Genomic DNA, 120,824 nt, shown 5'->3' with positions numbered 1-120,824 from the left:
AAAGTTTGGGGGGGTTTCTTTAAACCTGCTTACATTTTCCCGAGTGATTGTATTCTTACAACTCTTGAACTAGGCTAGGGAGAAAGCTCGTCTAGGAGGAATCCTATTGCCAGCTCTATTTGGACCATCTAGTTGATGTCACACTGTGCTCTCTCAGTCACTTCCGGTTGCCATCTACTTTTGGCCCTGTCACCTACCTGGGTGGGGAGAAAGGGAGTATGAAATTCATAGCATCCACTTCCCTTGTGTAAAGAGCAGGGAGGCCGATGTGATTGGCCCTAAAGAGGTGGTTGCTGACCTGTTTACGTATGGCTTCCTTGGCCCCAGGCCGCGGCTTCTCAAATTCAGAGGGGTAGGGGGAGCTTGAGCTTTTCTGAGGAGCACCCTAGACGGAAAGTCGAGCCCCTAACTAGGGGTGACCCTGGCTTGTCCCTTGCAGCCTCATTTTTTTCACTCTCTACTTCAAGCGTTCTTCCCTTCCGCTGCGTCGTTTCTACCCAAGAGATAAACTTCATTTGCTTAAGACTTTCCCCTGCTTCTGCTTCTCCTCCCTGGAAACTCGGCTTACTTCCACCTTCCATGGACATACCGTAGTGGTTATGTATGAGCTTGGAGCCAGACATTTACTAGCTGGGTCACTTGGGGACAGGTCCTTAACCTCTCTGGGTCTCCGTTTCTCCCTCGGTAAATAGGAATAATGATACCAGCTTCCTCGCAAGGGTGAGATGATCTAGGTGAGGTAGTTGGTGTGGTATTTGGCACCAGTGCTCAGTAAATGGTCGCCGTCTTGTTAGTACTGTGACTGTCGGCCTCCCGCTTCTACGTGGGGTGCCCAGCGCTTCCAGTAGTGATGAGTTGTGGCAGGTTTATCCATCTTGGCTTTCCTCAGTTGCAGCTAGAACACTGACAGGATGAAGGGTCAGATGTGGTCGTCAGAGCCCCAACCACCAGCTTGTTTTGTGTGCTTCCTTCTTAGCTAAATGTTAATTGCTCAGGCACACCCGGTTCCTTGGCTCAGATGTCCTAGCCGTGGGTTATGGCTCAGCTGTCATCTAAGCCCCTCTAGAAAAACAAAAAGGAGAGCTCAGTAGCAATGCACCATCGTTTGGACTTGGGCATTTTCTTGATGTGCTGGCATGCTCAGCCCACTTAGTATGGATTGCAAGTTCTGCTCGGTGGGAGACTCGAGTCTTGGCAACACTTTTGTAGTCACACATTCATGCCTTAGTGATGCTGGCAAGGATTGGCAGCTTGCTCCCTTACCTGCTGGAGCGATGGTGTGGAGAGAGAGGGAGTGTCACAGCAAGAACAGGCAGAATGTGGCCCCAGCATTGGAGCTTCGCAGAGGAGATCGTCAGCAAAACCCACAGCCTCCACTCTGAGCGTTAGACTGTCGGTTGGGCTTCTCCCTACATTTTAGTGATAGTCATACACCTCACTGTCCTTTGTGTTGATTTGTTTCCTTCAGTCTGGACCGAAGGCCTGCTATGTACATGCCAGGCACTGTTTGCGACATATACAGACCTTTTTGTGGACTGTAGTGTCTTTCACCCTGAAAAAAGTCTTGTGTGGCAGCCCTTCTTTACATTTTGTGGAGAAAACTGAAATTTCTGGTGGTTCAATGATTTACCTGAGTGACAGCTAGATGACAACAAGCATTTTAATTTGAGCCTTTTACTCTACCCCTGGCCTTCTGTGGTTTCAGTGACACTTGTCAATAAATGCCAATGCTCAGGCCTCAGTGGGTGATTTCAGGGTGAAGGAGTCTTACAGTCAGATTTCCAAGTTCACTTTCAGCCTATTGTTCATGTACAAGAACCAAGTAGCAGCACCAGGCTTTGGTTTATTTGGTTTTATTGAGATATAATTGACGAATATTGGTTTCAGGTGTATAACATAATCAGTATTTGTATATATTGTGAAATGATCAATCACCACACAGTTATAAAACATTTGTATCTTGTAACGAGTGCTTTTAAGATCTACTCTCTTAGCAACTTTCAAGCATATAGTACAGCATTAACTATAGTCACCATTACACCCCCAGGACTGACTTATTTTGGTTTGCTTTTTTTTTTTTTTAAGTGGTGATTTGGCCTGGTCAGGAGTTCAGGCGCATTGCTGTCCCGTGAACTCAAGCCAGCCAGGAGTAGAGGGCTTGCTTGATGACCCACCCAACGTCGGGCAGAGAGGGGGAAGCAAAAGCAGAGATGGCTGGGTCTCCTACGTGGAGTGGGAAGTGGGGGCTGCGGATACCACGCCTGAGGTAGGTGGGTCCATAATGTTGAAACGCTGGGCCTGGACCCTGGTGGAAGGCAGGGGCTCTGCCTTCACGTGACCCAGACTCCCAGTTTCACTAATCTGGTAAATTACTCGCATGGGGAAGTGTAAGGGAGAGATTTGCATGAGATGTGGTCACCCCAATACTGCGTCCCGTGAAGGGTAAGGAGAGGATGAGGGGCTGGGAGGAGAAGATCAACCAGAACTTGACAGATTCTCCCAGGCCGGGCTGGGTACAAACTACCCTGGAGGTCACATTCCAGCTGGGCTCACTTCAACTGCCAAGCAGGAGGGTAGACCAGAAGTCTCGTGTGCTGTTTCGACCAACACGCAGTCTTGCGGCCGTTCTGAGCAAGAGCTAGGCCTGAGCTAAAGTTGCCAGACGCTCTGGTCCTGGGACTCCATCCGTGTGGCTGTTATTCCCCAAAGGTCCTTGGGGGAGATTTGGGGCTCCATGCAGTCCTGCAGCCCTCTCTGGAGAAGTGAAGGTGTCCCTGAAGGATATTTCAGGTGACTTTTGAGGGCCACAGAATCAGCAGAGGCATTGAAGACTTAAGATGAGGATAGATATCCTTCACTCGCTCCCACCAGATAAATACCAGCTCCTGAGTTTACCAGGCACCCCGAGGCAGGAACCTGCCCAGTGCATGGCCCAGGTCTAGCAGGTCCCTAGTAAGAATTACCTGGAGGAGGAGCTCGAGGTAAGAGACTTCCCTGTTTCAGCGGAGAGGAAGGACCAACTAGCAGCTGGAGCAGAAGACCCTTGCAGGGTCGAGGGAGGACCTCAGTTCAGTGGAACAAGTGGGGGCTCTGGAGTCTGCCAGCCCGGATCTAAGTTCTGGCCCTGCCTCTGACAGGTTCGATTAGTGTCTCTGCTTGTTCCCTCCTCTCTGAAATGGTCATAGACAGGCTGTTGGAAGAGTTCATCAAGATAATGCCCGTGAAGCACTTAACACGGAGCTGGAGACATAGTGCTTAATATAAATGTCAGTTCTTATTGATGATACACGAGCCTGTGGCAAAGGGGCTGCTGGGACTCCCAGGGGGAGGTGGATAAAAGAGAAATATGCGAGAGGAGGGAACGGAGAGGAAGGCTGGGGTTTCGGAGACTGGTCCCCTGGCTGGTTTCATGAAGTTGGGCCTGAATCCAGAGAGGCGCTCAGTAGAAACCAGTGGCTGTTAGCAGGGCCCGAAGCAGCCCCGTTCAGCATCCTAAAGCTAAACAGCCTTTCACACTGCAGAGCACAGGGCCAACCCCAATGTCTGGGAGACCTGAAGGAGGAGCAAATGGGTGACAGTATCAGCTGGGTGTGTGTGTGTGTGTGTGTGTGTAAGGGGGATGGGAGGACATAGGACAGAGTGTGGACCAAGAGGAAGAAGGGGTGGGGACCGTGTGCTGGCTGGGTCAGCATGTGGGCTGTGCAGGGGCCAGAAAGCCTGCCATTTTTGGCAGAGGCCTGTGTATTCTGTTCATCCACATACTGAGCATGTCCACTGTGCCAGGTTCTGTGCCAGTTTAACAGAAATATTACTGCTCATGTGGAATGCAGGTCCCCAAGTAGAAGTAATGGCATTGCCCTCACAGGCTGGCTGGAGGAAAGAGGTTTTCATGTTCATTTCCCAAATCAGTGAGCCTATCGGGTCCCAGCTGAGGAAGGAGCTGACACAGGGATGTCTGAAACTTCTTTATTACCCTGAGATAACAAATAGAACCTGGTCGCAGTATTAAAAAACAGCACATGACCCGGGCAGGCTACGATGGTGTGTCCTGGGCACACATTCCTCAGAGTCGGCAGCTAGTTACTTGGAAAAAGCCAGTTATGATTGTAAAAATTTTATTCTCTTTAATAACAATAATTCCACGAAAAGTATACAAAGTACATTCAATACTTAAGAGTGGCAAGGGTGGGGAGAGGAGGAGAGGAAGCCGGTTTGGCCTGGAAGTATCATCAGTAGACTCCAACAAAGGAAGCCCAGCTGGGCTGGGGGAAGTTGGGCGTGGAGGTCTGGTTGTAAAAAAAAAACATGTGGATTGGTTTAAAAAAAACAAAAAAGGCCACCCACAAGGAAGCAGGGTGAGCGTGCATATTCTTGGGTGGGGAGGCCCAGCTGGCATGCTGCTGCGGGCTCAGGCGGGCTCCGAGTTGGTGGGGGACAGGTTTTTATGCTTGAAATACTGCACAACTTGTTGGGGCAACTCCGCCAGCACAGCTTTGGCCAAGGTCTCTTTTGCTGCCTGCAGGGTCCAGGGCGTGAAGAGAGGAGAGAGTAAGGATTAGTGCCCAGAAGTGAAGGGCATCATGCCCAGAGAGCTGCTACAGAAGTGTGCCTGGAGGACAGCAGCAGGGTTGAGGCCCGTGGCCGTCCAAAACGCGTCCCTGTGCACACCTGAAATCCCACAGTTAGCATGGCCTGCCTTACGTTAAGTGTAACTCTTCTTCTTCGCTTGAGCACTTAAGATGCCCAAGCACTTAAGATGCCCGGGAGTAACATTTTAGGGAGCATTTGTCTGTGGGAGGCTTTTCGGGGGAGGCTGGTGGAGGCGAGCTGCACAGCCTGTTCACCTTGCAGACACTTCCTGAGCACCTTGGCCGGAACAAACACCATGACTGTCTGCTTTACTGTTGAACGTGCAACCACAGGTCACGCACAGGAGGTGCTCAATCAACATCCCGTGCATGAGTGGTGGCCGATGCCCAGCAATTGTCCTCAGGAAGCTTATGAGTCAAACCACCTCACGCAAACCCAAAGGTACTGTGCAGAGATACGAGGACCACCGGGTCCAAATCAGTGGTCAGTTCTTGCTGGGACTGGCTCCCAGGATCTGAGTCAAGGTACCCAGAGAGGCCCTTACGGCTGAGAACTGAGGCCCAGAGCGGCCAAGGACTGGTCCAAGGCCACACGATGCCTCTGGCAGTATAGGGATGGCATCTGGGGATGACATCTGAGGGGCTGTGCTCCCTCGGGCTCCTTATGGGCCCAGGTGCCAGGCAGTGACCAGAAAGCCATTCCCCAGCCCCCTGGGGGCAGACCTCGGGCCACCTGCAGATAATACCAGAGCTAATTCTAGGAGCCAGGTGGGGTCTCCAGTAATCCCTGCAGGGGACCTTAGGGAGAAGAGGTAAGATGGGCTGGTTTTCCATCTGTGAAGTGAGGCTGAGGGAGGGGGGATTACCACAGAAGCCTCTCTCACCTCTGGACCTTGCCCTCTTCCCTCTGTGTCTTGGAAATCTGCCCCACATGGATACGTGACTTCTGGTCAGGGTTACAGGGCAGGTCCTTTAGGAAAGCCTGCCCCGGAGCCCCAGTCTGGATTCCATCAGCTCGCTGAAGCAAGTGCTCACCCGCGGCCTCCCCAGCCTCACCAGGGCAGGGCCTGGCGTGGCACTGAGCACATGGTAGGCCCCAGGAAGTGTAGTCAGTGGAGCTGAGGGGAGAGGAGCCTAGGCCTGGGCAGACCTTCCTCCTTGGTCATCACTACGGCCTTTGGGTCCTGTACCCGGCCCCTCCCCAGCATGGGCCCACACTCACATTGCGGAACTCGCGAAAGGGCACGAACTGCACAATATCACGGGCTGCCTCCTCCCCCGTGTGGGAGCGCAGCGTGCGGCTGTCCCCATCCAGGAACTCCATGGCCGCGAAGTCAGCATTGCCCACACCCACGATGATGATGGACATGGGCAGCTTGGAAGCCTGCACCACAGCGTGCCGTGTCTCCTCCATGTCGCTGATGACCCCGTCCGTGATGATGAGGAGGATGAAGTATTGCTGCAGGATGAAGTCGGCTGGCACTCAGAGGGCTCTGTGGCCCCGGGTCCCCCTTCCTCCTCCCTCCTATCCCAGTCCCCTGCAAAAGCCCTCTGACCCCTGGGAGGAAGGTGGCTCTTCTTCCCCAGCTGTAATCAAACCCCAGCCACCTCCCATGGCGCCCTGGGCCCTCCAGGCCTCTGATCTATTTAAACCCTGACCCAGTCACAGCTGGAGCCGACTGCCCTCGTCCTGCTCTGTGTGTTATCTTGGGCTCCCCAGCTTGAGACTGGAGGCCTGGCTCTGCCAGTTCCCGTACTGGGACTCTGACTTCACTCTGCACCTCAGTTTCTTCATCTGCAAAGTGGGAGTCGCTGCACCTCTCAGAGAGAACATGCCTGCACGTGCAGCAGCTCCCTGGCAGGCCCTCGGCTGGTGAGGAAGACCACTGGCTGCCAGACGGCGGGCGCCGCCTCCCCACTCCACCTGCACACGATCCGCACGCTCCGGCTACGCCTTGCAAGAGACAGGTGACGTGAGTGTGGGCCCAGCTGGGGGGAGGACGGTTACCGGACCCCGAGAGCCTAGCAGGTCATGTAGGCCGGCACTTCGGATTGTGGGACTCGGCCAGTAACAAGCAGACTTGGGGTCACATACCAGAGAGCACTCAGTCACAGTGGGAAGGCTGTTGGTCCTTCAATTCTACAGACTACCCAGGAGGAACTCTCAGGATGGTGCTAGAGTGTCTTTAATACCTCTCTACCATTTGTAACCTTCTTAACAAAGAGAAGGCAGGAAGCTCAGAACTTAGGGGACAATAGTCTCTAGCTAGACTTGAAAACCATTGTATAGTTTCTTGTATACAGAGGGTGCCAAAAAGTATACACATTTTAAGAAAGGAAAAAACTTTTAAAATTAATAATATGCACTGATAAAAGATGAATACAAGTCATGTGCATACATTTTTTTGGCACCCCCGGTATTTATTTCTATTGCTACTCTCTATGGCAAGTGATCACTAACTTCTCTTAAGTTTCTTTATAAAATTATTTAAGTAAAAAAAATACTGAATAATTAGTGTGGGTGATAGGTGGCTGTAGCATAAACTGCCCAGGTGGGAGGTGAGTGAATGAAGGTCGGGAAAGTTCCCTGGATGACCTATGAGGGGGTGGTCCCTGGGATTCCAAGCTGGCTCTGACCTCGTTTTCATTGGCTGTCCTTAGCCCCCTGTGGCTCCTTTTTGGGAACTCGGTTATCCCCATCCATAAACAGAAAAGCCCTTGTGGCCCTAATATTCTGTTCAGGGTTTTGGCCTTGTAGTCTGACCGTGCTGATTCTCAGGAGAGGAAACGGGCCCAGACTAGTCAAGGTCATAGAGCTCAGACCAAAGCTAGGCCTCAGGTCAGCCCTTGGCCACCTTTTCACTTATTTGCTCCCTGGGGAACGTACAGAGGATACAAGTTCAGCCCCCTAGGATGCCTTATTCTCCTGCCTGTCCCACAGAAGAATGGAAGGAGGAGGGTGAGACTCGGGGAGGCATGGACCCCACCATCCTAACCCCAGCTCTTGGCTGTAGTAAGCCAGCTCCTCCCGCACTGTGCCTTTAAGAGATCAATCCCTTGGCTAGGGATACCTGTTGCTATGGAGATGGCAGCCTGAATCCCTGCAGTGGAGGGTTGCTGCTGCCAGCCCCCCATCCCTAGGGTTGCGGGGAGGGGCCCACCTGCCCATGTAGACCCTTGTTCCCCCACAGCCCACCATCGTCCCAGCACCCACCTTCCCTAAGTGGCTCTCTAACCCCACTATCATCCCACCAGAAATAGTCCAGGGCAGTATTTCTGGGGCACCACAGCTGGCAGGAAGGAAGGCACTGAGAGGCCTGGCAGTAAGGAAAAGAATGCTTGGCCTCGTCAGCTGGCCTCACCACTCAGTGGGTGGGACTGGTCTCTAAGCCCCTCCCAGCCCGGATGGTGGCCTGCCACTCTCCTCCCCGCATGGCTCCCCTTCCAATCAACCACATGTCTACACTGGGAGACTTGGAACACACCAGCCTGGGCCTCCCTCCGAGCCTTGGAGCCTTCTTTCCCAGGGAGGTGGCCACATACAGGGCCTGGGTTCCTGCACCGACAGGGTGAGGAAGTCCCTGCTAACACACAGACCCTCCCTGTCACCCACACCCTGTGACGCTCCTTTTAGGGATGGGATGGGCTGCGTGAGGCTCAGTGCTCTGCTCAAGGCCTCCCAGATGGGATGGCACAGTCTAGATTCTAACCCAGCCTAGCTGACTCCAACGTTGGAGCTCTTCCACAATGTCCTCTGCTGCCAACTGGCGTCAGCGGCCTGCACCCTCTCACCCAGCAGCCCAGTGTCCAGGATAGCAGCCCAGGGCAAGGCTCCAAGTCATGGCACTGGACTTTAACCCTTGTGTGCCAACCAGCCAGTCACAAGGCCTCCCTACCCATGTGCCCAGCCTCAGCTTGGGGTCAGCAGCCTGGGCTAGTCTTGGCAATGGATATGCAGCGGACAAGTCCTGGGCTTCTTGCCCATCCATCGCAGGCAGAGCCAAGGTTATCCAGGCGTTTCTAAGGTCCATTACAACCCCAGGAGTCCCCGGCCCACCCCAGGACAGTTCAGAGGAGAGTCGGGAGGGGGCTGTAGGAGAAAGAAGCGGGGAGTTGGGCAGGAGGAGGTGGGAAGGGGCTCTGCTGAGCCACAAACATTCCTGGCCTACCCTACTCCAAGCCTGGTTCAGTTGCACACCCTGCATACCCTTCCCAGGCACAGCTCCAAGTGCCCTCTACCTGAGTGTGTCCGCTCCATCCCAAGCACACGACACACGAAGGGTCTTCCTAGCCCTGAGCTTTGCCTCCACTGCCAGTACTGCCCCCTGGAGAGGGCTCCTCGGACACTTCTCTCTCCCGACACCCCAAGCACTTGCTCCTTGGGGCAGCCCCTTGCACCCTCTCCTCCATCTCACAGTCCTAGCACCCTGTCCGTGCTCCAGAAATGTAGCCCATCACTGTCAGGTCAAATGCAAACTCCCAACACAATACCCAAGGATGGAGTATCCTTTGCCTTCAGCAGGGGTTCTTCAGGTTTCTAGAACTGTACATAGCCACTTGCCCTAATCCATTTAACATGTGGTTTGATTGATAAGAAATTGACAGGACCACAGTAGTTCCAGGAAGAGTCCGGGAAGTTTCACTCCCTGACATATTTCTGAGAAGTTGGCTGCTGAAGGCCCTGGGGGTAGGAGTGGAAGGGAGGAAATTCCCAGAATCCTGGCTGCTTCTCAGTTCCCCCACTACACTTAGGAGACAAACCAGAATGGGCCATGGACAAGATGGGCCAAGTCTTAGGGGCCAGAGCAGAGAGAAGAATGAAGGCCCATGACAGGAGTCCCCTGGCCCCACCGGAACCTCTTAGCACCCTTCAGTGGCTCCCGATGCCCCCGAGAGAAAGTCCAGATTCCTCACTGGCTTCAAAGACCCTGCAGGAGCTGGCTCACATTTTTCAATCTCACCTGCCCCCAACTCCCCCGTCTTACACCACACACTTCCTTCAGTTATGCCCACACTCCATGCCTCCAGGCCTGTGCGTATGCGGTGCCCTCTGCCTGGGCCTCTCTCTCTCTCTCACAACATTTACAAGGCTAACTCTTAAGCATCGTCCACATCTCAGCTTGAACACCAGTTTTCCAAGAAGCCTTCCCCGAGCCCTCTGTCTGGGTTAGGTGCCACCTTTACGATCCTCTGCTTCTGGCATCACCGCTGCTATTTCCTGAACTGGCTCCCCACTAGACTGCGGGCTCTGGGAAGACAGAGGCCGTATCCTGTGCACCCCCCCCAGCGCTGTGCAGAAATATGCCTGGTAACGATGTGTTGTATGAATGAATGGAGAGTATAGCCCTGCCTGGAGAGATGCTTCCTACCACCTGCTCCCGATTTCCTGTACGTGGGTGTGCATGCATGTGCGTATGTCTGGGGACAGGGAGGGCGAAGCCACACCAAGTAGTCCCCTGAAAGTGGCTGTATAAAAGCATCAGTCAATCCACCAATTATTTTTTGCGTTGGGCCTAAATGTGCTCAGCATTGCCAAATGCTGGCCCTAGAGGTGTCCTCAGAAGAGTCAGCCACCCACATTCACTGAGTGCTTATTGTGTGTCGGGTACTGTGCTGAGCAATTTACGTGCTGAGCTGGCTGAATCCTCACAATGCTACTATTAGGCAGGTCCTGTTCCATCATCCTCGTTGTTCAGGTGAGGAAACAGGTTCAGGGAGCTTAAGCAACCTGCTGTGGGTCACACAGGCAGGAAGTGGGAGAACTGGGATTTGAACCAGGTTGACGGGCTTCTGGAGCTTGGGGCTGAACCATCAGACAGCCCCACCTCCCCCACCTCCAGTACAAGGTGAGACTTGGGGCAGAATACAGGCAGGAGGTGGAGACATGTAGGTATCTGTTCTTGGACATCGTGGGAGAGGCCAAAAGAGACGCCCTGACTCCACTCCTGCAACCCAGAGATGCTTGGAGATGGCCCAAGGTCACATAGCTGGGGTGGGTGATAGTGCTTCCCCAGGCTACCTACCTCCCCAGGTTGTGAGGACCAAGTCACAACAAAGTGGCTGAGGTATGAGAGGATTAGGACTGGTCAGAATTCGGACTTGCTCAGAGAAAGGGCCAAGTTCTTCCCTCTGGGGGCCCTCTGCACTTATTCCTTGAACACGAAGACACCTTCCTGGCCTTCCCCAGGGCCCAGGCCCCCTGCAGACCAAGGATCCATTAGGCACAGGCCCATGTCTCCCCAGGATCCACTCTCCTGCCCAGTCCTACGAGGCGTGGCAGGTGAAAGGGCGCTGAAAGTGACCTGACTTCATTCCTACCTACTCCCTCCCCACATTTTTTCCGTCTTAAACAAGAATGCAGGCCTTTTTTCCATTTGAAAGCTGGCTCAAGCGGATAATAGACCGAGATAATAGAGCGGGTGGGACAGTGGCTTGGCTGGCCCAGACATTCAAAGGACTCCAGCCCTGCACCCCCAGGAATTTTATAACAAGCCCCTCCCAGGCCTTTTCCAGTTACTGTCCCATTCAGGTTGCCCCAGATCCTCATGGCTCCTGGGGCTTCTCCCATTTTATAAAGGAAATGGGCTCAGAGCTGGGGAGGGCCGGTCTCAGGCCCTCAGCTGCCTGCAGGCAGGCAGGCAGGGCAGGGTGGGGACTAGAGACAGTCCTGTTCCCCAGAAGAGAAAGGACCAGGACCCTTGCTTCACTGCTGACCCTCACACACTGACCTCCCTCAGCGGGTCCCTGGCCTCTGTCAGGAGCCTCTTTCAGGACCTGGTTGCTGCCTGTCCTTCAGGTGTCTTTGGGTGCCAGGCATTGCACTATCTCATTTAATTGGGTCAGGCCAGGCTCGAACATTGAGTGCTGGACTAATAGGTCCTGTTAGTATCCCCATTGTACAAATGACGAAACTGAGGCTCAGAGAGGTTAAGTAATTTACCCACATCACAGTGAAGAAGGGGCACGGGCAGGAGTCAACCCTGGCATCCTGACTCCCGGGTCCCCTTCCACACAGACCCTCTGCTGCCTCCCAACAACCAGACCATGTGCTGCTGTCCTGCCGTCCTCAGGATGGCGCTGGTGTCCTCTTCTGTCTTTCATAGCCTCCCCCCTCCTATCTCGCCACAGCCTGCCAACCGCCAATATCCATCTCCCTAGTGACGTGCTAAGTAGGTGTCCCCCTCCTTTGGGCTGTCCCAATGAGACCAGGTCCCTTTCCTTTTGGGAGAGGCTCTGGCTGAGTCCCCTCTTCCCACCTCCTTACCCAGCATACAGCCCACAGCAGGGTCTGACTTAAATCCATCCATTCTAGAACACAATGAATGAGTGCCTGCTGCAGGCTGGCAGGGGGATAACAGTGCCGCACAGACACAACCCATCCTGTGGGGCCAAGAGTCCAACAGGAAGATGTGCAATATAATATAGGGGAGGGGCATGAGGACTAGTTTTACAAAAGAAGAAACTTGGAGGTTGGATCCCCTACCTGCCCCAAGACAGAACTCAGGCGGATGTTAACCAATCGCAGAACAAACCATCCAAAGGTTATTAAGCAGAGAGATTCTATCGCAGCCATCCCCAGAGTTAAGACCATTACAAACAAGCCACAGGTTGTGCCTCACAAAAGTTAAAGATAAACCTGCCCTTCTTGCATCTCACAGAAGTTAAACTGACCACTGTTCTTCCTCCTTTCCCCCATACCAAGAAATCTTCCATAGAAGCCAGAAAACACACATATAGCCTAGCCCGGGGACTGGAGGGGGTCTCCCACTAGCGATTCGAGACCGCCACTCTGTCTGTGGCATGGCCTTTCTTTTCTTACTCTCTGCTAAATAAACTTTCATTTTAAACTCTGTATCAACTCACGTTTGAATTCTTTCCTATGTGAAGCCAAGAAGAAAGCTTCTTAGCTCAGGGTTTGAGTCCCCACTTTGGGGGATTCGCCTCACTGGCATCAAATAGATGAGGTGACACAGAATATGTGAAGGACATGGTGCTGCCATCTCAGAGTCCAGACGGGAATAAACAGGAGGGAGAAGGACTTCAGGTGGGTGGTCAAGGAAAGCAGCTGGGGGGAAGAGTGGCATTTGAGGGGACACTGAGGGATGGGACGGCGTCAGCTGGGGAGAGTCAGGGAAGAACCTCCCGACAGAGGAGATGGCAGGGCAAAGACTGGGAGGAACAAGCATGGTGTGTCTGAGGGCAGTGGTGGAATCTTTGTAAGTGAAGGAAGAGCTATGGGTAGGAGAGGAGGTCGCTGAGGAAGGGAGAGGCTGGGAGCGGCAGGATCTAATGTTTGCAGCTAAAAGGACCCTCCATGGGGAAGTGGATGAATTTGAGATATTTTGGGAGTGAAAAGAACAGTCCAGAAGGGACTGCAGCACCTTTCAGAGTGGAGGACGCCTGGAGAGGGGCAGCGGTGTGTGCCGGTGTCACCGGGGGCAGTGCCAGGTGAGCCTCAGAACCCGGTCCAGGGGCCACCACCCAGGGCTGCTGCTGGCTTCCCAGCCTTGGCGCGAGCCTGAGGAGTGGGACTCGGCAGTGGGCCGGGGAAATGCTACTCGGGGCACTGCCCCTGGGGCAGGTGGAGGAGGGTCCCCAACTCGCAGTGAGGCCAGGGCAGGTTGTGGTGGATGGCAAGGGAGGCGGAGAAGGTGACCCGTGGAAACCTCCACACACATCGCACCGAGGGCTGGGGGCGGGAGAGGACTAAGACACAGGAGCCCAGATGTAGCCATGCGCCATATGTTCCAGATGCGCACAGCAGCACCGGCAGTCTCGGGCCGGGCCAGGCGCGAACCCCATCACTGAGTGCCCGGCCAGCGCCAGACAGTTCCGCCCCTCTTAGCGTGAGGCGGGGGGTTGCTCCACTGGGACTAGGGGGCTGCAGGGACCACGGCCTCCCGGTTTCCATGGATCCCCTGTGCCCCGGGGAGGCTCTCCCTATTGATCACAGCCCTACTTCTACCACACGTGCACGGAACTGCCGTGTCTTCCTCAGGTCGCTGCCCTAACAGGCCAGGACGAAGCAGACAGCGTGCTCCAACCCCGCTACCATACCTGCAGGAAAACTGAGGTGCAGAGAGAGGCATCTAGGATTTTAGAACACGGGAAGGCAGAGTATCCAGCTCGACAGCGCCGTGGGGATGGGTGGGGTGGGAAGGATGGCCCTCAGTCTGGCGTCCCTAGGACAGGCAGGGAGGGCCCAGGCCATGCAGTCTCATCCTGAACGTCCACACAGGTGGCTGCCTACTCACCGTTGCTGTCTGCTGCTGCGTGGCCTGGGCTGCAAACCGGGCCACATGGTTGATGATGGGAGAGAAATTGGTGGGCCCATAGAAGCGGATGTGGGGCAGGCACGCTGAGTACGCCTGGGCGATGCCGTCCACGCCTGCCTCAGGCAGAAGAGTCTGGGTCAGCCCAGTCCCCCCGACCCTGCACCCGCTCTCCTCCCAACTGCTGACCAAGGACCATGTCATGCTCTCCCCAAATGCCCCTGCCATGACCAGTGTGGGCCCCATGAGACCAGAAGCTCCCCGAGGGCAGGGTCAGGGTGTTATAAAGCAAAGAGCCCTGAAACTGGAGTCAGACAGACCTGAGTTCAAATTCCGCCTTTGCCACTTCTTAGGTGTGGGACCTGGGACAAGCTGGTTAATCTTTCTGAGCCTGTTTCCTTGTCTGTTACTGAGACTGATAATCTACACTTTGGGGCAGTTGGCACAAGGGGGTCCAGCAGGTGTGGCAAAACCTTCAATGACACTTCAGGGCCACGGGAAGCCATCTGCAGGTGCATTCTGGACACACTATGGTTTCTATTCAGGATTGTTGGGGGGCCTGAGATGCTTGTACATAGTAGGTGCTCTGCAAACAGCCACCATTCGGAGCCCGAGCATATCCCCCTGCCCTGTGGCCCTGCCCAGAAGGCCCTGCCGAGAGATGAGGTTAACCAACATGACCCTGGACAAACATCTCTGGGGGCCTGCTCCAAACCAGACGGAGCCCAGCAGGAGCACAGGGCCACCTTTCCTGCCAGCAGATGTCCACGGCATCATCCCCAAGTTGGGGGCCACTTGATGCATTTCCCTTCCAAACAAACCTGGCCCAGCTTTGGGGATCCCCAGGGAGGGGAGATGCTGCACCTAAGCCAAATCCTAGGCTGAAAGGTCTTGTGATGGCAGGGACCACCCTCTTCCATCCCACCTGGAGCTCCTTCTCTGACTCCATACTTCCTTCACTGATTCTGGGAGGCTCAGAAATGCTCTCAGATGTGGGGGCGCCAGCGATAAATAGAGATACCACATTCACTCTCTGCCCCTTCTTCCTCCAGTCCCCCAGGCGACCTGCAATCCCTGGGTGCCAAGGCTCTCTGTGGGCGGCAGGGAGAGCAGGGCAGGGCTGGGCCCTCCCAGCGAGGGTGGGTGGGTGGCAGGTGAGAGGCAGGAGTGGAATTTGCCACCCTTACCTCCTCCTGGTCTACACAAGGCTTCCTGTCAACACTTCCCTTAATTCTCACCTGACCACAGTGAGGTGAGCCAAGAAGTATCACACCTCCCTGGGGCAGGTGAGGAGGCAAAGGCTCAGAGAGGTACACTGATCTATCCAGGGTCACACAGCCAGGAAAGCGCAGCAGCTGGCCGTGAATCCAGGCCTGCCTGATTCCAACCCTTATCTGTTTCTCCATTTGTCATTCTGGGCAAGCGAGAGGGGTAGGGTCAGGGAGAAAGGACAGAAACCTGTACTCTGCCCTCCCTTCACCCAGAGAGATGGCCTGGTGTAAACCCAGGGCAAATGTAAGTGGGCTTGACACTCACCTGAGCAGAAGGGGTTGGTGGGGTTGAAGTTGATGGCAAATTCATGGGAGACCTGAAATGCAGAGAAAATGCTGAGCCGGTCACCTCCCGGCCCCGAACCTGGACCCAGGCCACCCCCCCTGCTAGGTCCAGGCGCACCCCTTCCTTCCTACCAGGTGCAGGCTCCCATTGAGGGCAACTGGCTCTTTACTGCTCCCCCACCCCAAGTCAGACTGTCGGTACCCCCGACATCTGCTTTCACAGCCCCTGCTGGGTTGACCCACACAGACAGGCCCAAGTACCTCAATTCATAAGGCAGGAGACCGAGATCTTTCCACAGCACCCCAATCTCTCCTGTGGGATGAGGGCTGCCTATGCCCCCTCACCCCACTCCCTGAGTCCCTGAATGGGACAGAGGTGTCCTGAGGGCAGTGGGTCAAGGAACACTTAGAATGCCCCTTCGAACTGGCGCTCACTATGGTGGGGGCCGTAATTAGAGTTCCACTTCTTTGGGTACCAGGGCTTTCCCCTCATCTTATGGGGAAGGAGCTTGGAGAGAAGCCCACCTTATGCCGGCAAACCTGACGGGATTAGCTGACAACCCGCTCAGGCTGGACTGGGGGACTGAGGGAGCGTAAGGGGGCCGAGGGCAGGGGTGGGGCAGACAGGGTTGTGACAGCTCCTCCAGGCCCAACCCCACACTCAGGCACGTCATCAGACGCAGACCCTGCACACTCCCGGGCCGGACGCCGCTGGACCCAGGACAAGCCAGGAACACACAGGGACCACTAATTAGACCCTGTTCGGGACTGCAGGTAGGACGGGAGTGGCTGCAGAACCCCGGGCCTCATGAAAGGCCAGGGCTCAGGTGGGGACGGGGAACCCCCCTACTCCCCACTCAGCCACCTGCCCCACTGTGTGCCACGCCTCACGTGCAGTGCTTTGCAGGTGTCCCCTCACATCTTCCTCACAATGACCCAACAGGGAAAGGCCTGTTATTATCCCATTTTTCAGATGATGAAACAGACAGAATGGACGAGACTTGTTTCCATGGTCTCACATTTACTGAAGGGCAGAGCTGGGTCTAGAACCCAGGGCAGGCTGCCTCCTGAGCTCACGTTCCATGAACCCACTAACTTCTAAAGTTGTTCCTCCCCCAAGGGTTTTGAAGTAGGAGAGTGAAGAAATCTGGGACAAAGAGAGTTTCAGTGTGGGTACAAACAATTCCAGACAGACACTTTAGCTCTAAGACACTACAATGAGGGTGCTGGAAGGCCAACGTCCCCATTTCACAGATGAACAAACTGAGGCCCAGAGAGGAGAAGCCAGGTGCTAAGGCCAAGCAGCAGAACAGGCCTGCGACCCAGGCCCCTTCTTCCTCGTGAGGGGGTTGGACCCCAAGCCTTGGAGAGCCCTCGTGGGTCAAGAGAGGAGGGCCTTAGGGGCAGCTCACCCTCTTGCTGCCCTGTGGGTTGGCATGTGGCCTGAGAAGACTCCTCCCTCTTCTAGGGAAAGGATGGTTGTTCTTTACTCCTTCAACCCTAAGTGCCTGACATGGAGCCAGTCTCCTGATGTCCCTCTTGAGCCCTGTCTCTGCCCAGGGGCCCTCGTCACCCTGTCCCCAGTCTGGGCTCCAGGTGTAGGGGCCAGAGGTCCTTGTTGCCATGGCAACTTCATGAGCCTCTATAGAGATTAAGAGGGGGGCTTGCACAGAGGGGGGCTGAGAGAGGAAAATGGTTGCCAGGGAAACAGGCCTCCCTTGGGCCAATGATTGCAAAATCAGATTTTAGGAGATTTTAGAGACCAAGGGGGAAAGGCCCCTTCCTGATAGGGATGGATTAATATTTTACTTTTTATGCCACCCAACCTCTCTGGGGAAGGGCCTGGCCTGGGGTCAAGGGGTGGGGCTGCGGGAGGCCTCTCAGGTCACCTACTCCAGCAGTTCCATTTCACAGGTGGCAAAAGTGAGGTTCAGAGAGAGCCAAGGAATACTTAGGTCACATGAGCGAGCCACGGCAGAGCCAGGAACAGACCTGGGGGACAAGTATCCATGTGGCCTGTGGTAGCCCAGCCCCCTCCCTTGCTTGTCGCCTTGGTTTGCCTGAGAAATGCCAGTAAACAGGACAAGCTACCTGGAGGCCACACCAAGCCGATTAGGGGCCCCTGGAGACCAGCCACAGGTCTTTATCCCGGGACTCCCTGCAGCCTCTGACAATCAAAGCCCCATTCACCCCACCTGCCCCTGCCCTGCCTCTGGTCAGTGAGTTACTTAAGACACTGTTCCCTGTGGCCCTGGCAGGGGTGGGACAGCGGACAGAGGCTCAGAGGGAGTTGATGGCACTCAGAGGGACTGTCCTCTCTGAGCCTCAGTTTTCCCATCTGTAAAATGGGGAGAGTCATAAACTTTGCTCTTACCCATCCCAGACCCTTCTTCTGCCCAATCCCTCTCTTCATTTGACTAACTCTGGCTTAGTTTGAAGGTCCAAGCCCTCAAGCCATTTCCTCAGGGAAACGCTTTCTGAGTCCCTCAAGCCATTACCCAGGACAGGAAGAAACTGAGGCCTCAAAGGCAGACAGCCAGGTGGCAAGGTCTTTCTAGCTCCTTCCATCTTCCCACCCTCAGAGAACCAACACCCCTGTCTGCTCAGGCCTCTGGGCCCCAAATTCACTGTCAACAAACAAGTACTGCACACCAAATGCACGCCAAGAGCAGAGACATGGCGAGGAGGAAACCAAGTACCCTCCCTGAGCACAGCCCAAGAGGGAGACGATAAACACGCAAACCCACACATGTGCGAGGATATGCGCTTGCGGGGAAGGCCTCCCAGGGGAATGATGAAGCAAGGCAGGGAAAGGCCCTGTGCAAAGGCCCTGAGGTGGTGCAGAAGAAAGAAGGTTCACGAGGCAGGAGCAAGATGAGTTAGAATGAGAGGGCGGGTGAGGGGCCGGGAGGAGCAGGGCCTGGCAGGGCAGGTGGGACGAGCATCTCCCCTCTCCCAACCTGGTTCCGGCATCCCTCTAGCCACTGCCGGGCACTCCCGCCTGGCCAAGCCCTGGCCTCCCCAGAGTTGCCCTGTGACATTTCCAAGGAGGCTTTTGCACAAGAAAACATCTTATTGAGCCAGAGAGTTCTTTGAAAGCTGGCTGGTGTCTTAGCAACGCTACAGGCTCACGCTGGGCCTGGCCACACAGCAGCCGGCCCTGCTCCACCCGCCCCCTGCCCCTACCCCCCATCATCATGTCTGCCCAGAGGCCCAGCTTTGGTCTTGCAGGATACCTGCCTCCCGCCCACCCCCATGGCCAGCAGGTCCCCGAGCTACTCCCTGAAATTCTAGGTGAAAATCCTCCTCCCAGCGGAGGATGGGAGGGAAACACTCACTCTGGATATCGCATGGGGCACCGTAGGGCAGACGAGAGGGGGTACTGGTTGATACAGACACGCGCATTTAGGAGCCCTCTGCCCACGCCCCCAGACCTCTCATCAGAGAGGCAGCAGATTCTGAGAATAAACTTTATAGAATCCACCTGCCCACTTGGAATCCAAGCTCCCTGTTGTAAACATGAGCTTGGGTAGGTCACTCGGGCCTCTGTTTTTCCACCTGTAAAATAGACATCCTTCCTTCTCTCCATCTCTCCATCCTGCCCACCCTCACCCCAGCCAGTCCCCACTCAGCGGCCAGAGAATCCATTACACCCACCTTCCTTCCTTTCCTCCAACTGGTGTAGCTCCCTCTGCCTCCCAGACTTTGCACAGGCTGTTCTCCCACTCTCCCTGCCCCCACTGCCACCCCCAGTCACTCTGTGAACTCCTTCTTTCCCTTCCCCTCTTGGCTTGGACCTTGCCTCCTCCAGGAAACCTTCCCGGACCCCCCAGGCTGCACGGGGGCCTTATCTGGGCCCCTTCACACCCCGCCGACCCTGACAGACTACAGGAATCCCAGGTACATTTACATTTCAGATAAACAATGGATATTTTAGTATAAGTATGTCCCAGGCAATATCTAGGACATAGTTATACTTTAAAAACCTACTTATCTGAAATTCAATCTCAGCTGGGTGGCCTGTATTTTTATTTGCTAAATCTGGCATCCTACTTATCTTCCCCACCTGACTTGGATGCCATGGGCGGGGAGGGCAGAAACGATACTCTGATACTCTCCTGTTCCTCGTTAGAGCCTCGATGCCTGCCCAAGGTTCAGGTGAGAGTTACATGTGGGTTTAGGGGGAACTCAGAGAAGAGAAGGCAGGGCACCTGGGGCCCAGCCCCAGACCTCTCCAAAGATCTCAGGGAGGCCACCCACACCAATCCCATCTCGGCCAAGAGGAAACAGTCAGGCTTTACTCACCTTCCAGTCTGGGGGTAACTGGGCCCCAAATCCCAGAGCCGGAAACATCTTATCACTAATAAGAGAGAGGAGAAAAAAATACTGTGAGACAACTGGAGAGGGGCCTCCACCGACCCATGCTCTCCCTCCCCAACCCCCTACCCAGGACTGACTGACCCCCTCTACCTTGCACACCTCCAAGGATAGAAAGTAAAACCTCTGTTCAAATGACCTACTGAGGCCAAAACACCTCTGGGTATCCGGCAAATGTGTGGCTTGACCCCCATCTACAATTGTGACAGACACTGCTAATCAACCACAGCACTTCTAACCAATGGCCTGGGTGTAGTTTCTAGATCCTTCTCCCACTGGGACCTTGGGCACACAGTTATGATGGAAGTGAAATGCACTAGCTGTCTCTCAACTTCCCTTTTATGGCTGGGAAAAATTCTCCTAAAATGAAACCCTGGCTTGGCATTCAAGGCTCTTCATCATCCAGGCCTAGAGCCTCATCTCCTTCCACCTGCCCTCTCTCATACGCCATCCCCCTCGTCCTAACCACTGGCCACTCACTGTCCCCAAACACACAGGGGAACTTAAAGCTCCAACTTCAATCCTGTTGCACCTCCTCCCGAAATACCTCTCCTTAATCTGTTCCTTGTAGCAAACTCCTACTCATCCTCTCATGCCCAATTCAAACGGCCCTTTCTCTCCGTGGGTTTCCCTGAAAACCCAGGATATCTCTTTGGTGCTCTCATAGCTCCTGTCTGACTTTTGGAATGCCAGTGATTTCTTCCCCATTTTCCCCATAAAGTTAGAACTCCCTGAAGGCAGGGACCACATCTCGTGTTCATTCGTTCAATGTGTATTTATTGAGGATTCCTGTGGAGGACAAACTGTCGGGGGCCAGCTTCTGAAATGATGTGGGTAGCAGGCGCTGATGGCTCACATAGGCTGGTCACAGTGGGCGTGGGGAGAAGGGGTTAGATTTGAGTCTATTTTGAAAAGATTTGCTGAAAGGATGATGAGGAAGATGAGGGAAAGAAGGAAGTGAAGGGTTTGAGCAAGTGGTGGCGCCTCTCACTGAGATGGTGAGGAGGGAGACAGGGGCAGGACTGGGGCGCCTGTCCAGTGCTCGCTGGGCCCTTGCTAAGTCTGAATGCCTGAGAAGGCTCAGCGAGGGGCTGAGGCAGCAGCTGGATCCACGGGTCTCTGGGGAGCAGCAACAAGCTCCTATACTAGACTGTGTCCACCTCCCTTGTTCTGCATGTTATATCTCTCTTAATGTGGCCTGGACTCATAGCCACCCCTTAGGCCCTGAGCCCCTGGGAGTCAGATGCTGGTCCTCTGGCTGCTTCTCTGAAGGAGGCCAGGTGTACACAGGATTCCTGAGCCTGTTCTTCTTGCCAAATCTCTGGCACCTGCTCCCCTGCTCCCCATGTGTTGGCCTCCTGGTCATTCCACCCTCTGACCTGTGAGTCCCGATAAGCACCATCTGTGACAATGGTGCCGCAACCCTCAAGTGACTTCTGGACTCTCCAAAGCACTCTGGACCTTGCATTTGGCCCATCCTGTTGTGGACATAGCCTCTATACAGCTTTCCATTACTGACTTTCACTCCCCCCACCCCCAAAGACCTTCAGGAAGCATGGTCATGGGAGAAGGGCCCACACATGCTGGGTGCTCCTCCGAAGCTCCCGACAAGAATAAGACTGTGAGGAACCAGGTGTCAGGCCGAGGAATCAGAATGCCTGCCTTCCAGTCTCCCTGAGCTGCGTGACTTTAGACAAATTCTTCATCCCAACCCCGAGCCTCCATTTCCCTAGCTCTAAAAGGGGAGGCTGCAGCAAGAGCAAATGAGTGTCATCTTCCATCTTGCCTCATTTTCTTACTATTTGGTGTACTGTGTGGAGAAGGATCTGGACTCGGTAACTAAGAGGTCAGCAATCGATTAGCACCGTCTGCACAGGGGTAGAAAGGGACAATAATCGCATGCACGCCTGTGCTAGCCATTCCTAGGTTTGACGATCTCTGGCTTTTTGACAAGCTGAGCTTCCCCAGCTGGATGGAGGCTGAGCTGACCTTCAGAGTCCCTTCCCAAGCTTACCTGTCATAGTCCTGAATGATCTGTCCAACGGCCCAGATGGCCGACAGGTATTCGTTGGTGCCCATGGGGTTGATATAATGCAAAGAGGAAGGGTCGAGGGGATTACCATTGGAGGCTGTGAAGTCTATCCCAACCTGCAGAGTGGGGGAGAAAAGATCACCCAGTGTGGCCAGAGGCCTCAGCCCCCGATCTCACCCACAGGGAACCGAGAGGCTGGTGGGATTTGGGAAGCTCACCCACCTCCCAGCCCCAACCCTCCCTTCCAGGCCACCTTCTCTCCCTATCTAATTCTCCTGCATCTTTCAGGCTCAATTTAGATACCACTGCCCCCCTGAAGCCTTCCCAGACACCTTGTCCCCACCCCAAGCTATCTCCCCATCATTCCTCAGACCACCACGGGGCCAGTCTGCCTAGTCAGACAGGGTGCTCACTTTAGGCAAGACACATGCCCCCGAGGAGCCAGGTCCAGGGCTGGGCACAGAGCACGGGTCAGGAGCCCCCCAGGGACTGGGGCTGTTGATGGGCAGGGAACCAGGCTCCACCCACTCTCAGCCCCGAGGGAACCGCAGCCCAGGCCCTGCAGAGGTAGCATACAGAGGTGGGCAAGGCTGCCCAGCAAAGGAGGCTTGGGAGAGGGACGCAGGGGAGAGACGGCCACCTTAGAACTCAGTTACTGTGGGGTGGATCAGGTCTCTGAGGTCAGGGTGGCATGTCCTAGTCCTCGAGGGACCCTGCAGAGGCACAGCCCAGAGTCTGTCACACAGGCGGTGCTCAGTATACATTTGCTGAATGAACACGTGCAGGCAGGGGGAACAGGAGAGCCTGGCCTCTCTGTGGGTGAGGTGGTCAGTGGTGACCAGTGGGGTTAGAGGTCAACAAGGCCAATCCCCTGACTCCATATAATCCTGCAGATGACCTCCAGTCTTCCTGGATCTAGAGAGGTGGTGACGGAGAGTGGTGAGGCAAAGTGGGGAGGTTGGCAGAACATGGGACCTCGGCAAGTTCTCTCCCTGGACCTGAGGCTTCCCTTGGGGTGAGGAACAAAAGACAAGATGAATGGGGCAGAAGTCTGCAAGGTGTACACTCCAGGCCACAGGCAGAGGGACAAGCATTCTTTCAGCGAGTATTTATCAAGCACCTGCTCCATTGCTAGGTACTTGTGTGATATGCTGAGGTTGGAGCGGACACAGAATGAAGCCCCACATTTAGGGCACTCAGTCCTAGTGGGCGGGACAAACAGGGACGGGCAGAAAACACAAGATAATATCAGCATGGCAAGTGCCCTGAAAATAATAAAATAGGAGAAGTGCCATAGAGAAACAGGTGGAAGCATCAGGGGAGAGCCCCCTGGCAGGATGACCTCTATGCCTCGGCCTGCAGGGTGGCACGGCAGCAGCCACGAGAAGGCTCCAGGGAAGAGTGTTCTAGGCAGAAGGAACGGCCAATGCAAAGGCCTAAGACAGAGTGGAGCTTGGCCTGTGGGGGAACCATGAGGATCAGTGTGGAAGGAGCGGAGTCAGCAAGAAGGAGGGGAGCAGATGAGGCTGGAAGTCCTGTGGACAGCCAGGAGGAAGTTGGCTTCTCCTCTGAAAAGGTAGGTGCAGAACGCTGTGGGCTGGGCAGCCAGGCACGTGCTGCCCTGCAGCTAAGTCCTGACAGGACTCGGCCCACCCGCCTAGGCCACACACACGAGACGTGACCTGGGGAAGTTCTTCCTGAGGTACCCCCGGGCCTTCTGCTAGTCATGCCCCAAGCGAGCCCGTAGGGAGGATCCTCTCCGGGTTGGCGGGGAGCCTTACGGTGAACATGAGCTGGCAGCCTCCCAGGATGTAGTCTAGGAAGGAGTAGTCCCGGGTGATCTGAAAGGAATCAGGGAGTCAGTGGGTCCCCACCCCGCACCTGAAGGTTGGCCCTCCTCTCGGCCACACTCTCCACGAACGAGCTTTGGGGAGTTGTTGCTCTGTGCCCTGAAACTTTAGTAAGGTGGTCAAGGAGACCAAAAAAGGCAGATGACAGAATCTGATCTGATTACAAAAAAACCCCAACCTCCAGCACAAAGCCCTCAGAGCAACGGTTCCCAGTGGGTAGGGGACACACACACAGACACACGGACATGTGATGATGGCAGGCAGGGTCCCAGGGCCCAGCATCAATTATACCACCAATTCCATGACAGGGAAAGTCACAAGTTGTTGCTAGTTCAGCCCCTAAGCTCTCTCTGGCCCTTACCAACTTCCACTTTAACAGAGAGGGCCAGGCCTCCAGCACAAGGCCTCCCACTGTAAATTAATAAAGCTGCTAAACACTGTTTTGATGCTGTCTGCCTCCTTTGGGCAAAGGATACTAGCCTTCCAATTTTGGTGGCGTTATAAGGGTTCCTTTCAAAATAAACGTATTTAATAAAAAAAAAAAAATTAAAAGTTGGGGGGAGGGGCCAATGACAAAAAGCTAATAAGGCAGGTGCCAAAAAGCACGAAAAGAGGGTGTGAATGATAGAAATGAGGATCCAAAATCACGATGCTGCAAGCTGACAACCTAACTCTCGCCGAGGACTTCTGCGAGGTGACCTCACCAACGCTCGTGTAAACCCCGGCGCCACAGTGGGGTCTCCAGACCCAGGCATGGAGGCCTGGGTTCGGGGCTACCAGCTGGTAGAGAGAGTGCCAGGACCGGCACCCAGGGTCCTGCTGCCCTAGCCCAGTCTGTCTTCCGTAATATCCTGCCCATTCCAGCAGACACTTGGCTACCAGATAGCCGGGGGTCCTGACCTCTGACCTCAGCTGGCCATTGCCGGCGTGAACTTGACTGCCTTTCTGGGCCTCAGTGGCCCCAGCTACCCGACGGGAGTCAGTTACCCGAGACTTCACTGGTGTCACTGCCAGAGGACAGGTGCCCCAGTCCCATGTCCTCTGCCCCTCTGATGCTGAACATGCAATAGGTAAGCCACCAGCACAGGAAGGAGGAAATCCCTGCAACTAGGAAGGGCCTTGGAAGGTCATTTTATGTCCTCCTCGATCTCCACACATGAATGTGATATGAGACTAACTCTTTACACACTTGACCTCGTTAACATCCCCGTTCTACAGACAAAGAGACTGAGGCCTAGGCAGGTTAAGCTCAGGTCACAGAGCCAGGACCTGGCCCAACAAGGATGGGAGCCCAGGCCTCGCTGGCCCTGACCTGTGCCCCTACCCCCGTCGCCCACTGGCCCACCTTGCAGGAACGCAGGATGATGATACCCGAGTTTTTATAGTTCTTCTTCTTTCTCTGCTTCTTGGGGTTGATGCACTCGAACTCCAGCTGGGCAACACAAGAGGAGAAAGAAAAGCTCACCTTGTGGTCTCCATGGGGGCTGAGCCTCCCCTGGGCCCCGGAATCCCCTCCACAGCCTTAACCAGGGGCAGCATGGATGTCCACACCTAGAAATGGTTCCTACCACCTGGGCTCACACCAAACTGTGCCTGCCCCCAGGAGGAGCTGTGCCTGCCCTCCACCCCATGACAACTCATCCACGTCATAGCCACTCATGCACCCAGCACTGTCACCCAGGGCCTGGTTTCTCAGGGTGAGTTACATGGACAGCTCCTGAGTGCTCACTATGTACTAGGCACTTTACCTGTATTATCTCATTTAATTCCCACTTTACTCCTTTACCCCCATTTGACAGATGGAGAAACTGAGGTTCAGAGAGATTGGATATCTTTCTCAAGGTCATATAGCCAGAGAGGTAAAATCTGAGCACCAGTCTGCCTGATTAAAAAACCTGTGCCCCTTCCCATGCCCTGTTCAGGTCTTGGGGTCATGCAAACATGCTCATCTTACCGGGATGCCATCACGAGCCTCACACATCTGTGACACCAAGGTCTGGAACTCGCCGATGAAGTCGTGGCCCCCATCATTGTCATAGTCGTAGCACATGACCTAGGGTGGGTCCCGTGAGGTCACCCCAGAGCTGCCCCACAAAGAGGTGCTCTCTAGCCCCTTTCGGCTCCTAGCAAACCCCACATCTTCTTCTAGTGGTGCCTCACTCTTCCCCTAGCATCTGCCTAGCTGGACTGGGATGATGCTAGTAGCTCCTGAACTGCCTCCTACAGGAAGCCCTCCGTAATTGTTGGGGGGAAAAGAAAGTGTGCCACCCTGGCAGTGCAGGCTGTAGCCTCTGGTGCAGGAAGCTCCTCACACACCCATCACTTGGCTCCTTATCTGTCTTGGGTTGTGGCTGACCTGGCTTCATGAGCCATGGCCTGGAGCCCTCCCTAAATCTTTTTTCCCCTGAGATGGGCACAAAAAAGAAAAGAAAAAATCCTAGCTTTACATGTTCTCTAACTACATGGCATTCCTAGGAGGAAGGCAGGAATGATCATATCCATTCTACCGATGGGTAAACCAAGGCGCTGGAAGGGAAGCACTTGTGTAAAGTCTCTCAGCAGCAGCAGTAGTGGACACAGAACTAGAACCCAGGTTTCCTAGGACGCTGTCTGGGGATCCCAGCCTGGCCTATTTGCCTCCCCCCACCCCATCTGCTCTCAGGCATGGCCCCTGAGAACTGAGGGCTTTTAGAGACTAGTAATCACCATCCTCATCACGACAGCGCTTGGTCCTTTCGAAGGGGTTTCTGCATTCATTAGCCTAGCTAGCAGCACCACAGGCTTTGGGGAGAACAGGACAGCCACTCTGGTCCCGTTTTAAAGAAGAGGCTCACAGGGCTGGGGGCCCTGCCCAGGCCACTCACAGGGTCAGGCAGCCCTGAGATGAGGACCTAGATGAGAACCTGAGATGAAGATTGTCTTTCTATCTTAATAAGAAAGCTTTGCTAGAGCTCCCCCAGGAAGCCTCGGGTAGATGGGCAGACTGACAGGGTGGGGAGCAGGGCTCCCAGAGCCCCCTCACCTGGATGGGCTTCTCCATGTCCCCATCACACAGGGACACTAATGGCACAGTGAATGGTTTCCACACAGGATCCAGTGTGTACTTTATCACCTGAGGACAGAGAGGGGAAGGGTAAGCTCAGGTCCGCGGCAGCAGTGCTCTGGGGTTGGGCCAGCCCCAAGGGGACGTGGAGAGAACCAACTGAGCTGGATGGCACAGTTTGTTAGAGTGTGAGCTCTGAGCAACAGGGTTGCCTGTTCAATTCCCGCATGGGCCAGTGAGCTGCTTTCTCTGCAACTAAGACTGAAGGACAACAACTTGACTTGGAGCTGATGGGTCCTGGGAAAAACACACTGTTCCCCGATAAAGTCCTGGCAATACACACTGTTCTCCTTCCCCAATAAAACCTTAAAAAAAAAGATGGAGAGCACCCACAACCACGCTTCTGAGGGTGGAAGGAAGTGGGCATCCCTGTGGCAGAGAAGGCACAGGTCCTTCAGGTGCCAGCACGGGTTTCCCTGCACACCGCATGGCTGTGACTGCACAACCCCCTCCTGTGCCATTGGAGGTGGCTAGACTGCAAAGCCCCTGGCTCAGAGATCCCCATGCACCCACCTCAGTTCTGTGGACCAGCATCCACTTGCCGTCATCTCCTGGCTTATAAAACTCAAGAAATGGGTCTGACTTCCCAAAGAGGTCCTGGAGGAAGCAGGAGAACGTGGTGAGGAAAGCACAAGTCTACCGGAGTCAGCTGGGGGTGTGTGTGGCCCAGTTGCTACCCCCACCTGGTGTCAAGGGTGGGAGCTGTGGGCACAGCCAGCCTGGCCCTACCCTCCGCCTCTACAGGGCTCAGCAAGAGTCCCAGAGCAGCTAGAGCCCCTTGGGACTAACTGCCCCTTCTCCCCCAGGGGAAACCGCCCCATCCTAAGGCTACCACAACTTGTGCTCGAGACCCTGAGGTCTGGAACCTACAGGAGCTACAACAGCAGCGTCTTAGACCAGACAGGACTTCAAAAGGGTGACTGTTTCCTGTTCAGGGGAGGCCCCCAACAGGATGGCAATTCTCCCAGCACATTATAGAAGGGGCAGGATGTCCTTTAAAGATCCATTTATTTAAATTTTAAAAAAAGTGTCACTCTAAAGAGGCTACACTCAAGGAAGAGAGACAGTAAAAGAGTAAATACATGTTAGGTAGTAATTAGTGTTAAGAAGACAAGTAAAACAGAAGGGCTGGGAAATTAGAGACCACTACAATTTCAGGGAAGGCCTTGCTGAGAAGGTGACATAAGAGTAAAGGCTTGATGGAGGTGAAAGGGCCACTGGGAGAACATTCAGGGAAAAGAACATTGCCGGTAGAGGCACAGCAAGTGCAAAGGTCCTGAGGCAAGAGGGTGCCTGGTATAATCCTGGGACAAGGAGGCTGATTTGGCTGAAGCATAATGAAGGTGGGGAGACTGGAAGGCATGAGGTCAAGGGGTTTGGGGGCTGTAGAAACATCGGGTGGGGCCCCGGAGGTTACTATAAGCATTTATACAAAGTGAGATAGGTAGTCCCAAGAAGTGCATATTGGCAAGGAGCCATGTGTTGAATGCCTCTAAATGAAGGAAAACTCACTACCTCATTGGTGAAGGGGTCTTAATTTGATGTGACCAATAAAGCCCTGTGCTATGGGCTTGTCCCTTGGTGGGGGGGCAGAGGTGATGACAGTGGTAACCAGAAGCTGAAGGGCTGAGCTATGCAAGCCTGGGGGAGGGATATGCTCCCCAAAGGAGAACTCCCTCCTTTGCCCGCCTCACCTTCTTGTCCAGCTTCCTGCCCGCCAGACTCAGTGTGATGACCCGGTTGTCTGACAGCTCCTGGGCAGCAATCTGTGAGGCCAGAGGAATTTGAGGGGTCAGGACCTGCTCCTGAGACTCCCCCAGTCTCCTGCCAGGCACAGTGGGGATACAGTGCCCCAAGAGTCAATTCTCCAGGGCTAGCGGGGTAAAGGAAGGGAGGTGGGTAGTGCCAGGCAATCTTGGCCAAGTCTCTTGTCTACCCCAAACCTCAGTTTCTATCTTCTGAAAAATGAGGTAACCCATCTGGATATGAGGAATCAGAAGTGATCCCATGTGGCTCACGAGAGGGAGCCATTGAATAGTAAGTGGAGATCAAGCAGAGGCATGAGGGGTGGTCTTTAGCCCTGGGGAGAGGGTTTGGGCCAAGGAGCCCCCTGACAGGACCCCTCACACCTTTACTGCAGACCCAGAGCACAGCCACCTCAAAACACCAAGATATCAGGAATTCCAGCAACTTCATTGTGCAGCTAGGGAAACTGAGGCCTAGAGCAAGGATGGGAGCCATCTGAGCTCTCTCTGCTGTCTCATCAGCTCCCTGTCATCTGTCCTCCATGCCTTCCCCATCAGCCACCGCTCTCTGGCCCAGCCCAGCCAGTGATAGATGAGCTGGCTGACCCTGGGCTGCCATCTCCCCTCTCAGGGCCTCTCTCTTTCCTTTTCCTCACAGAGTGTCAGGGAAAGCCACACAGTGGGCTCGGTCCTCTCCTATCTGGGGCTTCCCCTCCCCTCACAGCTCTAGGATGGCCTCACTGAATATGCTATTCAACCCTCCAGAATCACAGACAGAGGCCGGGCTGGATGCCCATCTCCCCTTCCTTTCTTCCAGCTGAGACTTGCTCAACAACCCTGTAGGGTGGGTCCTATTTTTGTACCCATTTCACAGAGGAAGGAACTGAGGCCTAGAGTAGGACTGGTAGAAATGCTAGTGGGAATGGCATACTAGGCTGGGTGGGTCCGCCTGGGTTGGCTTCCAGGTGGAGAGGATTTCGCCTGTGAAGTCCAGATGATGGAGAGGTTTTGAACCGGAAGAGATGTGGGGAGGTTGGGAGAGGACGTTCCAGATTGTGGGAACAGTGAATAAAGACCTAGGGTATGTGCAGGGAATGCTAAGAATTTAGTTTGCCTTAAACCCAGGGCATATACATGAAGCGGGTAAAACAGAGCTAATACAGGAAAGCAAGGTGAGGACTGCCAGGACCCTCACAGCCTTGAGCCCAAGGCGCCACAGGCCATTAGGAGCTCCGGAGGTTCCAGAGCAGGGGAGTGACTCTGTGTGAAGACACATAGGTTCAGCCCTCCTCCTTCCAGCCAGTTCCCCGAATCACCCAGGCTCTGCCGGGGTACAATCCAGGAGAGAATCTCACTAGCTGACCGGCCCCAGGGCATTCCTCTCTGGGCTTCAGTTCCCTGATCTGTAAGACGGGGTTTCTCCGTCTTCCGCGAGGCTGGGAGGACCAAGGAGCTCATCCACGCAAAGGGCTTGCGCATCACAAGATCATTGAGCATCCCAGAATCACTGCGCACTGCAGCCACAAGCCGAGCCCCGAAGGGCAAGGCACTCCCAGGGAGGACAGGCAGGGGCCAGGTGCGGGGAGGGGATGCTGGGAGGGCTCTAGCGGCCTCTAGGTATGAGCATAGGAGCGTCCCTGCCCCTGGCCCCCACCCTCAGCGTGGCGGCCCCCAATGCATCACATGTGGAGCCAGGAGCCGGTTGCTAAGAGACCTGTTGCTAAGTTGTAAGTTGGGTTTTTTTACTCCAAACAAAGCTGGTGATTATCTGTCTGGGTAGTGGCCCATTGATGGTGGAGGGCAGCGAGCAGAGGCAGAAGGGGTGCGGAGGGGGGCGCTGGTACCGTAATCAAGCCCTTCCCCGCAGGCTTGTCATTCATCAGCAGCAGAGGCCGAGTGATCTTTTTGCTGGAGACGATCTGGGGAAGACAGGAGAGAGAGGAGCTCCGTGAGGGTTGGAGAGAAGGAAAAATGCTCAACAGCCACCACTCACAGCTCACTGCTCTATGCCAGGCGCTCGATAAACCTCCCCCGGCGTGATTCTCATCATGGGAAGCCATTTAGCAGCCATTGCTAAACCCCTGGGCCACAGAGGAGGCTGAGATCCAGAGAGGTTAAAACACTCGCCTGAAGTCCCACAGCTGGGATAGAATCCCTGCCCCCAGGAAAAAGCTCTTGAAAGGCTCACATTCTAGAGACTACTCTAGGGAGTTTCGCCCCCTAACTGCCTTCCCCAAAGCCATCCACAGACCCCACCCTCCTCTGATGGAGAGGCTCAAACCATGAGTCTTTCTGTATATTTCCATTGGTTTGCAAAGGAAGTACATTCACACAGGATGCAGTGATCAATACAACGTAGAAAGGAAAAGTGGGCCACACCGCAAAGTCCCAGCATCTCTGCATACAGCCCATTCCCACGCCCTTCCTGGGCCACCCCGGGAATCAGTTTCTGGAGGGCAAAGGCCAGTGTTTCTTTGTGCTGATCTGAGCATGTTCCCCTTCCCCCTTTGCTGGGCTTTCTCTCCAGTCCCGTCCCTGGCCTTCTCTACTGCTCTGGGCCACTGTGCACTGCAGCACCCGGGCCCCCTGTCCTCTGGCTTGTGGGATTCAGACAGTCAGGGGTGCCAGCTGGAGCCGGGAGAGCATGAGGGGAAAAAGGCTGGGCTGTGGTTGGGCAGAAGCATGGTTGCTTGTCAGCAGCCTCAGCTGCAGTCTAGAAGCCTGGGCACCAAGGCCACAGCTCTCCACAGGCTCTGATGACACACTTCCTGCCCTGCCTCTCCCTCCAGGCTACAGGTGGCTGGGCTTCGCTGGTGTCAGGCGCTGCGTAGGTTTCCCCTCCATTGTCCGTTCCCAGTCTCTGCCCACTCAGCCCTAAACTCTCTCCTCAGTTACCCTTTGAGGGTGTAGACACACGCCCAGCAGGGACCCTGATACATGCACCCCACTTCTTGCACAACTGTTGGACCCTTGCTTTTTTCATTGATCATCTCTGGGGAGGCCTAGGGCATTGCAGTCTCCATTTGGACCTCTCAAAATATTTTTCATTTTATTCCCTCACCATCCCCAGAGGCTAGGCACTCATCATTATCCCCAAGTGAAATATGGGGAAACTGAGGCCCAGAAGGGGTGGGGCTTGCCCAAGGGCACATCACCATAAAGGGTGATTGGAACCTGTGTCAGGGGTTCCGAGCCCTGCAACCTCCCAGCCTCCATAAGCTCGGCAAGGACTGAGCTGGATGGGGAGTTGTGGCCCAGAGAGGCAAAGGAAGTTGCCCAAGGTCACACTCTGAGCTGGTACCAAGGGTGTTTTGGTTGCTGGTTGGATGCTCCCACCTCAGGAAGCCAAAGCCACACGATTACTACTAACAGTCAGAAGCTCTGGCCATGTGGGGCCCCCATTCCTGTGTGGCAACATTGTCTTCCAATAGTTCCTCAGCCTGGCCATAAGCCCATTAGATGACTTCCCCCTTTTTACACCTGCTGGCTCAAAAGGCTATCTGAATTTGTGATGTCTCCTCGGGAGCCAGCCAGGAAAATGGGGCCTGGGAAAGCAGGTGTCAGGAGAGATTCTCTCCAAGGGACTGCCCTGTCCTCAGGAGACAGGTGATGCCCGGGAATCGGGGACTGCCGTGCCCTGGTCCACCTGGAGGGGCCCAGCTCACCATGCCCAGGCTGCAGGAGAACTGGCCCAGGAAATCATGCTCGTCGAGCTGCGTACTGGACTTGTCCTGGTCGAACAGGGCGAACTTGAGCTTCTGCACCTCCTCAAAGTGGTAGTCGAGGACAAACTTCTTGGAGAATGCGGGGTTGAGGTTGTTGACTGCCGTTTCTGTCCTGTCGTACTGGCAGAGGGGCAGGGAAATGGGAGTCAGAGTCAGGTGCTGGTTCAACCCTTCTCGAGCTGCCAGAAGTCATTCTGCTAACTCAATGAACACCCACTTTGTGCTAGGCACTCGGCCAGTTACCTGGATGGCGGCAGCAATCATTACTCTCAGTTTACACTGAAACACAGAGAGGTTAAGTGACTTACCCAAGGTGGAACAGCTAGATGGGCAGGGCCAAGACTTGAATCCAGGTCTGACACAAGCACCCACACTCTTAATTCTTTGCCCTGGCTCCATATCCAGGTGCCAGGATAAGAGCTTGGGCCCTAGGTAAGTGACAAAGGGCAAGTCCCTTTTCCCATCTGGGCCTCAGTTTCCATTTCTATAAAATGAAGGGATTTGACTATGTTTTTCTTCCTTTTTATGTTGGGAGAACCCTTTTTTCAAACCATATTTTACATGGAAGCTGAGGGAGGAAACCGAAAGAAGCCGGGGTCCTTAGTGGGAAGTAGGGTTGGGGGCTTCCCAACCCCTCCAGGGCAGATGTTTGTGTCTGTATCAAATCCTGGAATGTCAAAACTGGAATTGTGCAGTCCCAAATCTCCACCTACTGTGGAAATGGAGACCTGGGTAAGGACAGGACTTTGCCCTGTGGGTCAATGGTGGGGCTGAGACAGGAGCCCCGCCTCCCAGCCTCTCCACACTGAGGCTCCAAACCACATCTGAGTGATGCTCTATTCTGGGGCCCAGTCTGTGTTGATTTTTCCTCCCACCCAGTCCTTTTCCAAGAGCTGGAGCAGCAGGGAGAGGTCTTGCCCCTGGGCTATTTTTAGCCAAGGTGGCCTGCCTAGGTGGGAGAGATTGTCAGGGAGGGTGGGGGGAGTGTTATGAGTAGGGGTGGGGTGCAGTGGGGCAGGACAACATTCCAAGGGGCAGGCGAGGTTCCCGAGACCTGGCCAAGGGGACCGGGATACTCCAGACATTCTGGCCTAAGGCCTGGAGCTCCCTGCAAGAGTCCTCAGCTGACCCCATGTCCCATCTCCCACTTCTGGCTGCATCACCAATGCACTGAGTGACACAGAAAAGTCCTTACCCACTCTGGGCCCCAATTTCCCCTCTGTAAAATGGGTCAACAATCTCGGCACCATTTCCTTGGCATCGTAAGGAGCCAACATCTGAGGAAAGTCTTTGGAAACCACAGTATGTTTAGTGGGGTGTACACTGTGGCCCAGTTAATAACTATGACAAATAGATACATATTTTGGAAAATTTACATGCATATAACACTATCTGGAAGTCTGGATACCAAACTGTTAACAGTGGTTCTCCATGACAGGCGGGTTCCCAACCATTCTGATTTTCTTCTTTAGGTTTATCTGGCTTTTCTAAATGTCCTACAATGAATATAGGCCCCTTTTGGAATAGGAACAAATCCATTTTTAAAGCTTAAAAGGCTTAACAATTTGGATTTTTCGATCTCCTTCCTTAAGTTGCATCTCTCCCCAGTTCTCAGGCCAAAGTTTCCAGGTCAGAAGCCCTTGGTTGTCGTCCCATCAACATCGCCAGCTCTGGGCTCCCCAAGGTAGGCAGGGAAAAAACAAAATCCTCATTTCACAAATGAGGTATTAGGCTCAGAGAAGGCCAGCCATTTGCCCAAGGCCACACAGCAAGCAGTGACAGAGCTGGGCCTTGGTCCATCCCCGAGACCAAAGCCTGGGTTCTCCATTTCTCTGTTTCCTCCTCACTGACTGTGTTCATTTAGGAATAAGTGGGAAGAATTATTTAAAAGTGGAAGCAAGCATTTTGTAAAACTCTAAGGTTTTAACTATATAATAGTTTAGAATATTATGAAATAAAACAATAAATATAAAATTACATAACTATAAAGCTATGAATTATAATTTAAACACAAATATAATTATTTTAAGTAATAATTAAATAAAATTTAATTTTCAGAGTACCAATTTTCGAAGTAGTCCCTAGCGCACACTCCAGTTACCTCCAAGGGCCTGAGCGGAGGCCCCAGGATCCAGTGGGAGCCCCTCCCCCGCCACCTTGCCATCCCCCACCCACCACAGATGCTCATGGAAGGGCCTCACCTCGATCCACCTGCCATCGTTTTCTGTAAAGAGGACACAGAAGGGGTCAGACTTGGAGGTAACGTCCCGGTCCAGCAGGTTCTGGCCACTCACTGACAGCTCCACCTTGCACACGCAATACTGGGAGCCCATGGGGGCCACCCCCGATGCTGGGGCACCTCCACTTGGTATGTAGGCCATAGGGGTTGGCGGTGGCAGTGGTGGCAGCAGTTCCTGGCAGTCTGAGGGGACAAGAGTGGGGGTCAGAGAGGGGACAGACATCTGTTACACCATTCTACTGTGGGAAGGTATCACCCCCTGACCTTCAATATGTGGGTAGATGTGGAAGGAAAGGTGTGTGGGGGGGTGTGGGGTGGGGGGTGGATAACATGGGCAAAAGATTGGAGAAAGGAGAAGGCAGGCAAAAGAAGACTCTGGTGGATGTGTCTGTCTTTCAAGTCACTCTCTGCTTTAGTCAAGCTTTACCTGTGAGATACACACAGGTCCAAGTTGCCCCTGTCAGATCAGCAACAAATCACAGTAGACAGGGGCATCCCAGACAGTCATTTTGCCAGGAAAACCCAGGCTTCTTCTCTTGAGCAATTAAAATGTTGGCATCTTAGAACTAGAGCCTGGCTGCTGAGTGTCTCTGACTGTTTGATCCATTATAGCGGATTTCGTTATTTAATATCAAATACACAATACTTTTCCTACACATTTCCAACCCATTATCACATTAATAGAGTTGTTAGGATAATTAGACTTCCGTTCACAATACCTATGAGTGGTATCTAACACAGAGGAATACGTTTTTTAGCCTGGAAACAGTGCACTAAAACATGTATGTTAAACTAATAAATTGTTAAAGTTTTAAATATACTTTATATTATAGGTTTGACTCATAATTTCTTTTTAAGAAAATTTTATTAAATTTGTGAAGGTTACATTGGTTAGTAAAATTATATTTTCTAAGTGTAAAATTCTTTAGAACATCATCCATATACAGCGTTGTGCTTACCACCCAGAGTCAGTTCTCTTTCCATCACCATATATTTGACCCCTTTACCCTGTTCTCCTACTCTCTCCCACTTATCCTCTGATAACCACTAAACTGTTGTCAGTGCTTATGAAATAAAATAAAATAAAATGTTGGCACCTTGTGGCTGCAGGGGAGCTTGCAGGGGAGCAATTGCTCAGGTTTCCCTCATTGTTTTGGCCCTAGGAAGCTTGCTTCTGGTAACTTATCTAACCCTTCACCTTGTTCATCGTCATCTTCATCCTGTAACCCTGGCCTAAGCACTGTGACTGGTGCAAAGGACACGCAGAGTATATCTCCGAATAAAAAAAGCATGAGTGTGTAAGTCAGTGAACAAATGAACCCTCCATCACTCAGAGCCTGGCTGAGTTGGTCCTCATCCTCAGCACATAGTTTACCTTTTCACTTGCACATGACTTCCCAAAATTCCATTCGCTAGGCTTTATGTCCCTCTTCCACTGTCAAGGCTAATCACCGGCAGTTCTGTTTTCCTCCAAGTGCAAGGTATGTGTTCATTTGGAGCAAGTGTGGAGAAACCCACCTCCAGCAGCGGAGGGGAGCTCTGGGTCCCACGGACAAGCCCTCTGGCTTTCTTTGCCTTAGTGTCCTCATCTGAGACATCACGACCACCTTACGAGACTCCTGTGGTCAGATCTTATTTCCACTGGTGCATGTGCAGTCAACACAGGCCCCGTCACAGTGGGGACAAGGCTGGCCCCATACACTTACCGACAGAGGGCAGGCTGACTAATTGACATCTCGTCCCCTCACTGTTGAGTGGTCCCTGGCCCTGCACTGCCCCAGAGGAGGAAGGTGAGAGGCGGGCATTCTATCTGGGAACCTGAATCCACTTTACTGAGCTTACGAGCCCTGATGTCACCTGCACAAGGTCTCCACTCCTTATTTGCTCTCGTGGGGCAGGTACTAATGTTGCCCCATTTTCCAGAGATGTATAGAGGCTCATTCATTCACTCTAGAGTGTTTATGGAGCATCGTCTTTCTCCCGAGAACTCTGCCAGGGCGGGGATCCTGCAGTAAGACAACTGTCCAGACTCAGCCTTCACGCTCGTCTGCTGAGACAGCGGGGACAAGAGCCAAGTCCCAGAGGCTGGACGCTCTATAGGGAGTTGGCGCTTTATTCTGAGAGTGATGGAAGTCTTGGAGGGTTTTAAGCACACAGGTGACATCATCTGATTTCTGTTTTCAAAAGCTCACTCTGGCCCCTGTGGGGAGAAGAGGTTGTCAGGTTAAACAGAGGCAGCAGGGAGGCTGGCAAGGAGGTGGCTGTCATCCACATGGGAAGGACCAAGCCACAGAGGCAGTGCTGGGCCTGCTCTCCCTCCTTCTGACCCAGGCCACCGGCCACTCCCTGTCTGCCAGTGCCAGCCTCTCTTGGGGCAGGGGAAGCCCAGGCCTCAGTCTGCAGGAGGCCTGAGAGAGTGGGGCTGGCGCCAGAGGCCAGAGCTTCAGGGCAGGTCTGGCAAGGAGGGGATCTGGACAGTGACAAAGCCTGTGCTTGGCCCCCTCCCTCTACCGTCTGTCCCTAGAACCTCATTATAATCACATGAGCCCAGAGCGTCAGGACAGCACTGCGATTTGCCTGCAGGATTTATTCTTGTCATGTAAAAATTAGTTTCCATGGAGGGGCTCGAGCATTGCATTCACTCTCGCTGAGTACAGCTGTGTGGCCATGCCAAGTGGGGGAGGGGTGCAGTGACCCTCGAAATCGTTAACCCAGCTGGGAGGCTGGGGGACAGGGATGTCCACATGGCTGAGAGGACAGCTGTGTATGCTTACAACCACTCCGAGCTGGGGTGGGGGCACATTAACTCTCATTTTACAGATGAGGAAACTGAGGCCCAGAGAGTGGAAGTCACCTGCTCAACGTGCCACAGCCATGGAACAGCAGAGGTGGGTGTGAGCTGGTTCTCCAGACCCCCAACCAATGGGTGGCCTTCTGGCCAGTCGGGGTGACGGCTGAGCACGGTGGGAACTAGGACCTAGGTGGGGACAGCTCAGGACTCGGCCAGCTCCAAGGGAGCCTGAGGCTCAGAGGGCCCCAGGGGCCCAAGATCACCAGCTCCCCCAGGGTCACCCTGCTCCGCTAGGGTCACCCTGCATCTCCTGTCACCACCGATGGAGTGGATTCCAGCTCACCCACCTTCTCGCCACCTCACAGGCCTCCTTCCTAACATGCTAGATGTCGCCTGGACCACCATGCCCCTGCTGCTAAGTCATTCAGCTCTGCTTTCATCCTGAGGGGGGTCAGGTACATACACGTAGCTTCATGCGCTTCCTTGCACACGTACACACGTCTGGTCACATATACACATGTACACACGTCCCCAGACTAACATATACAAAGGCACACGTGCATACGAACACTCTGGGGCCACTTCTCCCCACCCCTGACCCTCCCCATCATTACTGGCCTGTGTTACTGCACTGTCCTCCTACCCCTCAGTGGCTTGGGCCTGGCTGAGGGTGTGGCCAAGAGGCCCAAGTCACAGGGCAGGGTTGGGCTGGGCTAGGCTCCTGAGAACCCGCTGCAATTCCTGGATCAGCTTGCAGGCCCCAGTCCGAGTGATCGATGGGTGGCCGGGGAAGGCGTATTCCTCCCCCAGCCTGGGGCAGGTCCTCCATCTCCAACTCACCCTCCAGCTGGAAGCCTCTGGATCCCCGAAACGGGGAGCACATGATGTCCGGAAATGGGACAGGCTGGGTCAGAGTGAGCCCCGCTGTACCAGCCCCGCAGCGGGCAGCTGGGCCAGCCCCTGAGGCCTGATGCAATGGAAAAAGAAACCACAGCTCAGACTGGGCCAGGCCCCCTCCCCTCCTACTCCAGCAAGAGGGCAGGCGGGCAAGGTGTCATTAAGGGAGGGTTGGGCCTGCCATGCGCAGGGCGAGATGAAAAAATGCTCCTTCGTGCAGAACCCACCCCACAGGTAATTTGAGGTTTCAGGCTGGAGAGGGGGCACGGCGAGCCAGGGCCTTCTCTCAGATGGTGCCGACTCCTGGCCCACGTGGGCACAGGCCTTCTGGGGTAATCAGACCCCCAGGGAAGGAGCTGGAAGGCAGGGATACAAAATTAGTAGTCCCTTTTACAGACGGGTTAACTGAGGCAAAGAGAAGGTGGGACTTCAGGATTCCCATTCATTCATTCAACAAACATTCCTGAGTGCCCTACAATGAACAGTAAGACATAGTGGCTTTAGCCTCTACAGGGCCCACTGGCCCTAGCTTATAAGACATCTCTCTATTTGGGCAGAAGGACAGTCTAGAACATTCTGGTTTTAACCAGGAACATGGGAAGCCATCCTCCTCGACCTCTTTTTTCTTCACCCCCCCATATCCCACTGCAAAACCCCAAATCCTCCCCAGGCCAACAGAGCCCCACATGACCTGATCGCACCTCATGCCACCTTCCCCCTCGCTCCCTCCATTCCCGTTACACTGGCCTCCTTCTGTTCCACAAACATGTTAACCTCTGCCCTGCCTCAGGGCCTTTGCACTTGTTATCCCCTCTGCCAGAAATGCTTTTCTTCACATGACAGGTTTAGTTGTCAGCTTACTGTCATCTGCTCAGAGGCCTTCCTTGGTCACTCCAGCTAACGTGATCTCATTCTCAGCCCCATGCTGTCTCCTTCACATACCATTGCAATGTTCATTCATTTTTACTTAGTGTATTGTCTGTCTGCCCCCCTAGAATGCAAATGCCATGAGGCAGGGATCACCACTGTGTTCCTAGCACATAGTGAGTGCTGAATACATATGTGCGAAGTGAATGAGGGAGGGTGGGAACCCACCAGGCAAGCTCTTTAGTCTGCAGTCCCAGAGAAATCACAAAGCTGTTTCTCAAACCCTGGGCCCTCATGACTCCTCCAAAGGCCAGCACGAAGGGCTCATGTCCCACTTCACAGGGTGGAAACTGAGGCCCCAGAAGGGGCAATGGTTTTTCTAAGCCAAGGAAGGATGGTGCTGAGGTCGGGACCCAGAGCTACGCGATTCCATCTTTCCTGCCCACCATTGGCCCCCACGGCTCAGGACCCAGGAACCGGGCTGTGCATCCCACCCAGTCAAAGAGGGCCTACTGTGGGGAAGAGGTGCTGAGGCGGCTGGGAGGACCCCCTCCTCAAAGGTGGCAGTGATGGGGAGCCATGAACGGGCAGGCACAGGAAGACAGACAGTGGAGGGCCGGGGAGATGGCTGGGGGGGACCCCTGGAGACTCAGACAGAGCAGAGAGAGGCGGGAAGGCAAAGGGCAGGGTCAATGTGGTCCCCACTCCACAGATTCTCAACTGGTGGAGACTACGGGGACAAGTGGGGCGACCTATCAAAACTGGGGGGCATCATGTGCCATCTGAAAAAGCATGTTCAACTTGGTATTTGGAAAAATGAAAAAAACATTGTTTTCAGCAGCAACTGTAGGAAGTACTGCTTTACCAAGTCCTGTTGGTGGCAGTGCCAGGGACCGGGCCCTCTGTCGGTGCCTTGCGGTTAGGAGTGCAGACTCTGGACTCAGGCGGCAGGGGTCTGACTCCCGTGCTCTGCTTACCTGCTGTGTGACCTCAGACAAAGGTCCCCTCTGTACCATGGGAACCGTAAGAGTGCTTTGGGGTGGGGGGGGTGGGGGCAGCATTATGAGGATTACGTGAGGCAAAGCGCCTAGAAAGACACCATGTGGCCTGTGCTGTTATCAGCGATTCTTGCTGGATGGGGCAAGGAGAGCAGATCAAAACATCGGGAGATGTGTGAAGTTCATGGTTTAAATGAAGGGGGCAAGGAGTTAAAGCTGGTGGAGAAATATGGCTCTAGACCCCCCTTCTCAGCTGGCACACAGCACAGGGATCCCAAAGGAGACCAAGGTGATAGAGGGTGGCCCACGGAGGGAATAACGGGCTCAGGTGGCTCACCCACATGCCACCTAAGGTGCTACACTCTGGGGCGGGGTCTCCGGGACCCTGGGGTCTAACCACTGACTGCAGAGGCTCAGCCCTAGGCTCTCACTGCTCCAAGTGTGGTTTCCAGAGGGCTGGCCTCAGCCTCTCCTGGGATCTTGTTAGAAATGCAGCATCCTGAGCCCCCACCAGACCCACTCAGAGTCGCTAGAGTGGCACGTACCAGCCTGTGTTTGAATGAGCCCCCTGGTGGTTCCGGGGTGGGCTCAAGTCCACACAAATCCACAGAGCTCTGAGTTTGTAACTCTGGCCTAGATGGTAACACTCTGTTAACCGGAACCCTCGGCTAACCAGAAGCCAGGTCCCTACTGGTGCTGATGGCTGCGGTTTACTCAACCTGCAGCATTGCAACATGTCTTGAATGCACCCAGATCTACGTTGCCTCCTTCACCCCATTTCCCAGATGAGAAGATCCAGGAAGGCAAATGGCAACTGTATTAGGATTCTCCAGAAGAAACAGAACCAATTGGATATCTAGCTGTCTGTCTGTCTATCTATCTGTCTGTCTGTCTGTCTGTCTATCTATCTACCTATCTACAGAGAGATATTTTTTAAGGAATTGGCTCCTGGGATTGTGGTGTCTGGAAAGCCTGAAATCTATAAGGCAAGAGGGAAGGCTGGAAATTCAGGTGACAGTTGATATTGCAGTTTGATTCTGAAATCTGCACGGCAAGTCAAGCAGCCAGAACTAGGCAAGGTTTCTGTATTGCAATCTTGGGGATCAAATTCCTTCTTGGAGAAATTTTAGTCTTTGCTTTTTTTTTTACAAATTTTTAAAATTTTTATTGGGGAATATTAGGGAATAGCACGCCCCTTCAAGGCCCATCAGCTCCAAGTCGTGGTCCTTCAATCTAGTTGTGGAGGGCGCAGCTCAGCTCCAAGTCCAGTCACGGTTTTCCATCTTAGTTGCAGGGGGCGTAGAACTGGCAACCTTGTGGCCAAGAGCTCAGACTCTAACCAACTGAGCCATCCAGCTGCCCCTAGTCTTTGCTTTTAAGGCCTTCAACTGACTGGATGAGGCCCATCCACATAATGGAGGGTAATCTGCTTTAATAAAAGCCTACTGTTTAAATGTTAATCTCATCCAAACACTATACGGCTGTATCAGACTGATGTTTAACCAAACAACTGGTCACCATCACCCAGCCAAGCTGACACATGAAACTAAGCATCACTGCAAACCCCAGCTCCTAGAAGACGTGCCATGGGGCACGTTTCTGTTTCTCTACCTGACTGCTGCTAACATATGTTTTTGGTTTGTGAACAATCATTGAGTTGTACACGTGGGAAGTCCGCTCTATGTTGTATGTTATACTTCAATAAAATGTTAAAAACAACTTCGGGATTCCTCTACAAAGCCCGTCCTGCGCTCCCGGCCCTTGGGGACACATTTACATTGTCACTGTACTATCACTGCTGGCTTAGGGAATGTCACCTTCAGTTGAGCCTAAAGATGGGACCAAATCTTATTTTCATGTCTTGTTCCCAGCACAGAGAGGCATAGAACGGGAGCTCGACAAGCGTTTGGGGAAAGTGAGGAGGGGTGAGAAGGTGAAGGGAAAAGGATCTGAGGTATCTTGGAACTGTAGAAGCTCGGGACGACAGATTCACAGAATTCCAGGATTTGGGGATTCTGGAATTTTGGAATCATGGGTTCTTGGAATCTCTGGAGCTAAAAGGCTTTAATGGTTATCTGGTCCCACCTTCCAGCCACACATGAACCCCAGCCATGCCCTCATCACCTCATCATCCCACAGCCCTGGTTCTCTGTGGGGCGGAGAGGGGTCTAGTCCAAGCTGCTCATACTCCCTGGGGCCCTCCTTGCACACCCACTGCTGCACTGGCTCCTGCCAGGCGCCACACAGCCCCCAGAGAACAGGCTGGTGCTCTTGTCAAGGTGGGAGGCGGCATATCGACACAAATCACTTACTACCTTAGCTAAGGCACTGGCTGCTGCGCTCGGAAGACACTGCACTCCCGACAGGCAGCCAGGCCATTATGGGGATAAATATAGATGCATTGAGAGGAGGCTGCGGCGGGGGCTGGTCCGGATGCCCCTGGCTTCTAGCAGACCACTACGGAGGGAGGCTCTTCTCTATAGCCCCCACCTAGTCACTAAGTTCTGCCCCTGAGGGAGGTGGCTCCCTCAGGACCCCCCAGGTACCTGGTTCAGCTCAGCCCTGTTCAGAGGGTTTGGCCTGGGGTCTCCCCAGGCTTCTGCCCAACAGGCTGAGAGGTGGCCTCCCCCTCCCCCCAAGGGAGACCAGGCACTGGATTCAGTACTGCTTCTGCCACTGCCTCCTCCCTTCTAGCCTCAGCTCTTTCATCCGTAAAGGAAGGGGCTGGTAATGCTTTGCCCCGCTGCCTCCCAGGAAGCACGACGGGGATGGGCAGGGATGTGCTCTGAGAGGCGGAAAGTACTTTGGGGGCCTTGGGATGGGTCTGGCCAGGCTCATCGGGTGGACCACGCTAATGGAGGATGGAGGCATGGTGACAGTGAGCACTGGCCAAAGGCGTTCCAGCCTGGCTTCATTCAGCCTCGGGGACTGGAGCGTAGCCCTGGGGCCCTACCCTGTGGTGCCCATGCCCACCCAGAGGACTTACCATGGGGAGGATTAGGAGACAGGCTCCCAACTCTCTGCGCGAACTCCCGCAGGTCCCTTTCCCTGTCTCTGCCCATTTCCCTACCTGTCAACGGCTTGGGTTCCTTCCAGCCTCGGGGAGTCTACAAACGCCCCTCAGTCTTTCCTGGGCTGCTCTGGGCTCCCTGCCCCAAGCTCCCACCCAGAACTTCTGGGCTGATAGGGCCTGAAAGCCATCTGGACTCACCTTGTACCTGAATCCCTCGTGGGTTCTGACAGTGGCCGGGCAGCCTCTGCTCACAGCCCCCTGCACAGGGGGCTCTCCCAGCCTTTTGCTAATGGCTTCCAGCAGGTTGGAGGCTTTGATGCTGCCCTCTCCATACCCTGCCACACTGAAAAGGCACCCACCTGCCACTCTCATCCAGACAGTGGGGAGGGGCCTCTTTAAGCCTCAGCACCCCAGGCAAGAAGCCCACACCCAGGAACTCAGGCCCTCCTTGGCAAGTCCTTCTGACCAAGGACAGCACCATCCGCTCTTCAGCTCCTGGTCTCAGCACCCAGGAGTGCGTCCTATGTACCTCGCCCATCCTGAGGTTCAGGTCATTCCATCTGGGCCTCTCTGCAACCCAGGGCATGGGTCCTACACTATCCCCCCATTTTACAGGTCAGAGAACTGAGGCACAGAGATGTTATGTAACCTGCCTGTTAGAGGTGGAATTGTGTCCACCTCCAAGATATGTTGGAGTCCTAACTCCCAGTACCTCAGAATGTGATCTTATTTGGAAACAGAGTGATTGCAGATGTAATTAAGATGAGGTCGTCCTGGAGTCGATGGGCCCTTCATCCCACATGACTGAGGTCCTTATGAGAGGACGTGTGACGACACAGAAGAGAAAGACAGCCGCAAGAAGGCAGGGATTGGAGTGTCGCTGCCATAAGGCGAGGGATACCTACAGCTGCCAAAAGCTGGAAGAGGCAAGGAAGCGCGTTTCCCTAGAGTCTTTAGAGGGCACATGGCTCTGCCAACACCGTGAATTTGGGCTTCCAGCCTCCAGGACTGTGAGAGACTACATTTCTATTGTTTTAAACCATCCGGCTTGTGGTATTTTGTTACAGTAGCCCAGGGAAACGAATACACTGCCCAATAGTGTATTCACTCAGCTTGTCCATGGCAAACCGGAGCTCGACACCAGGTAGCTTGGCTGCCCATCTCTACTGTGCTCTTACCCAGCACATGGCTCCCCTCCCAGGGGGCCACAGGGGTGTGACTCAGAAACACTGTTGGGGCCCAACAGGAGCGGGGAGTTGGACAGCATCATCTGCTGGAAGCTGAGCACACTTTCTTCTGTGTCATGGGGATGGGACAGCCAGGGCACAGTGGGCAGGCCAGAGGCCCCCAGTTCCTAACGAGACACAAGAGCCCCCAAAGGAGACAGAGCTGAGTCCTGGGGAGAATCGGGTCCTGGAATAGGCTAATCATGTTCTCACCGGAGGGCCTTAGCGTGTGCCGTTTCCTCTGCCAGGGGCACTCCTCCCGCCTTCATTCATTCAAAAAGATTTGCTAAGCACACGCTGGGCACTAGGCAGGCTGAGATACAGCCGTGAAGGAACTACCAACGCCATAAATGAACGTCTTAGCTCGAATGTCTCTGCCTCCTCCTCGAGAATCCTCCCTGACCCCCACACACTGCCCCCCATCACAATCACTTCAACCAGCTTCATTCCCTTTATGGCATTTTCCACTCTCTGAAGTCTTCCTGCCTCTTTTTTCATTTGCTCTCTCTGTCCCCCCCACTCCACTTGGAGCTCCACAGCTGTACCCCCAGCCTCAGCACAGCCTGGCCCAGAGAAGCTGCTCAATTAACATTTGCTGAGTGACGGAATGATTGATGGCTGCAAGATGACAGAAGCCTTCCTGGAAGGTAGGGTCCCAAAGCCACAGGTGGAAGAGGAGTCACAACATCTGTGCACAGCCCTCTTCAGTGTACATGCCCTTTCAGAGCTGCCTTAAGCACCCCCTGAAGAAAGCAGTGGGGAGAGCTCCTGGTCTAAAGATCTCCGTTTTCCAGATGCAGAAACTGAGGTCGGAGGAGTTCAGAGACTTGGTCACACAGGGAATGGGTGATTCTCCCCAGGACACCTATTCCCTGGGTAGGCAGACATGACAACAGGCGATGCCCCACCCAGGGCGGCAGCCACCATCTCCGCCCCTCCCAGCCTCCAGTCCTTCAGTGCCAGGTGCCACCTTCTCCCAGCCACACACTTTTCCTGGTCCCCCAGGTCAGCACGTAGCCCTCCTCCATCGGCGAGTCCACTGCCCTCTGACGGCCTTCCAGCACTCGGCATGGGGAGACAGGGATCCCTCCTTTCTGAGGGATCCACCCCCTTTCTGAGGCCATATTCTCCAAAGCAGAGGGGCTGGACTCCTGAAGTGATTGCCCCTGACTCAGCAGCCCCTGTAAGGATGAGCTGAAGGGAGCGGGAAGGAGACCACGATCAGCCAGACTAGCCGAGTGGAGGGGGTTCTCAGCAGGGGGCCTTACCTGGCAACAACTCTCCCTGCTCAGACAAAAGTGGGGAAATTTTTAAAAGAATATTGGTATTTTCTGTCACTCCTTAGAGCCCTGGGAGGCCAGCCGAAGGAGGGGAAATGGGAACACCCACCGAGCTACCATTCCCCCTGGTGTTCTCCTCTCTGCTCAGGACCCTGCCCCTGGAAAAGCCCAGAAGTCGGACATTTGGATTCTGAGGTTCATCTCTCCAAGGAGGAGGCACGAGAGGGAAGAGCAGGCGGGCCTGAGAAAACTCCCAGCAGGAATCCTGAATGCAGTTACCCACATCAGGGGTACTAATCTTCCCGTGAACAATGACACTGATTTGTCGTGGGTTCTGAGCACTTATCGTGGACCAGTCACAGTGCTGGCAAGGGAACCCTTTGTCATCTAATTTAATTCTCACAACCACGTACCTTTAAAGAACTACACAAGCACCCTAAAAGATTATAGAGGTATAGAGCATTGTTCTCACTACTTTACGGACACAGAAACTGCGGTTCTCTCCTGACCCTCTTCTTAAGTCCTCACGTTTTTCATTCTCATGGTCTCTGGGAGGGAGGTCTCTTCAAACGCTACCAGAGATACCTTACTTGCAGCTCATGAAATACATCCCACTTTGCAGAACACGTGTCCCCCCGGTCCCCTGGTTCCAGCCTCCCAGCAGCTCTGTAAACTGGATGGTGTCATACTTTGCTTCATTTTATGGATGGAAAAACCCCGAAGCCCAAGGGTTGACAGGCACACAGACAGGAAGTGGCAGAGGGTCAGAAAAACCCATGTGTCCACATTCTTAGCCCCAGGTTCTTTCCATGAAGAAACTTGCCTGGGTGACCCCCCTCCCATGCCGACCAGCTTTGTCGCCTGCCTGCTTGGGGCAGTGCCAGCACTCACTGGGTCACTGGGCTTGGTGCCAGAGTGATTGCAATAGAACCTCTCCTTTCTGTTTGCTCCTAGCCTCCAGGTGCACAGGCCCATTTTACAGATGAGGACCACAGCTCAGAGGCAGGGTATCAGTGGGGAAGGCAGGGCCGGGCACTGCTGGCTGGGTGTTCAGACCAAGGTCTCCCAAAGCTCCCTATGGGGCCGGCCACAGACAGGCTGCAGGCCCAAAGTTACAACTAGGCTCCTCCCCCCAATTACTGAAGCTGTGGGTGCCCCAAGGAACAGAAAAAGCCACCCCCCGCCTTAGTAACAGCCCACAGACCTAGGAGGAAAAAACTAAGTGCAGACAAAACAAAGGGCCGCTCAGATGATTCTCCAGGATCTCTTGCCCTTGTCACTCCCCGCAGTACAGCAGCAAGATGAACCCTCAACTGGCTACCAGAGCCCCGGGTTCCACTACCACTGGTGACCCTGGGCAAATCATAGCCCCCTTTGAAGGAGTTCCTTCCCCAAAGGAGGGCTTGTGGAACTGGGAGGTGGGAGAGGGAGTCTGGAGGATGGTGTGGGAAGAGAAGGGGAGAGTAAGACCCCTACATTTTCAGAGAGGCAGCGTTGCGAAGGAGGGGGGGGGCAGGAAGGAAGAGCCTTTTCCTCTCTCAATGCCCCCCAGCCCCAAACACACAGGTGCCAGACAGCTTTGGTGAAAAAAACTAGTTTGCAAACACACTCTGACTTCTGGGAAGCTGCCCAGCTCCACTCCCTCTCTTCGTCCCCGCTTCCGGGGCAGTTCCCTGAGGTGGGGGGTTGCGGCTGGGGGGGGAGCTGGGTATGGGGACGAGGAGAGGGCCACGCCTGTCAGGAGCCAGCCCGACCTCAAGTCTTCAGCAGCTGCTATCGTGGCGGGGACTCCACCTTCCGGACACCCGCAGGCTCCTCAGGAAGGTAGGAAGGTTCCCCAAAACAGCTGGATTCAGATTGGCGAGGGCGCGACCTACCTCCCGCACCCCGCCCGCTACCCACCCCCCGCAGTCCGGGTGAAGCCGGAGCGCCCCCGAGTGGCGGGGTCGGAGCTGAGTCACCCGAACGCCGGAGTCCGGGTGTGCGCGGGTGGCGGGGGCTTGGGGTGCCACAGTCCCCCGAGGCGGACCCCAGCTTTCTTCCAGCCCCCCAGAAGCCGAGCCCCAAGGCCGAACTTGAGCATTCGCGCCAGGGTACCTCTCCCGCCCCGGGCCTGCCCGGGCCCCACTCACCGCGGGTCCCGGGGGTGCCGCCGCGCTCACGGCGTGGCTGCCGCTCCCCGCGCTCCGGGCCGCCGGGGCATTCCCGGGCTCTCCCCTGCTCGGCCGGGCCCGCGGGCGCGGGACGGGCTCAGGGCGCTGCCCGCGCGGCCATGGCCAGCTCGCGTGCGCTCCCAGCCTCTCGGGGGCCGGTCCTCCTCCCGGGCCGGGCGGCGGGCGGTGGCGGCGGCTCGGGCTCCTCCCCGCGGCCGAGGGGGGGCGCGGGCGTGGGGAGGGAAGTGAGGAGGCGAGGCCGCGCTTCCTGGAGGGGCGAGCGCTCCTAAGGCGCGGGGCGGGGGCGCTGTCCCGCCCGCCGCCCGCGGCTCCTCGCCCGCGGCTGGCGCGCCCTGGCTCTCCCGGCTTTCAGCGCCTGGGGCGCCCGAATGTTCGAGACCGAAATCCTAGGGGCCGCACGTTCGAGGCGATTCCAAGGGTCCGATCGTGCCAGGCTGCGACTCCTCCGATCGGAACGCCGCTGCCTCGCACCCTCCCCGGGCTGGCTTCGCCGGAGCCGCGGGCGCCTTCGAGTTCCTAGCACGGTGCGCTCAGGGCCACCGACGCGGGAACCGTGGGGTAGGCTCCGCCGGGGCCTTTGGGGCCCCAGGGCGCCGCCCGCGGCCGCGACTCCCAGGGCTGACCGGCTCAGCGCTGCGTGCGCCCTCGGGGATGCACTACAGGGCTTGGTTCTGGGCCGTATTGGGCAACACTGGGACGGCAGTGTTGTGCTCGCTCTCTCTCTCTCTCTCTCTCTCTCTCTCTCTCTCTCTCTCACCGATAATGCAAGAGCTCGGCATTTTCTTGTCACCAGAGGCTGGGAAAATTACACGTATTTCACTGACAAAGACGATAAGATAAAGACAATTTGAACAGTGCCTGGGGCTAGTCAGCGAGAGGGCAATTAGGCGAGTCCTTAAGGCCCTGGAGCTGAAACTCCTCCTTTTGCAAAGGTCTTTTCCCTAGGAGAGGCACCAATTGTTAAGAAATGCGTCTATCGCTGGGCGCTCTTGCTGTAGACCACTCAAAGGTATTTATGTGCCCCCCCCCCCCGCAAATCCAGTGTTTCAGACAACCGAGCCTCATTTAATCAGATTGTGGGGGACGGAGTTGTCCAGAAGATCTCAAGGCCATATCCACAGCCTTTGGCCCTGGGGGACTCTGAGACTTAAGGCACAGCGCTTGGGTTGTGGGATTTCCATTTCAGGCAGGTGAGGGTTAACTGGGAGATTCACACCGCAGCCGGCAACCTCCCTCCACATCTGAGTCATAGGCATTTTGCAGCCTTAGAGGGGTGGCCACCAAAAAACCCCAGGGCTCTGAGCTTTGTTCTCTGCCCTACTGTCTCCCATCCGTCCTTCCTTTCTCCAAACTCTCTATATCTTTCTTCCACCCAAAGCCCTCAAAGTCCGCATTCTAGCTGTGGGGCAAGCCAATCAATCTATGGCGTTTTTTTAGACCCAGCTCCAGTCCCACTTCCTTCAGGAAGTGGTGCCTGGTTGATGTGGGGTGTGTGTGTGTGTAGAATCCCTCTCCTCAATTTGCTCCAGAGCAGGAGTCCCTCCCCTCAACTTGCTCACCTCCCCCTGGGGCAAGACCATGACCCAGGCAATGATATTACAGGATAAAAAGTACAAAGGTTGGAGGCAGGGTGGCACCAAGACCCAACTCAGCCAGTGTGGTCAGTGAGGCTTCTTCTAAGAGACCTGAGGATGAGGTAGTTGGCCCTGGGGAAGAAGATCGCTGGCCAAGGGGACAGAATACAAAGGCCAGAGTTCACCAATAGGTATCTACCCAAGGGAAAGAGAAACATGTCCACACAAAAACTTGTGCAGGAGTGTTCATTGCAGCATGATTCAGGATAGCCCAAAAGTGAAAACAACCCGAATGTTCATTAATAAATGAAAGGATAAACAAAATGTAGTCTATCCATACAATGGCATATTATTCAGCCATAGAAAGGTCTGCTGTACATGCAATATGGATGAACGTTTAAGACATCACGCTAAGTGAAAGAAGCCAGTCGCAAAAGACCAAGTATTGTATGATTCCATTTATGTAAAATGTCCAGACTAGACAAATCCATAGAGACCGAAAGCAGATTAGTGGTTGCTTGGAGCTGGAGGAGAGAATGGGGAGTGATTGCCATTGGTACAGGGTTTCTTTGGAGAGGGGGTTGATTAAAAATATTCTGCAATTATTGTAGTGATGGTTGTACAAAACTGTAGATATTCTCGAAACCACTGACTTGTATACTTTAAAGGGGAGAACGTGATAGTATGTGAATTACACCTCAATAAAGCTGTCCTAAAAAAATAGTCAGGGATCAGGAGAGCCCAGAGGTCACAGTTGATTAAGGTCAAGGGTTCCATCAGTTGATTCTACACTCTGTCCTCAATCCACACATGACATAAGGCTGCTACTGCAAAATGTCTTTCCTCACACTGGGAGAGACCTCTCTGCACAAGCAGGAGGCCTGAATTTCTCTAAATAGGCCTATATACATGAGAGAGAGAGGGAGAGAGAGAAAGAGAGAGAGAGAGAGAGAGAGAGAGAGGGAGGCAGGGAGGGAGGGAGGGAGGGAGGGAGGGAGGGAGGGAGGGAGGGAGGGAGGGGAGGGGAGGGGAGGGGAGGGAGGGAGGGAGGGAAGCGCCTGCCATCTGGGGGTTTATTTGCATAGTCCAGGCTATCTGGACAAACAGATCAGAATAACCAGAGCTGCCTATACACTTCAGTGTGCTTGTAAATTTAAGACACTTGAAGGAGCACCTTCTGTGTACCAGGCCCTGGCTAGCCTCAGGGTTGTGTAAGGGAGGAGAGGATAGAGGGTGATCCAGTTATAGAACACACATCACCCCAAACCTATTATTTCTCATAGTTCTGGGGGCCAGCTGGGCTCAGCTAGGGCAGTTCTTGCTCAGGATTTCTCAAACAGTAGCATCAGACCACGACAGAGGCTGGAGATATCTAGAAGACTTTCTCACACATATGTCTGGAATCGGTGCCGGCTATCAGCTGGGACCTCGGCTGGAACACCTACCATGACCGTTCCATGTGGCCTGGGCATCCATGTAGCATGGCAGATGGGTTCCCAGAGTGAGCATCCCAAGAGAATGAGGTGGAAACATTATATTTTAAAGGACCTAGCTTTGCAAGTCACATAATGTCACTACTGCTATAGTCTCCACTCCAGAGACCCTGCCTCTCTGTGAGAAGAGTGTTAACTGTCACATTGTAGAAAGAGCAGGTGGGATGGGAGATACTGTGGTGGCCATTTTGGAAAACACCATCTGCCAGGAGGGGTTGATATGGAGATATCCCCTTAAGGACTTCGCTGTTAGAGGTGGGCGTGGCTGACTCCAGTATCAAACCTCAGACATAGAGTCTGGGCCCCGGGTTTGACTCCCAGCCACTCCAATTACTGCCTGGGTGAAATCACTCATTCCTCTGGGCCTCAGTTTCCTCCTCTGTAAGATGGAAGGATAGATTTCATACCTGCTTCACGGATGATTGTGGGAATTCAATGAGACCCTAATGTGGCTAGCATGGCACCAGGCATGGCTAGACACCAGGACTAGTGTGTTGTTATTGCCATTTTTAAGTTCCAGGGTTTCAGTTACTCCAACAGAAGGATGTCCCCTTCCAGGGTCAGGATGGCCAGGCCCCACCCTCAACCCCTCCATCAGCCCCAACCTTGTACTGGAGATTGTTGTGTGAGGGTGAGGACTAAGGCCCTGGCCCAGCAGACGAATGCTTCTAACCTAGGTGACTCAACCGGGGACTCCGTTGGCCTTTGTTCTCTAGGGAAGCCTCTTTTGTCGCCTTCTCCTCAGGGCAAAGGTTGATTTCTGGGCAGCCAGGCAGGGCAGTGGCTTGTGTGGGATGAACAAAAAGTGTGGCTTCCAAAGGCCAAAGATGAAGGAGGACACCAGCTCTGGGGCCTGAGAGACACATGGGGTGCTTCATGAGGTGTCTGGCCCGTTGGGAGGAAGACCAGCTATCCCCGGAAGATCAGCAGCCCAACCCAAACCAGCCACTGGAAGGTCTTTTCCAGGGAGCTCCAGCTGTGTCCAAAGGGCGTGTCCAGCTCCAGCTGGGGCCATCACCCTCAGGCCTGGTTGTGGCCATGCAGGGGTAGGGCTGCGTCAGAAGCAGGGCCAGGAAGGGCACACAGCCCTTTCATCTTTCCCAGGGCTCTGCTCTCTGAGGAACACATAGATCCACCGATCAGTTAAATCCCCAGCTGGGACCACCCCAACATCCTCCTTTCCTTCTTGCTCCAGGGTTGGAATCTGAGCTCCACTAAATACTCACTGTGTGACCTTGGGCAAGTCTTGTTCCTCACTGGGCTGCAGTTTTCTCATTTGTGAAATGGGGGACGATTGTTACTGGACTTGTGGTTATGGGTCTAGAGGAGGTCATGGATGGTGGAGCTCTAAAACTATAACCATGCAAGGCAGGCGACAGCGGATTCACAACCCTCCCTGAGGGAGTAGACATTAACCATAAGGTCGTCTCTGCGGCTGGAGAAAGTAGGTCCCTGTGCCTTGTCTAATTTTGCTCATCCCCTCACTGTACAGATGAGGAAACTGGGGCTACAACTGTGGGATTGAGTCTCAAAATTTGACAGTTGATAAGAGAGTAGGTCCTAAGACTTCTCATCTCAAGGTAAAAACATTCTTTCCCCCTTTCTTGTATCTATATGAGACAGTGGATGTTAACTAAATTTCCTGGGGTAATCATTTCGCAGTATATGTAAGTCAAATCATGCCACACACCTTAAACTTATAGAGTGCTTGCTGTACGTCAATTATATCTCAGTAAAGCTGCAAAACAATGGGGGGAAAAGTCACCAAGACCCAGGTTCAATTCCTGGTGCTACTGCTTATTAGCTGTGCGCCTTTGGGCAAACTGGGAACAACCTCTGGGTTTCGGTGTCCTCATCTGGGAAGGGAGGGTCACCAGAAACCTCAAGACAAAATGGGGAGTGCGTGTGGCTGCAAAGGCTTGCCTCGCCTCTCCAAGAGGCAACACACTCACTCCCTGGAGGCCGTGGGTCTCTAACCCTGGCTGCACATTAGTTTTGCCTGGGGAGCCTCCTAAATATATATATTTTCAACTTTTATTTATTTTAAGTGTGTTTTTCCAGGACCCAGCATCTCCAAGTCAAGCAGTTGTTTCAATCTAGTTGTGGAGGGCGCAGCTCACAGTGGCCCATGTGGGGATTGAACCGGCAACCTTGTTGTTAAGAGCACCGCGCTCTGACCAACTAAGCTAACCGGCTGTCCCTCTAAATATTTTTTTAAAGGTACATTAAAAAGCTTCCTGGGTGATTCTAATGTGCAGTCAGGGTTGAGATCCACTCACCAGTCTACAGTCTTCCTAAGTGTGGTACAGCAGCATAGACAAATCCCAGGCCTCATCCCAGAGCCGCTGAACCAGATTCCGCATGTTAACAAGATCCCCAGATGATTCAATGCACAATGCAGTTTCTGTAAGTTCCATCTGATAGTTTGAGAAGTACCAGCATGGACAGTGGATTTGAGACATGTGTTTTGAGAGAAAGACAGAGGAGGTAATTTGGGAGGATTCAAAGCCTGTGGAGACGGGAAGGGAGATTTTGTGACTCCCATCAGAAAGGTGGATATTCGACCTGTGACACCATAGGACGGAGGCCAAGTGACAGTGTCTATCAGCCTGGCAGAGAGAGATGGCCATGTACTGGCCTGAGCACATTCTTAGTGAGAAGACTCATGTGCCGAGCCGGGAGCACCATTTTGATTCACTGCTTTCTGGCCCATAGCCTTTTCTCTTTGAATTTTATCTATTTTCATGTACATATTTAAACAGAGCCTTCTTTGGGGAGGAAGGGGGCAGGGAGACTGGACCCCATCACTGTTGGATAGAAACACAGTCCAGGCCTTCAAGCAGGCAGGTGGCAGGAGAGGAAGACTCTTAATGAAAGAGACAAGGTGATTGCACACCAACCTGAGGGGCCCAGCCAGCTCTGCAGTGCTGACAATACTGTGGATTTTTCAGAGCAGCTGCTGAAATTTTCTTGAAGCTTAGAACTTGGGCAGAGCTGAAGAGGAAAGAAGGAGAAGGGAAAAGTGAAACGAAAAAACAGCAAATGGAAAGAATGTCGCTGAGCTCTGGGTGCTGCCAGCTGTGCATTTCACCCGGCCTGGGGTTTCTGGTTGGTGCTGTTCCTTCTTCAGCCATCACTTCCCTAATCAAGGCATGTTCAGGCTTTGAGGGACTCATACTCCAGTCTTGGACAAGGAGCGGAAACAGTACAACTGAGGACCCAAGGTCACCTTGGCATCATTTCCTGGGAAGGAGAGATAGAATTTGGGGGCTCAAGCTTTCCGGGTAAACTTTTTGGATCTTCTACCTGCCTATCCCCTTCCCCATGACCAGGCTGATGGACCACACAGTGCCAGGTGTGCTGTGACCCTGACTCCATAAGGGTGTCCCTGCATAGGGTGTGGGTGCTTGGCACTTGGCCAGAGAACTTTTTCTTCCTGCTTGGCAGGGAACCAGGGACAACGTGGAGGGTGGCAAAAGTCAGGGCTGAGGCATCCAGGTGTGCCACTAGCAGGCTAGGACATCCCAAGCTCCTAGGCCACGTGGAACAGCCCCTAACATCACCTCCTAACTTCGTTCTGGGTCCAATGGCAAAGGAAATGATCTCAGGAATCGACGGTGGGCCAGCCTGCCCTCCAGCGGTGCTTGGCTGTAACTGCACTTTCTCTGCCTGCTTTGCACATTGGGGTGAAGCTTTGGAGGAAGGCTCCCTGAGGTCAACTTGTTCAGTCCCAGGTAAGTGACTGGGAGGGAGTGCTGTTCTCCTGTCTTTTCAAGCATCTCTCCATCTCATATGATATTGAACCCTAAAAGAGGAAGGGAACTAGCATGTATGTAACCAGTACCTACCTCTTCATACTCGGGACTTTGTATACCTTGCTTCCCTGACCCCTCCAAAAGTCCTGAGGCTGGGAGCTATTACTAACTCATGTGCAGAAACACTGCTGGTCCTCGAAGCCAGGCAGCAAGGGGTCACATCACAGTCCATTCCATGTCCCTCTGACTTCTGAAGCCATGTCCCTAATGTACCACCCACTTGTGGAAACCCTCTATGCCAGACGTTTCCAGGCTCTCACAAGGACCAGGCAAGCAGCAAATGGGAGAGGGGAACACTGGGGAGCGGTGGGGACTGTGGCAAACTGAGGGATGTGTGCCACATCTAAAGGGCACGCTCATTTGGATCCAGCAGATGACTCTTAGTGGGAATATTAGACTAGCACCTAAGAGAAGGTGAAAATCTGTATTTTTATGTAAAAGTTCCCAATTTTAAATACTGACGATGAACTCAGAAAAGGGTTTAAATATAATGCAAGTCCAACAAAGAAGATTTCTAACACGTTGACCCCCTCAGTGACACCCTCATGGTGCAGGTGAGTTCTGGGTGGAGGAGGTGACTTACCTACAATCACATGACCACGTAGAGACAGAGCATGGACTTGACCCCATGTCTCCTGACTCCTAGGCCAGTGCTCCTCTCAGCACACCTCTCTGTGGTCTGCTCTGTTCTCCAGGCCCCGGGGCAGAACCACTTCTGACTTTCGTGAGGTGGTAGGACTCATCAGACTCAGGTAGAGGCTGGGAGATCATCCACATTTATTAGTAACTCTTGCTTAGAGTGCCGTCTCTGTGCCCTCTTAGGAGTAACAAGAACACTGTAGAACATAAGCAGCCCCCGGGAGCTCACCCAGATCCCGCTGAGGTAGTAGCTGGACCCCATGTCCTTGCCTGATGACCTTGGCAGAGCCCACCCCTTGGATCCTTAGACAGGACAGACTGCTCATCCACTCCCCAGGTCAGGCTGGCTCTCCCTGGACCTGGGCCTAACGTCCTTAGAAGTCAGCATTTAAAGGGAGGAGGTCATCCCATTTACAGATGGGAACACTGAGGCTTGAGGCAGGAGAGGACTCATCCAGAAGCCTCACGGTTGAGTCCCCGGCTTGGCCCAGAGCCCTGGCCCTCGGGCCACTGGGCTGGTCAGTGCTTAGACACTCTCCCTATCCCAGTTCTGGGTGGAAGACATTCTCTGGCTTAGCTGCTCTGGAAATACAATTTATAAATACATACTTGGTTTTTAAAAAGTAATAAATTAGATCTTGGACCAGCCTGAGGGCATCTGGCCAGCCACATGACATGACATGGACATTTGTCATGTGCATATATAGGTCACCAATCATGTGTCCTGCCATGTGTGGTGTTAGAACCTATGACACTGACCCACAGGCCACACTGCATGTTCCACATAAAACCACCGGAACCCTGCATGTGTGACCTTCTGTGTCACGTGTCACATCATGCCCCCCTTATTGTGCCACATGTCCCTAACTGGTCATGCATGACACGTGGGATACAGGGGAGTCTATTGACCTTACGAGGCTTCTGGCTCCAAAACAGTCCTCCTTGAAGACTGTAGCAGATCAAATGTGGCCTTCCCTCCTGAGGAAAGCTGCAGGCACACCCAGCTGAGGCTCTTCCTGAGCCCTCTATCCTGGTGGCTGCAAGTTGACATCCTTTGGCTGGATTCGAAGGGTCTTGAGGGGCCATCAAATACCCCGAGGGGCCTGTGGCTGGTTGTGGAAGAAAGCAAAGTCCAGCCTGGGCTCCTGGATCTGCAGACGCTGGGCCATGTCGGGGGGAATGGGGTTATTCCAGAGGCTGTGGGACACAGAGACAGACACTCAGCACTCAGCCTCTTGTCTCTGCCCTCTGTCCTAGCTACAGCTGGAGAGACTGAGGCCCCAAGGGGAAGAGCTGTGCCCAGAGGTACCTGGCCAAGGCAGGTATTAGACCAGCATGGCTACACTAGGGAGATGGTGTCCCCTACACCCACCCCCTGACTTCTTCCACTCAATCTTCTTCCCTGGGAGCTAGTGATCCCAGTCAGATCCCTGTTCATATGACACATTGCAAATAAGGAAAAAGCTCCCCTCATTTAAGACACTTTACTTCTGTTGTCTGAAACTGTCATAATATGTTTATTATAGAACAAGACACTTCACTATCATCTACTAGAAATCTAACATGTCTACTATGTGAATGGTGTCCCTTAGATGCAATGCCTTTGTGCAGTGCAGAACCCATACAACTGTATGCATATATGGCGGCTCTGATTATAGCTACCATATTAAGTGCTTAGCCTGTGCTAAGAATCGTGCCCAGTGCTTTACACTACCATTTAATCCTCACAGCAACTCTCTAAAGTAAATACTATCATTATCCCCATTTTATAGATGAGGAAATTGAGGTTCAGAGAGGTTGCGTTATGATGCAAAGTTACACAATCGGCAGATGGCAGAGCTAGGATTTGACCCAGGTCTGCTCGCTACCAAATTCTCGGTGGAGTGGTCCAAGTCTCCTTGATAACCCCCAACTCAGGCCCTGCCTTCTCCTTCGGGGAGTCGCCTGACACTGTAGGGTTGCTGTGGCCTCCCACCTACCATCCTGCCCCCTGCAAGCCCTTGTTACCGGATCACTTGGACGCCAGAGCCCTGCGCCAGCCCTTGAGCCAGGAGCCAGGCTCCATAAGCTGTGATCCGATTCTTTTCCAGGCTTTCCAGTGGACAGCAGAGGAAGGGGAAAGAAAGAGACTGGCATGAGATGGGGAGAGGGGGCTTCCCTATGTCCATTCCCCGGGGCCAAGATGGGGGACATGGGTTCTCTGCTTCGAGAATCCCACAGACAACAGTGCAGCAGGGAGGCTGAAGTCTGGGACCCAGGGAGAGCTAAGCTCAGTAGCGGCTTGGAGCAGATCGGAGTGTGTAAGTCAAAGAGGGCTTCCCTGGAGGCAGCGTCCTGACCGAGTGGCCTCGTGGCTTTCCCCAGGATGTAGGACCCCTCTGGCCCTCCCTGACCCCTCTGGCTTCCCAGGATGTGCCCCTCATACTCCACTCTCTTCAGCCGGCCCATCTGTGGCAGGACCCCAGCTAGCTCAGCAGCTGCCTCATCCCCAAGCAGATTCCAGGACAGCCTGCAAGATCAGCAACAGGGGAGCAGTGAGGTGGAGAGGTAAAGATAAGGTGGCAGGGGGGGAGGGCTGGGGGCAAACGGGGTGGCGGTGGTGCTGTGCACGTGCAAGAGAGGCGCCTGATGGGGTGCTGGGTGCCCTCCCCTGAAGACTTTTCAGGGCACAGGTGGCTCCTTCCTCCCCCAGCCCTATTCCCAAGCTGATCACCTCTCAAGAACCCAGACAGCTTAGGACCTGGCTGTCCTGAGAGTTCAGAACACATGATCTGGGGAACAAGGGCATGAGCCATGCATGTGCCTCTGTCGTGACTTCTGTTACATCCATGCAACTCCTATATTATTGTTGCATAGTTTTCTTTAAATTGGTCCTCCCCGCCCTCTTTTTTTTAACTTTAAGAAATTAATCTTAGGAAACATTTATCACTATTGCCCATAGAAAACTATATTTAGGAATCTGAATAGAAAGAAGCCACAAGGGTAAATACAGTGCAAACTACATTATTAACTTCTAGCTGGAACCTGTGTTCTTCCTAAGAGGCTGGGCCTGTGGCTTGCCCCCTGCTGGCTAAAAAGGGAGACTCACCCGTGTTAGGTGTTCAAGATGAGTGAATACTCATCAGACTTTCTCTTTGGTGTAAAGTAATGACGAACAGTAAAATCTTTAGGATACAAACCTTGAAATCTTATAATCACTTGTGCCTTGTACTTGGGGAAATCACGTTTTCTTCCAGGCTAGTCCTGGCAGTCTAGTTTACCCCTGAGGCAGTGCTGCAAGGCTCCAAGGTCTGAGTGCCTCTGATTGCCAAGGGGGAGGTGGGCATGGCCAGTGGGCAGGTCGGGGGCCTGCTGGCTTCAGCCACTCTTCACTGCCAACAGGTGGTTCATAAATCAAGGCTCCATATACCAGGCTGGTCTATCCAGCCACCTTACAAAGGGAAGGTCAGGGGCCAAGAGCCTGTAGAGACCATCTGGCCACTGCACAGGTGGGCAAACAGTCTGGAGAAGCTGAACAGCCTGGCTCAACATCACTCCCAGCTCAAGTGGAAAACTCCCCCAAGAGGAGGTTCAGCATCAGTGACCTCCGTGTTTACAGATGGGAGGACCTCTGGGAGGAAGAAACCAACTCTAGGCATGCAGCGTGCTGGGACCAAGCTCCTAGATGCCAACTTTTCCCAGCTCAGGGTTCTCCCCAGCACTCACAGGATTTCTTCCAGGACGGGGCAGAGCACGATGCTGGCAGTGAGGGGCTTGGCTGTCTGGTTGTCAATCTCACACGAAACCAGGCTGGGGAAGGAGAAGCGGTAAGATGGAGGTGTCTGAGTCGAGGGTGCCTCCAGCTAGTCTCCCTCCCCCCACACTGCAATCTGAACAGGAGGGAGCAGAGTGGCCAGGGTCCGAGCCAGGGTAGGAATTTTAGGAAAGTGCCCCTTTTTGCCACAGGCTCCCCCTGTACCAGAAGCCTCTGTCCCTTCAAAGGCCTTCCCAGGTGTCAGGCTGAGCCAGAGAAGGGCGGTCCTCACCCCCAACCCCAGCTCCCCAGGTAGTCAGAGGACGCTACTTACTCTATATGCCTGAGCAGTGGGAGTCCCTGACAGAAATGTGGGACCCCTCCAGCCAGGCTGTTCTCTGCCAAGCTGCAGGGCAGAAAGATACCTGTAAGAGGAACCCCTAGATCCTCCCCAGCCTGTCCCCCCCCTGCCCAGGCTCCACGACTGCTGCCCACCTGATCTCTTCCACATATGGGCATCCATCCAGCGCCTGGCCCAGGCTCAGTGCCCCCTCTGGGCCTAGACGGCTGGACTGCAGGCTGGGAAAAGGGGAAAGGGTGAGGGAAGCCTGGGGGACCAGGTATGGGAGTTGGGGGGCTGGATCCCCCCACCCTCAGCTTTGTGTCAGGCTGTACTGCTAGACCTTAGACAGTCTCTGGGTAACTGCCATCCAAGCCTCCTCTCTACCCATACAGGACCTGCGTGGGTATCAAGGGACCTGGCTTTGGGGTTTGAGAGTCCAAGTTCAAGGCCTGGCTCCTTCATATAGTAATAAGGTGAACTCTCCACACCTCTCCTGTCTTTAGTTCCGTTGCCTGGAAAATGGCGCAAATAGAAATCCAGGCCCTACAGAACTGCTATGAGGCTCAAATGAGACCATGGATATAAACTAAAGTGCTGGGGCCATGCTGCTTGGCACTTTGCTGACATTTCTTTGCTCACCCTCAGAGATGGGCTCAGGCGCTCACTGAGCCGGGACTGTTGTAATTCTTTTACAGATGAGGAAACAAACTCAGAAAGGGGAGGGGCTTGGCCACAGGTACAGAGGGGCTGGTGGCAGAGCCAGGACTAGGCTATGGCTCCTGATTTTTCCTGCCCCAGACTCCAGAGGCGGGGGAGGAGCAGGCGGGAGAGGGGACAGCCAGCCCCGTACATGCCACAGTTTGCCGTAAGGCAGGGCAGCTCAACAGAAGGGGAACTTGACCCCCACGCACTCCCAGAGGAAAGCTGTCCCGCTAGCTCTGCATACACCACGGGCAGGGGAACACTTACTGCAGGACTCTCAGGTGCTGGGGCAGCCCCTGGGCCAGCCCCAGGGCTGTGGGGTCCCCCAGGGCATTGCAGCCAAGCCTGAAAGAAGAGAAAGGATGAAGTTGAGGACCGGCCCATGCCAGACCCCTGCCCTGTGTCCACTGAAGGAGATAAGGGCCAGGTGGGCTGTGGGGACACACAGGGCTGAGGGCAGCCCACCTGGGCACACACTCACATCAGCTCCTCCAGATGCTTGCAAAGGGCAAGAGACTCCGCCAACCGCACTCCTCCAGCCGGGCTGATGCCATTTCCTGAGAGGCTGAGGGAGGGATAGACCTCAGACCTCAGACCCTCCCCTCCTCCCACCCACCCCCACTCCTGCCGCATACATCTTCCAGCCTGGTAGGGCAGAAAGGGCCAGAGAGGGGTAGTGCTGGGCTGGCTCAAGGTCCCGAAGTCAGCAGGGCCAGGAGGTAACCCAATCCCATTGCCTAGACACTGAACTTGAGGGAGGAAAGTCAGCCTGAGTCAAAGCCAGTGTCTCTCCCAGACCATGGTGTGGCCACTGAAGGCCCCTCTCGGTAGGGCTGGCCACTCACTCTATTTTCCTGAGCTCGGGTAGCTCCGGCAGGATGGTAGCCAAGTGCTGGGCACCAGTGTCTCCAATCTGGTTGTAGCTCAAACTTGGGGAGAGAACAGCAGAAGAATTGGAACCGTCAGGCTGCCACCCCCCTCATCTTGTCCACCTCTCCACCCCAGTACCGGAGAAGGCTGAAATCTATAGGAAGGGCTCAGCTCACACTGATACAGTGCCGTCTTCCTATGTTGGGTGAGGACTCCAAACTCTTACCTTGTGTTTAGGATGGCCGCCCTGATGTGTGCCCTAAATCCGTCTTGCTGCAACCAACCCTCCCATCCTATCTTTAGGTCTCCCAAGGTTCTACATCTGGGGTTATGTTGTGGAGAAGTGGGTGAAGGTGATGAAACGAAGTAAGGAGTGTCCTCGAGGAGCCCCTTGTTTTTGTTATCGTCCCCTGCCAAAATTGTCTTGGGCCTGGGAAAGGACAGGAAACTCACCCCAGCTCCTCCAAGCTGGTGGCAGCTCTGAGAGTCTTGCAAAGGTGGTAGCAGCCAATGTCACCAATGTCGTTGTTGCTCAGACTGAAGAAGCAGGGAACAGGCCGAGAGGCCTTAGTCAGGAGTAAAGGCTTTTGCAGGTGCTGTGCTAAGAACTCTAAAGTTTGCAAAGCATTTACGCATCCAAGAACTCATATGCCAGTCACAAAACTTCAGGAGAGAGAAAGACGGGCAAGGTGGGCATGACTGAACCCAATGCCCAGGTGAGAAGACAGAGGCACAGGGACAATCCGTGACTGGCCAAAGACTCCAAGTGACTCCCAGGCAAGGTGGAAAGGCAAGCCCAGGGCTGCTGGCCTGGGAGAGGTAGCCACGTGTTCTGGTTTGGCCAGGCTTTGCCTTAGCCCGTGTCAGGGATATTCAGGCCAGCCCAGCTGAATGGCAACTTCACATGGGTTCCACAGTTCAGGCAAATTGTTTCTACAGGCATATTTTGTTCTAATCTGTGCAAATGGTGGCTTTTTCCTTAAGCCTAGTCTACTGTCATTTCTGTACTCTGACCTTGCCTGCCTCGGTCAAAAATAAAACGAAACAGCTGATGCAAACTTAGCCCTATGTTAAATGTTTGTCCAACAGTTGTTTGTTTTCTTTTCTTTTGTTTTGCAAATTAAATTTAGCCAAGTGCCTTTCAGTACATTAATTTTGGGTGAAACGATCTGGTCCCATATGATATGCTCCCCCAAACTCTCTGACCTCATTTCCTGTGCAATCTACACTGCCAGAGGGGGTGGGGACTTGGATAAAAACAAAGCAATGCTTTGTGTTATGCTTGGGTTTGTTTTTAGTCACCATATTTTATATTTTGAAAAAAGCACATGAAAACAGTGTGTGATATTTGTTTATCGATGTGAACAGGGGCACCAGGGAGAATATCAAAGTCACCAGACCTGAGTCTAGACCGCACTGTGGTCTGTGGCCCCAGAATTGGCAGCGCCTGGGAGCTTGTTACAGGTGCAGAATCTAGGGAACCCAGACCCATGGAATCAGAAATGTGAACCAGAACAGGGTGAATTTGTGCACTTGAAGGGTTGTTCTAGGACTTGTCCCCAACCCTTCATGTCCCTTTTGTAGCCAGGGGGAAGCTGGTGGCATTAAAAGGCAAGAGTTGTGGAACTGACCTGGCGGGGTACAGGCAAGTCCCAAAGATGGGAGCGCCCCCAATGCTTCCGTAGCCAAGTTGTCCTAACAGAGCTGGGGAGCATGTCCTCCCCATCATTCCCATGGTCACTCTGTCACTCACCAGAGGCTCTGCAGGAAGGTCATGTGGCTTAGTCCTTGAGCGAGCACAGCCAGGGTGGAGCTGCCCAGCAGGAAGTGGCTAAGGCTGGAGGGGAGGAGGTCAGAGGAGGACTTAGCATCACTGGGGTGGGGTCTCAGGAGCAGACGAAGGCCCGTCTAGTCCAGTTGCTTGAGACCTCTGTGCTTAGCAATGCCCAGGACTGCCAAGACAGCCATTTATACCCACACAGTATAAAATATCATACAAATTTGCCCTGGGAGATCCAAATGCTGATTCTCTGCACGAATTATTAGGCCATCCAAGTGGCAGTTCTATTTCTGAATCACACTGGACCCAGACTACTGATCAGTAATCATAGCAACCACACATCTAGCACATACTATAGGCCGAGGCCATCGTGAGAAGTGGGTCTGTTATCGACCCCATTTGACAGATGAGGAACACTGAGGCTCAAAGAGTTACACAATTTGTTCAAAGTCACACATAGGAAGTGGCAGTATTGTGAACAGAACCCAAGGCTGTAGGACTCCCACTCCTTCCAGCTCCAAGCTGGGCAGGAGAGGGGAATCATAACAAAAATAGCCAATACTTGTCAAGTGTATTGTTTTAAGGACTTAATATGTATTAGCTCATTCATCCCACGACTACCATTGAAGGAAGGTATAGTTTTTATCCCCAAAGTTAAAATAAGGCAAAAAGCCCAGAGAGTTTAAGTAACTTGCCCAAGCTCACACATTAAGAGGTGGAACTGAGAGGTGACAACTGTCCTGGTTCGTCTAGAATTGAAGGTTTTTCTAGGATGTGGGACTTTCAGTCCCGGGCAAACTGGGATAGTTGGTCACCCTACCAAGTGTTAAACCCAGGTGGTATGGCTCCTAACCAGGGTCCAGGCCCTTAACCATTTCGTTACAGAGTGAACAGGTGGGAGATGTTTTCTGGATTTGAGGGGAGCTGCTTGTCAGGGAGGAGACACTCAGAAATGACAGATCTGAAACTGGAAGAGGCCTCTGGAGCAGTGAGGACCCATCCCTTCCTTCAGACAGGGAAGGTATCATTATAGATGGGGTGACGGAGGAGGTGAGAGGTTTACGAAGTCCTAGGTGTCCGGGTAGTCAGAAGAAAAGGTAACACGTTTGTCCTGTTCTCTGCAGTACCTCCAGGCCCTGCCCCAGGTGCCCAGGTGAATACATATTTGTCAAACATATGAATGAGCCAATGAATGACCTTACTGGGCCTCCAACCACCCAAATAAAAGCTTCCAGAGGCAGGGAGGCTGAGCAGAGGTGCCGGCACATGGCAGGAGGCCAAAGAAACAGCTCGGCGGCAAGACAGTTGGGTCCTCTGGCCAAAGGTCTCCCTAACACCATCCCCCCGCTCCCTGGGACAAGCAAAGAAGGACAAAGGGGGAGAATTTCATTGTTGAGGGGCAAAAAGTCAGAAGGCTACTTTTAAACTATTTTCAAAACATATGTCGAAAAATATCTGGGGAAAAGTTCACCAACAGCTTTTTCACAGAAGTTTTCCCAGGAGGTGTCACTGTCCTTTGTTATATATTTCTATCATGATGGAACTTTTTATAACTAGTGTGTATTTTTGGTGACTAGAAAAACTTCCAGATTAAAAGCAGAAAATGCTGTTAAAATGTTCCATCCAGATGCTGTTTAGTCTGTGCAAGATGAGGACCTGTCCTTTAGACTGAGGCTGTTTCTGGTGTTTCTACGAATTTGGTGACTCCAAATAATAGGGGAGAGTAAAAGTTGTCAGTTACTAACATATATAGTATATATTAGTACACATATATATATTAGGCAAATGACAGTAGACATCTGTGGATTTTTTTCCTGCCCAGAGTTTGTTTCCCTTTCTTCTGTTACTAGCACCCTGAAATACCACCCTCCACTAAGTGCAGATAATTGGGTGACCCAGATCTGGCCAATCAGAATATTGGGTGCTCAGAGCCACAGTGATTGGTTTAGGGGTGGGCATGTGACCTGAGCCAGTCCAGTGAGACTCAACCTAGGGCCTTGTGTTGTAGTTATAGGGAGAAAGATGCTCTCTGTCCACTAAGCTGGTAGAAAGTAAGTGCAGGGACAACCTGCCTGAGAATGAAGGCAAGATGGAGAGAGAGACAGAGAGACAGGGGCATGGATGGGGGAGTGGTGGAACAATTACAGAACCTGGACCCAGCCAAGCCTGGAGTCAGTTGCCTTGTAACTTTCTGTACCATGAGCCAATACATGTCTGGCTTGGGTCAGTTACAATGAGTATTCTGTTTCCCGTGATCAAGCATTTCAATAGCACTCCGAGCCAGGTATGGAAGTAAAACAGAGTGCATTCAACTCACTGGGGTCCATCCAGGGATTGGAAAGTTTGTGTTCACAAAACATGCAAAGGTTCCTAGGCATATGCTCCCAACAACTGCCTCACCTCCACCCAGTACCACCGCCACTTACTCAAGCCTCTTCAGCCAGCACTTGCCCTCAAGGGCCCCCATCAGCACCTTGGTGTCCTCCTCGCCAAGTTGATTGTTGGACAAGCTGCAGGGGACGGAGCATAAGGTGAGAGTTAGACACACCTGCCCAGTCTCTGGAGCTGAGCTTTCTTGTCAGCCCCCCTCATTCCCTCAAGGAGCCCCTCCAAGACCACCCCTCCTGTCCAGGGTGCATGGGGGCATTCCTGGCTCCAAGGGTTGGACTCTGGGGTCCCGGAAGAGGGGCCATGGCAGTCACAGCTGACCCAGCTAAGAAAGGATACCCTGGATGAGGGTTGCAGAAGAGAAAGCCAGGCACAAAGGACACACACGTGCAATGACCCCTTCTGACCCTTAGCTCTCTCTGTACCCCGACACCCATAGCCACCCTGGGCAGAGAAGGATTCTGAGCCCGTTTTACAGATGAAGCAGTCCAAGCCTAGAAAGGCACAGTTATTGGACCAGAGTCACTCTGAGTGAGCGGTCAAGTTGAGACCAAGAACACAGCACTCAGCCTTCTCCAGGCCACACAAAGTGGCTAGGCTTCAGCAGAGAGAAAAGTGATGGGTGGAGGTCCACTACCCACCTTCCCAAGGGCCCCACTGTCCTCTCCACCCCTTGCCCTCAGATGGGCCACCCCTTCTCAGACCCCTTCACCCTGCGACTCACTCCAGCTCCTCCAGGTGGTGACAGTGGCTCAGACCAGACGCCAGGAGGGCCAGGCCCTAGGAGCTCACACAGCTGGAAGCCAACCTGGTGGGGGTCAGAGAGCAATAGGTCATGTAGGAGCTCTTGGGAGCCCTGGATGCGGGGGGTGGGGGGAGGGCGGGGGGAAGCAGGTAGGCGGGGAGCAGCTGCGCTGGGGGGGCAGTGTGAGGGGGCCCTCCTTCCCATCATGCATTTCTGCCACCGTGGAGTCACTTAGCCAAGATACAGCTTGGAGGTGGGAGCACGGACTAGTTGAGTATTATCTGAAGCCACAGTCATTCAGGTAGCAACTTCACAATTTATGCCATAATCAGGCATTACTGTAAAGTCTAGTTAGTTACTGTCGTTTACCACGAGCTCTGCCTCTTTATTTAAACGATAAAAAATGTAGCAAGTATTGGAGAAGTAGTAAACATACATTGGCACCAAAAGGAGACCTTCTTGATGTGATCAGTGGGATTAAAAGAGAAGCAATAGAAAAGCTCCATGTTGCAACCACCATACTGATATTTGATTCAGGCAAGAATTATCAACGGGTGCTAAAATTCATGGGTGAAAGTTTAGGAAGAACAGGATGTTTACATGGTCTTAAAGTATCTCCTCATAAGATACTTGTTAATTAGAAAGGGAAAAATAGTAGCTTTGTAAGTGAAGAAACCCGGCAGAAGCCACCTTCACCAGGTGACCAGGGAACGTCATCAGTAAGAGGACAAACAGACATCACATGCCTGCCGGTGTGACGCACTGAATAGACCACGACAGCACCTCTGTGATATTCCTGCCCAAATGCAGAACTTAAATCCGAGCATGATGAAACATCAGACAAACTCAAGCTGAAGGGCAGCGTACAAAATAACTGACAGGTAAATGTCTTGACAATGTCATAAAAGCCAAAGAAGGGCCAAGGACCTGTTCCACACTGAAGGAGACTAAGAGAGATGACAACTCAATGCAGTGTGCGAACCTGGATGGAGTCCAGGACTGGAAAAAAAATGTGATCAACAACATTATTGGGGCAATTGGCAAAAGTGGAATATAAACTGTAGTTTAGCTAATGGCAGTGTATCAATGTTAAATTTCCTGAAGTTTAGGTTTTTACTGGATCATGGGAGAGAACGTCCTTGTTCTTAGGAAATTCACTGAAATAGTAAGGGGTGAAGGGGCGTGATTATGCAACTTACTTTCAAGTGGTTCAAAAAGAGAGAAAGAGGGAGAGAGGGGAAGAAGCAAGTGGAGGGGTGAGGGAGAGAAGGACGGAAGAAAAGAAAATGTAAAAAAGAATAATAACAAAGGATGAATTTGAGAAAATAGTGTATGGAAGTACTTCTCAGTCTTCTTGCAACTTTTCTATTAGTTTGGAATTATTTCCAGATAACAAAGAAAAAGAAAGAATATTGAAAAGGGAATCGCTTTCCTGCCATGTGGCCAAGTGTGTGGCCACACACTGATATCATTTCCAGGGCCCACCAGTGCTGTGCAGAGCTCCTCTGAACCCAGGCTGGGGAGAACAGGAAGTGTGAGGGCTGGGCAGAGCTGCAATGGGGCCTGACTGGCTGTCTCGTGTGCATACCGGAATTTCTTCAGCTCAGGGAGGGCCAGCAGGAGGCTGTGCAGGAGCAAGGAGCTGGCATCACAGAGGTTCACCTGGGACAAGCTGCAAAAGGCCAAGCACATTCCAGAGGATTTCAGGATGGACAACCTCAGGGGTCACCGGTCACATAGAGATGAGGAGGCCAAAAACGGGGGAAGGACCACGCGAGAGCTCCTAGGGGGCAGGGCTCCCCTATGCCGCCGAGCTGTCCCCCACAAGCCAAGTGTGATTCTCTCTTGCATAGGGAAGCAAGAATTCCCAGGTGTGGTACTGCCCCAGGTTCTGCTCATACCCATCCTGGCCTGGCCAGCATCTCACATGTGGCCTGGAGTGGGAACTGGGGTGGACCAGAGAACGCAGGGCCCCAGTGTTTCGGAGTGCTGACCTGAGCTGCTGGAGCCTGCCACATGTCTCCATCAGCTGCCTGATAAGGAGGCTGTTGTGGGTCTCAAGGTCACAGTGAGCCAACCTGGAGGTAGACAGGGAGACAGCATTTTCTGAATACCCAGTACTAGGGACTCAGTTCCTACCTGCAAGGAGCAAGGAGCTTACCTTGAGGGGATATATAAACACTAATCATATAAAGCTACACAATTACTATTCAATTATGGGAATTCCTATGAAGCTATGAGGGGGAGGTGCAGATGGGGCAGCTGGTATGGCTGTATAAGTTGTTCACTGCACAAGGAAACCTAACCAAGGAGGTGAATGGAGGCTGAGGTCCAGCTATGGTCTCTTCCCCAGAATGTATACCTGCAGGGCTGCGTTCACCCAAAAGGGTGACATTTTTATTTCCAAACATGGGCTGTATGGATCAGAGGTGCTGTGGATCCAGGCATCTATAAGAGTGGATAATGGGAGGACTTGACTAAGTCTGGGGTTCAGAGGGGCCTTCCCATGGTGGTGGCATTTAAGCCGAGACCTGAAGGATGAGGGGGCCTTCTCCAGGTGAAGAAGGAGGAAGAAAGGAAGGGAGGAGAAAACATTCTGGGCAGGGAACAGCCTGTATAAAGGCCCTGAGGTCACAGAGATCAAGATGGTGTTTGATGAACTAAAAGCTGGTGGGGACCTGGGGTGGGGATGGATAGCACGGAGAGGCAGGTTGAGCCAGACCTCGTGTGGAGACTTTGGACATCAGAGGACTCTGAGCAGGGGCATGAGAAATACTGGTCAGAAGCAGAAGTGTCCCCCTTTTCTCTTCCCCACTAATCCATCACCAGCCATTCCTCTGGGGCCCCGGGTACTGGGTCTCACCTGAGGGCCACAGCCTCTGGGTTCTCCTGACAGGGAAATTCCAGCTGGCTGCAGAGCTGCTGCTGGGTCTCAGAGATGCTGAGGAGGGAAGGGGTGGCCAGCTTGAGGCCCATGGCAGCTTTCCTGTGTAGGCTGAACGGTATCAAGGCTGCCTGGGCTACTGACTCTGAGCTCCCAGATCCAGTGGGGATCAGGATATAGGTCAGTGGGACCCCAAAGCCTCTGCTCTTAGCTACTCCACATCATTCTGTCACCTCTGGTCACAGAGCCACAATGTGTGTTACTGAAGTCCAGGGGCCACTTCCAGGAAACCAGTGTGAAATCCTAGTCGTGTCCACCTGGGATCCAACAGCCCTTTGTCTTGAATCTGAGGCTGCCTTCCTCTCTCTGGCACTGCAGCTGGACTACTACACGAGTTCAAACAAGGCTATATAGCCCCTCATATATGCCCTGGGAGCTCCTGCCATCCTGGGGACCCAGAAAACTCACTAGTGACACAGCTGTTACTCCACAGGACAAGAGAGTGACGTTCAGATGAGGAAAGGTCCCAATGGTCATGAAAAGATGAATTCTGAGGGAGCCTCCTCCCTGGACTCACCTTATTTCGGTGACATTGCCTGAGGCCTGGGCACAGACTCCTAGCAAGGCGAGCACCCCAGCTCTGCCCACCCACGGCTCCTCCACCCTGTCACAGAAGCAGATACAGATAAAGCTCTCCCTGGGTGAGCAGGGGGAGGGTGCCAAGGGAGTCCTAGAGGCTTTTGGGTTTTGCTTATTTTAAAACGATAAAATTATACAACTAGGCATAAGCATAAAACAGGAAATTAACATTTATATTCCAACAGTTATTGTAACAATCCAAACAGAAAATGTTATCTTTTAAAATAGTATTTTTAGATTTAAAAAAGTTCCCCATTATGTTACATTGCAAAGATAAGGAAATCAAACTATGTATAAAACATGATCCCAATTTTGTATTGGAAGGAAAGGAAAAGTATATATGGAGAGGGGAAAAAACCCATATGGAGAGAGAGAGAGAGAGAGAGAGAGAGAGAGAGAGAGAGAGAGAGAGAGAGAGAGAGAGAGAGAGGTGGGGGTGTGGGAGGAAAATACATTAAATGTTAATGGTAGCTGTTTAGATGGTGGAATTCTCAAGAACGATTTTTATTTTATTTATCTGTTAGTTTTCAGTGTTTTCTGAACTTTCCACAATGTGCGTGCATTAATTAGAAGCAGGAAAAAAGAGAGTTGTTTAAAATATTCCTGCTTTTCAAGTTATAGCGATCTTTTTTCAAAGTACTATTTTCTTTTTATGCTCTTATGGACTTTCCACAAATTTCTATAACTAATATGTATTATTTTAAGAGTAAGAAAAGTTTTATTTTAAAATGTTATTTTGAGTGATCTAGCAATTCTGAGTATATTCCCCAAAGAATTGAAAGCAGAGATACAAAAAGATATGTGTACATCTATGTTCATAACAGCCCCAAAGTGGAAGCAACCCAGTGTCTGGTTATCAACAGATAAACGAATAAGCAAGATGTGGTCTGTCCACACAATGACATATTATTCATCCATATGAAGGAATCAAGCACGTGGCTACACCATGGCTGAACCCTGAGGACATTATGCTAAGTGAAATAAGCCAGTCACACAAAGACAAACACTGTATAATTCTACTTGGTGAGGTACCTCGAGCAGTCAAATTCCTAGGGACAGAGAGCAGAATGGTGGTTACCAGAGGTTGGCGGGCAGGGGGAATGGGGAGTTCTTATTTAATGAGGACAGTTTCAGTTTTGCAAGAAGAAAACAGTTGTGGTTGTACAACAATATGTATGCATGTAACATTACTGACCTGTACATTTTAAAAAGGGTTAACATGGTAAATGTTATGTTATGTGTATTATACCACAATTTTTAAACAATGTTATTTTGGGGAACGAGCAGACTTTATGTGCCTCATCATAGGCTACGATGAAAAGTGACCATCACTGGACACGAAGTCAGTTTTTTTGTCTCAAATATGTCACTGAACCTCAGTGCGCCTTTTGATCTAATCTGTAATTGCAGGAAAGTCCACGGTTAGAGGAATAAGCTCAATGACATGAAGAGGAAGCGACCAGACAGAGCCGGAAAGTGCGATAATCTACAGGTCACTGATATGAAAGAGGGAAGTGGGGTATGACACGGATTAAGGGTCCTAAGAGCTGTCGCCAGCCCACGGCATTGTGGACCTTCACTGCATCCCAGATCCAATATGCCAGCTGTCCCGTTGGGGGACAATGGGACATTTCAGATTGGACTGGGTAATGCATGACACCGAGGAACTGCTATGATTTCCGTAGGTGTCCTAATTCAACTGTGATATGTAGAAAATGTCCTTATTTTGTAAAGATTCATGGTGAAATATTTGAATGATATTTCATGAGATCTGTAACTTACTTTAAAACACTTCGGCCAAAATAAACAAGTGAAGCAAATTTGGAAAAAATGTGAACCATTGTCAAACCTAGGTGATGGTATCTTCTTTTTTTTTTGCAATTTTTAAAATGGTCATAGTGAACATACAAATGTGATATTTGTTATATGTTATTTTTGACCTTAGCTGGGTGTCCTTTGGAGTTTTTTTCCCCTTAATCCCCAAGCATAAACGTCACCCTGGAGAGGGCGGCTTCTCTGTGTGCCTGAGGGGTTCTCTGGGACAAATGGGCAGAGTCGGCTCTAGGGCCAGGTGTTGGGATTCTGGGTGCAGGAAATGGTCAGGTTCATGACCCTGGGGAGACCCATTCTCCAGTGCCCGCCCCTGCCCTCATTCATGCCATGGCCTCCACCCAGGGGCACGGAGGAAGAGACTACCTGAGACTGAGCAGCCCCTCTGGCCATCTCACCAGACTCAGGAGGACGGTCAGGCCTTCCAGGCCCAAGCAGCACTGAGTCAGCCTGGGGACAGAGGGAGGTTACCGCAGTGGCTCTGGCAGTGAGCCCCCAGCCCTCAGCTGTCCCCATGGGGGGCCCTGTCACTCACGTCAGCTGCTTCAGTGGCTGGGCCTGGCTCAGGCCGGTGGCCAGTCTGCACACATGCTCTGGCTTGAAGCTGCACTCACTCAGCCTGAGGGTAGAGGGTAAAAAGCAGAGCCTGGGTGAGGCCTGTGAAGGCTACTGTCCTGTTCCTCCCAGTTTTCTGCAGGATCTATGGGAACAGGGTGAGCAAGCAGGCGTGCCTGCCTTACATTCAGTATCTCTTTTAATTCCAACAGTGTCATTTATGGGCGAGGGAACAGAGCTGGTCAGAAGTAAGGGTAGAGTTGGGTTTCAATCCAGCTCAGCCTGACTCCAGACCCCAAACCCATAACCACTCCCCTAGTCTCTAGCACCACTTTATTCCAGGCTCCCTTGGAGGGAGGAGGGCCTAGGGTTGTCCCTTTGGCCTTGCCCTCCAGGTGTACAACCCTGTGTGGCCAGCAGACAGGCCCCAGGCCACTGCCTCACAGACGGGCAGAGATGAGGGCCCAGCACAACACCATGCGCGGTTTATTCTAACGGACAGAGGGGCCACTGGCATTCTCCAGGAGGGGCTGATATTTGAGCTGGGTCTTAAAGGATTGCGGGGAACATTTCATCTCAGAAAAGCAGGGAAGAGAAGTCAGGCTGAGTGCCCAGTGGGGCAGGGCAGCTTTATCAGACAGTACGTGCTCGGTGAACAAGGAGCAAAGGCCCCTTGTGGCTGAATATATGTGTGTATGTATGCGATGTGTGGTGTGGGTGTGTGTGTGTTGGGGGGGAGGTAGATGGTGTGTGTGTATGTATGCGATGTGGGGTGTGTGTGTGTATGTGTGTGTGTATGTGTGTGCGTGTGTGTGTGTGTATGGTGTGTGGGGTGAGGAAAGACGTGGTAGGAGGTAACTGAGGGAGAAGACCAGGCTAAGGAATCTGAACTTGATCCTGAAGGACTTAGAGCGGTGGCGTGGCATAGTCAGATGTATGAGTGTCAGTAAGATCCCTCTGGGTGCTGTGGGGTGAATGGATGGGAAAAGGCCTGGCAAGAGGCAGTGGGCCAATTTGGAGGCCACAGTCACAGCTAAAGTAAGACATGTAAAGGAGCTGACTCAAGGCAGTAGCGGTGAGGTTGAGAAAGAGGGAGACAGAGCCCCAGGCTCCCCGGGTGTAATAGTAACAAGAACAAGAACAAGAACAACAACAACAACAGCTGATATAGCGCTCAAATGAACCAGGCCCTTTCCAAGCACTTTATACATGTTAACTCATTTAATTCTCACAACAACAGATGAGGAACTGAAACAGAGAGGTTAAGTCACTTGTCCAAAGTCACACAGCTGGTAAGTGGTAGAGTTGGGATTTACCCCCAGGTGGCTCCACAGTCCAAGCTCTTAACTATGATACTCAGAAGCATCCAGATTTATAGTTAAGACATGGCTAAGAGGCACAAATACAATATGAAGGCCGGGCCCAAGGACTAGAGGAGTGGGGATTTGGGGAAGGTGATGAGGAGGCAAACCTGGGCAGTGAGCATGAAACAGGGTGTGAGAAGGAGGAGAGGGCCCAGTGAAAAAGCAGGCATGGAGCTGCCACGGGGTCAGCCTCCGCTCTCCCCTCCCCTCCATTTTCCCCTTACCCTAGACAGGAATTACCTCAGTGTTTTCCCGGCCTCTTCCTGTTGGGAGAAGTGAATCCTGAAGCTCTGCTGGGAGCCCAGGCTGCAGAGAGAGGGGTGTGAGGATGCCAGAGCTTTACCAGTGTCCTCAGGACCCAGATTTCAGGGGGCACAGGGCACCTGAGCCCGTCATCACACACACAGGAGGTAATGAGACTGACGCAGGGACAAGGGGTGGGGGAAGCCATGGAAGGAGAGGCCCTTGCTGATCCAACTCATTCTGTGGGGACCCTGAAGCCTGGCCTTCCCCACCCTGTGATCTCCCTGGTCCCCATGGCATGAGGGCTGCGAGGATGGAAACTGTGATCCCACATTCAGTGAACCCTGGAGACTCAAAGGTTGTCCCAAGTCACACAGACTTCCCCCACCATCAGCAAGTGGCACCAAGATCCTTACTTCACCGAGGCCTCCCGGACACGTGGGCAGGAGGGGAGACTCTCCACCAGGCACAGGACACTTTCCTGAGAGATGTTGTTGTGACTCAGACTAGAAGAGAAATGAGGTTCGGGATGGGGCCATGGGGGTCAGCACCTCCGTGGAGCCCTGCCCAGCCCCCTTTGTCTCCTCCCCTCCAGTTCTCATCTCCGGGAGGAGAGTTCTCAATGTCCGAGTGTCCATTCTCCAGGTGGAGACACTGAGGTCCTGAGAGAGGCCAGGGGGGTGCTGTCACCACACGGTCAGGACAGGTTCCAGACCCAGAGTCCCTGCAAGCTGTGTGACAGCGCACTGATGGGGTCAGGGTGGCAGCCCCATACAGAGCACAAAGCTCAGTTGCCTAGCAATGGCCATCCTAGTTCTAGCCACCTGTCTCCCGGGTCACTGGGGAGATTGGTGAGAGTGTGGATGACTTCCTAGGGACCCTCCCTGTTATGAGGACATTCCAAAACTGTGTCCCGTAGCCTTGGTCAAAGGAGCTTCAGGGACCGGCTGGACCAGGAGCCAGGACAGCTAAGATCCCACACCAGCTGGTTAGGGATGAGCTGTTGCTCCTTGCTCAGAGTCAGCTTGAGTTACCAAGCTTTAGTCGCAGCCTGTCCTGGGTGTCTGGTGGGGACTCTTTCCAAGATGGGCAACGAGGGAAGGAGGAAAGGACCCAAGGCAGGGGAGGATGTCAGGGGAAGAATTACCCCTTTCCCCTCCCCTCTCCTTGTCCTCTGGGGTTCTCTAGGGATCCCTCAAAATTCATGCTCTTGGCTCAGAGGACTCTTCCTCCTTGCTGTCCTTGAGACTGCTCATCACTTACTCAAGCAAACCAGAGATGGGCACCTGAGGCAGACATTCTAGGAGGCACCTGAGCCCGTCATCACCCAGCTGGTTGGCGGAGAGGCTGCAAGAGGTAAGAGGAGGGTGCTGATGGTCAGATGTGCCCCCGCAACCTGTGCCTTACCTTCAGCCACCATCACTGCTACTCTACCCACACAGCACTCTCTTTATCACCCGTTCTCACCTCCTCCAGTCAGCATCGCTTCCATCCCAACACCACCATCACCACAACCACCACCATCTCCAACACCACGAGACTCTCCACCACCAACACCACCACACTACAGCTCCCGTGTTCCCATCACCATTCCCCTCACCAGCACCACGGTTAACCAGTTCTCATCTTCCCCCTCAGTATCTGCGGACCATTCCCAGGACTCCAGCAGGCTTTCAGGAGTTGGGGAAAAACCAATTAGCTTTTACCATGCCCTTGGCCTGGATCAGTTGGGAGCTGCCATTTTTGAACAAGAGTAAATTCAGGGGGAAAAAATGTTTGGAGGATGCACTTCCCCAACAGATTTCTTCTTTTAATTTGGGAATGCAATATCGGAAATTGCACTTGAATACTTTCTTGTTTCCCTTCATTGGGGCATTTTATGGTTTTAGCTACAGTTTCAGAGACACTATGACCAGTGTGCCCTGGAATATCTGATTTTCGTTCTGTATCTTTGAACTCATTTCGTCCCCGATTATGACACTTTTGAGGCTTGTTTATTTTGCCTTTTCCTAAGAAACTGTAAAACTTAGTTTGTCTCATGAAGCCATTTAATAATCTTTAAAATAAGAAAAAGTACCCTCGACAATGAAAAAACAAAATCTCAAAGGCACATTGCTTATTCCTCTTTCTTTAAAATACATGATTTTCATCAGTCACATTTGTTTTCTTGGCCATAGCACAACAGGAATTTAATTTTTTTTGGTACACATCTTTCTTTAAGGTCCTAAGCTGCACTTCTAATGGTTGTGAACAAAGACTCTGCATTGTACTCCCGTGTTTCCCTGAAAATAAGACCTAGCCAGACAATCAGCTCTCATGTGTCTTTTGGAGCAAAAATTAATATAAGACCAGGTCTTATTTTACTATAATATAGAGCTGATTGTCCGGCCAGGTCTTCTTTTTGGGGAAACACGGTAGCTGTGTGACTTTGGCAAGTTCTTAATCTCTCTGGAGCGCAGCTCTCTCACCTATAAAATGGGGACAATAGTACATAGGTTTGTGAGAAGGATAAAAAGAATATCTAAAGCACATAGAACAGTGGAGAAAGTGCTCAATAGGTGTTAGCTATTATTATCATCTTTCTACCCATGTGAGGGTTGCACTATTTGGGCACCAAGACAAGCCACACAGATACCGCTCCTCAACTGTACAAGAGCCTGAGTCCCCACGCAGCTGGCTCTGGGATCCCCCTTAAGCCTGAGGCATTTAGTAGTTGCCAGAGAAATCAGTGGATCCTTCATTTTAGTCCCCATCACGTAGCAGAGCTCCAATGCCTTGATCAACATGAGGCCAACGGGCTCCTGTGGCCCTTTTTGAAGGACTTCCTCAATTAGATCAAGAGCACGCGCTTAACTAGCTCCACTATGGCGGGAGGAGGGGGTGGGAGGGATAAAATGGGTACAGGGAAACCTTATGGATGTGACCCAGAGTCTCGGGCATCCCGTTAGCTGGTCCTGAGAGGTGTTGAGAGCACGCATACACACACACACACCCCTCCAGTGACACGCAGGCACATGCTCCCGGGCTCCGTCCTCCTCCCCAACTTACTCCAGGTGGTTGAGGTCTTCACACTTTCTCAGCACCTTGCACAGTGGCTCCACATGCTCCTGGCTGAGGCCGCAGCCCGTGAACGTGCTGGAGGAGAGGGAACAAGCCAGGGCTGAGTGTTAAGCCACTCAGACCTGCTCTGCCCTGGCTCATCCTGGGTGTGGCCTCCCAGCCCCTGTGGTGAGGCCTTTCCAAGCTTGGACTCTCTGGAACTATCCAGCACCTACAACTTCCACCTCCCCCACAGCAGATCCCACGTGGCACCCACATGCTCCTCTGGGAGGTGGTTCTGAAAGTGGGACCTTGCTGACACGCAAATTCTGGAAGCCCAGCCCAGACGCCCTGAATCAGAAACTCTAGGGGCAAGGCCCTCCGGCTGACTGATTTGAGCTCAAGTCCAAGAACTGTAGCTCTTGGGGTCATTTTAATGAACAGACATGGGGGGGGCGGGTGGAGGAGAATAGAGTGAGGTCTGCTTTTGCAGAGGGCTACTGATCCTGAAATTAAAAGTAGTGGTAAATCTGCCTTTGAAAGGCCTAAAATGAGACGATACAATAAGTTAAAAGAAGAGCCTATGACCAGCCAGCAACTGAAAAAAAAAAAGAATCTTAAAATCACAAAGTTCCTAAAATCATTATTTCAAATTTGTATCACTATTACTCTCCTTCATGATTCACCCCAGAGTTCTAAATTCCTTTTTATACCATGACTTACTTCCTATTTTTAAATCAGCTTAGTCATTTTATTTGATGCATTTAGTGTAAAAGAAAACCCTGTATCACTCACTCAAATGGGAAACTGGTATTGCATGCCACAAACAGACCATAAACATAAGAATAAATGAAATGAGAGCAAAATATCACCATTAAATTTGAGCCAGACATTGACACCTGCTAAGGGCTCTCTTTCCTAAAAAATGAGCTTCGCCAGTGTTAGAGAGCTGGTACAGACACGCCAACATCCAGCTGAGACTTCCTCTTGGCCTTAATAGACAGGGATAATGACCTCTCTAGGGATTCAATGAAGTGGAACTTCTCTCCTAGCTGCCCAGCCTCCTGACAATCATCCCATCCAAGTCTGTGGCCTACATTTTGGAAACCACTGACTTAGAAACTACCAAGGTGTCCTAGACGTCAGGGTACTAGCCGGCTAGGACAGAAGTCCAAAAGCTCCAGCCAAAGCCACCTATTTTTATATGGCTTGTAAACCAAGGATGATTTTCCCATTTTCAAATGGTTGAGAAAAAAAAAATGAAAAGAAGAGTAACAGTTCATGACACAAACATTATATGAAATTCAAATCTCATTTCCACAACAACAGTTTCACTGGCACGTAGCCACACACATTCCTTTATGTATTTTCTGTGCTGCTTTCAAGCGAAAACAGTGAAGTCAGTCGATAGAAACCATAGAGCCTGTAAAACCCCAAATATTTACAATCTAACCCTTTACAGAAAACGTCTGTCCACCCCTGGGCTAGAAGTACTGTGAATGGCCTGGGTTCAAGTCCAGCTGCATCCCTCAGGACGTGGGATGTGCAGTCTGACCGCAGCTGTGAGGTTTATGGGAGGTGCTATGTAGAAGGCTGTCAGATCGGTGCCCTGCAGATGTTCAACAAATATTAGCTCTTCCATTTTTCATTCCACAACTGACGATGCTGAGGCACAGCGAGGAGAAGGGTCTGCTCCCAGGGCTCCGAGCAAGCCAGTGGCGTCAAAGAGTTAACAGAAATGCCATCTTTGCACTCAGAGGTCGCTCACCTGCCCCATTATCCCGCCTCTAGTGCAATACCTGCCCCCCTCTCGCCCGGGCAACCACAGAGCGCTGGTCTAGGAGTCAGTACCCGTGACACGCATGCTTTACATGTTGCCTCGTGTAATCCTTGCCAATGCCCTGCAGCATGGTGTCTCCCTTCTCCAGCTGCAGAAGCTGAGAACAGGAGAGGTTGAGGAACTCGCCCAAGGTGCCAAGCTTGCTGGGCAGGTTGTGAAGTCCTTTTTTTTGGACAGGTTCCTGAGTCTGATGTGGACTCCTTCCTTGCCCTTGACAAGAGCCTGGCTCTCTCTGGATGCCTGCCTCTTCATGTTGGAGGAAACAAGTCTCCTTGCAGGTCCTTTGGGGGAATGTGCTGCACGTTCTTTCTCTGCTGTCTGTCTTCTGCTCTGGCCATTCAGGAGGCAGGTCTACTCATCCCCAATACCCTCTGTCTGCCAGGGAGGGCACGGGTCCAGGGGACTTACCCATGACGCCCACTTTTCTGCTTCTCGTTAGACCTGAAGTACAGGGTCACATGATGCAGGGACCTGGAGCAGACAGCACCTGGATCAGCCACCCTCGGCCACAGCCTTAGGATGCCTCCGGGGGGCAAGCACCCCTCCTCCAGAAGCTGAGCTTCTGACTTGGGTCCTACTGCCTCCATCCTTCCCCTCACACCCACCAGACTTCAGGCAACCCTCCAAGACCAGCCCTGGTTGCCCCAGGGCAATGCCCACCTGAGATCCACCTTTTGAACTCGTGGGCACAGGCTGAAGAGGTCAGCCAGCAGGAAGGGGCTCCTTATGGACAGTCTCATCTGGCTCAGCCTGAGAAGGAAAGGGGCACGGTCCTAAGTCAGCAAGTCAGAGCCAAGCAAGATCGGTAGGCAAGGAACTGTGATAGGCTGGAGGGGAAAGAACCCGAGGATAGGGAGGGCTGGCAGGTCAGCATGGCAATAAGGAAGAAGGCAGGGATTCAAGAGAGACTAATAGAGGCTTGGCATCAAGCAGACTTGGGTTTGAGCCCCAGTTCTGCTTCCTGGCTGTGTGTCCTTGGATAAGTCACTTAAGCTCTCTGAGCCTCAGTTTCCTTACCTGGAAAACAGGACAACTCATGATATACCTTCCTTCCAGGGTGTCATCAGGATTTAATTACATCAAATGTGTGCGCTGCCTAGCCTGATATCCAGGCTTGTTATTATTATTATTATTATTATTATTATTATTATTATTATATTGTTTCCATCCTCAAGCAGAGACTTAACAGGTCAGTCTTGCTGACAGGGAGTGGGATACTTCTACCTTTAGAGTAGTTTATAGACCTCAGCACTATTGAGATTGGGGCTAGATAATTCATTGTTATTGGGGGCCGCCCTGCAGGAGACTTAGCAGCATCTCCGACCTCTACTCACTAGATGCCAGTAATGGCAATACCTCTCTCCCACGCTGTATCTCCAGCACCCCAAACAGTGCCTGGCCCCCAGTAGTGCACAAGCACTATGGACTAAGTAAGATAAAGCGTAAGTCAGGCTGGCCACCTCGTTCCAAAGACAGATGAGGAGTTGGGGGCTGATGCTGTGTGATTTGGGCATATAGAAGCCCCTCTCTGGTCTGAGGTTTCCCACCTGTTCATCGTAACCTACCATCTTCTGTGTCCAAAGGAGCCCTTTCTGGCCCATTCTCTCCTAGCAGGGTAGGACCAGGATGGGTGCCGTGGAGGTTGACATGAGCGCTGCCATCCTTGCCTACCTCTGGCGTGTCAGTCTCCTTCCCTGCGCCCCCACCTTATAGGACTCAGGGATGAGCGAGGTCCTAGATGTGATGTGAGTCTTCTCAGGTATTCCAGAGATCATTACCCCTAGTATTTATATCGCTGTTATTAATGATATGATTTAACTTCCTGTTGTATTTTTTCACCCCAGCTGCAGCTACTTCCCCCACCTCAGAAGAAAATTTATAGTAAATCCTTTTCAAATTCTAACCAGTCTGAATTGAAATTAGAAAATAGAATTTTAAATACTTTGGGGGATGCTGCTAAATTCCCCCTTTACGAAGCTAGATAGTGAACTTTAAAAAATGGTGTGTGACATACACATGACCTACATCTGTAAAGTCCCTTTCTAGGGGAAGGTGACCTTTCTGTGGTTGGGGAGAAGTACACTAGCCCATCTGTCACAGTAACTTGTCTTGTTTGAATCTCATCTCTGGGGCAAGTGTTGGGGAATATTAATCCCATTTATCAGATGAGGAAACTGCGGCGCAGAAGAGTCAAATGACTCCCCTCATGGTTGATAAAGTATGAGGGAGGAGCTGGAAGTAGACTCTAGCTCCCAGTTGTGCCAGATAAAATGAGGTAAGGAGGGAAGAAAAGGGAGGGGATAGCTTTACAATGCAAGAGCCTCAGGCCACAGGGAAATGGGGAAACCAGTCTTACTGCAGTAGCTTCAGCTGGTGGAGCCGGGGCAAATGTCCCAGCAAGGTGTCCAGGCTCTGATCACTCAGGATCCCGTGGGACAATCTATGAAACAAGACATCTGAATGAGGTGGGGAAGCCTTGGGCCAAGCTAGGAGTATGCCCGCACAGCCGAGCCTTTGGGAGATGGGTCGTAAACCTGAGGTGCCCTAAACGTTCCCTCAGAACACCAGGTCCTTGAGTCACAAAAGCTGGAGGAAAAGGAAAGTCACATATGTTTGGAAAACACTGGGTTAAGCCAAATTGGTTTTCTTTGCTGTAGGACTTCTCAGAAGAGTGCTTTTTGTAGCATTGGCTGTAGTGCTATAGAGAAGAAGGAGAAGGGGGGGCAGAGAGGGGGAGGGGAAGGGGAGGAGGAGGAGGAGAAGGAGGAGAAGGAGACAAAGAAGGATAAGAAGAAGGAGACTAATCCCAAGAAACCAAATGAAAACAAAACAAAAACAAAAAATGCCAGAAGCAGCCTGATGTCTACCTTGACCCTAGAAGGGGTGGTTCAATAATTTGTGGCACATCCAAACTGTGGAAGGTTAGTACGAAAAGGCACAAATATACACTATATTGTATAAAAAACACATAAGAGATAATCAGGGACAATTGAACACTATGGCTATTTGATGATTTTAATGTGTCATAAAATGTTAATATTTTAGGTCTGGTAATGGTTTTGTGGTTATGTTAAAAACTAAAGAGTATTTATCTTTTAGCTATGCATACTGAAATATCTACAGATGAAGTTATGAGGTGTCTGGGAATTGCTTCCAAATGACATGTGTATGTGTGGGTGCGTGGGCACACGTGTATGCACGCATGCATGTGTGCCAATGTGTGTGTGTGTGCCTGTGTGTGTGTGTTGGGGCCACGAGACGACAAACGATATACAGTTAGGTACAGGGCAACTAAGGCTCCATTATACTACTCTCTCTGTTTTTCTATGTGCGTGATAGTCTGATAATAAAAGTGGTTTTTTATTATTTTTTATTTTTTTTATTAGTTTCAGGTGCACAAGACAAAGTAATACTTAGACGTTTATCATTTATATCCCTCACACTGTGTGGACCCCCGTCCCCCCATCCACTATCCCTCTGACATCGCACACAGCCATTACATTTCCACTGTCTCTAAGTACATACATACATATATATATATATACGTATATAAAATTATAGTTGGCATTCATTATTGTTCAGCTTCAGGTGTACAGTGCCGTGATCAGGCATCTACATCTTCCCTGAGGTGGTCTCCCAAATGGGACACGTGTCCGTCCGATACCCTACAAAAGTGTTTTGTTTTTTAAATTAAGAAGTAACTTTATAGTGGGGAAATCTGACAAACACCACGTTGGCCAGGTGATCAAGATCAATATCAAGAGCGATAAGTCGAGTCCACAGCATGCCTCCCTGAGACGGGAAGAGGAGGGCACTTTACCCTGTGGTAGTCTTAGCCCACACCCGTAACCCCAGTCTAACCATGAAAAACACATCAACCCCAAATTGAGGAATATCTGACCAGTACTCCTCAAAACTGTCAAGGTCATGCAGGAACAATAAAGAAAGACTGAGAAACTATCACAGATCAGCGGAGGCAAAGGAATAGGGTGACTGAATGCAAAGTGGGGTCCTGGGTTAGAGTCTGATCAGAGAACGGGCATTTGTGGAAAAACTGGTGAACTCTGAATGAAGTCTAGCGTGTAACTAATAGTCATGTACCCAGGTGAGTTTCTTAGTTGTAACACGTGCCATGATAATGTGTGATACGAACAACCAAGGGCAACTGAGTGAGGGAACTCTCTGGACTAGCTTTACCACTTTTCTGCAAATCAAGTTTTAAACTATGCTAACATACATGGTTTATTTAAAAAAATTCATTGGCTCTTCATGTCGTGCTATTCCAGGAAAGCCATGACGTAGTGTCACGAGACAGAAGCTTGGGGCAGAGCTCTCACGTCGTAAGATGCCGTGTCTGCTAACCACGTCAAAAACCCTTCCCTCTGGTCCATATGTGTTTGAACTTTGAGAAAGGCATGGAAGGACACACACAGGTGATCAACACGGATAAGCTGTTGCAAGGGCCAGAAGGGCATTGGAGATGGGAGCCTGAAAGCAAGAAAGAAGACTAGTAAAACAGAAAAACACATACGGTGCGATGTAAAGTAAAACTGTAGAACACAGCTAGTCTGTCACTGTGAGTAGGTAAAAACTGGACATGCAAATGCACAAGGAGTAGAAGGCCCTGAGGAGAGGCCTCCAGGAGTGACAGGTTCCCCATGGAGGCAGGCCTACGTGGGTGCCAGTGTGGGGCTCCAGGGGTGGAGGGGGCAGACTGAGACTCTTGGGTGCCCTGAGTTGAGCAGCTGGGGAACGTGAAGCCCCAGGCCCAGCATAGCCTCTCTCAGTGGGAGGGGTGAGGTACCTGATCTGGGCTTTTGGGAGCAAGTCAGGGAACTCCCATGGGGTTGGGCTATGGGGACGGCAGGAAGGAACCAGAAAAGACTCACCTGGCCTCTAAGGAGGACTCCCCCCACCCCTCAGGTCACTGGGCAGATGCTCGCATTGTGCCCTCTGGGGCTGTGTCTTCCTTACTTACTTGATTTCCACAGGCCCTGGGCACTTCTCCAGAGTTTCACAGAGGCGGGTGAGGCTCGGGGGCTCCAGCTGACACTCCCTGAGGCTGAAAAGGGGCAGTGGGCAGGCAGGGGTTCAGAGAGGGCTCAGGGCACATGTCCAGCTCCAGGGACTCTCCCCTCCTTCTCACAACCCTCCTCCCCAACCTGCAGGCAGCAGGCTCTTCCCCCTGCAGGGAGCGCTCTCCACCCCCTATGTCTCTCCAAGGCCCCCTTCCCATCACTCTGACCCCCTGAGTGCCCAGATACCCTCATCCAGCCCCTGAGTCCTCCCCACTGAGCCACGCCTACGTTCGGCTCACCATCACCTCTCACCTGGACCACTTTAATACTCTCGGTCTTCCCCTCTTGCCTCCCTGCCATCCTTCTCCACCCTGCCAGTATCTCATCTTTAAACAGTCTAAGTCTGACCAGGCTCTCTTGTGCTGAAAGCCCTCTGTGGTTCCCCATTATCCTTAGGCTAAAAGCAAACCAGCGTTTCCATGCCTCACTTGCCTCCACTCTCCCTGCATATTCTCAGCCACACTGAAATGTTTCCCAAAAGCCATGCTTTCACTCCTCTGAGCCTCCACACAAGCTGGCTCACCTGTCTGGACAGTACCCCTCCCCTCCTCTGGACAACTCTGTTCAGGCCTCAGCTTAGGCAGCTCTCTTCTTATGTGAGGAAATCAAGGCCCCGAGAGGGGAGGGGTCCAGCCAGGACCTCACAGCCCCTCATGGCAGAGCCAGAAAGTCTTCAGAGAAACCAATGTGGGATCTTTTGTCTAAGGAGAATGCTGGGCCCAGCAGCCCCTGTCACCAGCTCTCATTCTTCCCTCCTTGCCTGAAACTCTCTCTCCTCGTCCCCAGCCCTAACCCCCTGTGCTCTCCTCACTTCCTGAGCCCTCACCCCACTGTGGTTACCCCAAATAAGAAGTGGGTAAGATGGTACCAGAAGCTCCTGGGGATGCAGCACTGACCGAACCCCGAGAACTGGCCTCCAGCCGGGAACTCTGGCAAAGACCCAGCAGCTGACAGATCCCTTGAAGTCGGGAAAACATTTGAGAGGAAAGTTCAAATCATCCACATTGGAAGACGAGACTCATCAGTCAGGGTTGGAAGGGGTCCTTGTGACAATCAAGCCCCTCCCTGTACAGATGGGGAAACTGAGGCCAGAGTGAGCAAGCCAGCCGCTTACACCCGTCCAGGGGGCAGCACCTGACCGGGTGAAGGGAGCAGGACAGAGTTTCTCTTCTTTCTGATCACCAAAGGTGGCCTTCACATGACTTCTGCCTCTCTGTGCCTCCATTCTTTTGGCCTCAAGAAGCCAGCGAGTCCCCAGAAATGGAGACCCTAGTCTGGAAAGCAAGACTACCGGGCTTCGGGCGAGCCCTGGCTTCAGACAGCCATCCGGTATGCCAGTGCTCTTCCCTGCCACGTCAGCCCCACTGGCCCCACATTGGCAGGCCCTTGGGCCAACCTCCCAAGCTAGACCACGGTGCCCCCCTAGGGGGCAGCCAGGAACATCTGTGGAGAACTACCTATTTTCATTGTTTACAGCAAGCAGGTGGAAACTTTTTCAGAGCACCAACGGTTCTTGGCTTCTCAAATTTGATTCTCAGAGTATGAAAGGACGGTGACTCATCTGAAGCTGTGTCTGCAGAGGTCTGCAAAAGTCCCCGAAAGGCAGAAACACAAATGCTCCCCTCTCCCTCCTGTAAATAAAGACCACCTGTTCTGCTGTGGCCTTTACTCGTTGTTCCTCCCCTGCACCTGCACTGGCTTCTTCCAAGAGAGGTTTAAGATGGCTGATTATTGCAAATTTATACAGGGTATGTGTGAGGGTACAGAAGTAGTGATTAGTTCTAGCCAGACCTGGGGTGGGGGGTTACTCTAGGGCTGACAGTGGTCCACATGGATCTAAGGTGGAGGGTACCTGTAGGAAGTGTGGACCAGAGTGGGGAGGAGAGCCCACCCCACCCTTGGAGCTCTCCCTCCTCACCTGGCTCTTCTGTCCCTTCTCAGGATGATGACTTGGCTCTTGAAACTGCAGGCAGAAAGGAGGCAGCAGTCAGAGAAAGGGCAAAGGGTCCGCATCCCAAGCAAGGGTGACAATTTGGGTATCCCTGGGCTATATTCATTCATTCGTTCATTCATTCATTCCTTCATTCAGGAGACACCTCACTTCCTGAGCCCATCACACATACACTGACCCTGTATCCCCCAGACCCTGAGGATGCTACATTATGAATTTGACAGACGAGGGGACAGGGAGGGGGCCCAGAGGCACGCTCACCTGACGTCCAGGTGGAAAGCCCACTGCACTGCAGAGAAGCACTGGGCCAAACTGATCACACTGTCCAGGGACAAGCCGTTGTCACTGAGGCTGGAGAATCATAGGAATGGCATTGACGGAGGTCACCCAGGACTCAAAAACACCCTCTTTGTGATCAGAGCACAGGGCAGGGGAGGGCTGTCCCTGAGTCCAGAGGATGGAACTCACTGAAACCTGGATGGTCAGAGTGTCTCTCCCAACTCCCCATTGTACAGATGAGGACACTGAGGCCCAGAAAGAGGCACAGTCTTGCCCAAAGTTACAGGTTAACAGAGCTGAGATTAGAACTCAATAGTTCCCTCTGTTTGTGATGAATCTGGGGAACGCTTTTAAGCCAGAGTGGTGCCTCAGTTTCCCCATCAGATAAAGGAGGGGTAGTGCCCAGTGAAAAATGAAAATGGCAGGGGTGGGGGGCGGGAGGCTCTTGCTCAAAAAGCAGGGAGAAAAGATTTCCTTTCTTTCATAGCCTGTCAATCTGTAATGGTGGTTTTTATTTGCCATTTAATGTCACACTCGTTAGGATGGGGGTCCTGGTAGGTGAGTAGAGACTCGCATAGGACCTGGGTCATAGTAGGTGTTCACAGCATGGGGATTTGCCCCATAAGTTCCAATCTGCATATAATTTGCCTGCAGTGGTGAGGCCTTCCTCCCCACCCAGATGCAGGCCCTAGACAACAACTGAGGCAACCTCCTGTTCTTCCCAGCATCCCAGTGAGACTGTCTGAGCAGGAAGAGCCCTCAAGCCACAGCCCTTATTCCAAAGCTGTAGGCAAAATACACCCCTCTGTAGTTTACGTGTTAACTCACTGGGAACCAGGGGCTCAGAGAGGTTATGTCACTTGCCCAAGGCCACACCAGGAACCTAGGCCTATGCTCACTGGGGCTCCTCTCACTGGCCTAGAAGAGCTTGGGTGGAGTGGTGGGGGGTAGTGGGGGCCAAGAACACAGCGGCCTTGTGGGGCCCAGGAATTCTGGTCTATGACAGGCAAAGTCTGGGGGTTCCTGGCCTCCTACCAGAGCCTCCCTTCCTTACTGAACATCTTCCCTCTCTCTGCCAGGTGCCCTGGGTACCCTGCGTGGGTGTCCTGTGGGGTACAAACCCTCCCTGTCTTTCAGCTCACACACTATCAAACAGCCCCTCCCTGCACCCCAGGGCCAGAATGGCCGCCAGCCATTCCATTCATCCGGTATAATTCCCACCATGCCTGCCTTGCCCCAGGTTACTTGGGATTCCCAGAGACAGGTCCAAGAAGTGAAACCTTAAATCAGAAGTTAGATCGTCGAGCCACAAAGGCCAGTATCTTTTTTAATGAGATTCATACCCTTTACTGATGAACACTTACCTGAGTATCAGGGACTGGGCTGGGCCATCCACATGCATCTTTCCGAGAACCCCAGGAGGGAGTGAGATGGGACCGAGGACAACCCCCACTCCCCACATCCCCTCATTCTGATGAAGACAAGCCTTAGAGACTTTGCCCAGCCAGCTACTCACTTCAAGGACTGCAGAGCACCCAGCCCAGGGAGCCGCTGAGCCAGCCGGGCTGTACCTTCATCTCCCAGAGCATTGCCTGATAAGCTGGCAGGGGCAGGAGGAGCACAGGTTAGCGGAGGGTGGGGATGGAGATGGGCAGGAGCTTTGGCTCTCCACCCACTCGCTCAGTCACTCAGCTTTCCTTGAAACTGGGACACGACCCTGGGCTGCCAATCAGCTGGGGTCTCACCGAGGGTTTTTATCCTGAGGTTTGTGACCCCTGGGGGGGGGTGTCAGAGATGGGCTTCAGAGGGAGTCAAATGTGGGGGTCCTGTATTTTAGGGGGAAGAGGCACAACTTTCACCAGATTCTCTATAGGGTTCCTATTTGCAGCAAGAAAGCACTGACAATCTAAATCTTCAAAAGCGAAACAAAACCCAACACACTAACACCCTATGACTGATCATCCCCCCGCTTTCCAGTAACACCCACCCGCCTTCCAGTAATAGCCACTCACTCAAGGTGACTGGGGCGGCAGCTTCCTTCCAGTGCTGTGCAGAGCTGCTCTAGGTGCTCTGCTCGCAAGCCACAGTGTGTCAGCCTGTGGAGGGCAGAACCACAGCCCTCTAGCCCTGTCCCACCGAAAAGAGGACAGAGTGGTCCGCCACCTCCTGACACACAGGCAGAGAACCAGGCTTGCAGGACAGGGACTGAGACGCATCTGGTACCCAGGTAGACAAAGACAGACCAACATACAGATAAAATATCGCACACAGGCAGAGAAGAACCAGATGGAGTCGGAGACACAGAGAGGGAGGGAGACCAAGATGGACAGACACAGAGGTAAAAGAGAGAGGAGACACACAGACTGATAGACAGACAGACAGACACAGATGGTGCCAGAGGAGGACAGACAGAGAATGAGCAAAGGACCACAGAAAATGTGAGAGAAACAGAAAATGAGAGAAAGAAGGAATGAGAGACAGACAGGGAAGGAGATACTGATGGACAGAGAATAAGAAAGAGGGCCAGAACAGTATTGATGGGAACCTTGGGGGGCTGACCTGAGCCCCCAGGATCAGGAAAGAAGAGGCTGCATGTTCCCCATCCTCTCCGTCCAGTATTCCCACAACCCCTCTGCTGCTGGAAGTCAGGGGAGCTAAGAGGAGGGTGGTCCCTGGGCGGGGAAGGTGACTAAGGGGGCTGCCATGTGAGCCCTGCCTGCAGTGGCCGGGCAGGGGAGGTGGGAAGCAGGGAAGCCAGGCCACAACTCCTGGATACAGCAGGTCATGCCATCCAGGGAGCACCTGGGGCCGGGGGCCTGGGGCCAGGCTTTGTGAAGAGAAGGGAGGGGGCTGGGACCACACCAGGGGCCTGCAGGTCATTACTGTACCTGATGTTTGGGAAGCACAGGGACAACATAGAGGGCATCTGGGGCATCAGGCTGTCAAGAAACAGAGCCCTGCAGGGACACACACCAAGGCCAGGCTGAGCCAGCGCCTCATCTGCTGTCTCCGAAGTCCATCCTCAGCCTCACTTCCCACCACCCAATCTCTATATGGGGCCCAGAGACAGTCAGACCTTGGTTGCAATTGGGCTCCTCCGCTTCCAGGCTGTGTGACCTGGGACAAATCACTTAGCCTCTTAATGGGAGAATATATGTGAACTGCCTTAGTTTGCTGCTTGGTGCAGATCATAGTAAGTGCTCAATTAACCTTGGCTGTTAGTATCAATCTCATCATCATCATCAGTGCCTTCAGAGATGTCAGCCTCAGCTCCAAGCAAGCCCTCAAAAGCTCCCCTACAGAAGACATTGCAGGTGGACACTGAGGAGCTAAGAGCTGAGTCTCTGTCCATGTGCTAGGCTGGTGCAATCCAGGAAGGCACCCTGGAGGAGGCAAACACCCTCTAAAGGGTCCTCAGGCCAGAAGGAGTCAGAAGTTCTGACCAAAATCAGAGCTACAGTCCAGGCAATACTCTTGGTTTAGGCTGAAGGTCCTTGTTCTCTGGCTACTCCACCCCTGTCCCAGCATATAGTTTCCATCCTGCATCCCAGGGTTCTCTTCAGGCACCACTTCAGAAATGGGAAGGCAGCTGTACTTTGACCCTCCCCTTTAGGGCTGCATCCCCTGCCGAGCCTGCTGGCTTCCTGAGCCTTCGTGAATTTAAGGTCCCCTGGCAGTTGAGTGGTACTGTCCAGCTGTGGAGGTCAGGGAGGAGATGGCCCTGGCCGAGAGTGGGACTGGGATGGAGTTATCTTACTTCTCCTGGTTCCCCTTCTGTTCCTCCATCTTTGGGGCAAACAGGAAGACCACAGTTTTGTACTTGAGGCTGTGGAGAGGAGAGAGGGAGGAGTCAAAAGGCATATGGGGTCCCCGCTTCCATGTCCTTTTTTAGCTTGGCCTGGAGGGAACTCTAAGGTGCCATCCCCCTGCCTCTAGAGCAGCCACTTCCTTTGACTGTCCTCTGACTCCCACTGAGCTTCCGGGGTCCTAAATTCTTTCTGCCACAGAGATTTCACAAACTTATCAGCCCTCCTTTCCTGGCAAGTCCTTGAAAGAACAGTTCTGCCGGCTCTCTGGTGTGAGCCTCAGGCTGAAACCCTCCGCTTTCGGGTGGCACCCTTGGCTGAGGGGACTCACCCCAGCAGGGTGAGGTCACTGCCAGGTCAGGACGGACACTGAGCGTACACACGAGAGTCCACACCTACAGCCGGTGCATCTCTGACCTCGCCTTTGCAAAGTGAACGTTACATGTGTTTTTCTCATTAAAAAGACATACTTCATCCCTATGGAGAACTTAGAAAATACAATAGAATAAAAAGAAAATAAAGAAAAATCACCCACAAGCTCTTCTACATATCAGTTACTACTGATGACATTTTGGAGAGGGTCCTTCAAGTCTTTTATTTTATTTTTTTTAATGCAGTGAATGTTTTTTCCTTAAAAAGTGGGATTAAAATGACAAATTCTTTTTTAACAATTAAATTTTCAAGGGACAGATGAAGCAAGGGTGACAAAATGTTGATAATTATTGGTGGGAACTGGGTCTTCATTATACCATTCTCCCTACCATTGAGTATGAATGAAAGCTTTATTATAAAAATGATGAATTAAAATTTTTATGTCACGTCATATACCAGTCATTCCTTCATACTAAAGCTGCAGCCAAATCAGGGTTCCATCGAGTTCTCTCTCGAGGCAACCTAGTTTATTTAATTAATATCCTACTGTTGAACATTAAGTTATTTCCATGTTTTCCCTATTATAACCAATACCGAGGTGAACATCGCTGCAGCTAAATGTATTTGCACAATCACGGTGATTTCTTTAGTATAAATTCCTAGAAGTGAATGGAGTGTCATTTGGAACTCCCTAGGGACCCTTTATGGCACCATTACATACAGTGAACTGAGGTTTTCTAATCCACCTTTTGGGTGAAGCCGGTCTCTGTTTCCTTGGAGGGGTATTTAAAGCAGGGACCACCTTACACAGCTCAGAGTCCCCCTGGGTGGGGACTGTGTTGATATTAATTAGCATCTGTCCTCAGCTCCCCAGACTGAATACTGAGACTTACAGAAATAAGGTTGGGCCCTGTCTTAGGTTAGGTTCCCCAGAAGCAGACCCTCAGCCTGTGAATGGGGCAGGGGCTTACATGCCACTTGGTCACCTGTGCACGTGATGTACTGAGGGCCCTCTCTCAGGAGAAACCAGTCAGGGACCAAGGGAAGCAGAACAGGCTGAGGGAGGGTTACACCTCAGCCTCTGTCACTGGCCATTCCTAGCTGGGACGGCTAGGGAGGAGTGTAACATATCAGTTATCGGTCCAGGGAAGGTCTCCAGAGGAGGTATAAGCTGTGAGTGGCCGACACCTGCAGTCGCTGGGAACAGGTGCACAGGCTATACAGGAGATCTGGGCAGGGAAGCGGGAGCATTTACAGGTCCCAAAGGCCTGGGCCAACGAGAATTCCCAGGAATTAGAGAGAATGATGGGTGGGCATGGGTGATGGCAGCCCACTGGGAGCTCTCACCTGATGTGCAGGTCTGCCAGGGTCCGGCTCGCGCTCACGGCACTCAGCACAGAGTGCATCCCGGCCACTGAGAGCCCATTGTCGCTGAGACTGTGGGGAGGAGGAAGGCAGCCATCAGTAGGCAGCTGAAGTCCCTAGCCCAACACAGCTCCAAGCCCCTCCTTCAGGCTCAGCCACTTGCTAGCTGTCACTCTTGGGATGCCCTGGATCCTGAATCAGGGGGGTCTCAAAGGATTCTGGCCCATGTGGTGAACCAAGAGATCTATGACCCCCTTACCCCACTCAGAGAATAAAGTTCTCCAGCGGGTGCGATAAGAACCAACTCACTGTTTTCACCTCTCTGAGCTTCAGTTTCCTGGTATATAAAATAACCACTATTTTAATCGCATTTAACAAATGGGGAAACTGAGGCTCAGAGAGGTTAAATTACTTTCCCAGGGTCACAAAGCTACTAAACGACAGAGCTAGGATTCAAGTACAAAACCAAGGCTCTAACCACTGTCACCAACCTCAATACCCCCCCACCCCAACCCTCACTTGATGCTAAGACCCCCCACATGCTACCCAACACCACCCCCACTTCACACCATGCAACACCGTAGCACACCCAACAGCGTAATACCCTCTCTTTCCATCTCACTACCCAACAACCCACCCCTACACCCCAACACTGTACCCCACCCTAACACACGACTTCTCACCCCAACATCCCAATCCAACACCCCCATGCTGTCTCAATGCAACACTCCACCCCAGGGCTTTTGTAAGGACAAGCTGGAACCCAGGCCACTGATGTCCAAGGGACACATTCCACATGTGCAAGGGGTTTTCATAACTGGATCAAGGGGTTCATGCCAGAGGCAAAGGCAAGGCATGGCTGAGTTACCCCAACCTCACGGGAGCTGGGAGAAAGCAAGGGTGGTGACGGAGCAGCACTATTTCCGGTGACTGTGGGCGCGGGATCAGAGGTGGCAGGGACCCGCTGGGGCTCTCCAGGGCCCTCCCTGTCACTGAACAGTGGGGTGGACAACTCACTCCAGCTTCCTGGCGATGTGCAGCTGGGGTGCAGCCTCTGCCATCAGGCGACAGCCTTCATCTTCCAGCTGGTTCCCTGAGAGGCTGAGACAGAGGGGCCCGATGCCCTGAGCTGGGGGTGGGGTCCCCCTCAACCCTCAGCACTCACGAAGTCCCTCACTGACTTTAGTCAGAGCATCACTCCAATAAGTGAGCCTGAACCGCAAAGGACACTGAGACCGCATGCCTTGAGCCTGGCACTGTCCCAGGTGCTCCTACAAGTACTGGATATTTAATCCTCATAACAGCCCTATGAAGTAGGCACTCTGTTATCCTCATCCTACTGATGAGCGCACTGGGGTCGAGAGTGGTCAGGGCACTTGCTCAAAGGTGGGCCTGGGATTTGAACCCAGGCAGCCTGGCTTTAAGGCCCTGCCCTCAACTGTTTCTTTATGTTGCAACTTATATAATTGCTTCTTGTGATAAACCCCACGATGATAGGGGCTTCTGACCTAGTCTGGGGATCAGGGAAGGCTTCCCCGATGCGTGAGCTACTTGCTAGAAAAAGTAGGAGTTCAGAAGGTAGGGGTGGGAGGGAGCTGGGGTTGTGGGAACAGCACTTTCTAAGGCTCTGTGACGTAGCACATTTGGCCACCGGAAAGGGAGCCCGTGTGTCTGGGTCTAACACTGAGGGAGCAGTCTGGGTCGGATGGGGCCTGGGGATTGGGAGCAGGGTTCTGGATCACACGGGATTTTAGGATTTGGCTTTATTCTGAGCAGCGGAAAGGATTGAAGGAGGCTGACAGGAGAGAAACACAGTTCACTCTCTGCCAGGGAGAGGTGGCCAGGGTGGAAGCAGGAAACCCAGTGAGGAGGTTGATGGTCATCCTGGGTAAGAAATGAGAGTGGTTTGGGCTAGGGAAGTGGATGAAACGAGGATGGGTTCGAGAGTTATGCAGGAAGTAGGCTGACTCAGGGTGGACTGGCTAAGCGGGGAGGGAAAGGCAGCTGAGAGGTGTCTGGTCTGTGTAACCAGGCGGGTGATGGGTCTTACCACAGGTGAGAGCACTGAAGGAGAGGCAGGCTCAGTGGTGGTGAGGTGGGTGGAAGTATATGGGTTTGGTAAAAACCACCGTTTCTAATCCTGTTTCGGTTCTCCGGAACAGGTCAAGGCTCCTGGTGTGGTCCCCAAAGCAGCCCTCACCCCATCCATCTCACCTTGGGGTGGGGCCACTCACCTCCTAACCTCCTAATTATGTCATTGCATCATTCCACCTTCACACCCATTTGATTTCCTGGGATGGTCCTGGCAGGGGCCCCCTCTTGGCAACATGACCCCCACGGATCCCCAAGTCCTTCTCTCAAAGTCTCTGCCCAGGAGCTGGGCAGCATGGGGATTCCTCCAGCCAGAAAAGAAAAGGTCATCTCCCTGTACGCCGGGAGGAAAATAGGGTGCGGGCACTCTGAGTGCTGTGGTTTGGAAGACAGACCTCGATGCGGTGAGATTTCTGCTTTGCAGATCTCAGTGACAGCGGTTACAAGCTACGGCTGGGAGTCAGACTGACTGGAATCCTAGCCTGGACTCTTCTTAGCTGTGTGACCTTGACCTTTCTGTGGCTTCATTCCCTCCTCTATAAAATGTGCATAGTGACAGTACTTACGTCATAGCGATGCGAGGATTAAATGAGAGGATAATGTAAATACACCTGGTACAGGGCAGTGCTACATAGTGGTCGCTGTTACAACACTCTGATTCCCCCTCCTTCGTAGCCAGGCAGCATGCTCTTCCCCACACCATCCACCCAAAGCTGAGGCCCTTCCTACACTGCCCTGCCCTCCCCTCCTGTCTCCTGCCCCAGGGCTTCTCGTGGTACTCACTCTACTTCGTCCAGGGGGGGGCCTTCCCGGAGCTGGGCTATGAGCATCTCCACATCACTGACTGTGAGCTGACACTTCTGCAGCCTGGGGTGGGGGACATACGGGCTCAGAGCAAGAAGCTACATTATGCCTCCCCTAGTTCCTAGCCCTGTGGCCAGGCGTGGGAGCTGGGCGAACCAGAAGGTCGACATACCGAGGTCGAATCCTGGCCCTGCTTCTCAGTAGCTGGGCAATCTTGGGCAAGGCACTTAATCTATCTGAGACTCAGCTTCCTCCTCTATCAACTGGGAAGAGTGTGTACTTTGCAGCGTTTTCAAAAGAATTACCATGAGGTAATGGATATAAAATACCACAGTGCCAAACCCATAGCAAGGATCCATTAAATGATAGTCATTATTGCTGTTGCTATGCCAGATGTTCCTTCTTCAGGCCAGGATGGGTTATCCATATCCTTTCTCTGCCCCATGTCGGCTTTTCCCTTTGTCCTCCCTGCCCCTGCTCTACCTCTTCTGGAAAGGTACCCTCCCCCGTATCACATGCCTCCCCTTAAGGCAATGGATCCCACTGAGGTACCTGAGTGCCAGGCTTCTGCTCTGAACCTCTTCCCTCTGGCTGGCGTTTTCCTGTAGGTCTGGGGCTCTGGCAAGAACAAATGCAACACTGGTCTGGGCTCAGAAATCCAGGCTCTTCTCTTGGGTTCTAGGGGCTGAAGACTCTTTAGCACGACCCCACAGTGAATAAGTGACAAAGATGGTTACTTGAAGGTGCTGAAGGCCCTATTCAGCAAAGCAGCAGGAGCAAAAGGTTTGAGGTCAAAGGGAATATTTATTCAAATTCTGGCTCTGCCTTATATAGCTGTGTGATCTTGGACAAGTCACTCCACCCCTCTGAGCCTCCATTTGCTCTTTTCTAAAATGGAATGATAACCTTTAACACACAGAGTGAATGTAAGATTGAATGTAAGTTGATATATGATCAAGGGGCCACCACAGGCACAAAATTGAGGCTAAGTAAAAAGAAGCAGCTATTAGGTAAGGTGCAACAGTGTCCATTTCTAGATGTGCCATCTATAGTTCAGAAGGCCGGGGCATGGACTGTATGTGGGTCCAGGCTGTGGGAAGCCAGGGCACCTCCAGGCTCTCTTCCACTGGGCCAGGCAATGGCTGGGGACTGCAGAGAACGTGGGGCATTGTGAGCTAGGTTTTCACAGACTGCAAGATCAGGCTGTCCAACAGAACATTCTGCGGTGATGGAAATGTTTTGTATCTGCGCCATCCACTTTGGGAGCCACTAGCTTCCCAGGGTGATTGAATACCTGAAATGTGGCTAATGTGACTAATGAACGGAAATGTCCATTTTACTTAATTTTGCTCAATTTAAATGTAAATAGCCACATGTAGCTATTATGTTGGGCACCACAGCTCCAGAAAGGAGAGGGTAAAAGGACAGTGGTCCTACCGAATCATTGTATGGGTGAAAACATTGAGGCTTAGAGCAGGGAAAGGACTTGCTCAAGGGCATACACCTTCCCGTGTCCCTGAGTCTCAGCTGAGAGGGTGGGTGTGTGGGGAAGCACAACTGGAACGTTCTTTCATGGGAAGGCAGCTTCCCTTTCTTTGCCCATCGAGGACTGACCAAGCTGGAATTCATGCAAGGCTGGCATAGTCAGCATTCAGGTGCCAACTGGATGCCAGCAATGTTCTAAGCACTTTAAATATATTAATTCATTTAATTCTTAGAACAACTCTAAGCTGTCGGTGCCATAATTGCCTTCCTTTTTTTTCTGGTTAGAAAAGGTTTCCTTGCACAGTAATGCCAACCTAACAGTATCTTCATGCCCTCCCTAAGGATCTGACTCCCTCTGAGACCTTGGGATATCCCTCACCACAGAAGCCAGATGTGGCTCAGAGACACGAGGGGAAGCCAAAGGCCTTTGCCAACTCGAGAAGTAAGTCATTTCTCAGGGCAGCAGCAGCAAGAAGAATCCCCACATCCAACTCTTCCTAAGTTCCCTTGGCCATCTTTCCCCCACAACTGCCTGAGCCCAAATCACTTGTCAGGATTAGTCCAGAACCACTCCCTCCCTAACTTCTTACCCTCGTATCTCTGCAGCTGTCTCCACAGGCGGGGAGAGAAGGAAGATGAGGTCCGCATTCCTGCAGGGCCAGACACAGAGCCATGAAACCCGTGGACTATCACCCCCTACCTGCGCACCCCTTGCTGCCCCAAACAGCCAGAGAAAGCTGAGAGGAACAATAGAACTGGCAAGGGTGCTTCAGATCAGACATGTGAAATTGTGACCAGGTCATTGTTTGATGAATCCTGAGTGTTTCAGAAAGTCAGGAAAACAACTTTTACAAGAAAGACAATAAAAAATCAAGAACGCTGAGAGATTTTATAGGAGTTACCGTGTTTTAGGGTTAAGAGGCTTAGCATACCTATCCCATAATCCAAACAGGCAACGCTACTTCAGCACTACGGAGAGCGACAAATGGCTCAATCCTTCAGCGATACTGGTGCTTCTTAGATTTGTTGATTCATTCCTTCATTTGTCTGTCAGTTCGTTCATTCAGTCTTCCTTCCTTCCATCCATCCATCCATCCATCCATCCATCCATCCATCCATCCATCCACCCACCCACCCATCCATCCATCCATCCATCCATCCATCCACCCACCCACCCACCCATCCATCCATCCATCCATCCACCCACCCACCCATCCATCCATCCATCCATCCATCCATCCACCCACCCATCCACCCACCCACCCACCCACCCACCCACCCACCCACCCACCCATCCACCCACCCACCCACCCACCCATCCATCCATCCATCCATCCATCCACCCACCCACCCACCCACCCACCCACCCATCCATCCATCCATCCATCCATCCATCCATCCATCCATCCATCCATCCATCCATCCACCCACCCACCCACCCATCCACCCACCCACCCACCCATCCATCCATCCATCCATCCATCCATCCACCCACCCACCCACCCATCCATCCATCCATCCATCCATCCATCCATCCATCCATCCGTCCACCCACCCATCCATCCACCCATCCATCCATCCATCCATCCATCCATCCACCCACCCACCCACCCATCCATCCATCCATCCATCCATCCATCCATCCACCCACCCACCCACCCATCCATCCATCCATCCATCCATCCATCCATCCATCCATCCACCCGTCCGTCCGTCCGTCCGTCCGTCCGTCCGTCCGTCCGTCCGTCCATCCATCCACCCACCCATCCATCCACCCATCCATCCATCCATCCATCCACCCACCCACCCACCCATCCATCCATCCATCCATCCACCCATCCATCCATCCATCCACCCACCCACCCATCCATCCATCCATCCATCCATCCATCCATCCATCCGTCCATCTTTCCATTCATTCACTACTTGCTGAGTACCAGGTGCCAGGTGTGAGCTAGGCTCTGGACATATTGATCTGAATAAAACAGACTCAAGCATGTACATGTTGCAAACTAGGGTCTTCCTCCTTTTCCCATCCCATCCCCATTTCTCAAGACCCTGAAGACCAGGCTCCCGTTCCCGCTCACCTGACTTGCAGCGTCCTGACAGTAGGACAGGTGACTGCCACCTTTGTCAAGCAGAGCAGGGTCGACATGGAGACATTGTTGCGGCTCAGGCTGTGTGATTGTGGCAAAGGTGTCAGGAGTGCGTCCCCTATCTCATGGGCCCCAGACCTTTGCTCTCCAAGGGAAGAGGGTGACTCAGGAGGGGTGGTGAAAAGATAGCTTACTCAAGCTTCCGGAGCCGCGGCAGGCGAGGGAGGGCGTCCACGATGTCCAGCACTTCCTGGTCCTTGAGCTGGTTGTCCTGAAAGCTGCAGGGAGAACAAAGCCCAATCCCTCAGCCCTGGAGTGGGGGCACTTAGAAGCCCCAGTTGGCAGGTGACAAGCATGGCCACCCTCATGGAGGAGACACAAGACGGGTTCAGCAGGAGTTGGTGACCTGCTCCATGGTATCCAACAGGCCCAGCTAGGAGGAAAGACCCTTTGCTGGCCTCACTTCTGCTCCCATTCAGTCCCTATGGGGGAGTTCCTGCCTGGTGGCCCAAAGAATCCAGATGGTCTCATGGACTCAAGGACTATGATGGTCACATGAGGTGGGAGGATGAGAACTCTGCTCTCAGGTCCATGTGTGGAATGTGCCTGAGGCCCAAGTTGATCAGGGCCTTTTGGCTCCCAGGTGATGAGCAGTCTAGCCTGGGATGCTGTTTCCCGACTCTGCAGAGCCCTAGGCCAAGCACATTCCTTTCTGATCTCACATCCCCCGCCTGTCAAATGGAGTCCACAGCCCAGCCCTGCCTGGGTTCCTAGCTGCAGGGAGAGAAGACCTGAAGTGTGTGACGTTGCACAGGATCACTCCAGTCAGGAAAAAAGTTAGGAAATACTGAACTCCTTGACATTTACATTGCTTTCCTGATTGTTGAAGAGTGGCCTTGATCTTTTCTCCCATCCCCTAGAGTGATCACGCACAGACACAGCGGAAGGGACAGAGCAGAGCTGTGGGCCAGCTAATGCTCCACCCAGCAAGCGGCGCCCTCTAGTGCTGGGCTGCATCTACCTGGAGGACGGCTGCGTTTCCCAAATCTCACACAGGTGCCAGCTAGCGGTGCTTCTGCCAGTGAGCGCTGAGGAGGCACCTGGGCCCCACCGTTCTCAGGCCACTCATCAGACACAGCAGGACTATATTTGTGCATATGAACGTAGACGTGTATGTGGATCTGAGTGTGCATGCATGTGTCCTGCACATGTGCACACCTATGAATGTGCACGTATGTGAGACATACACGTAGGTGAGCGGACAAGGGCAAGTGTGCATACCTATGTGCACGAATGTGAAGGTATGTGTGTGCTGCCTGCGTTTACGTGTACCCACAGTGCCCACCACCCGCCCATACACTGCCATGCCTTCTCTCAGGGTCACAGAAAGAGGGAAGGGGGCCTCGACACTCAAGCTTCTTCAAGATGGCCCAGAATAGTTGAGAGAAGCATTGCTCTTGGGCCTTTGTCTGGATCCAGCCCCGCGCAGTTCTTGGACTGCTGCTGCCATTATGTCATTGAAAACCTACCGGTCAGATCCTCGTAGAACGTTCAAGACCTGTGCAGTGACCTCTTCCCCCAGCCAGTGAGCCCCCTGGAGATCACTCACCTGACCTCTTCCAGGTGTGGACAGAGGGGCAAAGCCTGCACCAGGTGGGCGATGCCTCGGGCAGTGATCTTACTTCCTGTTAACCTGCAGGGTAAGCAAAGATGGTGGAGAGAAATGGCGATGGGAAGGGGGTAGGCCCAGAATCTGCCCTGTGTAGGGTTGAGGGAAGGGAGGAGAGTTCCAGACATTCCTGGCTGAGGATCCCTCTTGGTCCCAAGCCCTGGCTCACCCCAGCTTCTTCAGGTTCCCCATTGTCGGCAAGCTCCTGGCGAGGGCTTCTGCAAAGGTATCTCCACACTTCCTGCTCTTAAAGCTGCCACAGGAAGAGGCAAGATGGCAGAGGATCAATTCTGGGCAGGGCTTAGAGGTGATGACCCCCCCCCGACAGATGGAACTGAATACGGTAATGTCAATAGTATTAGTAAGAGTTGTTGCTGTTGCAATGGTGGTCGGAGCAACAAATACATATCATGGAGGCTGTTACGTGTCCACTGAAACCCATTCTCCACTTGTAGATCTTATATAATTGGGAACATGGTGTCCCAGCCTGAGATGGCGTTTCCCAGCCTCCCTTGCAGCGCAGTGTGGCCATGTGACTATGTTCTCACCACTTGACTAGGACTGAGCTTTAACATATTTGTTGTGTCTAATCCATGATCTCTCCTTCCCTTCCCCCAAGCTAGGTCATAGACATCCCCATGACCCAACTTTGACCATGCAACTCAAGGTGCCCAAGTAGATGACAGGGCAACAATGGAAGGGACCTGCACGACCACATGGAGTTGAGCCATTCCACTGAGCTGGACTCCGAGTCTTCCATGAGAGTGAAATACAATGATACATGATTTAATCCACTGTATGTTTGAAGGCATGGGGAGGTTCTTTGTTACTGCCGTCTAGCCTTTTCTCTAGCTACTACACATTTTGAGCCTTTACTGTGTGCAGGGAACTATGCTAAGAAGTAGTTTTTATGCATTATCTCATCTCATTCTTGCAATTACCCTATGAAGTAGGTATTATTATTGATTCATTTCAGGGATGAAGGAACTCAAGCTGAGAAGTTAGATAAATTGCCGGAAATTAAGGAGCCTCTAGCAGCACAGCCTGGATCACGGGTTCCAGCCCATGACTGAGAGAGAGAGACTGAGAGTCGGAAGCCATGACAAGAGGAGATCTGACTGGATCCCAGAGGTCCTGGTGAGGCATGGAGCTTCCTCCCTGTGTCACAGACGAGGATGCTGAAAGGGCCTACCTGCTCTGGTATTTCTTACCCAGTCTCCCTCCGCAGGAGGCTGCCAGCCTCTCTACTCTCCCAGGAGCCCAGTTCCCTCCCTGGTCCTCCCTGCTCCTGCCCTGCCCTTCCTCTTACCTGAGATTCTCCACCTGCCCACAGCCTGCCAGGGCCTCAGGGCAGCGGGACTCCAGAGGGCAGCCCTCAAAATCCAGGTGGATCGGGGCATCCCTGTGCCCCAGGATGTTGGTGAGGGCAGCCAGGTCAGCGTAGGTCAATGGGAAATTGTGGAACGGAAGTTCGTAGGGAAGGCTTTGGGCCATGAGACCAGCCAGCTCAGGCTCCTGGGTCTCACCCACACAGTGACATAGCTCTACAACCTTTGGTCCCGTATGCCTGCGGGTGGCCAACTTCCTCAATGCTTGAATGACTGCAGCCTGCTTAGCGCCCACCCACCTCTGATCCTGTTGTGTCAGCTGGCTGAGGAAGGGATGGCAGGCGCGGGATGCCAGACCCGCCAGGAAGGTGGGGAGGTGGTCTAAGAGGCCGAGTCTAGCTTTGGTCCGCAGCAGCCAGCGAGAATTGAGGGTGACATAGCGGGTGAGTGTGTCTTTGTCCACCTTGGGGCTGGCCATCAGGTGCAGGGCAGCAAAAAACTCCTGTAGGCTGAGGTGGGTGAAGGCAAAGCCTTTCTCCTGGTGCCCAGGGCCTGTGCAGACGCAGAAGGAGTTCAACAGGCTGAGGGAAGTCCCGAAGGCCATGATGGATGAAGCAATGTCTTCTGTAGAGAAGATAACCTTCCCGGTCTCCAGGCCCCTCAGTGCCATCTCACCGAGGCCCAGCAGGGACTCAGCATCCAGGTACCCAGAGGGGCTGAGGGCAAGCACCATCTGCACGTAGTTCTGAGTCACAGTGAGCAGGAGAGCCGAGGATTGGCCTGGAGAGCTGCCCGGGAGCAGATGGTGGAGGCAGAGGCAGACGACTTGGCACAGGGCAGGCACCGCACACATGCTCCGGAGATGTCCATTTGCTCGCAGCTCTGCTAGGGCTGCCTCCTGGGACGGCTGGTCCCTGAAGAAGCAGCCCATGTACTTCTCCACCCGCGGCCCATCAAAACCCCACATGTGGACGGTGGCTGCCTCTGTGGGCAGGCAAGCTGGCAGCTTCCCTGGACGGGAGGTAACCATGACCCAGCAGCCGGGCAGGAGGGTCCCACGGCAGAGGCCGGAGAAGAGGGTGAGGGCTGGACCTGGGGCTTCGGGACCTACAGTCTCCTTGCTGGAACAGGGGTGGAGGGCCTCCTCCAGCCCATCAAAGATGAGCAGGACGCCATTAGCATTCTCCTCCAGGTACTGGAAGACAGTCTCGGGGCCCGCCTCGGGGCTCAGATACACGTCAAAAAGGAGCTGGGGCAGCGTCAAGAGACCCGTAATCAGGTTGAGGTGGCGGAATTCAAAAAGGAACAGGGCCTGGAAGCGGTCCAGCTGGCCATCCGCCCACTTCTGGCGGAGCCGGTGGGCCAGCGTGGTTTTGCCCATGCCGGCCTTCCCCAGGAGCACCACCACGCGTGGGCCCTTGTCAGCCCTCGTGTTGAAGAGGTCCCAGATACTCATGTCGGCGCCGTCTTCTGCCTTGGAGCCCCCCATAATGGCCCCCTCCTGAGTGTCGAAGGGTGCTGTGGCTCGGCCCCATTGCAGGATTGGGGGGACGTAGGCCTGGTGGAAGGTGAGGGGCTGCCCTGGCCCTGAAAGCTTGCTGCTATAGGCCTGCTGGGCAGAAGTCCTCAGAAGCTGCAGGTACCTCTTGGCCAGCTCTGCGGGGGGTATGGAGATGGCATGAGGGCATGAGGCCTCCCGGCCCCCAGATTCCCTCACCCCAGTACTGGCTGTGGGGTGCCTGTAGCCTCAGCTGTGGATGTATGAGCGGGGAGAGGCAAGGACACACAGGGGCTCTTGTGCCACCCAAATCCCTAGGAGGAATTGGTGCTACAGAAGCAGTCATTCACACAGGGCAGTCTGAATGAGCAAGCGTGGATCATGGCTCTGTTTTATAGCAACCTGGTGGTGTCGAGTTTTCCCTAAGATGAGGGAGGGGAAAAAGAGTACTTCCTCTGCAACATCTTAAGGGAATAATCTCTTACGGGGATATCTAAGTAAACTGTGCCCCTCCCCAATATTTCGGTTCTGCAAGGCCCAGAGCGCTAACAACCTGTAGGCCCAGGCACGGACTGATCATAACTGTGGGTGTTGGGCCCCTATGGTGCCAGGTCCTGACATTTGAATTGCTAGATCATTGGGAGATCTTGGGAAAGGACTGGAGCCACTGTCGGGGGACACTGGGAGCCCCCCGCTGGGGGGCCTGAGGCAGCGGTATATAGTATAGCAATGTGAATCCTCTGACCGCCTGTGAATCCTCTGGCTATGGCCATGGGGGTTGGGACAACTGTTCGAGAACAAGGAGTCTTCTGGACAACAGGTAGAGAGGCGAGTTCTGTCTCCTTTACTCCCCTTGGCCTGGCTGGTCTTCCGTAGCCCCTATGTGTCGCCATGGGCCCCTAAGGGCTTCTGCCTTGGCTGGGGGGTTTCTCCCTGGTATCCTGTTCACCATTAAACTGGCCAATGAGGTCCTAGGCCTGAGGTAATGCTGATCACCTCTCTGGGGCCCCCTTAACCCTCAGGACATGGGGTATTGCTGTAAGAGGCTGGAAGATGAAGCAGCAACCTACTGGGATACTTCTAGCTTTTTCAGCTGAGCCATCTCTGGAAAAGCCCTCTTGTGGCCTGTTACGGGAGGTCTCTCCTTGCCAGACTCAGCCCTCTCCTCTACCCACTCAGGACTTCCAATCCTTCTTTCATGGAAGCTTGGAATACAAGAGTCCCTAGGCCCTTAAAGGCTTGTCAGCAGGGGACAGAGTCCAGGATCTGTGTCCTGGCCTCCAGGCAATCCAATCCCTATGTTTGAGTCCCTCCCCGCCTTGGTACCCACCTCGCTGCTGCTTTTTGTACTGCTTCGGGCGGGGTGAGGACCCACAGCTCTGATGAGGCCGCTTGAGACCTGCAAACAATGAAGGAAAGAGTAAGGGGTGAGGTTTGGGGGCTGAGGAGGAACCCAGGCACCTTTAGGGAGCTCCAATCCACAAACAGGCAGCAGGCAGATAAGTGTATCCCCACTTAGGGACTGAGTGAAGACAGCTGAATGAGAAGGGCCAGAAGGTACCAGAGACCAGGACAAACAGTTTTGATTTGCTGGGGAGCTGGGATTATAGGGTAGATGTTTTCTGTGAAAGTCTGATGTTACTGCCATGTACGGCTGAAAGAAAAAAGTCCATACATCTATAGAAATAATGGTTCTGAACCCACTGTGAACATTATACTATATTGTAAAAGACTGAAAGCTTTTCCATTAAGTTCAGGACAAGACAAGGATGCCTGCTTTCACCACAGTACTGGAAGTTCTAGCCAGAGCAATTAGGCAAGAAACATAAATAAAAGGCATCCCAACTGGAAAGGGAGAAGTAAAACTGCCTCTGTTTGCAGATGATAGGGTCTTATATGTAGAAAACCCTAAAGACTCCACAAAAGGCTGTTTTAGAACTAATAAATGAATTCAGCAAAATAGCAGGATACAATGTTAACATGCAAAAATCAATTGGCTGCATTTCTATACACAAATAATAAACAATCTGAAAAGGAAATTACCAAAACAATTCCATTTACAACAGCATCAGAAAGAACAAAATACTTAGGAATTAACTTAACCAAGGAGGTGAAACATCTGTACAATGAAAAATACAAAACATTGATAAAAGAAACTAAAGAAGATATAAATAGAAACACATCCCATTTTCATGGATTAGAAGACTTAATATTGTTAAAATGTCCATACCACCCAAAGTAATCTACAGGTGCCCTGCAGATACAATCCTTTTCAGAATCCCAATGACTTTCTTTTTTTTTTTACCAATAGAAACCCTATCCTAAAATTCATATAGAATCTCAAGCTACCTCAAATAGCCAAAACACCCTTGAAAAAGAAGAACAAAACTAGAGGACTCACACTTTCTGATTTCAAAACTTACTACAAAGTTACAGTAGTCAAAACAGTGTGTATTGGCATAAAGACAGTCATACAGACCAATGGAATAGAATAGAGAGCCCAGAAATAAACCTCTGCATGTAAATAATTTTTGACAAGGGTGCCAAGACCATTCAGTGAGGAAAGGACAGTGTTTTCAACAAATGGTGCTGGGAAAACTGGTATCCACATGCAAAAGAATGACACTGAGTCCTTATCTAATACCATCCACAAAAAGTAACTCAAAACGAACCAAAGATCTTAATGTAAGACTTAAAACAATAAAATTCGTAGAAGACAACATAGAACAAAAACTTTACTACATTGGATTTGGCAATGATTTCTTGGGTAGGATACTAAAGGCACAGGTAACAAAAGAAAAAATAGACAAATTGGACTTCATGAAAATTTAAAAGTTTTGTGCCGCAAAAGACACTATCTACAGGGTAAAAAGGCAACCCACAGAACAAGAGAAAATGTTTGCAAAACATATATAAGGGATTAACATCCAGAATATATAGAGAACTCCTAAAACTCAACAACAACAAAAACAAACAAGCTGATTTAAAAATGGGCAAAGGATTTGAACAGACATTTCTCCAAAGAAGATATACAAATGCCCAATAAGCACACGAAAAGATGCTCAACCTCACAAATCACCAGGGAAACGCAATGCAAAACTACAATGAGATACCACCTCACACCCATTAGCATGCCGACTGAAAACAAAACAAAACAAAACAAAAACCAGAAAATAGTTAAGTGTTGGCAAAGATGTGGAGAAATTGGAACCCTTGTGTATTGTTGGTAGGAATGTAAAATGATGCAGCTACTATGGAAAGAAGTATGCTTCAAAAAAGTAAAAATGGAACTACCTTAAGACCCTGAATCTGAATATATACTCAAAACAATTGAAAATAGGGTCTTGAAGAGCTGTTTGTTCGGCCATGTTCATAGTAGCATTATTCACAATAGGTAAAATGTGGAAACAATCCAAGTATCTATCGGTGGATAAATATTCGAATAAGCAAAATGTGGTATATACATACATTGGAATATTGTCCAGCTTTAAAAAGGAAGAAAATTCTGACATTTTACAACAAGAATGAACCTTGAAGACATTACACTAAGTGAAATAAGCCAGTCACAAAATGATACCACTTATATAGGAACTTAGTCAAAAACCATAAAAACAGAAAGTAACATGGTGGTTACCAGGGGCTGGGGAGAGGGCTAAACGGGGAGTTGTCGTTTAACGAGTATAGAGTTTTCAGTTTTACGAGATGAAAAGAGTTATGGAGATGGATGGTGGTGACAATTGTAGAACGTGAGTATATTATACTACTGAACTGTACACTTAAAAATGGTTAAGATGGGGGGAAAGGTTAAGATGGTAAATTTTATCTTGTGTGGGAAGCAGCCTTGGAGGTATTTGACTACCATAAAAAGAAAGAAAGAAAAAGAGTCTCTGAGAATAGAATGTGGTCCATGAATCGGTGAGGTGGTCACCATTTGCTCGTTGACCCTCTGTGCTCCATCAGAAAATCAATCAGAGGCGCCCTGGGTGTCCATGGATGGCTAACCATGGACCAGCGTCAGGCCCGAGGTGTCCAAACGGTGAGGGGCCTGAGTCTAGGGGGCTGGAGCATGAGGCCCTGAGGCTTGGAGGCAGGGAAGTGAAACCAGGCTTCGTCAAGTGAAACCAGATAAGGGATTCTGGCCGTGTCAAGGGCTGACAATTCGGACTCTCCCAGGAAGCTCCAGCTTTGACTCCTGGGACAGGTCAAAGCCTTGAGGGGCACAGAGGGGGAGCTGGGAGCCATGGTGAGGGGCAGGGGACATGTGCAAATGGGTCAGGGGATGAGGAGGATGGCTTATGGGAAATGGCTGTGACCAACCACCAACAGCCTCCTCTGGGTTTGACGGGAGACTTGGCATACCCACCACCTGCCTCCTGCTCCCCCACCCCCGGCCTCACCTTGGTGGAGCTGAGATTCAGGTTGGCTTTCTTCCTCAGCTGCCAAATGACTGGGAAGCTCTGAAAAAGAGGGGAGAGTATAATATGCTATGGGAGTGTGGTAGGATTTCCTGGGCCAGCTCTGGCCTGATGTGACTCAGGGCTCATTCCTCAGGGCGGGTCCCCAGCAAGGGAAAAGTAAAGTTTACACTCAGCAATCTGTGGAGGGCACAAGTGGTGGTGAACCGTGAAGGCAGCTGGAGGCAGAAATCTAGGTGTGTTGTAGGTTTGTGCATGTACACGTGTGTGCACATGTGTTTATACATGCGTACACATGTACACAGGTGCGTGGTTTGTGCACATGCATGCACCTGTGTACACACACATGTGTACACAGTGAACCACTGCATTTCCTGCACGCTGCCTGTTGCAGAGTTGCTGAGTAAGTTTTCACTGCTTCTCCACAGTGCTGTGTAAACACAAGGTACCCAAGAAACGCCTACTGAACCAAACTGATTCAATCTGCCTGCCCATCAGTAGAAGTCAGAGAGCTCTCCCTGTGACCGCTTCTGACCCCACTGCAAGAAGACACCTCTTGGGTAGTATGGGCTATTTGGAATTTCCTGGCTGGAAGGAGTCTCTTGGTCCTTTCTCTCTTGGTCCTCTCCTCTCTAGGCAACTGGGGTGATATAGGTGGAAAGAGTCCTCTAAGTCCCCAGTTGATTTGGTGGCATTAGGGAATTTGCTTTGGGAAGTGTCCAGAAACAGGGAATTTTGTTCCTGCCTTGGCCACACTTGTCTCTGTGTGATTTAGGTCAGTCCCGGCCTTTCCTGGACCTCTGGCTCCTCACAAACGGGGTCTAGCAGGCTGCTTTGCCCCCCCATGCCTGCCCTTACCGTCTCCCTGGCCCCAAGTGCTCAGCAGCAGCACCTCCAGGTCGAGCGGCACGTCCAGCTCCATGCACACACAGTGGATGAATTCCTGCCAGGTGGCCGAACCTTGGTTGTGCAGTTCCCTGAGTTGTAGGATGACCCTCTGTGTGAGGTCTAGGGCTGCATTCCTGGAGCCCAGGTCCATGTTGGGGAGGAAGAACTTCACCTTGGCACTCAGCCATTCTGGGTCTTTGCTGAGAAGCCCCACGAGCAAACCCCACAGGTTCTTGGTACCCAGCTGGAGGCTAATGGGGTCCATGAGGAGCAGGACCTGCAGGGACAGGATAGGGAGGTGAGCTGGGAAACAGGTGAGCTAGGGAACAGGTGAGCTGGGGGCCAGGTGAACTGGAGACAGGCGAGCTGGGGACAAATGAGGTGGGAGGCAGGTAAGCTGGGGGATGGTGAGCTGGGGGACAGGTGAACTTGAGGATAGGTGAGTAGGGGTACAAGTCAGCTGGGGAGAAGCCAAGGGGAGCAGTCAAGAACACACCCTCCACATCTGAGGGGCAGAGACTAGGCAGACAAGTTTCCTCTCTGTGGGGTGGGTCAATGCCTTTGCCCAGGGATCAGTCCCAGAGATTAACCTCCTTCTTCTGTATCTACCTCCACACCCCCCAACCTGTGTCTGTGTCCTGGCTCTGGAATGGTCTAGTAGATGGTGTCCACTGTAGATGGTGTCCTGAGGATGCTTTCTTCATTCTTGTTTCCATAGATCCTTTTCTGATGTTCTTCATCTGAGCTAAGCTCATGGAAGAGACAAGTTATCCCCCAATTCTGTTCTCCCCTTCTTCCTTACTACTAGAACCCCTGAATGTTCTCTGGTCACCTGGAACAGACTCTATTTCTCAGCCTCCCTTGCAGTTAGATGTAGCCATGTAATTAAGTTTTGGCCAATGGGATGTAGGTAGAAGTCTTGTATATTCTTATTTACTTCTTCCTGTTGGCTGGAATGCCAATATGATAGCTGAACCTTGGGTAGCCATATTGGATCATGAGGTGGAAGCCAGTGCTGAGGAAGGTGGAGGGTAAAGCTTTCCGCCTGCTCTGGACGCTCTTTGAACTTCTATTAAATGACAAGGAAATACACTTCTATTCTGTTTAAACCACTGTTATTTAGGGCTTTCTGATAATCACAGTGAAATCTAATCCTAGCTAATGCAAACCTTCTCTCCTCTCTCTAAGCAAATTCTCCCCTCTAAACTGGAACTCTCAAACAACTTGCTGGTGGGAGTACCAATATAAGGCACTGAGATAGCAAAAGCCTAAAAAGTATGTGGTCCCTTTGATTTAGCAATTACATTTAAAGGAGTCTAGCCTTAGGAAACAATCATAGATGTACATAAAAATTTTAATTACAAAGCTGTGCCCTGAAAGAATATAATAGTTAAAAATTGGAAGCAACCTAAATGTCCAGCAATTGAAGATTAGTTAACTAATTGGTTGTCAGACAGTGGAATATGCTATAATATTTCCAAATGTACTTTCTGGTACTGTTTTCTTAATAATAGTAGCAAACACTCAGAAATCACTTACTCCATGTTAGGCACTGTTATAAATGCTTTATGTATCTCATCTAACCTTGACACATCCAGAGACCCCCACTTTTAACTTTAAAAAGGCTGGGAGGCCCCCTAGGAGCCAGCCTTACTAACTCCCAGAGGCTGGGGCAAGGACAATGTGTCCTGGGGTTCACACCCCAGCTGCTCACTTGTCTCAAATAGAAACCTTCTGTGTATGTGTCCCCACTTTCCTCTGGTCATCCCTTCCCAACCGGAACTTTAGAATTCATGAAACAAGCTCACATCCATAGTGTAGGCAGGGATCACTATCCCCACTGAACAGATGGAAAGACTAAGGCCCAGTGAGGGTAAAGGATGTCCCCAAGGTCATACTGCAAATCCATGGCAGAGCCAGGCTCAAAAACTGAAATTTCTTCGCCCGAGCCAGTAAATTTCCTCAGAAGCCTAGATGATGCCAGACATAGGCTAAGTCCCTGAACTTTGTGTGATCTTGGCAAGAGGATGTGGCCAGGGCCTGGAGCACAGCTTCTTTTCCAGGGTATAGTTCCAAAGTCCATGCTGCCCATTAAGAAATCATTGGTGCTCTGTCCCCTTGGGGTAAAACATCAAGCTCTTTAAGGATAAACATCCTGGGAGGAAGGGCACGTTGCATCATTATTGGTCACTGAGACTTGTGTGGGAAGCAGCCTTGGAGGCAGAGACTACCCTCTCCAGAGTCGGGAGACTAGCATTCCTGTCCCAGCTCTGTAACTGAGTCTCATATATTCTCTTTGGCCTCTTTCTAGGCCCTTCGGAGGACTGCACTTCCCTGCCCCCTTTGAAATTGGAAATGGCCACAAAACTTGCTTTGGCCAATGAAATATGCTCAAGAATGAGCTGTGTCTTGTCTGTGTAGAAGTTTTAAAAGCAAATGTGTGATTCACCGTGCATTCTCTTCCTCTACCACAGGTACCAGCAGTACTCCAGATCTTGGCTGCCTTTTTAGACTGGGTCCAGGAAAGAGGATAATAGGGAACAGGGGTCCCAGCTGATTCACAATAGGCAACAAGTAGGAGCAGGAAATAAACTTGTTGTGCTAAGATATTGGGACTTTGGAGGTTGTTTGCTACTGCCGCATAAACTAGTCTAGTCTAGCCAATAAACCCATAGTATGACCTTGAGCAAGTGTCTTCCCTATCTGGGCCTTGGTCACGTCACCTATGAAATGGGTAGATTAGATGCTGTCTCAGGCCCTTGCTGATGTTCTACATCCGATGATTTTCACTCTCATGCTGAATGCTGGCTAAGGGTAGGTCCGTTGTGTTGGCAGCAGCCTACTGGGGTAAATCTGGATAGGAAACAGTCTTGGCAGGGTGAGGTGGAGTGAAGGAGGAATGAGAGGGAAAGAGAGGAGGCAAAGGGGAAAGAGAGGAGGCAAAGGGCAAAGATCACCTACTTGGCTTCCTGGTTCATCATAGATGTTCTAGGGTGTCTGTGGAGAGTGTCTCATGGGTACCTAGGCCAAGTCCTGTGCCTTGAGCTGGATTTGCAGGTTGTTTCCATAGGGCAGGCCGTTGCGGAGAGAGGAGAAGGGTGCTCTCACCACTATTCCACGATCCAGGAATGCTGCAAAGAAGTCACCAGCCCTTACTCCTCCCTCCAGAGACACGTCTGGGGACATCTGACCCAGACACGGTCCCCTTGCCTGACGCACAGATCCTGTTCTTCCCCGACCCCACCTCTTTCTGTCCCCTGGACAGCGCACTGCTCAATCCTCCCTGGGGTCACCTCCTACCACACCTGGCCCAGAGGAGGCCCCTCTCCCTCTTACAACTTGAATATTCACTTTACAGTGACTTGTGGTGTTACAGTGTGCTCTTCAAATCTGGCTGCCTTATAACAGCTTATTTACTGGGATGAAAAATGGTATTATCTTCACTGCAGATGCCAACCTCCTTTCCCAATACAACTCCAGAAAGGTTAGCATTCGCAAACTTCTTTCTTAATCCATTATGAAGTAGGTTTTAACCAAATGAGAGTAAACATTCTTCTTAATAAGAAAACCCAGAGGCATCAATCACTGCCTCACCAAAAGCACAATAAAAGGATAGTCCGGTACAAGTGCCTGTGGAACACAGCTTTAGAAAGCTTGCCCGACAAGACGGAATGCACAAGAAAAAAAGATGGCTAAAATGTACATGGAAGAAAAAGAAAGGCAAAAGATCAGTGTGCGCACTGACTGTGTCTCTACGAAGTATGAGGAGAGTGACTACAAAGTTCCAGAACTTGAGCTACATCCACCTAACTAGGCCACATTCTAATATAACAGAGAAAAGTACTGCAGTCGAAATCAGAAAAAAATAGGTCTTATTGAGGAGGTACTGGGGGTACTAAATGATATATTTTTAAACAAATTGTCAAATTCTAACAGAAGGAATGACGAGAGGCATGAGCAAGCCCTACCCCCCTACCCCCTACTCCCCCACCCTCCCGCCAATTTATATGTTGAAGCCTAAATCCCCAGTGTCACGGTATTTGAAGATGGGGTCTTTGGGAGGTAATTGAGGAGGGTGGTGCTCTCATGTTGCATTTAGCTTCAGAAAACTTGATAAAATTATAACAGTCATTTAGACAAAAAAAAGGGCAGCTATGATAAGTGTTCATGTGCCTTAAATATTTTATAATACACATTTTACGTTCGAATTAGCTAGAAGAAAAAAACAAACAAAGGCAATTATACCAAAGACTATTTGTTGGGTGGTGCAAGCAATAATAGAGAGGCTTCCAAACATTAAGCATATTATAAAGTGACTGTCATTAAAAGTTTATGGTACTGGATTATAAATAGAAAAATCAACCCAAGGAGTGGAAGAGAGTTCAAATTATCTCCACACTCACTTAAAAGTCACCACTTAATCAATGGTATTGAGAGAAAAAATACGGAAAAATACATAGCATTAAAACACATAGGAATAGGGATTTATAGACGATGTAATACAGAATTGTACACCTGAAATCTATGTAAATTTACTAACAATTGTCACCCCAATAAATTTAATTTTAAAAAAAAAGCACATAGGAATACATATGTTTTAAATGTAAAGAATTATTTTTAATTAAGAAATTAAATTAAAATTTTCTGTATGAGCAAATTAAAAGTACAACCAGATACCATTTCACACTCATATTGAATGGCTACAGTGGTAAAGAAGACAAAACAAGCACTGATGAAGACATGGGAATGTAAAACGTGCAGCTTTGCTGAAAAACAGCTTGGCAATTCCTTAAAATGTTAAACATAGAGTCATATAACCCAGCAATTCCACTCCTAGGCCTGTACCCAACAGAAATGAAAATATACATCCACACAGAAATGTGTATGCAAATGTTCATTATTCATAAGAGCCAGAAAGCAAAAACAATCCAAATATCCAAAAACTCATGAATGGATAAACAAAATATGGAAGATCTACACGATGGAATATGATTCAGCAATAAAAAGAAGAAACTACTAATACATACGGCAACATAGATGAACCACAAAAGCATTATGCTAAGTGAGAAAACTCCAAAGTATACTAGCAAGGAAATTCAAATTTTAAAAGCTATGGCACATATATGCGGTGTGACAATTAAGTTCGTGAACTAGTTGCAACGCTATTGCTCACCTGTTTTTTTACATCAGAGAGCTTATTCATAATGCACTTGTACCAACTGGACAGTTAACCAAGTTTACTATTTGGAAGGGCTGAAAAGGCTGCGTGAAAAAGTTATATGACCTGAACTTTTCGCCAACAATTCATCATGACAATGCACCACCTGACACAGCAACGTCTGTGAGGGAATTTTTAGCCAGTAAACAAATAACCGTATTGGAACACCCTCCCAACTCACCTAATCTGGCCCCCTTTATCTTCTTTACCTGAAGATAAAGGAAATATTGAAAGGAAGACATTTTGATGACATTCAGGACATCAAGGGTAATACGAGAACAGCTCTGATGGCCATTCCAGAAAAAGAGTTCCAGAATTGCTTTGAAGGATGGACGAGGTGCTAGTGTCAGTGCATAGCTTCCGAAGGGGGTACTTTGAAGGTGACCCTAGTGATATTCAATGAGGTACGTAACACCTTTTTTAGGATGAGTTTGCGAACTTAATTGTCAGACCTCATATGAGGAAAGACTGAGCTGTGGGGCTTCAAGGACAGCTGGAGGCACAGTTGCTGTGTGGAGCTGCCTCATGTGTAGCCTACAGGAAGGCACCATTGTTCTTGTTTTGAACCCTCTCCCAAAGGACCAAATCTGACACAGCATTAGTCTGGTGAAATCCGCACACGTGCACCACCTTGGTGATGCCCTGGGTCTCCGCCCCGCCCAGATGGTTCTGCTTCGCTGCAGCACTCTCAGCTCCTGGGTGGCTGGCCCTTCCCCACAAGCTGCAGAAGCCTTCTACAGCAACAACTGACCCAAGGAGGCCTAGGGAACTTCTGGTGGTAGGCAGTCAGCCCCAGTTGGTGCTGCACCCTCTCTTTAGTGACTCTCACGGATCTGCCGGTGTGAGGCAAGTGGTGACTGACTGTGGTGTTCTCAGGGCATTTTGTGAAGTGGTCACAAGCTGGGCACTGGTGCAAGAACTGAATCTGCATTAACCATGCCCCCTGACTCCCTGGGACCCCATCCCTCCCAGCTGGTGCTACGTCACCTAGGGCACTTTCAACACTGGGTCAACCATCTGGCCTTTCAGCTCTTTCAGTGGCTGAGTCTCATGGATAGCCATCAGGTGGCAACCGGTCTAGGGAGGCCTTAGGCCTTTTGCTAAGCTGCGCCAGGCTCAATACTTCTGGCAGCTGGCCCCGGTTCACAGCAAGGCTACCGCCACATGCCTCCAGGTCCAGCACACACAGCAACCAACCACATATAGCTTTGTAGCTCCTACCAGGTAGCCCCGGGCTAGTCACAGGCAAGGCTGAAATTGGCCTGCACAGCAACCCTTCCTAAGAGGCACTAGAAGCAACACACCCAGAGGCCGGCTTCAGAACCCACCAGAGCACTACCCGATTAGCCCTACAAGTGGCACACCCAAAAGATGGTTTTAACAGCCCAAAAGATGGTCTTAACAAGAGCCCACTGGGGCGAATCCTCCTATGAGAAGTCAGCCCCAACACAGCAGCTCGTACATTGTGGGCATAGCCAATCTTCATCGTCAGTCAGTCTGAGAGTCAATCCAACCCACTGGCATGCCAAAAGCAATCAGGGCTCAACTACAACCTGAGAACACACACAAAACACTCGAGGGACATTCCTGGAGCACATACACAGGTGATCAGGAAGACAGTGCCATTGCCCACACAGGCCACATATTACATAAGGCCATCCAGCAAAGACTGAGAGACATAGGAGATCTACTTAATACATAGAAGCAAACGTAGAGAGGCAGCCAGAATAAGGAAACAAAGAAACATGTCCCAAATAAAAGAACAGGAGAAAACTACAGGAAAAAAAAAAACTAAATGAAATGGAGGTAACAACTTACCAGGGACAGAGTTTGAAACTCTGGTTATAAGAATGCTTACAGAGGGGTGGACAGGTGGCTCAGTTGGTTAGAATGTGAGCTCTGGGCAACGGGGCTGCCGGTTCGATTCCCACCTGGGCCAGCAAACTGTGCCCTCCACAACTAGAATGAAGTCAATGAGCTGCCGCTCAGCTCCCAGGTGGCCAGATGGCTCAGTAGGTTGGAGTGCGGGCTCTCAACCACAAGGTTGCTGGTTTGACTCCTTGACTCCTGCACCCCCTACAACTAAGATTGAACACTAAGCTTGAGCTGAGCTGCCGCTGAGCACAAGGTTGCCGGTTCAACTTCTGCAAAGGATGGTCGGCTGCACCCCCTGCAACTAACAACAGCAACTGGACCTGGAGCTGAGCGGTGCCCTCCACAACTAAGATTGAAAGGACAACAACTTGACTTGGAAAAGTCCTGGAAGTACACACTGTTCCCCAATAAAGTCCTGTTCCCCTTCCCCAATAAAATCTTTAAAAAAAACAACCAGAGAGTCCCAAACAAGATGAACCCAAACAGACCCACACCAAGACACATTATAATTAAAATGGCAGAGGTTAAAGACAAAGAGAGAATCCTAAAAGCAACAAGAGAAAAAGAACTAGCTACTCACAAGGGAGCTCCCATAAGGCTATCAGCTGATTTCTCAACAGAAACTTTGCAGGCCAGAAGGGAGCGGCAGGAAATACTCAAAGTGATGAAAAGCTAGGGCCTACAACCAAGACTACTCTACCCAGCAGGGCTATCATTTAAAATTAAAGGAGAAATAAAGAACTGGGTGAGAAAGGTGAAGGGATTAAGAAGTACAAATTGGTAGTTACAAAAGAGGCATGGAGATGTACTAAATGTAATTAATGTAACAAAGTACATTAAAGTATGGGGAATATAGTCAATATTGTAAAAACTATGTTTAGTGTCAGGTGGGTACTAGACTTATTGGGGGGATCACTTAATAAATTATATAAATGTCTAACCACTACACTGAACACCTGAAACTAATATAAAATAATATTGAACGTCAACTATAATTAAAAAAATAGTCACAGGGATATAAAGTACAACATAGGGAATAAAGTAAAAAATATTGTAATAACTATGTACAGTGTCAGATGGGTGACAGACTTATTGGGTTATCACTTTGTGAGGTATATAAATGTCTAATTACTATGTTGCTTTGAAATGAATAATAAAAAATACTTTGATTACTGAAAAACAAAACGACAACAAAAACCCCCAAACCCCCATATCTCTTGTTTATATTTATTTGGTGTATCCAACAAAGAATGAGAGAGACATTCTCAGTCACTGTGCTTCTATCAATTTCTCCATGCATAGCTAGCACTTTTTGATTTACATATGGCTCTTGAGATTCATGTTATTCAAATGCATGGTTTCATTATGATTCTACAGAAAACAAGAGCCCCGAGCTGCTGCTAACAGAGCCAAGAAAATAAAACCTAATAAATTCTCAAGCCGTCATATTTGCATTTTAGCACGGGCCTCTGGCCTTCAGTCCAAAGTGCCACCTAAGAAAATCACCAGTGCATCCCTGAAATGCCCAGGGTCACACAGCAGTGCCCAGAGGGAACCCAGGCACGTGGATTTAGAGCCCAGTGCTCTTGGTACTCCAGGTCCAGACTGCAAGAGGGAAAAGGGCAGGGGTGTGCCTGGAGGCCTTGTTGGCGTGCTGGTCTCACTGAGGGGTCTGCATAAAGGTTCACTCCACCCTGGCTTCAATGGAATTCAGTTCAATCCCATTGCCCTCATCACTGTGCTCCTGGAGACTCTTTCCTGCCACCCTGGAAGTGCCATTGGCATAGAGGTTACAGGGGGAAGCGGAGAACTCAGATCCAGTTGCCTCACTGCAGCCCCAGGGCCTTTGCCCTGGTTGTTCCCTTTGTCTGGAGAGACCCTACCTCCAGTCCACACACATGCACATGGTACCCATGCTAACATGCATGCATGCAAGTGCATGTATGTCCATGCATGCACACATGTACGGCCAGAGTTACCTCTAAGACTCGGTTCTGGTCTGGGCTCATTTCCATCTATACTTCCCCTCAGCTGCCCACCACCTCCAGAGTAAAGTGGTGCCATGTTAATATGACTTCTACCTCAGGTGTCCAGGAAAAGTTCAGAAGATGAATAAACAAATAGCCCCTCACCCTCTGGTTTCTGGCTCGCACCAGGCCCTCACACACCTGTAACAACGCTCAGAGCCCCGCCTCCCATCCTCCTTCACAATGCCCTGATGACTTGCTTCCTCTACCTCAAACACCCTTCCCCCTTTTTCCCACCTTGCAAACTCCTCCTTCTCCTTCCAGACCCAGCTCTTGTTCCCTTCTCAGGGAAATCTGTCTTCCTGGCTGCCTTCCCAACCAAGTCACGGCCCCACCACTGGTCTTCAGTCCTTTTTCTGGCCACTCTGCACTGTCATTTCCTCTTGGTGGGCCAGCTTCCCTCAGCTTTCTGGGAACACCACAAATACCTTGGCACGAGGGCCCTGGGTTTGAGTCTCTCTTACTTACCAACTGTGGGACTTTGGTCAGGTTACTTTGTCTTTTGGTTTCTCAGTGTCCTCAACTATAAAATGGGGATGCTCTAGCTCAGACGCTAGAAGCAGAGCCCAAGACAGGGTTGTCCGTAAACGTTATTTATTGAGGGGTAAGGGACACAGGACAGGGTAGAGGAAGAAGCTAAGCAAAGATGTAGTTTCAGGAAGAGTCTAGCTTCAGCCTGACCCATGGGGAGCTCTGGAGTGTGACACCACAGTTTGTCCTGCCAAGAGGTAAGGCACTGGGCCGTTATACCCCGACATCTGTTAGTCACTGGCTCTGAGCCATGTCCAGCAGCGGCGGGGAGGGGGGGGGAGGTTATGGCCCAGTCTTCTCTGCCAGAGGCAATTCCTGTCAGCCTCAAAAATCCTTCTCCTTTGAGGAAGGGAGAGGCTTAGGGCCCATACCCACAGTGGATGGGGATAGGTGCACTGGCCTGTTAGGGGTAACCAGCAGAGGTGAGAGAGCACCAATCAGTGTGCTATGGGGGTAATAATAATCTCTAGCTGGCTAGGTTGTTGGGAGATGAGGAGGCAAAATCCCTGATGGCATCTGGTGCATGAGAAAAGCTCAATGCCTGTTACGAGTAGCTATTATTACCAGTGGTATTACTGTTTCGGAGGTACCCAGCCCCTAGTGCAGGGTACAAAGAAGGAAGGGGGGATGGAGGAGAGGATATGACTTGAGTCACAAAATTCTGGCTACTGTTCCTTTCGGTTTTCCCTCTTCCTGATTTCCAGGCTTGGATTAAGGGGGAGTTTCCGTGAAGCTGTGTGTTAAGGAGACAGGAGCTGACAGGTCCCCTGGCTTGTTGGGACCTGTTCCTTCATCTCTATCTGCAAGGGAGACACCACCTTCCCTACGTGTTCCCGGGCTTTCTGGGAGGTTCAGGTGGCGGAGAAAGGCCTGGGGAGGCTGGAAGCCCTGGCCCCATGGCAGACCCTGACTTCCGTCCCTGGCTCCTGGGCCAGAGTGAAAGAAGTGAAGGCGGAGAGGGCTGCAGACAGGCTGTAGGAAGAGAGGGACAGAACAAGAAGGCTGAAAGTGTTAACCTTAGGCTTAGAAAGGAAGTGGATGGTTAGCAGGAGCGATCAGAAAATCACCCCAGGTCATGAGTCACGACATACATTTGGACAGAAATATAATATCTTTGAAAAAGAAAAAGGAACGCGCCATTGAAGGTGGTTTCTCAGGACTGAGAGGACAGGTCAGGCCTGGGGACCCTGGGGTGGACCCGCACCCACAAAATCCCTCAAGCCCTCTCAGAATCCTCCACACCAAGCCCCGCGAGGGCTGATGACAGAGAACCCAGGGCCTCCGCCTTCCCTTGGGGTTGCAAATTATAGTCTGAGGCTTTGGAGGACACCTGAGTCTAGATGCCCACAGGGACAGAGCTGGAATAGTCCTGACTGTGGGGTCCACGCCAGGACCATTTTACTGATGGGGAAACAGAGGCCCTGAAAGGGAAAGGCCTTTCTGGCACTCTCAGCAAATAAGAAGCAAAGGCAGAGCCAGACTGACCCAGCAGGCTCTTTCTGGGAGGCCCATGCAGCCCCACCCCAGAAATCACCCTCCTTTCACAGGGGCCCATGGAGTGCACCTTTAGGGAGATGTTAGCAGCCATTTCCTCCCTCATCTGGCAGAGTAGGCAAGAGGGGTCCTTGACACAACACATTTCCATTGGGAATGATGCTGGAAGGGCCGACTGTTCCTTTCAAAACCCTCACAATGACAGTGCCCTGTAGGACTTAAAGTGAGTGGTCATAGTGCTTTACTGAGGCTCCCAGCAGGAGGAGGACCTGCCCAGGTCACTAGGTAGAGAGTCACAGAGCTGGGAGTTGAACAAATGTCACCTTGCCTTGAAGCTCTCTCGGGGCGGAAGGGGCTCCAGAGAGAGCCAAGCAGTCCATGTCTACACTCTGGGCTCAGACCTGGGCCTGCAGGGTCCCTGTTCCAAATTTGACAAGGCCTCTCTTTTCTTGTCACTGAAACCTGGGAATCTGGGTAACAGCCCTCGTTGCTAGACTCTAAATCGCCTCCTTCATGACGGCCACCTTCCTGCTGGAAAGGTTTTGACTTTCCACCAAAGGACCCCCTGGGGTCTCCATATGCACTCTCCTCTGAGTCCAGGGTACCCTACAGCCAGCCCTGGCCTGGCTAGGGCACAGGTGGCCAGGTAGTGGCCTCTCTGGCTCAGCCCTGGCAGTTTGGGCCCAGCACCTACAGGAAGTGACTGGTGAGGCTTCCACGGTAAGAATCCTGCCCCACTCGGTCCTGGGCCTCCAGAGGCCTCCCCCTGGATTTGCCAGGCTGGTGGTTCTCAAACTTGTTTGTACATTAGAATCATCTGGGAGTGGTTCTAATCTAATCACTAACAGGCCACACCCCAGACCAATCACAACACAGTCTCTGGGGGTAGAAGGCAGACATCAGTACTTTTAGAAGTTCCCCACGTGATTCTGATGTGTTAACAAGCTTGGGAGCTACTGTTCTAGGTCTCCATGACACCCAGCTCTCTGTTCCCAGTAGGGAGACTGGTTCTGTGCTCCCTTGCACCTGGTGCCCTGCCTCACCAGCAACCCAGAGTCAGGTGGGCTTCCTGCCCTCTGTGAGGCTGTGGATGGGAAGGCCCCGGAAGTGGCTATATTTAGATGAGACCCTGAGGTTGTTTCCCAATGACTAACACTCACCCTGCACCCTCACTAAGTTGGGAGTCTATCTCTACCTCTGGCCTGTTCCTTGACCCCTCGTGCCCCATCGCTGTGGCTCTGCCACTCCTCTCACACAAGTCCTGGCTCAGCATACCCAAACCAAACCAAAAATGAAGCTAAGGTTTGGAAATCCCCTCTATCTCCCATGCAGGTAACGAGGATCCCAGAAGAATCTTGTGCTGGTTTTGAAGTTTGGGGGGGCTGAGAGAGGGGCAGGTAGAAGAAGGCTCCAGATGTAAAGGAGAGAAGTTGGATCCTAAAGTTCAGATCCACAGCCTGGAAACTGGTCTGCCCACTTTGACTAGCAAATTAGCAGTGACTTCTAAAACTTAAAGTATACCGCTCCCCCGCCTTTGACTCCAGAGCCAAACTGCTCAGCAGAAAGCCAATGCATGTGGGATAAGGGAATTGTGCAGCCATGTCTGAACACTCCATATGCCAATAAGATTTGGTGTGACCACTGGATTATGGGCATGAAGCCCATTTGATTCTGTGTTGACACAGTTGAATTCTTAAAGTATACGGTATTATTGCATAAATAAGACACGGTGTATAATGAGACGCACAATGTGATGTCATTTGTCTTAAAAATGCACAAACGAAAAACAGACAATACTATATTTCTTCTCACAGGTCTATAGTAACAGGTATATAGTAGCTGTAAATATTCCCTTTAGCAATGCTTTCACTGTGTCCCATAAGTTTTTATAACTTAGAGTTTAAAATATTTGAGAATTTTGGAGCCAGGCTGTCTAGGTTTGGGACTAACCTTTCCACCACTGGCAGGCTGTGTGGTGTCAGGCAAGTAATGTAGCCTCTCTGGGCCTCAATATTCTCATCTGTAAAATGAGGGTAATAACGGCACCTACCTCACAGGGTTGTTGTGGGCTTAAGTGAGTTACTACATGCAGATCACTTAAAACAGGGCCTGGCTGTTAGGGACCCTGATATAAGTATTATTTTTATTATCTGAAGGCTTAGATACAGTCCTGGAGGCAACACGTCAAACTGGTTACCTAATACTTGGAAAGGATAGACTTGGGGTGGGGAGCAGTAGTAACAGAGATTCCAGCCTCATGTATAAGGTGTTTCGCTTTCTGCAAGGAGAATTTAGTCATGTATTACCTGTGTGGTTCAAAATAAATATGTTTTTTTTCCAGTGA

General features: G+C 51.9%; 2 protein-coding genes across 2 annotated transcripts; both read right to left on the bottom strand.

Moving 5' to 3' along the window:
• Positions 1 to 4,098: 4,098 nt before the first annotated feature.
• On the bottom strand, positions 4,099 to 48,301 carry CPNE2 (copine 2). The gene is made up of 16 exons (XM_081032294.1): positions 47,693 to 48,301; positions 34,451 to 34,671; positions 32,190 to 32,369; positions 30,369 to 30,443; positions 28,474 to 28,545; positions 27,293 to 27,376; positions 26,699 to 26,788; positions 25,631 to 25,729; positions 25,022 to 25,108; positions 23,608 to 23,667; positions 21,809 to 21,942; positions 19,723 to 19,777; positions 15,398 to 15,449; positions 13,844 to 13,977; positions 5,812 to 6,048; positions 4,099 to 4,516 (listed from the first exon to the last, which is right to left on the bottom strand). Exons 2-16 carry the CDS (start codon positions 34,628 to 34,630, stop codon positions 4,409 to 4,411), a joined length of 1,647 nt encoding a protein of 548 aa, XP_080888420.1. The 5' UTR covers positions 34,631 to 34,671; positions 47,693 to 48,301; the 3' UTR covers positions 4,099 to 4,408.
• Positions 48,302 to 55,371: 7,070 nt separating this feature from the next.
• NLRC5 (NLR family CARD domain containing 5) lies at positions 55,372 to 107,612 on the bottom strand. Its single transcript, XM_081032293.1, is given in 48 exon segments — positions 55,372 to 56,452; positions 57,263 to 57,346; positions 57,681 to 57,764; positions 58,961 to 59,044; positions 59,323 to 59,394; positions 59,484 to 59,567; positions 60,301 to 60,378; positions 60,515 to 60,598; positions 60,879 to 60,962; positions 61,357 to 61,440; positions 62,657 to 62,740; positions 65,110 to 65,193; positions 65,796 to 65,851; positions 65,855 to 65,879; positions 67,405 to 67,488; positions 67,811 to 67,894; positions 68,680 to 68,757; positions 69,278 to 69,364; positions 71,536 to 71,619; positions 71,705 to 71,788; positions 73,329 to 73,394; positions 73,748 to 73,837; positions 74,595 to 74,678; positions 76,380 to 76,466; positions 78,619 to 78,681; positions 78,871 to 78,960; positions 80,567 to 80,650; positions 83,189 to 83,272; positions 84,157 to 84,246; positions 85,207 to 85,251; positions 85,501 to 85,590; positions 87,035 to 87,118; positions 87,531 to 87,614; positions 88,407 to 88,475; positions 89,276 to 89,344; positions 91,044 to 91,133; positions 92,079 to 92,162; positions 93,936 to 94,019; positions 94,509 to 94,574; positions 96,032 to 96,091; positions 97,529 to 97,618; positions 97,732 to 97,815; positions 99,147 to 99,230; positions 99,376 to 99,459; positions 100,516 to 102,190; positions 103,363 to 103,431; positions 106,430 to 106,489; positions 107,306 to 107,612. Coding segments are annotated over 48 exon segments (5,604 nt in total). The 5' UTR covers positions 107,601 to 107,612; the 3' UTR covers positions 55,372 to 56,340.
• Between the last annotated feature and the right edge of the window lie 13,212 nt (positions 107,613 to 120,824).

Source organism: Rhinolophus hipposideros, assembly GCF_964194185.1.
Source record: "Rhinolophus hipposideros genome assembly, chromosome: 21".
In the NCBI taxonomy this organism is placed as follows: domain Eukaryota; kingdom Metazoa; phylum Chordata; class Mammalia; order Chiroptera; family Rhinolophidae; genus Rhinolophus; species Rhinolophus hipposideros.
Note: the sequence above shows the minus strand (reverse complement) of the source record. Positions and strands in the feature narration are given on the sequence as shown.

Bases quoted from the DNA above. Each gene is read 5' to 3' on its own strand.
- CPNE2 (XM_081032294.1), bottom strand. From the start codon at position 34,630: ATGGCCTACATACCAAGTGGAGGTGCCCCAGCATCGGGGGTGGCCCCC. The intron at 28,546-30,368 runs GTACCAGCGCCC...CTGGCCTCACAG, and splicing joins CGGGGAAGGGCTTGATTACG to ATTGCTGCCCAGGAGCTGTC. The intron at 15,450-19,722 runs GTGAGTAAAGCC...TCTGCATTTCAG, and splicing joins AGTTACCCCCAGACTGGAAG to GTCTCCCATGAATTTGCCAT.